This window comes from Anolis sagrei, chromosome 3 (genome assembly GCF_037176765.1).
Source record: "Anolis sagrei isolate rAnoSag1 chromosome 3, rAnoSag1.mat, whole genome shotgun sequence".
In the NCBI taxonomy this organism is placed as follows: Eukaryota; Metazoa; Chordata; class Lepidosauria; order Squamata; family Dactyloidae; genus Anolis; species Anolis sagrei.
The window spans coordinates 77,275,347-77,419,525 of NC_090023.1; the positions used below are offsets into that span (position 1 = coordinate 77,275,347).

A 144,179-nucleotide genomic window follows, 5' to 3' on the forward strand; every position below is an offset into this window, starting at 1 on the left:
CAGGTTCGATTCCGGGGAGCGGCGTGAGCTTCCGCTGTCAGCCCTAGCTTCTGCCAACCTAGCAGTTCGAAAACATGCAAATGTGAGTAGATCAATAGGTACCGCTCCGGCGGGAAGGTAACGGCGCTCCATGCAGTCATGCCGGCCACATGACCTTGGAGGTGTCTACGGACAACGCTGGCTCTTTGGCTTAGAAATGGAGATGAGCACCACACCCCAGAGTCAGACATGACTGGACTTAATGTCAGGGGACTACCTTTACCTTTACCTACAGGTGGGGAAATATACTCTAGGGACAAAAAAACGTTGAGGGGGAGCATCTGTCTATAATAGTATGGCTACTCTCCAAAAGCGCACGCAGATCTTCATTGCCAGTGACCCCCGCAGGGGGTCCCGACCCCCAGGTTGAGAAAAGCTGCTCTAACTGGTAATAGGGAGAAATACGTTCAAACAGGTAAGTTGGGCCAGAACAGTTGGCCCAGCATCCCTTCCCGTCCCTCATATACTAATAATATCCACTTCAAAATGGGTTCAAATTACAGGAAAGGAGATTTCACCTGAACATTCGGAAGAACTTCCTGAATGTCAGACAGGCTGTTCAGCCTGGAGTGTGGTGGAAGCTTCTTCCTTGAAGGATTTTCAACAGAGGCTGGATGGGGGCCATTGGCCAGGGAGACTTCGATTATGCTTTTCCTGCAGGGCACAATGGGTTTGGGCTGGATGCTTTTATAACGTCTCTTCCACCTCTATGATTCTATTTAGTACTGCCTCACATTACAGAATGAATCCACTTAAAATCTGGTTTCTGCCTCCTGCAGTATTCTGGGCTTTGTAGTTAAGTAAGGCCGTTAAAGGCTCATCCCTAAACTACAAACCCCAGAATCTTGAAGGAGGCAGAAACTGGATTTTAAGTGGATTCATTCTCTGGTGTGATGAGGTGATGATTCCCACAGATCTTCACAGGTCTCGCAGGACTCCACCTAGGGACAGAAGGGCTCCCTGCCAGGGAGGAAAGGTGATGCTCATTCTGTGGCCTTTGTCAGAGGAACCGAATCCCCCCAGCCTTCCCTCAAAGACCCTCTTTGGATTTGAGGATAGAGACTGAGATCTAGCCGGTGCAGAGGACGCGGTCCTGCGCCCTTCTTCCATTGTTGTGGCCTCCTCCTCCTGGTCCTCCTCCTCCTCCTGGTCCTCCTCCTCCCGGCGCCGGGGAAGAAGCAGCAACAGGCGGGCGGAGCCTCCCCGCCGGGCCGATCCCTGCCGAGGGGCGTGGAGCTGCTCTGGAGGGGCCTCGGCACGGCCGCGATTGCCAGAAGGAGCAGCACCGAGAGCCAGGCGGAGAGGAAGAGGAAGAGAGGAGGAGGAAGCGGTTGCGACCATGAACAGCGGCAGCAACAAATGCGACGTGGTGGTGATCGGGGGCGGCATCTCAGGTCAGTGCAACCAGGGAGGATGGAGCCCCAGGGGAGAGGCGGAGGGAGGGCCCCAGTCCCAGGTTTGGGGGAGGCTCCTGCGCCCACTGCTTGGGGAATCCGTGGGCGCCCCTCGCTTCCCGCCCCTGGAACAACCCACCTCCGCCTCCTGAGCTGAGCTGAGCTGAGCTGGTGGCATTGCTCCCCTGGCAGCCCCCAGTCCTGCCCCTTTTGCAAGGTACTGGGATGTGTCCTCTCTTCCCCAAACTCCCTTCTCATTCATTTTTAGCATAACAAGGAACCACCTCGCCTATCCTCCTTGCTTCAAGCTGTCATCATGAAACCCTAAAGTTGGAGCTGAGAGTCCCTTCTACCCTACCCCCCATCAATAACTACTTCTTCATAACACTAAAGAATGAATCCATTTAAAATCCAGTTTGAGCCTGCTGCAGAATTCTGGGGTTTGTCGTTTAATTAATTAATTAATTAATGGTTTACTATATTTATATACCGCCCCTCTTAGCCCAGAGGTGACTCGGAGCGGTTCACAAATTGACAACAATTCAACAATTATAAAAAGTAAAAAACAATCAAGAAATTCTGTTAAAAACAATAGCGTATGATATAAAATATATAAAAACCATACAAAGTTGTGAGCGTCTCCATGTCAAATCATTATTCCACTGTGTTATCAAGTAGTTCCATAATTCCGTTTAGCTATGCCATATTTGAGAAGGCCTGCTAAAAAAAACCAGGATTTCACCTTTTTTCAAAAAGTCAGGAGGGAGGGAGCCGATGTTATATCAGTAGGCAGGGCATTCCACAGTCGAGGGGCCACTGCTGAGCAGGCCCAGTTTCTCGTCCCCGCCAGATGCACCTGCGAAGAAGGTGGGAGCAAGAGCAGGGCCTCCCCAGAAGATCTTAATGTCCTAGATGGTTCATAAGGAGAGATACGTCAGAGGAGATACATAAGGAGGAGCCTTTAATAGCCTCACTAAACTACAAACCTCAGAATTTTGCAGGAGGAAGAAACTGAATTTAAAGTGGATTGATTCTCTAGTGTGATGACGTCCCTAGTGATGACCTATCCACTTGCAGAACCTTGCCAGTCTTGATTAAATGCCTATTTAAGACAAATAATAATAATAATAATAATAATAATAATAATAATAATAATACTTTATTTATACCCGACCTCCATCTCCCCAAGGGGACTCAGGGTGCCTAACATGGGGCTGAGCCCAACAATTACAACAAAGCAAAAACAAATACAACATACAATCATAAAATCACACATAAAATGAAATACAATAAAATATGTGAAAAGAAAATAATACTAAATAAACACAGGGCACAACAAAATAATGAGGACATTAAACTGAGTGGGCAAGGCCAAGTACAAAAGGATAGAATTTTAAAACCCTGAGTGAGGTGGATAAGTAGGGCAATGTGTCTGATGGGATGGGATCATCCAGGGAGGCTCTTTTCTCGCTTCCACCACCATCTCAAGCGCAATTGGTAGGAATGAGGAAGAGGGCCTTCTCTGTGGTGGCCCCCCGGCTCTGGAACTCTCTACCTAGGGAGATCAGACTGGCACCTACTCTGCCCATTTTCCGCAAGGGCTTAAACACTTGGATTTTTTTGCTGTTCCTTTGACTAGGCAGTTCACCAGAGAATTGGTCCATTTTATCAAAGATCCTTGCACTTTAGTTTGGCCCCTTTCCCCTATAATCTTGAAATTTTAATGGCTAAGGACATTACTCTCCCAATCTGGCCTTAATGAGTTTTGCACTTTCTCTCGGCTCTGTTTGGGAACCACTACACAAACTCTGAGCCCCCCAAACTCAGCTTCTATTATTGTTCAACCGTGATATTGTTTTTATGATGTTTGCTTTGTGATTGTGATATGTTTTTACCTGATGTGTTGTTTTTTATTCTGTTTTATTGCACTTGTTTTAATCTGTATTTCTCAGGCTTGTCCCTTTGTAAGCCTCCCTGAGTCCCTTCAGAGAGATGGAGGGAGGGGTATAAAAATAAAGTTATTATTATTATTATTATTATTATTATTATTATTGTTATTATTACTACTACTCTTACTTTGGAAGTGTCTCATAGAACCATAGAGTTGGAAGAAACCTTGTGGGCCATCCAGTCTAACCCCCTGCCAAGAAGCAGGAAACATTAGATCATCCCTCTCCCTTCTGATCTTCCCTAAAAACATGGCTCTTTGATCAAGACTTTGGAGAAATTGTGCAATAAACAGAAATAGAATTATGTACAAAGGCTATTGGAACTTCCACGATTACGATTATGGGCAGCATAGTTTAAAAATTGTGATACTGGTTTAAATGTTTTTAAACGTTTTAGTGTATTTTATAATTCTGTTTAAAATACTCTTTTTGATTGTATATTGTTTTTAATGGCATCAAATAGTTGCCTATGTATAAAGCCACCTCGAATCCCCTCCGGGGTTGAGAAAGGTGGGATAGAAATGTCATTCATAAATAAATAAATAAATAAATAAATAAATAAATAAAATCGCATTCAAACTACCCCTGACAGATAGCCATCCAACCCCTCCTTAAAAGCCTCCACCACACACCAGTGCAGAGAGTTCCACTGCTGAACAGCTCTCACAGTCAGAAAGTTCTTATTAATGTTCAGGTGGAATCTCCTTTCTTGTAGTTTGAAGCCATTGTTGTCCCATGTTCTAGTTTCCAGGGCAGCACAAAACAAGCTTGCTCCCTCCTCCCTCCTCCCTATGACTTTCCCTCACATATTTATACATGACCATCATGTCTCCTCTCAGCCTTCTTTCGTTCAGGCTAAACATGCCCAGCTCTTTAAGCCACTCCTCATAGGGCTTCTTCTCCAGACCCTTGATCATTTTAGTTGCCCTTCTATGAGCACATTCCAGCCTGTCAACATTTCTTCCTTTCTGTTGAAATTCTTGTGGATTTCAATGGCTTCTCTGACATGGTAGTTGTTAGAGTGGTCCAGCATTTCTGTGTACTCAAATAATATGCTGTGTCCAGATTGGTTCATCAGATGCTCTGCGATGGCTGACTTCTCTGGTTGAAGTAGTCTGCAGTGCCTTTCATGTTCCTTGATTTGTGTTCAGGCAACTCTGTGTCTGGTGGTCCCTATGTAGATTTATCCACAGCTGTATGGTATACGGTAGACTCCTGCAGAGGTGAGAGGATCCTTCTTGTCCTTTGCTGAACCTAGCATTTGTTGGATTTTATGTGTTGTGCCACTCCAACTCAAATAAGATACTGGAGAGTTCAGAATGTTGCAAAAAAGGTGAACAAAAATGATCTGAGTGTTGAAATCTTTTCTTTACAAGACAAGTTAAATTTTGAGGACTTCTGAGATCACCTGGAAAAGCCTCTTGATCAAACTGGATTGTTATTGAGAATGGATTTGAGTATAATTGTTGTTGCTTAGTATTTTCTACATGGGAACATTCCAAAGACTTTTTCGGTTTTATATTCCACAGATGGAGCAATGCGACAAGAGGAATAGTTTCCAGTAAAAATCAAATCTGTTCAGAATATTCTGCATTTTAATCATATTGATCAAGTATTTTTGAGATGATATGATTACAATGGATACAGTTTTAATATCAATTAAAGCATAAAATTTCTTGCTGAGACTTTGACAGTTAGACTCACCAGATGTCATTTTGGCCAAAATGGATATGGTGTTATGTAGAAAGGTTTGACCCTGTTATCTTTCTGTTGTGTAAGTAGTAAAAGCATTTAATGTTTGTCATATCAATGCTTACTAGTATATATTTATGAGACTAAAAAACTTTATTAGTCTTATCTTTAGATCTTGGTGATTTCTGGGTTGAAAGGTCTCATCTGATCAATTAAGACCGGTTTATCAAATATGACATAACACATTTAAGCTAAAGGATATATAATAAAAGTTGAGAAAGAGCTGGCCTTTCTGTTATCTGTTAGACATTATCAGTAAAGCAGGCAGAAGTTTCAGATAAAATACTGTTATAGTTGCGGCAAGATATTGCAAAAGACTTTAATTTCCACCCTTAATTATTTTTCCCCAATATTTGATGACTACTGTATTCAGTTTTTTGCATAGGTTTCATATATTGTCAGACATTACTCAACACTGTTGAAAACACACAAACATTTGCACAATTGACTGAAGAAGATTAAAGATTTGTTAATATGAACCTTGACTGTTAATGAACAACTGGGTGAAGATAAATAAATAACTGAATAAAAATTTTGTTTAATCCAGTTCTACACTAATTCAAAATGACCCAACAAATATGCCAAGTTGTTGTTGTTGTTCATTCGTTCAGTTGTCTCCGACTCTTTGTGACCTCATGGACCAGCCCACGCCAGAGCTCCCTGTCGGCCGTTACCACCCCCAGCTCCCTCAAGGTCAGTCCAGTCACTTCAAGGATGCCATCCATCCATCTTGCCCTTGGTCGGCCCCTCTTCCTTTTGCCTTCCACTTTCCCCAGCATAATTGTCTTCTCTAGGCTTTCCTGTCTCCTCATGATGTGGCCAAAGTACTTCAACTTTGTCTCTAGTATCTTTCCCTCCAGTGAGCAGTCGGGCTTTATTTCCTGGAGGATGGACTGGTTGGATCTTCTCGCAGTCCAAGGCACTCTCAGCACTTTCCTCCAACACCACAGCTCAAAAGCATCGATCTTCCTTCGCTCAGCCTTCCCTAAGGTCCAGCTCTCACATCCGTAGGTTACTACAGGGAATACCATGGCTTTGACTAGGCGGATCTTTGTTGCCAGTCTGATGTATCTACTCTTCACTATTTTATCGAGATTGGACATTGCTCTCCTCCCAAGAAGTAAGCGTCTTCTGATTTCCTGGCTACAGTCTGCATTTGCAGTAATCTTTGCACCTAGAAATACAAAGTCTGTCACGGCCTCCACGGTTTCTCCCTCTATTTTCCAGTTGTCAATCATTCTTGTTGCCATAATCTTGGTTTTTTTGATGTTTAGCTGCAACCCGGCTTTTGCGCTTTCTTCTTTCACCTTGATTAGAAGGCTCCTCAGCTCCTCCTCGCTTTTGGCCATCAGAGTGGTGTCATCTGCATATCTGAGGTTGTTAATGTTTCTTCCAGCAATTTTCACCCCATTCATCGAGCCCCGCACATCGCATGATGTGTTCTGCATACAAGTTAAAAAGGTTGGGTGAGAGGATGCAGCCTTGCCGTACGCCTTTCCCAATCTTGAACCAGTCTGTTGTTCCGTGGTCAGTTCTGACTGTTGCTACTTGGTCCTTGTACAGATTCCTCAGGAGAGAGACAAGGTGGCTTGGGATGCCCATCCCACTAAGAACCTGCCACAATTTATTATGATCCACACAGTCAAAGGCTTTAGAATAGTCAATGAAGCAGAAGTAGATGTTTTTCTGAAACTCCCTGCCTTTCTCCATTATCCAGCGGATATTGGCAATCTGGTCTCTCGTTCCTCTGCCTTTTCTAAACCCAGCTTGAACATCTGGCAACTCTCGCTCCATGTACTGCTGGAGTCTTCCTTGCAGGATCTTGAGCATTACCTTACTGGTATGAGAAATAAGGGCCACTGTACGGAAGTTGGAGCAGTCTTTCGCATTTCCCTTTTTTGGTATGGGGATATAAGTTGATTTTTTCCAGTCTGATGGCCATTCTTGTGTTTTCCATATTTGCTGGCAAATGGCATGCATCACCTTGACAGCATCATCTTTTAAGATTTTAAACAGTTCAGCTGGGATCCCGTCGTCTCTTGCTGCCTTGTTGTTAGCAATGCTTCTTAAGGCCCATTCAACCTCACTCCTCAGGATGTCTGGTTCTAATTCATTCACCACACCGTCATAACTATCCTCAATATTATTATCCTTCCTATACAGATCTTCTGTATAGTCTCGCCACCTTCTCTTGATCTCTTCAGCTTCTGTTAGGTCCCTGCCATCTTTGTTTCTTATCATACCAATTTTTGCCTGAAATTTACCTCCAATGTTTCTAATTTTCTGGAAGAGGTCTCTTGTCCTTCCTATTCTGTTGTCTTCTTCCACTTCCATGCATTGCTTATTTAAAAATAGTTCCTTATCTCTTCTGGCTAACCTCTGGAATTGCGCATTTAACTGGGCATATCTCCCCTTACTATCACTGTTTCCTTTTGCTTTCCTCCTTTCTTGGGCTACTTCCAGTGTCTCAGCAGACAACCATTTTGCCTTCTTGGTTTTCTTTTTCTTTGGAACGTACTTTGTTGCCGTCTCCTGAACAATGTCGCGGACTTCTGTCCATAGTTCTTCTGGGACTCTGTTTACTAAATCTAGTCCTTCAAATCTGTTCTTCACTTCCACTGTATATTCGCTTCATCTTCTTCCGTTGTTATCTAATACAAAAAAAGTTTCTATGATGTTAAAAAAAGAAAAGAGAAAAAAAGTATTTCTTTTCTGATCTGAAACAGAAGGATAGAAAAATGGCTGTACAGTATTTTGAAACAAAGAAGATAGAAAAGTTTTTTTTTCATGTTAGGAGAGACTTGAGAAACTGCAAGTCGCTTCTGGTGTGAGAGAATTGGCCATCTGCAAGGACGTTGCCCAGGGGATGCCCAGATGTTTTGATTTTTTTTGATAATTTTTGTGGGAGGCTTCTCTCATGTCCCTACATAGGGAGCTAGAGCTGACAGAGGGAGCTCATCCACGCTCTCCCCGGATTCGAACCTCTGACCTGTCAGTCTTCAATCCTACTAGCACAAGGGTTTAACCCACTTCGCCACTGATAGAAAAGTTGAGAAACGGGAAATAGAAAGCCCTAACTAACACTTCCTACTTTGTCTGTGCTGTCTTCTTCAAAAAACCTATTATTTTTTTCATAAAGCTTATCTCTGATAGATTAACTTTCTAGGATCCCTTGGATATCTTTGGGGATCCTGTTATTCTTGTCACTAACTTCTCTATTTTTTTCCTTGTTATTCCTACATCTCTCTACTACTAAGTTTCCCTTGATGCTATAGAAAACTCAATATTTTCATTTTCTTTTCTTCTTTTAAATAGTCAATAAAGGGCTGCCATTCTTCTTCAAATTTGGAAGGATCGGGCAATTGTATTAACCTAGTCAGCTTGTCCATCTCTGAAATGTCCAACATTTTTGCAATCCATAAATCTTAGGTAGGCATTTTGTCTTCTTGTTTCCAATAGTAAGCATAAACAATCCTTGCTGCAGTTACCATGTACAAAGGGAATATCAGAATTTTGTTTCGGTCATGTTGAATTTGTAAGTCTCGACAAAAAGGATTCTGGTTCTAGTAGTATTTTAATTTTTAAGATGTTTTCAATGTTCTTATGAATTATAATCCAATTTTTTTTAGTTTTAAGACATGTCCACCACATATGGTTAAAAGTTATTTAATTTTATGACATTTACAAGATTTTTTTTTAGAAAAAATTGGTTCCCTTTTTGCTAATCTTTCTGGGGTCATGTACCATCTATACATCATCTTGTAGAAATTTTCTCTTTGCTCATAAAATCTTGTGAATTTTATCTTTGTTTTCCACATCAGTTCCTATTTCTCTCGGTGGCCATTATGGCTCATATTCTTTGACCATTGAAACATACAATCTTTGATTAGATGTACTTCTGTGTCTAATTTTAATAATATTTTATAAACGTTTGTAATTTGTTTTTCCTTGGGCTGGAAGCAAGACAAACAGCACAGGGGTGTTAACCCCTATGCTGTCCATATGTGTGTGTGTGTAGTTGGAGTTACACTTAGAAAATATACTTGTTCCGATTTACATACAAATTCAAGTTAAGAACAAACCTATAGAACCCAACTTGTAGTTCCCTGTATTTTGAACTGAGCAATTTTTTAATAGATGAGAATGTAACATTGTCCATATTATCTTAAAGATTCATATACTGAGTGCCAGCGGACAGTTTCACTGTTACAATAATATCCCTCCAAAAAACCCGAAATAAAACAACAGAGAAAACCAAGAAAGAAAAGCTGTGCTCTAGAACTACATTGTTACATTGTAGTTTGTCTTCAAGCCACTTCCGACCTATAGAGATCCTAAGGTGACTCCATCAATCATATGGTTTTCTCAGCAAAATGTATTCATAAGTAGTTTGCCAGTGCTCTCTTCTGCCATTGAGAGACTGTGACTTGCCCAGCGTGACACAGATAGTGGATTAATAATTCAGAGAAGTTGAATCCCTTTGTTTCTTATGTGTAAATTTCGCATAAAACAAGGGTGGCAGCTGCTTAAATATAAAGAGCCCAGAACTCTGAAACCAACAGAACAAAATTGGATTTGGGAAAGATCCTAATTGTTCTCCCAAATCCAACATTTCTCTATCCTAAACTTTCTTTTTTAAAAAAATCTCTCCGTTATGCTTTGTTAATTGGAATATTGGGGTTCCTAGAATATTGCGGTACCAAAATAAAATATAATAAATTGCTAGGAGGAGAGAAGGAAAATGACACAAAATAGTTGCTGGATGCCTAGCTGGCAGTTTCCCCTTTTGTGTGTTTGTGTGCCTTCACATTGTCTGTTGACTTTTCAGTAGTGATTTGTTAGGCAAACAATACTCTCCTTTTACTCCAGAGAAAAATATTGGAGAGCAGAAAGAAGCCTATATACCTTGCCGCTGAGCCAACAGGGCATGTGATGGCAATAAGAAGAGATCTTGTATGGTATACTCTTTCCAGTGATGAATAATGCATATAGTGTGTGGCACACAGGACCGTAGCCAGAAAAAAATTTCGGGGAGGGTTGAAAATTTCAGGGAGGGTTGAAAATTTCAGGAGGGGTGAAAATTTCGGGGTGGGGGGGGGTAGGTTAGGGTCACGCTGAAGCAAAGTGCACAGCAGCTCCGCCCCTGTCAACCACCTCCACCAAGTCTGGCCTCCTTAATGAGAGCATTCAACACCGCCCCCCCCAACTTGGTTGCTTCGCTACATCGGCTATTGTTGCAAGTAATGACAGTGTGAATAAATTGTCAATATTTGCTTGAGATAGTGCTTGCAGTTCTGGAGGGACTCTTAATTTTTTTCATCTCATAGACTTAACATGGGGATTTGGTTAACCAGTTAAAATTCATGAGTAAACCAGGCTTTTTTTTAACCTGAAAAATTGGGGGGGGGGGGTTGAACCCCTAACCCCCCCCCCCCCCCCCCGGCTACAGGCCTGGTGGCACATATAGTGCTCTCAACATTAGATTTTGCCATGGAACCAAAAGCCAATGGAAATGGCTAATTCTGCCCAATTCAAATGGACATGACAGCTTTATAATCAGAAATACTTTTTAAAAAATAGGGCCTCCCATTTGTGCTTTTCTATCTACAATAGTTTCTTGGTGAAACATTCACACTCATTACTACTTCAGTTTAAGGCCCAAATCCTGTAGCTAGCCTCTACTATAGTCTTACTGCTGAAGAGTAAGAAAACATTTGTGTAGAGGAATTGAGGCCATAACCTCTTAGTCTACAAGATAAACTTTTAATGCCTATATCAACTATGAAGAACCACACTTTGTATTTCTTGGTCAAAAATTTGTTGGCAGTTCTTCTCTCAGAAAGATGTGAATACAAATAATGTGATTTGCCATTTACAGAAGGCTTGCTTTTGGTCTCAATTGAATTACTAGTCACCCTTCCCCAAAGGAATATTATAGCACAGAGGTATAACTATCTCATTCTTCCAGAAGCAAGGCTTGTTAACCCCAAAGGGTTGTGGGAGCATGATCACTGTTTCAACATGCACAAATCCAATTTAGGTTGATGGGGAAGACAAACCAAATAATAAAGAGCCATGAACTTGGTCATGAGGGTCTTCTTCCATTTTTGAGAGGTACAAGAAAGCAGATATATATTATAGAGAGATCAAGTGAACCCTGTCTTACATTTCAATGGGAATGATTTCAAAGCCAGATATTTCCAAAGAAACAATGAAACTTTCATTTTATTCCTGTGTTTCTACTTCACCCCACACAAAAAATGACTCACCCCAATGTAATGGACTGAACAAAAAAAAAAAAAACCCCAGTCTGCATATTTATTAATGTTTTTTGGGGATTTGGCTGACTGCCTTTAAATAATGATGCCAGAAATTAATCATTCTGTTGTTATAAAAAGACATTATGTTTTAATTAATCCCTAGTATAATATATATAGTTTTGAATATTGATTCCTCATATAGGAGAAAGTTAAACTACTACACGATGGCTGTATTGAACATTGACAAAGTAAATATTTCAATATACATGATAAATGATCAGAAATTCTAAAAGTGCACTTGTGATGCTTTTAAATTATTTTTGGATCTCCTGACTTTTTGTGTAAAGGGACTATGACACGGCTAATAATAACACTATGCAACACTGTGATTTTTGTTCCTTGGTTATAAATATTATTTCCTAATTGGTTCTATCATAAAAACATGGAAAACATTTATTAAACTGTAGTTTATCCTGCAGCACATTTTGCGATAAGTTTTCATTGAATATCTCATAGGGCCCTTCTTCACATGATGTAAAACCTAGAAGTGTCAGGATGTCCATACCAGTTTGGAACTAGCTGCTCCGTCCACCCCATGGGATGTTTAGAGGGGGAAGCTGGGAGAATGAATGAGAACACATCTGAGATAAGGCCATCTGGGCTGGGGAGAAAACGGAAACTGTAGGATAGCAATTGTGGGAATTGAATGTAACCAGTAAAGGGTGATGGGATAGTTGAATGACATACTCAGGGGTTGGTGGGAAACTTTCAGAGCTGTCTTCCTTTTGCCTGTGGTAAGACGGAAATAAAGCTGTATTCAAGGATTTGTCTTTTTGAGTGTGCTTTTGTTCCAAGAGCTTCCAGATTTAAAGGTGTGTGTGTGTGTGTGTGTGACTAAACTACGTTTAGCCGAAGTGCGGGAGGGATGGGGTTAAGAGGTAGAAAGCACATGTTTAAAAGATGCGCTTAAAATCTGATTCCGCTTGAAAAATGTGCCCCTTTGCATGACTGTATATCCTTGCAGACTCTTTATTTTACACTTTATAATCTTAAACAGAGGTCAAATTAAGAATTGGAGAAGAGAAAGATCAGATGGAAGCTTTATTTTAAAAATCCCCTTCATTATGCACTGGATCTCATATGTGCAAATGTGAACGTGCTTGTGTTTATATTAAGATATTTGCATGTGTGCATATATGGTCCAGTGATTTTTTTTCCAAAAAACTTCTACTGGATGTCCCACCCTCCATCTGGGTCCACTTCAAAAGAAGAAAGTTAGGATGGGGGGGGGGGGCTGTATTCTGGAACTGACCAACTGTCAGATCCCAGGATATTTTGTCTTAAATTTAAAACACAGATTTTGGCACTGTCTGGGAGCACCCATAGAGTTTCAACCAATTCAATATAGTTTGTGGCAGCCACAAAAATGAAGTTTCTGGAGTATAACAACTACTTTCAAAATAAGTACTGCACAGTTAAACAGGAAATAACACTTTCAAACCAGGAACAGATTTCCCCCCAGATTTTATTAAATAATGTTATTAAATACAAATTAAACACAAAATCTGAATTAAAGCATAGTGTGCTGGCACAGGAGTGTCAGGAGATTTGAATCTCTTTTTCCTGCTTTGCTGGTTTGTATGAATTTATTTAAGCCATGCTTTTTGCAATCAGGTAGCTTCCCCAGGTTGCAGCCATAGGGCCAGCAACCTGGCAATAATCGTTAGAGTCTTTAGACCCACCTTTTCCCCAGGGTTTTGGAGGCAAAGGAGGACCTTTGTTCAGTCTCACTGTGCTGGTGGGATTCTCTTTCCCACCTGCACAAAGGCTTCACTACTCACAGCTCTGCTGGGGGAGTAAAGGGACAGTCCCATAGCTTTTGTTGGGGGAATACAGCCAGCCTTTGCTGGGGCAACAGGACAGTTCCTACAGCCTTCGTGGAGTAAAACTAAAGGACACCTTTTGGCTTGGCAGATCTACAGCAAACTTGTCTGGTAAGGGACCACTCGGGCTATGCATAAAGTAGCTTGGAGCTGGGAGTAGGGGTCTCACGCCAGCAAAGTAAAGAAAGATTGCCCAGGGAGGGATCAGAAGATTTCCCTATGGAAGAAAGGAACAGTTTACCACCAGTTGCCTGCCCTTGATAGCAGATTGAGGAAGCTACCGGTTTTCCAAGGTTATACAGCATTTAATTCATTTGTTTGAAGATTTAAGTCCAAATAAAGAACTTCGCTGAACTTATTTTGAGCCTCAATAGAACTTTGTGTTGGGAAATCTAAGGTGTCCTTCGGCTGAGGCACCCCGGCATCCCGTTGGGCATACAGAAGGCACGTCCTGTAAACAGATATTATTTCAGGCCCAGCGTGCGACAGCACACATAGGATCAAATCAATAAAAATATATTTAAAAGCACCACAGCAACAAAAGAAGAAGACACCCCCAAACAATTGAAACTTACACACCCAAGACCTGCCTGGATAAAAATGATCTTTACTTGCCAGTAGAAGGCCAACGGGAATTGGATTTTGGAAAAAATGGTTTGTTGTGGAAACAAGGATTGGTGATAAAGTTTCAGTAGAGACACCTTTTCCTCATGGTAACTCTTTCAGAAGTGAATTTCCATTCTGAGGGGTAGATTTCTCTTACTTTCTTTCACATTCGTAATTATTAGTCATTTCTAAGTTGGATATTTGGTACTTGGGGCCTGTCTGTACAAAATTTATGTAATGCTCCAACTTTATAAACACTGAACATACTTAGCACAGTAAACTGAAACTGTATTCAAAATTGCTTTGATTACTTTCAAGTGTTCTTATACTGTTACTAGGAAATGTGCATAGTGTTGATCAAATTCATTATTTCACGTATGATTTCAAAAGAAAAATTGTAGTAAAACTATGGGCAATCAAATTAGTTTCATATGTAAAATGGATCCAAATAATTTATTTTCTGAAAAAGAAGCTCAAGTTTGCCAATAAATTCCAAACTTGCACAACAGGGTTCATGATAGCAAATTTGCAGTGGGAGCGGGGTCGAGCAAATACAGAAATGGATAGCATTTATTTGGCCAGCATCTAAAGCAGGTGAAAAGATTGGATCCAAAGCCTAACTCCAAGTCTTTGTTTTTGTCGTCATGGTTAGCATAACGAGTCTGGTTACTTAGTGATCAAACATGTAGCTTTTTATAGCACAGCTAACAGTCAAGTATTTCCAATTATAGTATAAATTAATCAGTTAGTAGTTTTGTGTGATTATAATACACTCTGGCCACATTTCTCAAAGGTTTAGTGCATTGACTTTCTTACAAATATTTTATAATAACTATGTAAAATATCTAAGACTTAGATTATTTCAGAGCTTTGTGATATCTCCAATCACTGTGGACCATTTCTCTTCCTTCGTCTTTGCTTAGCAATTTTGTTATGAGTGAATAGTTGTTTTAACTCTTAGAGTAGAACTGGTGGAGAAACATATAAATGAGGATGTTTAAAGAGTTTTGAAATAGTTTGCATGTCTCAAGAGGGCTATGGTGACTCACAATGTAATTAACTATTTCCTCATGCTTGATAGGACATTTATTGACTGAAGATAAAAGGCATTTTAATATTGCTTATGAAAATGACACTGAAGATACATGCAGCATATTATTTTGCAAGAACAATGATTTGCCCAGTCGTTTCACACAACAGGTTAATTCTAGATTGCAGCCTCATAGACTTTTCTTTGGCATATGGCATTGCGCATATTATTGTTTGTCACTTGCATCAGCTCTTTGTGTGTGTGTTTGACAGTCTAGATAAGGCATTGGCTCTAGTTTGCTTGATTTTAAGCACACTGAAACAGCTGATCAAACAGTTCATATGCCCATTGTAATTCTTCGCCTAGCTCATATACTTCATAATCTATTTGATTTTGAATATTGAGAGCCTACAAAGGAAATAGCTAGTATTGAAGCAAGTTACACAATCTTCTTTTAAATAGCAGCATAATTAGTCACAAGGCCATTTTTTGAAATCACCGAATAAGTCCAAATTGATTGAAACCAAACCTATTGTGGAAGAAGGAGTGATGTTCTTAGAATGTGAGGCTAGTGCTGAAGGCCTCTGCTTCCAATATCTTTAGAGGCTATTAATAATAGAGATGACTGGGAAATGAAGCCGGAACTTGGCTGAATTTTGCCACTTCAAGGTTTCCCAAGATTGAGTTGGACATTCTTTCATAATTGCATGTGTTGTTTCTGGACATATGCAGATTTTTATGATGCAATCCACAAGTACATGTGTGTGTGAGCAAGGCATAATGGCAACAAGCTTTATTCCTGACATACATATTTACAGCTGATAGTTTGCATGGAAGCAACAACTGTATGTTCAAAGTTATGTTTCTAACTTTGTGCTCTCTGGGCTTGTCCCTTTGTAAGCCGCCCAGAGTCCCTTAGGGGAGATGAAGGTGGGGCATTATTATTATTATTATTATTATTATTATTATTATTAGGAACCCTCCTGTACAGTTCAGAACCCAAAGTCACCACAGTCCTCTTGAGACATGCAATCCTTTACCATTGCATGGGAGTAAGAATGGACAAATATTTACCAGCTACATGTTGATGGGAAATATTTACTTAGGGAGCCTACTCTTCGTCTATAGATTGCTTATGTATCTGAAGTCTTGCATGTTACAGGGACTGTTCTGTGTATTTCATACTTTCTCCTTCTCCTTCCACTGTGTGGAGTGAGTCAGGGCTGAATCACAGGAACGCAACAGTAAATATCAAAAGAGAGGCTGGAAAGACGTAATGTGATTTTAACCATGTTTTAACTTTGTATTGTATGGTTTTACTTTGTTGTAAGCTGCCTTGAGTCTGCTTGAGGAGAAAGGTGGTGGTAAAAACATCTCAAATAAATAAACAATGTTTGGAATATTGGATTAGGTAGCATGTTGAGAAAACAAGCTATGCAAACCACCTGGGTGACATTGGGCAAGTAGCAGGTTCATAGGGAACCTCTACACAGATCCTTTCTCCTGTTGCAGATTTTGAGTGGTGAACGTCAAATCAGGCCTGGGGTGGTTTTGACTGGCAGCCCCTCAATCACTGCAGAGGCAGAAGGGGGTCCTGATTATCTGATGGTGCCGAATCTGACTTAGCACTGCCAGAGGCTCGCCCTTAACATTCTCCTTCTGTTCTTGTTGAGTTCTTTAGCTGGCATGACATGGCTAATGCTGGTCATGTGATGTACTGAGTGATGTCTGTTTCTCCTACCCCCCCCCCCCCCACCTTGTCAATTCAGCTAGTGTCATTCCAGGTGATGAACAACTGACATTAGCCATAATTGTGCCTCCTGGCTGCTGAGATAATGAATGCTATCCCAATACAATATGGATGTTTAAACAGTTGTGGATGGTTTCATCACGGAACTGGTTCAACCACTTACCTAAGCCCAAAGTCACTTTTTGCTCTAGTCTGAGGTCTTCGGGGAAATGCAAAGAAACTAGAAATTTTTGTTAACATGGTTCAAGATCATGTTAACCCAATTCGGCTCTCTGTGTTATTTAGGCCCCTTCTACACTGCCTTATAATCCAGATTATCAAAGCAGATTATGTTTGTTAAAAAATGCAGTGCAACTGTTTGGTCTGCCCCTGAAACGATAAATAAATAAATCCACATTATCTTTTTTGAATTGGATTATATGACTGTACAGTGCCGTATAATCCAGTTCAAAGCAGATAATCTGGATTTTATATGGCATTATAGAAGGGGCCATAGTTGTCTCAGAGCTGATTCAACCCCATTTTGGGATCGGTATAGATGGGCCCTTAATGGAACCCCCCCCCCCCCCATATAATAGGCCTTACATACATTGCAGCTGATTTGAAGGCACAAAACAACATCAGCAACACTTTGGGATGCCACCTCCTATGCAGTACTATTCCTTGTTTCAATAAGTATGTTTACTGTCTCCATTATTGACATCTGCATAGGATTAACATTTCTAGGATAAGTAGAATTGAGGTAATTCCATAATGTTTGAAATGAAGTACCCTAAAAAGGTGCACATGTTATAATTTAAACTGGAACTGCTCCTGAACTATTTAGAACACATAAAAGTACCATCATATGAGGTGCTCTTTCTCTTATTACTAGTGTTTTAGTAAAATTTCATTATAGTTAATACAGGGGTGGAGCACTTTACCAGGAGAAGGGACCAACATCCCTGATTTCTTTGCAGGCTGGATTGGTGTATTTTTGGTGACCCGGAAATGACATTATGAACTATTTAGGAACATTTTGGGGTTAAAATTTCTCAAAAATTGCAAAAGGTGGGCTTTAGAGGAGCTTGAGAGGCTCTATAAATGTAGCTGACATATAGCCTACAGGCTACACATTCTCTACTTCTTGTATTAGACAAAGCAAAATGCTTTGCTTAATCTAAAAGCAACTTTTTATTAGCACATTCATCCATTTGTACAGATGTCTGTGATATAATACGATGAGTACAATTTTTGAGGACAACTAAAGCCTTCTGAAATTTTGTTTACTTCAATGTAAAGTTGAATAATTTGAGCACAGCCTTTTAAACAGAATTTTAGCTGACTGATTGGTTGTGAATAAGAACAGAGGTAAAGATACCTCATGCCAACTTCAATATCTCAGCAGCTGTGGAGTAATCTGATTGTTTATATTGTGCTGACTGCTTTAATAAGCCCAATGCTATTACATTCAGGCTTCGGGCCAGGTAATGTAATAATCTGAATCCTGGGGCTTCAGAAGAAAATCTAAGGTTGGGGAAATTGCTTTTTAAGCTGTGAGCAAAAGGGGATTGTCCTCTCTGATTCTCTGCATCCCATAATTTTATGTCTCTCTCTCTCTCTCTCTGTGTGTGTATTCTAATAAGCTACAAAGTGATCACTGATGTTTTTAAGGAAGCATCAATTTGTGAGTTAGGCTATATGTAAGAAATCTGCAACCTGACCTGATTTTGATCATAAACATAATGAGACACAAACAATTTAAAGAGGAATATCTCTCCGCCTTCTCCCCCTCCCCTCCTCCTCCTTGTATAACTTCAAGTTGTTTCCAACCTATGGTGACACCAAATTGAATCTATCACAGGGGTTTCCAGGTTTAAGGGTGTGCGACTTCTCCAAGGTGACCCACTCACTTGTCAGAAGAGCCTCTTAAAAGGATGCTGAACCAGGAATGCATACTCTGCCAGATATTGTTCAGAGTTTGGTTAGGACATCCACGTGTACAAGTGTACCTTGTGCATGTGGATGTGTAACTTGGATCCTTTGGGATCAGTATTTACTTCCTATCTGTGTTCTCCCACAAAGACCCTCCCACACTTTACTGTAAAACCTCAAAGCCACCTCGCATGACTATTCTGTGCTTCAGGATGAGCAGATGGAATTGGAAAAGCATCTTGCAACCTTCCCTGCCAGGCACACAATGCTTACGAAACTGATGAAGCTCCAAAAGAGCCCCATGGATCTTCATGCTGATGTCATCATTATGTATCTGGCTTTGGTAATGCGGTAGTCAGTCTTTCCCGATTCTGCCTGATTGCTATCAAGCATGGAATGACCATGAGAGATGGCTTCGGGGGTTTACAGTAAATCAGGTAATGGTATATGGCTCTGACCTATATAGCACAGCTCTGCATGTTAGTGTTTATGCTACACTGGGCACATGCTGGATTGAGGCCATTGTTGGACTCTGCCTTTAATCAGCCTCAGACAACTTGGCCACTGGTCAAGGATGTGAGTGGTTTTGAACTGGCATCTATTTTCTACACCTGCTCTGTGTCAACAACATGCACATCTCTCTCTATGTTTGAAGAAATCAAAGTGCTTCATAATCTTGGCACAAAGCAATTTGGTTCCCTACAGAACATCTACAGGAGGCATGTTACATAAATGGACCTGAGGTGAAGCAAATAACTGGTATACACAATTTATTTCAATTATGTAAGGCTTGCTAAGTCTTTTCAGAGTTGTAATATTTGTGAAGGTAAACTGAATTTCCTCTGCCACTTTTTGAAATGAGTTTTTGAAAATCGAGTAGCAGATAGATAGAATCATAGAATCATAGAATCAAAGAGTTGGAAGAGACCTCATGGGCCATCCAGTCCAACCCCCTGCCAAGAAGCAGGAATTAGATGGCCCCAGGGGTGGTGGTGGTTCTTCTCCTCCTTCTTTTTCTTAAGGTTGGGTGGCCATCTTTTGAGGGGTGCTTTGATTGTTCTTTTCCTGCATGGTATAACATAATATATAAACATTTTGGAGGGCTCCAAAATGATTAAAAAAGGGCTCTGTGGCTGAAAATGTTTGAGAACCCTGGCCTAATGTATTCATGAAAGAAAATCTGCAGGAAGAGCAGCATATGAAAGTCTAAAGCTTCATGTTGTATACCATGCTTCTCTGCCCTTAAACTTTGTTTTTATTTGTGGATGAAAAAGTGGTTTTTGATCTCTGGAAAGAGCTGAGAAACAGAAAGCACAGATAAATGTTTAGAGTATTCATAACTCTCTCAGAATGGGAATGTTAACCCAACTAAAAGTCAATCGGGGTCACAGCTGATGGTGACTGAAGCCAGAGTCAAAAATAGCAGAAGCAGGATTGTGTTTACAGAAAGGGGAAATTGAGGACAATTTCCCTCCAAATTAGAATTCAGCCTCCTTCCATTAAATATGCATTCAGTCTCCAAATTTCTAGATACCCAGCATGGCATAGTGGTTTGAGTGTTGGACCATGATTCTGGAGAACATGATTCAAATCTCTGCTTGGTCATGGAAACCCACTGGGTGAACCTGGAAAAGTTAGCCATAAGTCAGAAATAACTTGAAGGCACACAAAAACATCTCCAAATTTCTAGCTTTGTGAAAAATTGCACCTAGAAGTCTGGATTCAGATTCCCTTGGTAATTTTACCTCTTCTCCTTTTTAGTTACCAAATCTCTAAATACTTAGAATACTTCATATCCTCTGTCATTGCTATACCCTGGAACAGATTCTTCTTACTTCTTTGTGCTACTTCACCCCATTCTTTTGCGTTTTCCTGATGAGTCGTCCATATACTTGCACTCATATGGATGGAAGAAGAGGACATGGAAATCATGTGGATTAATATGAAACCAGAGCAAAGGGCTGTAGTCTAGTACTATAAAATGTATTGAATATCTTTTTTCAATGTTTTCCTCTATTTTTTTAGCACCATTTTTAAAAATGGGCAAAAATACTGCAAAAGTGAAACAATTGCTCAAATTATATTTTAATGCCTTCGTTTGATGTTCTTTTACCAGTTGGAAATACAAACACTGCTTCATTAATCTCTTGATTTACTGGATACAGACTGTAAAGAGTTTGCTTCTATAAATATAAACCCCAGACTAAACTCTAGACTAGAGAATGAGAGGTCATACTTTGGTTCTATATTCAAATTAAAGTGTGGAGTGTTTAAGGATCAGATTTTCACACACTGTGAACAGTTGTTGCATTATTGTTCTTATTTTAAAAAGCAGCACAGATTTTCATGGAGATTCAATATCATCTTAATGCAGGAATATGTGGTTCTCCAAATGTTGCTGATCTGTAATCTCATCATTGTTTACAATTGGCTGCGTTAACTAAGGAAGAGAAGTAACATCTGGAAGATTGCATTTTCTTCACTCTGTGGTTATGTCTTTAGCATTTAGTACATTCTAAAACTTAAGACTGGTTATATTGATACAACAAGAGAGTTAGTGATGATCCAAAAGATGGATCTCTGTTACATAATTTATTCCACTTCTGCAGTTTTGTAACTGTGTTATGTTGTGGAGTGGAATATATTAGTTCAAAAATATCTTATCAGAAATAATAAGGATACAAATGCTATTGTCAAAATCTCTTTGGTCATATCTTTAAAGCGGACCTGTGAGGGACAGAGTGACCAGCAGGAAGACAAAAGGCCAAAATTGGAGAATAATTACCAAGATGCCTGACATTTCGGTCATCTAGTAATTTCAGTACAGATTACTTTGTGATAAGAGATCAATTTCGGCAGATTAAACATGAATTCTAAAAGCCCTTGGAAGGCCGTCTCCTTAGTTGCAGTATCTTTGAGGGGATGCTGTTTGATAGTAGGTTGCCATAGTTACTTAGGAAGGCTTGCTGCATTTGCCTTGCCTAACCTCCATCTAGGGGGACATGAGAGAAGCCTCCTCGCAGGATTGCAAGACATCCGGGCGTCCCCTGGGCAACGTCTTCATAGACGGCCGATTCTCTCAACCCAGAAGCAACCGGAGACGACTTGAAGCATGCAAACAAGGAAGCAAAACAACCAACGGTCCTTTTCAGGACCAACCATGACAATAATCGCAATCAACATCGAAGGAATGTCAGCTGCCAAAGAACAACTGCTCTATGAACTGTGCCGAGATAAGAAATGTGACGTGCTGTGTGTCCAAGAAACACACAGGGATGAACGACAGAAACGACCCAAAGTTCCAGGAATGATCCTAGTAGCGGAAAGACCACATGCACAGTATGGAAGTGCTGTCTTTGTCAAACCAGGCCTCCAAGTCAGCAGTGCCCACAACACTGAAGAAAACAATATCGAGGTTATAACAGTAGAGCTTAATAACATCACCATCACCTCTGTGTACAAGCCCCCAAATGAAGATTTCTGCTTCTCCTCCCCCGAGAACTTTGACAGGCACCAAAGGGCGGTAGTAATTGGTGACTTCAACAGCCATAGCCATGTATGGGGCTATGCCCAAGAGGACAGAAATGGAGAGGCTGTCCTGTCCTGGTCTGAACTGCACAAACTATCACTCATCCATGATAGCAAGCTCCCACCATCCTACAACAGCGGGAGATGGCACCGAGGTTATAACCCAGACCTCTTATTTGTGAGCGACAGCATCGTACAGCAATGCACCAAATCAGTGGGACCACCAATCCCAAACACACAGCACCGACCAATAATATGCCAACTGTTCCCAACAATAAGGCCTCAGGAAGTTCGATTTAAACGAAGATACAACTTCAGAAAGGCAGATTGGACTAAATTCTCAGACATGTTAGATGACATGATCACATCGGTCGCGCCAGTCCCTGAGGAATACGAACATTTTATTGAAATAGTGAAAACCTGCTCACGGGCCTCCATACCGAGAGGCTGCAGAACCCACTACCTCCAGGGCATTACTCCTGAAACAGCTGCCTTGTTGGAAAACTATTACAGGCTCCACAACGAAGACCCATTCAGTGAGCAGACTCTTCAGGCAGCGCAGAGCATTGTGTCCTCCATCTCTGAAGCCAAGAAAGAACAGTGGATCAAGTTGATCACAGAGGTCGACATGGGCAGGAGCAGCCAGAAGGCGTGGAGGCTGCTGAGACGGCTGAGCAACGATCCCTCACAAACTAATACCCATGCCAACATAAAGGCAGATCAGATAGCACACCAACTCTTGAAGAATGGGAAACCCAACCTTGCCACCAAAGTAGGAAAGAAACCAATAGCCAGACAGCCGGAGATTGAGAACAACAACCTCCATGAACCCTTTACATCTACTGAATTGGACATGGCTCTCAACAAATGTAAGAATGGCAAAGCAGCTGGCTTGGATGATCTACGGATGGAACAAATCAAGAACTTTGGTCCAAAAGCAAGGCGCTGGCTGCTGGAGCTGATGAACAACTGCACTGCATCCTGTCAGATCCCCAAAATCTGGAGGAAAGCAAGAGTCATCGCCATCTTGAAGCCAGGCAAAGACCGTAATGACCCAAAAAGCTACAGACCAATCTCCCTGTTGTGTCACCTCTACAAAGTTCTGGAGAGACTTATTTTGCATAGAATTATGGAAAATATAGACCCCTGTCTGATCCCACAGCAAGCTGGCTTCAGAAAAGGCAAAAGCTGCACATCGCAAGTGCTGAACCTGACCCAGCACATAGAAGATGGCTTTGAAAGGCAGCAGATCACAGGAGCTGTCTTCATAGACTTGTCAGCAGCCTATGATACTGTGAACCACCGCCTCCTCCTGAGAAAAATGTATAATATCACAAAGGACTACCACCTCACCCGCCTCATAGGAAACCTGCTACAAAACAGGAGCTTTTTTGTTGAGTTCCAGGGCCAGAGAAGCAGATGGCGGAAACAGAAGAACGGCCTGCCTCAGGGGAGCGTGCTTGCTCCATCCATGTTCAACATCTACACAAATGACCAGCCACTGCCAGAAGGGACAGAGAGTTTCATCTATGCTGACGATCGTGCCATTACTGCTCAAGCAGGGAGCTTTGAGATGGTAGAACAGAAGCTCTCCGAAGCTCTAAGTGCTCTTACTGCCTATTACAGGGAAAACCATCTGATCCCTAATCCATCTAAAACACAGACATGCGCCTTTCACCTTAAGAACAGACAAGCATCCCGAGCTCTGAGGATTACCTGGGAAGGAATCCCACTGGAGCATTGCAGCGCACCCAAATACCTGGGAGTCACTTTGGACCGTGCTCTGACCTACAAGAAGCACTGCCTGAACATCAAACAAAAAGTGGGCGCTAGAAACAACATCATACGAAAGCTGACTGGCACAACCTGGGGATCACAACCAGACACAGTGAAGACATCTGCCCTTGCGCTATGCTACTCTGCTGCTGAGTATGCATGCCCAGTGTGGAACACATCTCATCACACTAAAACAGTGGATGTGGCTCTTAATGAGACATGCCGCATTATCACGGGGTGTCTGCGACCCACACCACTGGAGAAATTACACTGCTTAGCCGGTATTGCACCACCTGACATCCGCCGGGAAGTAGCAGCCAATAGTGAAAGGACCAAGGCAGAGACATCTCCAGCTCATCCCCTGTTTGGGTATCAGCCAGCACGTCAACGACTTAAATCAAGACATAGTTTTCTTAGAACTACAGAGACACTCGCTGGAACACCCCAGCAAGCGAGAGTCCAAAAGTGGCAGGCCCAAACCCAGCACCTCAATTCATGGGTGATACCAGATGAGAGACTCCCCCCTGGGCACTCAGAAGACTGGGCGACTTGGAAGGCGCTGAACAGATTGCGCTCTGGCACCACGAGATGCAGAGCCAATCTTAAGAAATGGGGCTACAGGGTGGAATCCTCGGCATGCGAGTGCGGAGAAGAGCAAACCACTGACCACCTGCTGCAATGCACCCTGAGCCCTGCCACATGCACGATGGAGGACCTTCTTGCGGCAACCCCAGAGGCACTCCAAGTGGCCAGATACTGGTCAAAGGACATTTAACCAAATACCAAATTTACAAAATCTGTGTGGTTTTTTTTCTTTCTTTTTTTTTTTTCTTTTTCTTTTTAATCTCTGTGTTTGTTTTGCTCTGTTGGAATTGTAATACAATGGTTGCTGATGACACGATAAATAAATACCTCCATCTAAGCACCACTTTGCCCTTTGCACAAATAGCTGATTCTTTGTGGTCTGTATTAATTTTGTGACTATTGAATCTCTTGAACAAAACTAATGATATAGCACAGTGGATGCATTAGCACAGCATGGCAAGGCAGAACATTAGCTTGTATATGAGCAACCTGCTGGTGCATGTTGCTTGAATGTGTGCTAAGGCTGCTTATAATAATATAATAATGCATTTTATTTGTTACCCACCAATTCTTGCATCTTAAGGCAGAATACAACACAGTTGATTGCTATAAAACACCTAGTATTACTTCACTGTATGAAATGGCGAAACTCTGGAGTAGCTCTCTAGGTGAGTGTGGACATCTGGCCAGGTTCTCATTTCAATTTGTCCACTATTCATATGGTTAGGCAGCACAGGGAAAAGCAGATGGATCAGGGTTGTATTGTCCCTGACACTGCGGCAACCGGCCAAGAGGATGTTCTGTACTGGCCCCAGATTTCATTGTACGTGTAGGCAAATCCTTGGTATTTATTTATTTACTTTATTTATACCCACCTTTCTCTACCCCAAGGTGGCTTACATGTGGCACCTCTGCAGTGCCTTAAAAACATACAATGTTAACTTAAAAATAACTTGAATTAAAATTAATACATATTAAACATACCATAATTAAAATACATTCCGAGGTTAAACACGCCATCCAGGGTCAGAGTCCAAGGCCATTCTGTAGTCAATTACACATATTAAAATTGCTGTACTGCACTATTTTTTTCAAAATCCTGCTCCCAGAGCCAGGTATCTCCTGGTAGCAGGAGTTGGGAGACTATGACTTGAGGAACCACAAAACCAGCCTGAGGGTTGGATTTGGCTAATCGGCAATGGCCTATGTAAAGTGGATTTCCCACATTTCTACATGGTTTCTTGAAAACTTTCAAAAGGGATTCTATTTTCTCTTGATGTGGTTCATTAAAAATAGTTGTTCCCTACACTTTGGGTGGAACTGTAATATAACAGGGATAAAGTGAAATCTGTTTCACTTTACTGATTGTCTTACTAAAGGCAACTTAGTACAGGCAGTCCCAAGTTATGTACAAGATAGGTTCTGTAGGTTTGTTCTTAAGTTGAATTTGTATGTAATTCGGAACAGGTACATTTTAAAGTTTAATTCCTGCCACACACACAGCTAGGTTCGGATAGCATGGCGAAGGGGATTAACAACCTTGTGGAGTTTATTTTGTTATCTGTGCCCCTGTTCAGAAGCTTTCACCTCACTTTCTGTCCTTGTGATAGTTGGATATTGAAAAATGTGGCTTGTTGTGAAAACAGGGATTGGTGAGAAAGGTTCAGTGGAGACCCTTTTTTCCCATGATAACTCTTTCAGGAGTGAATTTTCCCTCCTAGGGGTAGATTTCTCTTACTTCTTGTTGCCTCATCTGTCCTTAACTATGAGTCATTTGTAAGTTGGATATTTGTAACTCAGAGACTGCCTGTATATGATTGTGGTCACATACAGTATATTCTAAGGTGGCTGGGGCAGGACATCATATGATAAGTAATTTCTTCTATCCATCAATAAGCTATATCTTTCTAGATTTAATAATGCCACTTTATTGCTGGCTAGTTGACACGTCACAGTTTGGTTGACACGTCACAGCTTTTGTTAGTGTTGGATGATTTAAATTTCTGACATTTTGATGGGTCCTATTTTTTAAGAGCCCCTGGTGGCACAGTGGGTTAAAGTGCTGAGCTGCTGAACTTGCTGACCAAAAGGTTGGTGGTTCACACCTGGGGAGTGAGGTGAGCTGTTAGCCCCAGCTTCTGCTAACCTAGCAGTTCGAAAACATGTAAATGTGTGTAGATCAATAGGCACTGTTTGGCGGGAAGGTAATGGTGCTCCATGCAGGCTGCCAGCCACATGACTTTGGAGGTGCCTAAGGACAACGGTGGCTCTTCGACTTACACACCCCAGAGTCGGACTCAACTAGACTTAATGTCAAGGGGAAACCTTTACCTTTACTTATTTTTGAAATCAACAGAAGACAACCAAGTGAACATGGTTCACTGTAGAATTAGTGATATTGTCTTTAATAGAATACATTTTTAAAAGTTAAGGATTTATTTCAAGAAGGTGTGAAGGGACAGCATTATGTAGCCTTTGTTTGCTTTTTAGGTCTATCAGCAGCCAAGTTGCTTTTTGACTCAGGATTAAATGTTGTGGTTCTGGAAGCCCGTGACAGGGTCGGAGGCAGAACATTCACTGTAAGAGTAAGTAATTCTGTTTAATATCCTTATATAATATTTCAATTACTTATACAGGCATAATTCAAACATCTGTGGGAGAGATAACAACGGCAATATAAGTTGATCTCATGTATAAGTTGAGAGCAAGTTTTGGAGGCAAAATTATGGATTTTAATATGACCCATGGATAAGTCAAGGATCATTATATAGAAAGGGGAAAGCAGCAATGCCACCTCAGAGGGGCAGCCACTACTGGATGTCACTACCATTTTCCCATCCAGATATTCAAAAAGGACAGAAGTGGTGCCACAAAGGAGAGATTAGAGGGGGTCAGGGCTTCATTCAGGTTCTCTTGAGATGGACTAAGTTCTTGCCTTCTGGAACTCTACTCAGAGAAGAGGATGGCTCCTCTTTTCATAAGACTTAAGGTACAGTATTCACATTGATTCCATGGATAAGTCGGCCCTGTTTTGGGGAGTTGGGTTTTTAACCAAATTTTCTAGACTTCTACATAAGTATATAGAACAGTCATATTGTGTTTTAGTAATTGCCTTAACTCCATGTATTCGTTATGACAGAGAAACTGTTTTGAATGACATTTTGTGTTCTAGGGCAGGGAGTATTGGAAACATGTTTCTTTAATTTTCATCCCACAAAACAAACTTTGGTATTTGATGTAGAAACACGGATTTTTTTTAAAAAAAATTGGGTCTCAGGTTTTATTTGATCTTTCTTTGCCAATAATATATGTTTTCTTCCTGTTTCTGTATCAGAATAAACATGTGAAATATGTAGACCTGGGAGGAGCATATGTGGGACCAACACAAAATCGTATTTTGAGGCTATCTAAGGAATTGGGACTTGAGACGTACAAAGTGAATGAAGTTGAGGATCTCATTCATCATGTCAAAGTAAGAGCAAAACCTTCTCTGAACTGTTTTAATCATTTAATACTTTTTGTGAAATGTTATTTGCTAATTAGATATGAAACAATTCTTCAAACTAATGAGTTATACAGTTTGGTAAGAAAATATGTTTGAAGTTTTTTCCCCTTCACCTTTTGTTATTTTGAAAGTCTCCAAAGGGCAGAATTTTCCTCTTTGGGTCAGGACCTTCAAACATTTTTTTAAGGAAATATGGAAAGGCATAGGGAGATGAGTATAAGTCCTTGGCTAAAACTTTTCTGTCATTTTTCTTGAGGTCTGATGTTAGGACTTGAGCTGTGCTTAGGAAATGTATTATGACTAAAGTGTAAAATTTAATGTCCAATCAACTAGGAAACCGGTAAGTTCACAATTGCTTTTCTCCCTTTGTCACTTCCGCAAAAGGAAAGAGTTAGAGTGGATCAAGTAATTTTAATTTCAAGGACCAAGACAAGATAGAGACCAAGATTTTCTATAGCAATTTTCTATTAAAATTTCATTTTACATCATTTTTTTAAATACAGAACTATGAAGGGCAATCTTGTTCTTTAGCCTATCTTGGACTTTGAAATTACAGTATTTGCCTGAAATTAAACAAGGAATCTAATGTGAATAAATGAACTAATTTAAGAAATCTGTTCTTTTTGTTGGCCTCTAGACAAGATTAGCAAAAATATCTTGCCTACAGGACAGCAAGATGAACTGATTTCCTGAAATAGTTCAGGAAAATATAAAATGTAATTTTTTACATGATGCTTCCTCTTTCATTTGTTTTATGGGTATTTTTGCATTGTACTTAAAAGTGTAGCTCCTGTTAAGATCTTCATTGCATTTGAATAAATCTTAGATAGAAACATAATTATAATATATATATATATATATATATATATATATATATATATAGAAAACCAATTGGAAGATCTTGTTGTACTGAGAAGCCTTAATGCCTGGAGAACTTCCCTAATTATATCTTGAAGGCAATACCAGAATATTGTACTAAATTATTCAATCTGGGCCAGAGATTGACTGTCAGATTACATAAACTCAGTTTGTTTCTCTTGAATGGCAAAAGGTTAATGATGACTCTGTGGGTCATTTTACCTGCATGTCACACAAGGGCAATGACATGAATCATTATGTTATTCTATTACATTGTATTTGGCAGTGCATTTGACAGTGGCACTAATTTTTACAGTAGCTATAATGGCAGATACTGATCATTACTGAGAGCAAATGGTTTACAACCCCTCTGGCTTTCCGGATATTGTAAATACTCCCCAAAGAAGTGTAGATGCACTCATGTTTCAACCAGTCACTCACTCTTTTTGCATTGTGTGTGCAGACTTGCACTTGAACAGTAAATACTTCATTCACTTAGGACCTATTATTCCCAACCCCTTAGTCTGACCCGGCACTTGTCTGTGGCAGTCATGCACCACTAGCTGTCAATCTGTCTTGGGTTTATAAAATAGGCGCCAAAACTGGCCAACGCCGTTTTGGCGCCTCGAATGTTAGACCTGTTTCTAGGTTTATTTGACCTGCTGTTTCCAAAAAATGGCACCAGTTATCCCCTATCAGCTTTGGATCTTGAAATACAGAACATATGCCATATATCGGTCGCCATCTGCTCACTCATAAAGAATTGTGATAACCATATTTAATGAACTAGAGATGATGCGGTCCATCCAATGCAATTTTTTTTAAATCAGAGTGCCAAATAACCCCAGGAACAGATCTACAAATCAAGAGATCAGAAAACATTTTTGTTGGGTGTGTAAACCTAGATCTTGTCTATAAAAGAACCAAATGGTGGGTAACTTCAATTTAAAATCTCCTTCCATTGATTCTCCTTCCCATTCCACCTGCTATCTAGACTTTGGAAATGTAGTTTCTGGTAGCCTAAGAGTTACTATTAAAATATGCCTAACTAATATTATATTCCATAATATTCCATAATATACAATTCTGCATTGACTTGATATTAATATTGAAACACAGTAATTAAAAGCAAATGAAGATAAATAAAGACAAACCTAACACAGTTTTACTGCATTATACATGTATTTTCATTTTTATTTAAATATTAATTCTTCAGTTGCTTGAGAGTTCTGGTTCCTTGACTTCTCGTTAACCGAGTCTATTGTATCATGTATCCCTTTTCTTTGCCTTCCTTCTCCACTATGTTTCTGTTTCCTCACTTTGAATCTCGATCCTGTTTTATCAAGCTAATGTATCAACTAGCTTTCAACTTTCCCATTAATCTTCTCCTAAGAGCATATGCTCTTCTTGACATTTTTGGAATTGGCTGTACTATGAGACAGATTGAGACAACCATTGTGGGCAGCAGATGCCAGGGATGGAAAATGGCAACAAATAATTGCTGGTATGAGCTGTATCCAATACCTTGTCTTTAATTTAGCCAAATTTCATAGGCATCAAAATAAGATTCAAATGTCAATCTAATAATCTTCTATATATGGAATGTCCCTTGCCTCAGATAACAACATGTCCTGTATCAGCTATGTGCCTTCCACACTCTAAGATATCTAGCCCCCTCTCTTAGGCATCTCTAGTTCACTTTTATGCCCCTTCTGCCATGCTGCCTGAGGCGTGCCTTCTCCACTCCACATTCCTGTAGGTTTGTGGAACTTGGTCCATTGCCTACTCAGCACATTTCTTTTAGAAACACCCTTCTAGTCTTCATAAAGTAGATGCTTCATTCACTCAGGACCTATTATTCCCAACCCTTAGTCTGACCCGGCACTTGTCTGTGGCAGTCATGCACCACTGGCTGTCAATTTGCCTTGGGTTTCTGGAAACCTCTGTAAATATTATAATGGTGCACATTTGGTTCTGGTTCCTGGTCCATTAAAAGGGAAAATGCTGGTCCACCACATCAAGGAGCATTGGAACTATTGTTCTAGTCTATAAAACCATTTATCTCTTGAGGAACTACAAGTGGTTTTAATTGCAGATACATTTGCTTCCCACAGCTCAGTTCTCTCAGCATGTGAAATGTTCATGAATATTCAGATGATTGATTCCAGTTTTACAGGGTTGGTTGCTACTAATAAAATCCAATATAGATTAGGACATCATTTTGTTTACCTTAAATGGAGTTTGAAGCTGACTGTTCATGGTGGATAATAAATAAAACTGATGCCTATTAAAGTTCAACACAGAAGCAAAAAAGTCTTGGAAGTAGAGCACCCTACTGTGAAGTCTTCCAAATGATTTAAGTATGCTGAACTATCTATCGTAAGTTTGCCTGCTTTCCTTGCAGCAGCTTTCTGATTTTGGCTTTTAAGTAGTTTTCAAATCTGTTGCATGAGGTTTTCCTTCTCTCCTTGATACTATCAAGTTGTGTGATAAGGTTTTGGCACAAACAAACACTGTAATCCCAAAATGTTTACAAAGGTGCAAAATCTGAATAACGTTTTTACAAGAGTTGCTTGTAAAAATGCTATTCAGTATAGATTGCTCTTTCTTTGGAATCATCTTGGGATTGCCGTGATTGTTTGTGCTAAAAATCTTATCACATTCAGCATTAAGGACTGTTCACCAACCCTAACCCTTTTCCTAGTTTGGCATAGAGAAAAATGTTTAAAGGTTTCTTGCAGTTACTTTATTAGTTGAAAAGAAATCACATTGAAAAGTCCATCCCTTTCCTTTCCCCTTGATATTTCCTCAAAGTATGCCCACTGACCATCCAGAATTGTTATAAAAACACAACAGAACACAGTTGAACTTTTGCATAACAAAAGCAGGAAAGGAGATAATTAATTGATTTTTATAAACAGTATCCTGCTGAAGAACAATGTAAGAACAACTACATTATCCAAAAGCCTCAGCCAAAGGCACAATTATCTTAATGCAATTGCAATTTACCTGTATCATGAGATAAGGCTCTTACTGATGCTCATGCAATCAAATTTCAGCTTAGAATAAAATAAAAACAAGGAAGAAGTCATAATGTTATGGAGGTCTGAGACAAAGTCATATCTGTTAATTGACATTGAGCCATAGTAAATTGAAAGATTTACACCTGAGATTAAGGGAGGTAAATCCCAGTTCAGACATGAGAGTGTATATCACTGTGCTAAAACATTTTGTCTGTATAAGTCAAATAAACTTAAACTGTTAGTTATAATTTTATGGTTATGTAGGATTTGGCATATGTTCCTGATGAATCAAGAATGGATTGTTCTTACATTTATAGTTGCTATATGATGCCTTTATAAGACATTTTAAAAACTCATCTTCAAGTATTTTTTAGGAGCTTTACTGTAGATCAAGTTAAAAACCTGCTGTTTTACTGATTATGAGTGCCTCAAAGTAAATTAAATTCACTAATTGAAGTGTTTCTTTTACTCAAGAATATGAAGCTTTTGTTCTAATGCCAATTTGACAAAATACTTTTTGACCCAATGGAAGGAGGGGAGGGGGAGCATTCTAATAAATTACATACACAAATCTTAGAATATATATCATATATTAAAATATGAGCTGAGATCAAGACATTTTTTTGGTGACGACCAACACTTGCATGACATCGGACAACAGTAACCAAAGGGATGACATGTGGTTCACTTTGCCATATGGGGCAGGATGGTAGCTGAACACACTCAGAAGATTTCTGTCTAAACCTTACAGACTCGCTGCCTGGCAATAATAAATTTACTGTGATAGATGAACCAACAGTCTGCCATTAATAAAATATGAGGTTCTTCTAGATCAGTGGTTCTCAACCTGTGGGTCCCCAGATGTTTTGGTCTTCAACACTCAGAAATTCTAACAGCTGGTAAAGTGGCTGTAAGCCTGGGGACCCACGGGTTGAGAACCACTGTTCTAGATTAAGATTTAATTAGCAGGAAAATAAGTGATTATTGTATGGGAATGCATGCAACTTTGTGGGTTTGAATGGCAGTAATACGGTGAAACATGTGAGTTATTATTGTCCCTGATTTGCTCTCCAAAAATAAATGGCACTTGCCACTGTTATTTGAAAGAGTATAAGTTTAAGTAGATTTCAAATGACTAGCTTAAATTGTTTCCATTTTTCTTTTTCAATTTTCCTTTACAAACCCATTTTAATCTGAGATGAAATACAAGGTAGTTCTTTGATTTAAGCAGAATAAATAGTTTGCAGGATTGCTGTGAGTATTTTGGGTGGTATAGCCATGTGCCAGTAGCATTCTCTCCTAATGTTTCGCTTGCATCTGTGACTAGCATCTTCAGATACACATACATACACACACACACACATATGGAATGTCCAGGATGGGAGAAAGAATCCTTGTCTGTTTAAAGAAAGTATGAATGTTGTAATTAGTAAGCTTGAATTAGCATTTGAGTAGCCATGAAGTTTGCAAAGTCAATCAGTAAGGTGAAATGTTAAGAGAAATGCTACAGGAATATAGCCATACAGCCCAAAAAACTCACAGCAGCCCAGTGATTCTGGCCATGAAAGTGTATGGTTTGCACTTAATTAGCTCAGCAGGAGGAGAGAGGAGAGGGTGGAGTTTTGCCTTTCCCTATAGATTCAAGCAAAAGCAAACTTGCCTAGCTTGTGAGTACTTACTCATTAATAATGTTCACGCTAATAATTATAGTTTGTTGCTTGGACATACATGTCAGTGTTCATCTGTGGAATGTTGAGATGGCATAAACAAATTATCATCCTTTGTTTTGGTCTTCCTCGGTGGAAATCTATAGATTTTGGCAGCCCATAATTGACACCTGAAAACTTCTGCAGGGAACCTACCCCTGACCACATGCTGTGCTTCCATGTCCAGTAAAGACAATGCCTTTCCTCTCCATTTCCAAATTTTAAAGTCAGAGTGCGGTCATTCTTCTCACTTTCCCTTTAGTTGCAGGCCAGAGAGATGGGGAAAGATCTTAGCCACAGTTCTTTGGAAGACCTTTCCCCTGGGGCATAAATGAAATCTGGCTAAAGAAACCACAGGCAGTCCCTAAGTTATGAACAAGGAAGATTCTGTAAGTTTGTTCTTCAGTTGAATATGTATGTAAGTTGGAACAGGTATATTTTAAGTGTAACTCCAGCCAAATATATATAGTATAGGGAAGGATTAATACCCTGTGGTGATTGTTTTGCTATCTGTGGGCACTTCCACACATCACTAAAACCTGCACCGAAATAGACTTGGATTCTAGTCCCCATCCCCTCCCACAACCCTGGGATTTCCCTCCCAGGGTGGCTATGTGCTACCCCAATTGAAATCGGGATAACATGAAGCCACCTCAAAGCCCCTGATTTACCCTTTAAAACTACAGAAAACGGTGCTTGGCCATCATGGGGCCTCTTCTCAATTCTTGTGGCATGAGAAAACGACACTTGAGGAGATGGGAGGGGTAAGGAGGGAAATCCTCTCCCCCCCCCCTCCAATTTCCTCAGGTGTCAATTTTTCTCACCACAAGGATGTGAGGAGAGGCTCCATGATGGCCAGGGACCCTTTCCAGGAAGTTTTAGGGGGCAAATTGGGGGCTGGGGGAAGGGGTGGGCAACATCCTTCTCCTCTGGGTTTTCAAAGCCAGAAGAAGTGGGATGGCTGTGGAGACTCAATGCCAGTACTACAGAAATAGTCACGGGAGTCAGTCCCCACTGATCCAGCACCCCATTAGACCTGGATCTAATGAGGTGTTTAATTAATGCAGAGTAAACCAGGGAAAGCCTTAATTAATTTGCTTTTACCAGAGGTGTCGTTTGGATGCCTCCCGTAAAACCAAGACAGATCCCGCGTTTTGGGCCTGTCTGGATGGGCCCTCTGCCTTTATTCAGAGAGTTTCACCTCAATTTCTGTCCCTGTGATAATTGGAATTTTAAACATTTGGCTTGTTGTGGAAAAAAGGATTGGTGATAAAGCTTCAGCTGAAACACCTTTCCCTCATAATAATTCTTGCAGGAGTGAATTTTTCTTCTTAGGGGTAGATTTTTATCACTTCCTGTTAGCCCACCCCCGTTCTTAACTGAGCTGTTTGTAAGTAGGATGTTTGTAACTCAGGGACTGCCTGTAGTGTAGAAATCCAGGTGTTTAGTATAGAGTCATAGAGTTGGAAGAGACCTCATGGGCCATCCAGTCCAACAGCCTGCCAAGAAGCAGGAAAATAGCATTCAATAGCATCTTGGATAGCTGCATTTCCACCTAGACTTAAAAGGGAGTCCATGCTGTTTCTAGCTTGTGTATTCTTAGATGGGATAAATTATCCTTAAGGTATCCATCCAAATGCATCTCTGTAACCCATTGTCTGGATTGAGTTTCTGTTAATTCACCCTTGTTCAATCTATGAATGCTTCCAAACATAGACTGCCCACTGCCTCAGCTGGGGGCTCTGCTGAAAATGACACTTATCTTCAATTTCTGAGACAGTGCCTCACCTCAGTCAGTTTATATTCATGTTAAAGGTATAGGGGAGATGCTGGAACTCTTCAGAAACGCAGAGAATAACCAGAGTAGCAGCTACTCTGTGTTGCAGGTCCACTGTATTGTAATGGTTCCTCCGATTTCAAACTTGCCCAGCCTATATTTTATTAACCAATCTGATCCTCTGCAAATGTTTTGTACTAATTCCTTTCATGCCCAGCAGCATAACCAGGTGTGTGTGTGAAGGGCTGTCATCATAATAAATGACATTATAAATCATTGAAAATCTAAGTCAACTAAATCAATCACCTTATAATTCCCTATCTCTTAGCATATTTCATTTATAACCAAGATAGTTTCCACTCCACAAATAATGTCAACATAATAGGGATTTTTCTTTTGGTGGTTGTTATAACTGCTCCAAGTATTTTCTTTTTCACTGGAACAGACAATATTATTTCAACATGTCGGACTTGTTTTTTTCTGATAATGTAAGATGTGGTAAGAAGTTTGTTACTGCTCAATCCCAAGATACTTTCTTGTGGTGTAAATATGATGCTTCATTTGAACTGAATTGCTTTTCTTAGGTTACAATTTTAAAATCAGCTTATATCCTATATGCAGCTGATACTTCTAGTCTTTGAAGGTGCTTTTTGTTTACATTTCACTATTAAAGCAGCGGTATATTTTACATGAATTAGCTGCTTACCTTTCATCAGAAATATAGTATACTAGTGAAATATGCTAAATGAAACCAGACAGAAAATCGATCGCATAAAATCTCTCTTGTCAAGTTATTCATATTGTGGTCAATTTGTTAACATGGTAAATCAGATTATGATGCTTGTGTTATGGTTCATTTGAATTAATTTGCCAATTTTACCAGACATTTTTTCCAATCAATGTTAAAAATGAATATTATGCACAAGCGGTCTAATACACAAACCAATTAAGCCAAAAATGGAAACTAATATAGCTCTTTTGATGGAAACAGAGGTTAACATGACCTAAATCCTTATTACATTGGTTTATAATATGGATTATAGCTGCAGTGTCAATTTCAAGTGCCGTGTCCTTGCATTTCCCAAGTATCAAAACTAGTCAGTGGAGATGGTAGCAAAGGTCACAGGAGTTGGGTTCTCTTCCAGACAGACTTATTATCCAGGACAATAAGTGGATTTAAAAATCGCAGGACCTTAAGCAGGGTCCAGACATGGAAATGGTCCCCTGGTTTTCTGACAGGTTCCGTTGTAGTGCATTTTGGAAATCTGCAAGATGGATGTGGGACATTCGCCAGAAATTTACTTTTGATTTTTTTTTAAAAAAATATCTCTGCGAGATGTATTCTTTTCACAATGTTAACAAGTTGCCAGTTGAGAGACATCAAACAGGCTACAAATCCTTTCCCCCATTCTAACCTATTATCTGGAAATGTATGAATGTACCATATTTATTTGAATGTAATGCACATCTTTTTTGGCTTTATGGTTAAGTCAAAAAGGAGATGCACATTACATTTGATGACACATTACAATTGCACACCAAAAGATACCTGTGTCCTCCATCAGGCTGAGCCTGGCAAACCCGCCAGCCTCAGCCTGATGGTGAAGCAGTGGTTTCCCTTCCCAAATTCTTCATCCCTCAGCTGAGAGATAAAGGAGAAGTGGCACCTCTTTCCACCCCAAGCCATTTCTCTTTCATCTCTCAGCTAACAAGGACAAAGGATAAAGAGTGTTCTCCTTAGTCTCTCAGTTGAGAGACAAAGGAGAAACTGAGAAAAGGATTTTCTAAAGAGGAAAAAGAGCCTGGGCTGGTGAACTTGCCAGCTTCTGCCTGGCAGAAGGGTGCTGCTTCTCCTTCCTTCTTTAGAAAATTGAGGTGCACATTACATTTGATGCCACACTAAATATGGGTATTTTCTAGGCCTGTTTGATCAAGAAAAAATTTGTTTCTAAATTCGATTCTTAATTGGGGTGTTTTTTTGTTTCGATATTTAAAATATTTACAAAACTTTCCAAAAAAATGTTTTGTTATTTACGAATTTTCGTTATTATTTACAAAACATTTTAGAAAAAATGTTTTTCTTGATCAAACAGGCTAAGTGTGAATGTTGCAGTAATGGTCACCTTGATTAGCATTGAATGGCTTTCTCCCACCTTGGACATTCCATAGATAATATTAGATGATATATAACTCACCATTTGCCTAGTTTCCAACAGACTTCTGAGGATGCCTGCCATAGATGTGGGCAAAATGTCAGGAGAGAATGCTTCTGGAACATGGTCATACAGCCCTGAAAAGTCACACAAGCCAAGAGCCAGAGCCATCCAGCTGGGAGGAAGAGGAGGAGGAGGAGGAGGAGGAGGGGGGCGCAGGAGCCAGAGCCGGATGGCGCGCGGAGGCCGCTTGTGAGCGCGCGCGCGCCATCCAATGGGCTCCGGAGGAAGAGGAGGAGCCAGAGCCGGATGGCGCGCGGAGGCCGCTTGTGAGCCCGCGCGCGCCATCCAATGGGCTCCGGCTCCTGCGCCCCCCTCCTCCTCCTCCTCCTCCTCCTCTTCCTCCCAGCTGGGAGGAAGAGGAGGAGGAGGAGGAGGAGGAGGAGGGGGGCGCAGGAGCCAGAGCCGGATGGCGCGCGGAGGCCGCTTGTGAGCGCGCGCGCGCGCATCCAATGGGCTCCGGAGGAAGAGGAGGAGCCAGAGCCGGATGGCGCGCTCAGCAGCAGCCTCCATGCCATTAACGAGCGGAGCTTCAGCTCGTAAAATACATGGGGCTGCTGCTTCGATATTTTTAAACCCTTCCGGGTTTAAAAATATGTTTTGATATCGCTTCGGATATGCAAAAAATAACGATTTTAATACGAATTAACGAATTAACGAAACGAAACCGACAGGCCTAGTATTTTCAATGTACCTGACCCAAGTACAAAAGGTAAAATGGAAGCATCTGTGCAGACACACTCAATTTGCCTAATCCTGTCACACTGAGACTAGATGTGAAAGAGGGGCGCACTCTAGGCAGAGAAGACTATCACTGTTGAAGATCATAACAAATGGTTTTTAACATAACAAATGATACATTAACAAATGACTTCTTCTCATTGATATGTTTCTTGCTGTTGCTGGGGGATTTTCCAGCTTTCCATTCAGATCCACTGATAAAGGTCAGCACATAATTTCATGTACTGTACTGTTTGTCTCTCATAATTTCCCATAATGTTTTACCACACGTGTTCCTTCATGTTTACTCAGTCTGAATTGTTAAACCAAATCAGGGACTTATTTGCATATTTGCCAGCCAGATTCTTGGGAGTTGTATCCCTTTTGGGGACAGAATCAGAAACAGACTCAGACTTCAAACCAATAAATTACAGCTGTTTATTTTTCCTGTGATGGAGATTCAACAACCAGCAATGACATCAGAAGGAATCCACAGTTAATGGGAGCCCAAAAACTGGCTGAATATTTTTTCAGCCAATCAGAGGCTAGCAAGGATATTTCAAATGGCTGTCAAAATGGATAAATATGCTCTGCATTTTCAAATGCAGACAGGTCAGATCTTTTAGAGTGCAGACGCTATTCAGACCTCCTTTTGGGCCTAAAAGAATAACTCTTTGTTCTTGTTGCTTTCAAACCAGGTTTGCATTTTAATATGGCCCTTGGCGTAGTGAAGTGTGCCGGGCTCTGAACCCCAACGTGTGGTCTTAGCAGATGGCTGAAATCACTGAACAAAGCAGAGACAGTGTGATTTGCCCAAAGTCACCCTATGAATTCAGAGCCATAGTCTGAGGTTCAAAGCACTTCAGCTCACTTTCTGAATTCTGAATCCCTTCTCTCTCTCTTTTTCCTAGCTCCCCTTCTTTCTCTCTTTCTTCCTTTTCTTCTTTCCCTCTCTGTTTCCTACCTACCTCTGTTCCTTTCTTTTATTTCTCCGTCATGTCTTGCTTTTCTTTTTCCTCCCTCCCTCTCTCCCTCTCCCCCCTCTCTCTTTCTTTCTTTCTTTTTCTTTTTTGTCCCCTATTCTGCACCTCCATCTCTTTTTCTCAGCTCTTCCTTCCTTCCTTCCTTCCTTCCTTCCTTCCTTCCTTCCTGCCTGCCTGCCTGCCTGCCTGCCTGCCTGCCTGCCTGCCTGCCTCCCTCCCTCCCTCCCTCCTTTCCTTCCTTCCTTCCTTCCTTCCTTCCTTGGATCACAAATAAGTGTGCATTTTTGTCAAATCAATCCCATATCTGAGTTAGTCTAATATGGGCCTAAATGATGTCTCTCATGGGGGATGTACAGTAGAATTCAGATTTCAGCTTCAGTAAAGTATGTGTACACACACCCCTTTGTGTGTGTACGTGAAGAAAAACTCTAGATTTTCAAAGTCTTATTGTTTAAGCTATTAAACGGACATTACTTTGCCAGTCTCAGAATCAAGATTGGATTTGAATGTTGTTTTCTTTTTCTTTTCTTTTCTTTTCTTTTCTTTTCTTTATTAGGGCAAATCTTATCCTTTCAAAGGCCCTTTTCCTCCAATGTGGAATCCCATTGCCTATTTGGATTACAACAACCTGTGGAGGACAATGGATGAAATGGGGAAGGAGGTATGAAGTGCTTGATTAGTTATGGAACACAATTGTTGAGATCACTGGTATTTCAGAACTGTAACCTTAGACTTTTGGTTCCAGTCCCCATGGATACTGCTTGGCTCATCCACCATGCTCTTGGATGCAGGTCTTTCTGCTCTCACTTTATCATATAACAGGCTCCCTCTGACCTCTTCCTCTTCGCTCCCCAACATCTTTTCCTGCACGACTGTAGGGATTTTTCTATAACTTTGAAGAGCAAGTGGGGGAATGAGCTATTATCAGAGAAAGTTCAGATTAAATGTTTCTGAGCAGGATGAGCTAGGATGGGGGCATAACACACATACCACAACAACCACTTTTGTACTGAGATGTTCCCCAAATGCTCCCTAGGAGCAATGGGATCATTTTCCCTGTGTTATTAGACCCCTTGGACCATTTTAGATCCAGCAGGGAGCTTTTAACATAAATATTGGCTTACATCTGGCTTTTAAGAAGTTCTTTCTTGGACATAAAATGGTCCAAGGGGAGCCCAACACAAGAGCATTTGAGGCATTTGTTTATCCCTGGGGGAGCCTGAGGACCACATAAACACCCCATATACACTTCATTTTGCCCACCCCGTCTTAGTGAGTATCAGAACTGAATAAAGTTTACAGCTCTGCCCTACAAAAATGCAAGCTTTTAACAATGTAAATGAAACAATTTACTGTGGAAAGGCAGGCTTTATTGTTGTCATTGTTGTTATTTGTACTTGAAGTCTGGAATTTCAGTCAGTTTACTGCAAATTATTCAGCAATTTGTCTGCAGGTAATCCTTTGGGCTAGAACTGTCTTGCAGCAGAATGTTAGTCCTGTTTAATCAGAACGGAATCTCATTCACTTTGTTTGGATGTAAGGTTGAACCAGGGGTGGGAATCTGAACCAGGGATAGTGGTTCAAGTGCTTCATGAAGGCCTCATTCCACTTTGTAACTGCTTCCCATATTGCCAACTCAACAAGACTCTTATGGAGTCAAATAACTTCTATTACATTTATGAGAATGCAAACTCCCTAGTTGCGCAGTGGGATAAACATTTGTGTCGGCAGGACTGATGGCTGACAAGTCGGAGTTTTGAATCCGGGGAGAGCACAGATGAGCTCCCTCTATCAGCTCCAGCTCCCTATGCAGGGAACTGAGAGAAGCCTCCCACAAGGATGATAATACATCAAAAAAAATTCCAGTTGTCCCCTGGGCAACGTCCTTACAGACGGTCAATTCTTTCACACCAGAAGCAATTTGCAGTTTCTTAAGTTGCATCTGACATGAAAAAAATATGAGAAATATAATTAATATATTTACTAGTATTTCTAGAATGAAACAATTCAGGTGGAAAAAACATTGGCCTTGAATGAAAAGAGTTGTTGGCCTCTAAATATTTTTTTAAATACCATCTATTTTTGTTGCAAAATGTGTGTTCTCTCTCTCTCTCTCTCTTGATATGTAACTCTTACCTCTCTTAGATCCCCAATGAAGCTCCTTGGGAGGCACCACATGCTGAGGAATGGGACAAGATGACTATGCAAGAATTACTAGACAAAATCTGCTGGACAAGGTGAGAAATAGTTTTATACATACCATGTCTATCAGATAGATAACCATGGCAAACATCCTCATACTGTGGCAATGTGCTAGGCCTGGAGGAAGAAGGAAAATTAAAGAAGGGATCAGCTGAAAGTGGGAGGAAGGAAAGGGGACAGACAGTGGGTGGGAGTGCCCCTGAGTCCTTTTAACTGTGGTTCCACCCAGCAACACAGCCATGTGGCCCAAAAAGATTACCTCGAGGGAATATGATTAATGACAGAAAAAAAAATCCAATAAGAAATTCTATTTTTTCTTTGGCAAAATTTATGACCAAATTAGTTCTCTGATCCTAATTGTCTGAAATTCAGAAGGCATTTCTGAAATTTTTGAAGTTTATTGAACATTTATTTGGCTCTGTTATATTCTGTTGCAAAGATAAATGTACCAAGAATTATAAAATCAGCATCTTTTCTTGCTGGTCTGGGTCTATGAAGGCACTAGCAAATATGTTGGCCAATTTGAATCCTCTATGTTCATTGCTGGATATTCTGACTACAATCTCTCATAGGTTTACTAGCAAAAATCCTCTAACTTGGTGATAATATTCTGTGTTATTAGAAATTCAGGAGAAAAAAATCATTAATGACACCTAAGAGCAGTAGCTTGGTTTAGTGCAGTGTTTCTCAACCTGGAGCTTGGGACTCCGGGGTGGGGTGGGGGGGTGGGGGTCACATGGTGGTTTCAGGGGGGTTGCTAAAGACTATCAGAAAACACATATTTCTGATGGTCTTAGGAATCACTTTGGCAGAGAAGGCTGAAAATCTCTCTGCCTGTCCTTCTCTTTCACCTGTTGTGATTGGTCGGCCTCTCAGCAGGCCTCTCAGCAAAGGGGAGGGCTGTTTCTGAGACTCCAAGTGGGGGAGGGGAGAGCAGGGATGCTCAGCGCATGGCAGCATGGTGCGCATGCGAGGGAGAGCGTGCAAAGCTGAAGGGAGGCCTAATACTATTGTTGGTTGAGTTCAAGGAGCACTTTGATTGTAGGTGAACTATAAGTCCTAGTGACTACAACTCCCAAATGACAAAATCAACCTCCCCCTACCCCAGCAGTATTCAAATTTGGACGTATTAGGTATTTGTGCCAAATTTGGTCCAATGAATGTATTAAGGGGTTGCGGCATTAGGAAGGTTGAGAACCACTGGTTTAGTGGGAGAACAGCTAAAGAGTTTGGGAGGAACAGGGAAAAGTTTGCCATTGTTTTACCTTTAATCTCTGGTACTTGAGACAATTGCCTCAAGCAAATCCTGGGCATTTGGAAAGGCTTCCATGTGCCTAGAACCCTCCCCACTTTCAGAAATGAGGGACCGAAAATATTTAACGTATTCCTGTACTTCTGATCTGCCATTGTGATCAAAATCTATGTTGCTGTTTTTAAAACATCTTTTCCTTACTAGGATGCAGTGGAACAGAAGGGTAATCTCAATTCTCCCCTCCCTTCTGTTTGGTTGACAAATGGAAAACGTTTGCCTTTGTTTTATATAACATGCTGGAATGGCCATCATGTGTCGTTGAACACGCACGACAGATTAGATAGCTAGTCACATTTGGCAAACTGATTGTAGCAGAAGAATTATGTTACAAAATGGTATAGATCAGATGATTTCCTGTAAACTGTAGATATTTCACACAGTGCATCATTCAAGGGCAATCGAAAGGGGAGTGAAAAAAAGAGAGACACTGAGAGATTTATTTCCCTGTATGGATATCTCTGAAAGGAAAACATCTCAGAAACTCTAGTATGGCATGTGTGCATTAATGTTACAGATTGATCCTATACAATGCAATTCACAGAGCTGCATGTATACACAGTATTCTCTGAGATGCTTCTGAAATCACACTCCTGAAATATTCAACAAATCACTTTGAAAATCTGGTGGAAATTTAGGAAGGTCTCTCACTACAGTGCAAGAAGCTCTGATTTATCAAAACTAAGACAGTTCCAATAGGTATGTAGAACTAGCTGCACATTGCTTTGAGGAGTTTTTTGGAAAATGGTGGGAGCCAGCATGGTGTCATAGTTAGGGTGTTAGGCTGTGAGTTGGGAACAATTTCTGTCACAACAGTCGGTAGAACTTGCCACTTATTTATTTGTCTGATTAACACTCCTCAAGAATATGATAAAGCATAGGTCAGTGATGTGGTTGTCAAAACAAATAATCAGTATTATACTAAGGTGCATTCTTGCTTTTTCAGTTGTTGACCACTTAGAAATACTACTCAGCTGTCATAAGCATGCATGGGGTGGGAGGAGATCCAAATGTCAGGTCACCTCAGAGGGCAACTCCATCTTTCAGTGCAATGTGGTCTTTCAGCTATGAACAAATGGAAGATGTTGGGGTTCTGGAAAGAATTAAACACAGAAGAAAAAAGTCTACAGCCTTTTTTCTTTTCATTTTTCTTTTAATTATTTAATGACATATTGGCGATTTCTGTTTACAAAACAGTTTAGATTAAAAGGTTTTTAAAAGTCTGTTTTCAATATAGGAAAATTGGAATGTTCATGGAAGTGTTTGAAGAAACACCCCATTGGACAGAGATGGAAACTCTATAGTTCTCCAAATGTTATAGAACTACTATTCCCAGCATTCCTTACCAGTGCTGTGCTGGGGTCTGCAGTCTCCGCTAATGGGATGGGTGGGTGGATGCCTTAGGTATACATTTTAATTGATATTCATCTAATTTATATTGGTCTTTCAATTCGGTCGGTTGAAATAAGTTGCCAGGGGCAGGGGGCAAGAGATCAAAATGCAGTAGCTAATATATTTTAACTATTTACATGGCTCTCTCTCCATCCAAATATAACCCATCAACCATTCATTCGCAAGGATTATTTCCATCCAAGGTGGGAATTCTGGGATGTGCATTGTAAGACCTACATTACCCTTTGCTAGCTCTTCAGTCTTTAAAAGAAAGACATAGCATGAACTGTGATACGTTGAGCCTAATAAAGAATGGCAATAGTTTTAGACATTAAGAATATGAAGACCCTTTCAGAAATACTGGGGTCGTAATATCAAATTTAAATGTCCCCAATGTTTTGTTATTTTCTCTTTCTAGAAGAGATGAGAACAAGTCACTTGATCAGCTGAAAGGCAAATGGCCTCAGTTCCCTTCAAGCAGAAATCAGGCTTGCACTATTGGATAACTTTTCTACAAAACTGAGCTGGTAATATAATATATTATGTCTTTGCTCTTGATTTGTGTGTAGTGCTGCCAAGCGGTTTGCCACATTGTTTGTAAACGTGGATGTTACTTCTGAGCCTCATGAGGTCTCTGCTCTCTGGTTCCTGTGGTACGTTAAACAGTGTGGCGGGACAGCCAGGATATTTTCAACAACAAATGGAGGACAGGTACTGTAAACCTTAATTTGTTTTCAGCTCCAATAATTTTGGACCATGATGGTAATCGTTGGAATCATTTTTTTAAAGTCCTGAGCAAGCAAAGCATAGAATCTTCTCAAAGTGTACCAGACACGAATTTAATTGTTTATCTTATAGAATTGTAGAGTTGGAAGGAGCATCTTGTCTAATCTCCTGCCAATGCAGTTTAGGCATCCACAACACATGGCTATCTCAATTTTGCTTTAAAATTACTAATGATGAAAGAGGGTCCACCAGCTTCTGAGATGGTCTGTTTAAGGGTCAAATCACTCTTATCGAATGTTCTCCCTAATATTTAGTCAGACTGTTGCTTCTTTTAATGTTTAGTCAGATCATCTTTAATGTAACTTGAATTTATAGCATTGACCCATGTCAGTTAAAGTGGTGTCAAACTGCATTAATTCTAGATGCACTCTTGGTCACCCTATTCTTAACAAGCCCCAGTTTCTTGATATTATTTTTAAACTGTGATGCCCAGGACTGGGCACAATAATTTAGGTGCTGTCTGACTAAAGCAAAATAGTTCACTTGATGTGGAAACTATTGTTTGTTTGTTGCTCTCCTCCATCAGAAAACATCCCCATACTGTTGCTTCAAAATCAATCTCCAAATAACAGGACATATTTAAAATTAATAGGAGATGTTCTTTGTATTCTGTCTTTCTCTTGAAACATGAGAATTAATGTAATTAATATTAATGCAGTGGTTATGGTTTCAGGCACATAGCTTACAGCATAAATCACAGCAAAATACTATTCATTTAGCTGTGATCTTTAAACTGGCACTAAATCATTGGGAGGTAAGTCAAACAAAATTCATGAGGTATTTTAAGTCCTTTTGTTCAATGTAATATCAATGAATTATTCAACTGGAACTGCAGGAAAAACCAAAGTGCCTTCTATAGGTAAGCATCTATTCCATATTTGTATTGTTTGAAAACACAATTTTGCCCGTTCTTCTGTCATATTTTCTCCTCCTTTTCTTCCAGGAGAGAAAATTTATTGGTGGTTCTAGCCAAATCAGCGAGAAGATTATGGAGTACTTGGGAGATTTGGTAAAACTAGAGAAGCCAGTAAGCTGCATTGATCAGACTGGTGGAAATGTAAAAGTGAAAACTCTGGATCACGAAACCTTTGAGGTTATTGAAATTATGGAATTCTAAAACTTATATTGGTTTTCTGTGGTAATGTTAGGGAGATGCCATGCAATGATGCCACATGAGTTCATTTTTTTCCTTTAGAAAACAAAAAATACAATTGTAGAAATTCATTCTTGTTTTGTAACTTTTAAATCTTTTATGATTTATGATAACCCTAAGCCAAATCTATCACTGGGTTTTCTCAACATGTTTTTTTTCCCCCAGTGGGAATTATTCATTCCTTCCTCTAAGACTAAGAGTGTCATGTGTTTTGATATGGCCGATTATCTTCGTACTTTGAAGATATTGCAGTTTGCCGAATTCGCCCAGTGGGTTTCCGTGGCTAAGCAGAAATTTCATCCCCGATCCCCTAGAGCCCTACACCAGAGGTGTCAAACCCATTTTCACCAATGGTTACCTTCAAAGGGTTGTTTGTAATTGTAATGCTGTATAAATGTAACTATGTTGTTCTGGCATTGAAAGCCTCATGGGCCTTCCATTTGACACATGTGGCCTACACTCAAACCACTATACCCCATTGACTCTCAAAAAGTGGTATATTAATATATTAAATTAAATAATTTAGAGCATAAACTAGTTACTTTTTGGACTACACCAACCAGGTTGCTCTAGCTGGCATGGTGTCTAGAAAAACAAATTTTCCAATTTCCAATTTAGACAGTAGTCAGCCAATTACCAAATGTGAATCAGCTTTTCCCATCCTTTATTTTAAACATGTTGATGGTTGTACTTTATTTCCTTGGTTGTCTTTGGAGTAGTAGTATCTATTATTTAATGTTGTGAGCTACTTTGTTCCCCAAGGTTGGGGAAAAGGCAGCTTATAAACTGAATAAATTAAAAATGGGTTCCATGAAAATGATTTTGTTTTTTCTTCTTCAAGGCTCAGTATGCGATTTGTGCCATACCTCCAGCACTTACTTTGAAGATTCATTTTAACCCACCTTTGCCTTCCATGAGAAATCAATTGATCAATCGGATTCCCATGGGATCGGTCATCAAATGTATAGTATATTACAAGGAAGCATTCTGGAGGAAAAAAGGTATTTCATTGTAATGGAAAAGGTAGGGAGAAAGTAGGCAGCTGGAGGATAAGGTGTTTTAGTTTAGTTAAACTTAAGGATTACTTTACATGTTACAGGTGTCCATCAGTTCATATTTGTAAACAGTCTCAAATTGTTAAAAGTTCTGGGCTTCAACTTCTGGTGTCTCTACAGGTAATGGACTTAGAGTCCATGCAGTGGTCAGAGATCTTGATTTAAGGAGGAAACATGCCAATGGCTTCGAGGGAAAAAAGCCCTAAGTTTTATTGAAGAGACTCCATTTTAAGATATGAACATTATTCAGGGTGCTGATCTAACCTAGCTACGTGGGAAGAAGAAGAGGTAGAGGAACATCAATTTACATCACGGAGGGGGCAGGATCGGTAGATATCACTCAAACTCTGTTGCTATTGTTCACTGTGAGGTATTCTTCAGTGCTAGCCTTTGTTTTATTCCCAGATCTCAGACAGAAAATGGGAAACACTTATTTCTGGGTTAATGGAGAACACCTCTAAGCAGTTTTCTTACATAGCTCTCTCCACATCCACCAAAGTGCTCTAGGGGCTTTGTGAATGCCACTCCCTGAAGATGGGCTTTCTTGCAGCATAGAAAGAGTTGCATACATTCCAGCCCCCAGTGATGCAGTGGGATACACCCTTGTGCCAGCAGAACTGAAGACCGACAGGTCGCAGGTTTGAATCCGGGGAGAGCATGGATGAGCTCCCTCTGTCAGCTCCAGCTCCCCATGTGAGGACATGAGAGAAGCTTCCCACAAGGATGGTAAAACATCAAAACATACTGGCATCCGCTAGGCAACGTCCTTGCAGATGGCAAATTCTCTCACAGTAGAAGTGACTTGTAGTTTCTCAAGTCACTCCTGACATGAAAAAAATGTAGTAAGCTTTCCTGCAGTAAATGTAATACATAGAAGCTGTTTTAAAAAAGCATGCGGTGAATATACTCATTAGAACTACACTGATTACTCACATCTATATCTTTTTATACCTTCTTAGACTACTGTGGTACTATGATTATTGAAGATGACGATGCAGCTATTGGTTTGACATTAGATGACACCAAACCTGATGGAAGCTTCCCAGCCATAATTGGGTAAATTAAACCACAAGCCTTGTGAATTAGCAATAGTGAGAAGGAGGATCTAAATCTGAAGAGTATCTTATTTGTATCTTTACTGAAGTGTGCACTGTATGATTAGAATTTAGTTCTAAAGTGAATCAACACTTTAAAATGAATTCAGTTTGACATCACTTTACGTGCCATGCTATGGCACAATATTATGGAATCAGAGGAATTGTAGTTTTACAAGGGTGGGCATGGCACCACTTTAACTTCCAGGCTTCACTGAAACAGAAGTTCAAAGATTCTATAGCACTAAGCCATGACAGTAAACGTGGTGTCAAACTGCAATAATTCTGCCATGTAGATACACTCCTTCTAAAGAAAAATACCGTGTTATAGACAGCAGAAGCAAAATAGTCCATAGAGAAAAATCTGTCTCTCTTAATCTATTCCATGCATTCTTTGTGTTTGAAAATTTCAGTTTCATCCTTGCTCGGAAGTGTAGAAGATTGTGTCACCTCACTAAGGAAGAAAGGTATGAACAATAAATCAGTGGGGTTTGCTTTCAAAGGCCAAATATGACATAGCTTTCTTTCCATATCTATGGAACTAATCACATTGGTGAGCCTCAGTGTTAGACTTCGCCAGCCTCCGTGGTGAATCAGCGGGCCATCAGGGCAATCTTGGAGGCCTGCACCCCACCTTGCCTCACAGCAATGATTCCCTATCATATGTGGGGAAAGTCACCACGCGGTTCCCCCCCCCCCCCACTGCCCCATTGTTCCTTACGGAACATGGAAAGCCTACCGTGTTCTGGGTGCATCATTGTGGGATACTTGCACCACAGTTTTCCTACAGAGCCACACCTGGAAAAGAAAATGCAGGTAGCTCAATTGCAGATACCAAAAAACAACTTTTCTCTTTGTCATAGCAGAGAAAGTGTCTTGCAATGCTTCCCGTCCATTGCAGGAGCAATAGGAGCAGGGCCAAACCAGTATCATTTGATGGTGCTCGGCAGGCCCAGTTCAAAGAGGGGAAAAGGGGCCATTAACCCTCCCCCCATGTGAAAAGACCACAATGAAGATCACAAATAGGCAGCTCAGGGACCAGTGTCCCATGAAGAGTGAGTTAGAGAGTTTGGCAGGTTTAGTCTGGAGTGGAGAAGGTTATGTGGTGACATGATAGCCATGAAAGGGTGTCATATGAAGCCAGCTTGTTTCTTCTGTTTCTGAGACCAGGACACAGAGCAATTCATATAAATGAGAGGAAAAGAGTTTCCACCTAAACATTAGGAAGAACTTTGAAATGGTAATAACTGTTTGGTGGTGACTTGGAGTGTGGAGTCTCCTTCTCTGGAGGTTTTTAAGCAGAGGCTGGGTGGCCATCTATCAGGAGGGCTTTTGTGTTCCAGTATGGCTTTTGTGTTCCAGTGGGTTCAACTGATGGACCATGTGGTGTCTTCCAGTTCTGTGCTCCTTCTGGTAAGTCTGGAAGGCAGGCCCAGTAGAATAAATACCTGAAGGTTTTTTTGTTTTGTTTTTATTGTCGTGTCAGGAGCGATTTGAGAAACTGCAAGTCGCTTCTAGTATGAGAGAATTGGCCGTCTGCAAGGACGTTGCCCAGGGGACGCCTGAATGATTTGATGTTTTTTTATCATCCTTGTGGGAGGCTTCTCTCATGTCCCCGCATGAGGAGCTGGAGCTGATAGAGGGAGCTCATCCGCCTCTCCCCGGATTCGAACCTGTGACCTGTCGGTCTTCAGTCCTGCCGGCACAGGGGTTTAACCTACTCCGCCACCAGGGGCTCCAGTACCTGAAGTTGAAAATATTGTATCTGGAGGACCAAAATTTGAGAATCAGTGGTTTAAAGTGTTGAGAACCCTTCTTTGTCTAGCAAACAAAGTATCATCTGATCATAGTGATCACACGGGGGCAACATCTTCTTGAGGGTGATGGAGAATCATATCATCACCCAATTGTTTATACTTACAGTTTAATTTCCAGATAGCATTGTGTGTAGAGATTACAAAAGTCTTCCTTCCTGTGCTTTTCCCTTACTATTCTCTGTGAACACAGAGTCTTTGCAAATCTGAAAAAGTTATTATGTTAAAATATAGAAACAACCATTTACAACAAACCAATTGTTTTTCTAAATAAAGCTTTGGGGGACAGTGTATAATTCTTTACAATTTCTTCCACAGGAAAATCCAGATTTGTGAACTCTATGCAAAAGTACTGGGATCACAGGAAGCCTTACATGTAAGAAATTAATTTCTGATTCAATGTATAGCATAGAGAATGCCATAAAGAGTTACTTTTGTGAACATATAAATATCTAACATTTCCAACAGTTGTTGGAAATAGTTGATTTCAGCCACATTTTCTCCTCTAGTAGACAAAATATGAATACAGTTACTTCAAATACTTCATGGCTGAGTTTTAGCACAAAAAGTCAAATCACATTGTGGTTTCCAGATAAATTTAACAATCTTTTCAATGTTTTATTAAAAATATCTTTTGTGGCTGGCTTTGGACAGTTGATGATTCTGGGTATGATTTTTTAAAAGTATATTCTCAATACTTTTCTGTTCACTGCATGGTGATATTTCAAATTCATTCATGCCAATGAAATATATTTTCAGCAGTGTATTTAGGAACAACAACAGTGCAATATATTTGGTTAGACCTTGGAAAAGTTACTTTTTTTACTATAATTCCTCAAATCCGATAACCGCCACATGGACTATTATAGAAGACTTAGAATTTGTTGAACCTTTTTTTTTCTCAAGGTCTGCCTTGTATTATGTTTCTAATAAATCTTAACAAATTAGTGGGCAAGAAAGGGCACAAAGTTTGGGTATAATATGTTTTCATTTCACTCCCACTTTTAATGTAACTGTATCTCCGCTGATTCAATTGTCATCTGGATAAATTTTAAAAAAAGCAAAGATGGGTGCTTCATAGGAGGTTGAGAACATTCTTCCCTGTTGTCTTCTCATTTTTCTACTCCAAATTTTGATGTCTCACTTCTCTTTCACATTTCGATTCATATTTCCTTTGTAGCCGGTGCATTATGAAGAGAAGGACTGGTGTGAAGAACAGTATTCTGGAGGATGCTATACAGCCTATTTCCCACCAGGGATCATGACTCAGTTTGGAAGGTATGTGTCTATTTAAGAAACTCAATAATTAAAAAATGTAATTCTTGTGGGGTGGTAATATGAGGAAAATCCAGTCTCTAAATTATTATTTTATTGCTTTCATTCACCAGATTTTTGAAAGTTCTATTGAAAGCATAATGGAAGTACATGAAGCAGTTCTCAATTGTACATTGTGATATTCCTGTGTAACAAAGGCAGGAAAACAGGAACACAAAAAGAGAAAATACAATCATGTTAGCAATAGGTGTCTGTAAAGGCTGACCAAATGTCCAAATACAAGTTTATTTGTAGGTTTTGTTTCAAGTTTATTCTTTCAAATGCTGTAAGTATTATTAAGTTTTCTGTCCATTCGATTACAGGAAAAGGAAAGTTATCTTTCCAACTGTCAAAGTATCAATCCTTTAGGTCAAGAAAGAGCAAAAAAATAAAATAAAAATCCACATATCCCTTTCTTTGATAATTTCCAAGATATAAGCAAATAGTTCAAAAGAACATGGACACCTGTAAATATTAAAGAGCTTTCTAATATCACATTTATCCACGTGATTACTTACACCCAACAACTCCATTTTGATTAGGATAGCCCTATATCAAAAGGTTTAATTAAATTTAGATAACCCTGTCTTAGAAAGCTACTGTATGTCTGAAACAGAAGTTTCTGCTTGTCAGATGTAACCAAAGATTTATATTCATAGTTATTATAGATGACAAAACAGCTGGATATTGATTAGCCTGTGATCCCTCGATGCATTTTGGAAAAGGAAAGGAAAAACAAATTTGTTACATGTCCCTACATTTGATCTTCAACTTATCCACAAGTCACCCAAAATCTTCTTTCGATGTATACTTTAGGTCACTTTATACATAAGTATATATGGTAATTGATTACAGCCAGCTCAGGCTAATGTATGAACAACATACATTCAGAAGTGATTCCTATCACATGTAGTAGGGCATATTCCTGGGAATGTGTCTAGAATCTATTGGATTTTAGGTATTACCACCTTCAACCTGATGGGAATTTGTAGGGGCTCAATGAAGATAACTCTGATCCCCATAACACCTCTTCTGTGTGCATGTCTTCAAGTTGCCTCTTGACTTATGGTGACCTCATGAATTTCTTAGGATTTTCTCTGGCAATGAATACTTTTGGCAGTTTCTTCTTCTGAGCATCTGGGATTCCTTGGTGTGTATTAACCAAGGCTAACCCTTCTTAGCTTCCAAGATCGGTTCAGGATATGATACCTTATTTAGGGGCCTAAAGGCCATCTAGAGAAAGGTAAAAGAGGACTCAATTATTAAAATGATATTTAGTAGTCATGTGCAGTTGATAAAAATGTTTCAAAAGTCATTACAACATTAGGGGGTGCTGGTGTTTCATTTCTAAAGTGTCTCTAAAGTATTGTTAGTAAAACTTTTGATACTATTACAAGAGTAACGAAATTTCATTACTTTTTCATTGAAGGAATTGAGAAAGTGGGGAAAATTCAGGGGCTCCTTTCTGCCTCATTTTTATAGCTATTGGGGGGTGAAACTTGTTACAATAGTAGAACACATTTATCACTGTTAGCTCATCAATTTTCAGAACATTTCACTTATCCATAAAATTTTGGGGAATTTTTCAAAGTTTTTATAAACATTTTATTAAAACCTAAAAAAGCTATATCCTTGAATTTTTATACAGTGATAACAGGAAATAATTTCCCCAAACTTTCAGAAGTATTCATACTTCTACTGATTTTAGGGAATTTTTAAAAGTTTTGACAAAAATGTTTTTTAAAAAGTTGTAACAGCCATCTCATTGAATGTCTCTCATATTAATCGATAGAACTTCCATTTAGGGATTTCTTCCCAGCACAGAAATTTACTTACTGAAAGTATCAGTCAGCCCTCCTCTTTGCAGATTCAACAATTTATTGGAGCTCTAGCTGGCTGCTGCTATGGAGGGAAAATAGCTCTCTCCTATCCTGATTGGAGTTTTCTGATGCTGAGCAGAATTCTGGGAAATGTAGTTGAGGACAGGACCTTTTGAATTATCTGGCATAGGGCTCCTCACCTTCCCAAATTATATTTCCCAGAATTCTGTGCTTTCTCAGTCACTTTCCCAGTGAACTCTGCTTTTTCCCTTCTGATATTCTCTCCTTATGACCAGAGGCCATTAATTTAAAGAGGAAAGGGAGCCTTTTTGGCTTGGCTTGGCTTCTTTGTGCTGTAAAGGAAACTAACTTTGGGAAGCTTCTGGGATTTACAAAATCAAAATGAAAAATTATTGGGTAAGTTTTGATTCATAGGTTTTTGGCGTGGGCCATGTCCGCATGTCAGGTATCACATCGTAAATATGAATTTAACGAATTTGCTACGATTTATGATGACTAACAAAAAATGCTCACCCCTAATATTTAGAATGGTCTCACTTAACCTAGGATCAGAGCAATGTGTTTGTCACATTTCTTATATTCAATTACTTTTAAAAGAATCCTTCGTGAGCCAGATGGGCGAATCTTCTTTGCTGGCACTGAGACAGCTACTGAATGGAGTGGCTACATGGAAGGAGCTGTGCAGGCTGGAGAAAGAGCTGCCAGAGAGGTACATACAGAAGTCCATTTCACACCATACAGTTATAACACTATGATTCAATTATATGGCAGCATCCCATAGAATCTTGAGATTTGTAGTTTGGCAAGATACTTCAGCTTTTCAACCCTCTTCACACCAACCATTACTGAGACAAGGATTATGAAATCTGGTAGAAGTCCTGTCTGAACACAAAGGGATAGAACTGTATTATTTTGCAATGAAATTTTAGTATTTTTATTTATTCATTTAAAAACCAGATTTGGCTTGATTTGAAGATTAAAGGGCTGTTTCCTTCCCTACTTATGTAGGGATAGTCTTTTGTGTAACTGGATTTGCCCTGCCTGGTGTTTTGACTTTATTGACAAATTAATATGTAGGATTTCATGCAATTCCTGCGCATTTCAAGATATTTTACCTCTTTCCATCTGCTTGGTGAATCATTCTTTTTTAAGCTTTCATCCTGACATTAGGCAACAATCATTTTAAGTTCATATGGAAATCATGGATTTTTAAAAATCTTTGAAGTATAACTGTTTTTCCTTTTTTTAAGATATTGTGCTCTATGGGAAAAATTTCAGCAGAAAACATCTGGAAGAAAGAATCAGAATCACTTGTAAGTGTGCAGTTTTCTGATGATGCTGGTGGCATTGGTGGTGTTTTGCTTCTTTAAGGAATCAAATAAATGCCAGCTCTATTGTGACTTGAATTGAGTGCTGTTTGTGGGAGGAGATAAACAATGACTGGAGAAGCACCTGAGGTTTCCTCCATAGCCAGAAGTATGCTGTGGGCATCTTCCACCATAATCTGCAGAAGTTTCCCCATGGTTCCAGTAGATGATGCCAACTCTTTGTGACTGGCTTTGATTGTACAACCAGATGCTTCTCCAGTCATCTCCACTCTCCACCTGCAACAGAATGGCCATAGGGAGTGGGGACTATCTCAGTCTAACAGTGAATTGGGGGGGGGGGGGGGGGTGATAAGGTTTAGCTATTGCAGGTGGTAAGAGAGAATAACAAGTTCTGCAATAACAAAAACTGAAGATGTAGTAGTAGTAACAATAATAATAATAATAATAGTAATAACATTACACAGTCCTAGACACTTGGGAAGTGCTCGACTTGTGATTTTGTAATATGACATCCAGCATATATATCTCGCTTGCTGTGACATACTGTGTTTTTGTATTAGTAAAATAATAATAATAATAATAATAATAATAATAATTTTATTTCTTACTTGCATCTCCTTGTGTCTTGAGGTAGATTACAGAATAACTGAAACACATAAACATTTTTAAAATTCCACAAATACACAAATTAAAATGTATTTCTGTAAAATACATATCAAAATACACAAATTAAACAAAGATTAAACAAAGGGCAAATGTTTAAAATTCATGTTTTAAAGGTAATAATAATATAGATGCAAGGTGGACTTAATGCCTGTGTATATCACTAGCAGTCACTTCTTTTTTCAGGACATTTCTAGTGCTTCTGTATTTTTGTTGCTTATACTATCAAAAGGAAATAGCCCACACTAATAGTAACTATTCTTCCATCTAGGATGTCCCGGCACTGCCAATCACTACTACCTTTTGGGAAAGGAACTTACCTTCTGTACCTGCACTACTGAAACTGATGGGATTCTCTGTATTCTTTACAGCTGCATCTGCAGCTGGTCTCTTTGCATATAAAAAGGGTTTGCTGGTGCGAAATTGAATGTGAAGCTGTGCATCTACAAGTTTGTGTGCAAACACATAGTCATTTTACTCTCACTGAGCAGCAGTTACCATTATTCTGAATTATCCCATGTATTTATATTATGAAATTTGGTCTTGTGAAACAGTCCAGTCTGTGTTTTGAGACTACATATACATGGTAGTGGGAGACCTGTCCTTATACTTCTTTTTTATGCACACACATGCATATATAGTTGATATTTAGAGAGATCTCCTGGCAACAGTAGGGCAAAACCCATAGGACAGAGAGAGAAAATTGTGTGACAATGTGTTGTCTCCAGATGTTAGGGAATTAGATAAAATAAGCACCCGGATGTTTGTTAATAAAGTCCAGCAACACAATTCCACCTGGAATTGGGGGGGGGGGGGGTCCAAAAACTTTGGCATTGTATTTTGGCTTCTTTTTTGATCCTGTGGTGTTTTGCAAAAATGATAACTACAAAGCTGGAACAGAGGTTTTTTTTAATAGGATTTCCTATCACTATAGCCAGTGAAAATATTGGACCTGCAGATTGAATATTTATTTATGCATATCAGATTAGTAGAGTTACTCTGGTCAGATTCAAAACAGGGCAGATTTCTGGCTCCTTTAATCGTTGCACATAGGAGGGCATTTCAATTGGCATTTCAACTTGAATAATGAACTATATTTTGTCAAAATGTCCTCTTTTACACAGTTCATAAAATCATAGTAGCCCCATTCTCTTCTGCAAATCAACCACAAATGTGGATGTGCATTCAAAAGACAGAAAGCCATGTTCACTTATAGTTTTATTTCCATATTCCTTAATCTTTAATAATAAAAACAGCTAGGAGTATAATAAAGGACATGAAGGATTCATATATCCATGGCAGGAGGGTTAGGATCTGTTCATGACAAAGGAGGAGTAACAATGAGTAGCCCAAGATCATCCAGTGAGTATCATGGCTCAGTGAGGACATGAACCTGGGCTTTCCAGACTCCAGTTCAACACTCCTGAGCATTACCCTACATTAGTTCTGGGGAGTTATATCTATTATGCTAAACCACAGGTCTTTACCAACATTTTATTAGTATTTTTTACTTTTATGTATTTGTCACATTCTCCCTCCTTCAGTTTTTAAAAATTATCTTTCTTCCTTTCTTCCTCTTGACTATACACATCTTAATCAGAGTGCCCAAAAGTCATTATTGCAAGCTATATTACCAGAGTCCTATTGGGGCCGGAGTCTTCACAAGTGGATTTATGTTTCTAGCAACCAGAATTGCACAGTTTTACAAATTACTACCTAACAGAACCAGCTAAGTGTCTAATGTGCTTAGGTACTCAATCATCATTCAATACAAAATGCTCACTGATGTGCATTGCTCATGCACAATGGTTCCAATGCACATTGTGGTCATGTTACACATCTTCATAATTTGGTCAAGAGGTTTCTCAGCACTTCTGCTGTATGGTTAGGAATGCATCAAGTTATGTAATGTAACAGGCCCATCAAAGTTTGGTTTGCCATGGTACCATTAGACTTACACTGAGCTGCCATGGAAAATATTTTGTACAAGGATTTACCAAGATGCCTTCTTGCACAATGCCTGAAAAATTACATAGCGAAAACTAACAGGCACACTAGAATAAGACACAAAGATGACCCCAATCTCTGTCTCTTAAGGGTAAGCAGCTGATAGAATAAGAGTTGCTGAGATCCAACATTTTACAGAGGTAGGGAACAAACTACATTTTTGTAGGTCTTCTGTAATTTGTTCTATGTTAATAGCACATCTGTTTCATAAGATGGGACAAGAAATTATCTGAAAGAGTTTGTTTCTAGTGGATGATCTTTATGAATAGGGAAACAATCCTAGGGATATCTGGAAGGCATAGAAAAAAATAAAACTGAAGTTCAAAATATAGTGAATATGTGGTTATATTTAATCTTTTTTTTTACCTCTTCTCACCAACCCATGATGTTGCACTTATAGACATTCAGAAAATTATATTTTTATTGCTTTTTAACAAGGACTCAGATGCTCTTGACAAATAACCAAAATTAATATTTATGGTCTGTGGATTAGAATAGATAATGATGGTTATTATTATTCCCAGAATTTTCATTTTTCCTACTCATTTCAACTCCTCCTTTCCTGAGATGAAAGGAAGCCAGTATTTCTAGGAAACTGAGCTATTTTTCATGGCCTAATCAGAAACAGAAATAGCTTGCATAGTACATAAGATCTGAGTTGCATAACCTGATCTATGAGGTCTGGTAGATGGTTGATTTTGCCATTAGGCAAGTGGTTGAACACACTGAACTTTAGCTCTTTATTTTTACAAGATTTCTTGGAAGGAAGTTCTATTTTATTCAATATTACTTACTCCTGCATAACCAAAGGGTCATTATAAACCAAAGTTCACATCTGTACTGCAGGCTGTATGCTCCTGTACAATGTTCACATCTTAAAGCAGCTATTATTGCCAATAATCTGTTAAGAAGAAAGGAAAGCATGAGTTGAATGAGCTCCAAGATTGTCTTTTCCTCCTCCTGTCCTACTTACCAAGTACTTTATCTTTCTGAGCTGATAGTATTCACAGTGAATTGGGAACAAGTTAAAAGAGCAAGGGCTCTATATATTTTTAAAAACAGTGTGTTTCATCTGTAAGGATTTTTCTAAAAATCTCATGCAAATTCTGAACTGATGTTAAGACATAGATGAACAACACAAGGTTTTCTTGGTTGGACTGTGATTCCCAGCAGTTCAAAACAAAGTAGTAAAGAATGCGAGAATGCTGTGAGTTGCATTGAGATGAGCAAAGCCACACTTTGCCCACCCAATGTAAAGTAACAAAAATTAAAAAATGGGAGAATCTCTTTCACATACTTTCTCAAATATTGGTTACATGTTTTGATCATTGCCAACAGATAATAGTACCGTAACTTCTCCAAAACAAAGTGTTTTTGAATCTACAGGCAGTTTCCAAGTTATGAACAAGATAGGTTCTGTAGGTTTGTTCTTAAGTTGAATTTGTTTGTAAATCAGAAGAAGTACAGCCAAAAATATATATTCTTTAGCTTTGGACAGCAGAGGGAAGGATTAACACCCCTGTGGTGTATGTTTTGCTGTCTGTGCCCCTGTTCAGAAGATTTCACCTCACTTTCTGTGATTATTGGATTTTAAAAAAATATGGCTTTTTGGGAAACAAAGATTAGTGATAAAGCTTCGATGGAGACACCCTTTCCCCACAATAACTCTTTCAGGAGTTAATTTCCCTTCCTAGGAGTAGATTTTTCTCACTTCCTGTTGTCTCAGCCCCGTGGTTAGCTATGTATCATTTGTAAGTTGGATGTTTGTAACTCGGGGACTGCCTGTAATAGTATTTCCATCTTGTTTGTGGAGAAAACTGTATAAGACAAGCACGGTAGAGAGGAAATTGATTAGTTTACTGACTCATGAAACCAAAAGTCCCATAATTTAATACCATGAGTGCAATTTAGCTAGCTAGTGGTCTGCTTCTGAACAATACTATATACTAAGAGGACTGTTAAAAATGACTGTTCTATGCTCCTAGTCTTTTATCATATATGATTGAAAATTTGCCATGTTTCTTAAAACCCTGTACATCACCAATTCGGTGAAAGCAACATATTATGCTGCTGTTCAAGTAAATATATTTGAATGGATGAGTCTGTGTATGAAAGTGTATGTTTGGTTAGGAAGCTCACCTCAATTAGAAACCATTGACCTCTAGACCTTATTGGGGTATAACTTTGAAATGTGTGTTTGTGTATGTGTGTTCCTTGTTGATTCAGGAATGAGCAGGAGGAACAGTCTTATAGTCTACTGATGCCAGTACTTTTTTCTGAGTGAGCCAGACAATCTGTTCATTGCTTGGGCATTTTGTGCACATAAGAACATATGTGTAAAGTACTATTGACATTGAATTCAATTATGTGTATCACCTGGAGGCATTTTAGTTGCCAGTTGCAGTATTCAGGATGGGATGGGATGGGATGGAGAGTGATTGCACTTGTGCAACAGGAAATTTGAGTTACCAAGTTCAATTGACTTGGGTGAAAGTTGTCAAAGATGAAAATTTAAATGTATCCTATGTGGAAAATATTTTGGATATTACTTTACCTATTAAAACTATGGTGAAGATTTTACCAAGAAAAGATAAATGGTGTAGAAGATAATGAAGATGCATGAAAGGATGCAGCTGACTGTAATGTTAATTGCCCTTGGTGTTGATCCATTTTACTTTCTTTGTATCTGTTTATGCACTGTATTGTTGTAGTAATTGTACTGCTGATACCATACTTGATATCAGTGTAGTTAGCAAAATCAATAGCTGAATCTGTAAGAGTGAGATAATTAATAATGGCTCATTAATGAATACCTTTCTGCCTTTTGTCAAATGAATATTCTATGGCAACATACTGTTGATGTGTTTTATTGAAATGCTTTAATATTTTCTATGAGATACCTTGATCCAAGATGTTATCTGTATTAGAATTTATAACTGAAATCAAAGATGTTCTTAAGAATTGGTGGGAAGATCAATGTCAACATTGTCACACTATTGAAATATACCCATTGGACTTGATACATAGGTAAGGAATCACTTTAGGGCACGCATAGGCAAGCTGATGTCCTCTGTTGGTTTGGATAACAGATCCCATCAGCTCCAGCATCATCATTGGCCTGCCCTTGAATTGGGTGTTTACTTCTGAAATTCAGAAGAATTCTGTCCTCAGAAATCCACACTGGGCATATTCATTAGCTACTCTGTGACAAAAGAGGATCATATTAGAGTCAGGTTGGTCATTGGTGTCTCCAAAGAACTAGGTAAAATGTTAGTGTAGGCACCAGTGTCCCCACCATTATCCCCATTGGAATGTTTCTGAAGCATTCATTTATATAGGGGAGGAACTGTTATGCAATAGTCATATATTATTACCTTGCTGCCATTTCTGTTTTGCAGTGGTAGGCAAACTTCACAACAACAAAAAAGTCCTATTGTATGTCTGGTGAGTCACCATATCTACATTCAACTTGGTTGTTCTCAGGCTATTTAGGCCTATTTCACAGTTTACATGTTGCAAATGGTAACTGATTTTATGGCAGGTGCTCTTTATTTCATTTATATCCCATTGTTTTCTTCTCAATGGTTTTCTTAGCCTTGTATCTCATATTCAGTTTAGCTCTGTAACTATGGGAGGAGGAAATTATAATCCATAGCAGTGCTTGCATATTTCTACCTGATTGCACTTAGAATGCTACATAAAATAGAAAACTAAAATGTCCATCTGGGTCTGACTAATAATTAATACATAAACTTCAAAATCTAGATCAGTTTGCCAACTAATCAAATGTGTGCCTGGGTTCTTCAATATGATTTGCATCTGAGAAATGCTTCAGATCTTAGTGGGCTCAATGATTTCCATTAGATGGCAGAATGTACAAAAATATTGTAAGTAGTACACTGTGTGATACAGCTGTATGTATGCAAGATTTACCTCCTTTTGCAAATGAATTCAAATGGAAGCCAAGAAACCCTGCTTGTATTGGCATTTATGGATACCCAGGCGATGTGTGAGCATTATTAACTCTTCCTCCTATGATCTTTACTAGTAAACAGCCCACTAACAGATAAACATGCCCACAAATAGCTAGAAATGGGAGAGTGCAAAACAATTTGTGATATTTTGATATTTGAAGTATATTCAGTTTCTATTTCCTACAATCATATACACACACCAATTGAAAATTGTGGATCATATCAGAAGTTGCTCTGCTCAAATGTGAAAGCAAACCCTTTCAAACTCAGCAACAATCCTAATAGATTTCCCAGAGATTGTACTTTATCTCAAAAGGGGAAGGGCTCTCTCCTTAGAGAAATTTTTTATTCTGGAACAGCCTTTCCCCCTGAAACAGCCTTTCTGATGGATATCCATTCAGGAAACTCTCATTAGCCTGATATGTGGCAAAGTGGAGAAGCTCTAGTGCAGAAAAGCATTCAAGTGGTTAGAATTATGTCTGGCAGTTGACTCCTAAAAGTGAGAATCTGTTCTGCCGAGGGATGAAAAAATATTTGATTCTAAGAAAGGAAGAAATGCACACACTAGAAAACATGTGTAGCACTAATCCACCAGAGACCTGCCAGTTACCTTGTGAGCCTAAACAGTGCAATTAAAAATAGGTTACAATCCTCCGTAAGTAAATTTACCCATTAATTAAACAGACCGTTCCTTCCAGCATCCCTTGCCCAAAGCCTTGTCTGCTCAGCTTCCGTTTAAGTGGAAATAGAAGCAAAATCTTCAAAGTAAGCTGATCTTTTAAAAAAGAGTCCTTCAAATGAAATTAATTAGATACTGATCTAAACTGTAGCTGAGCATTTACCTCCTTTGATCACCTACCAATATAAGTGGTCATGTTTGTCTGTCTGTTGTGTAAAACAAAAAAGTGACAGTACAGTACAAAGCTATGGATTTGGTAAGTTATGGTCTGTTGGTGCCTTATAGAATTGTGGTGTTTTTCTCAAGTGCCTGTTGTGGTGGCTGTTTATGTTGAATCCGTTATTGCATTCCTTTTTTCTATTTACTATGTCTCCTGAATATTTTTATCTGGCAGTGGTAAACTTTTTAAAAAACAGACTCAAAGGAATAATAAATATTGCTGCACTAAATTCTGAGCTCTCTTTATTTTGTCTTTTGAGAATATTTGTTTTCTATTTCTGCATATATTCAGTGATATTGACATGAAAAATATTTTGTAGTCACTTTTGGGAACTGCCATGTTTTGTCAAAGAGCAGAAACTCTTTCCATGTATATATAAACATGTTTCTGGAAAAAAAGTATATCACATAACTATTTTTCCCACTAAACTCAACAAGACATATTTCAGTATAGACATACTGTACATAGGAATGCATTTTTAAAATCTCACATATTCCCTACTGATTATGTCATTTCCATTACTCCAGAATAATTTTTCTGTCAGCACTAACTCACGGCTATAAAGATCTGAAAGGCTTGTACCACCTGGGCCACCCCTTTGAAAATTTAGGGCAAGGGACATGAGTTGCATCTTTTGGAATCCTAATACATTCTATCCTACTCCTACAACTGTGTAAATATCCTTTATACCTAAGGTCCTAATGCCACTTGATACTATATTTCAAGTACATTGATATCCATGAAAATTCATGCTAAAATAAAAACGTTAATATTAAAGGTGTTGCCACATGTATTTTCCCACCCCTCCCTCGCTCCCCCTTCTTTCTTTTTATGCTGCAAAAGACTGAAACTTCAGTCTGAGGAGTTTCAGTCTGAGAAGTTTTATACTTCATTCTGAGGGTCTGTTTGTCATGAAACTGTGCAATGTATGTATTGTATGAGGGTTATCCAGAAAGTAAGGTTACAAGGTATGTAGCTCTCGTGGGGAATGTTCGTGGGGGAAGTTGGTATCATTGCTATGTAGCAGGAAACCATCAGAAGCAAATGAGCAGTGCCAGTTGTCAGTAGCTCATCAATTGGCGTTGTGGCGAAGGTTAGAGATTAGCATTCTCATTCCGTTTCCCTCCAAGTGCGAAGTTCGTGCTATAATACACTACCTAAATGCTAAGGGCATTAACACCACTGCGATTAATCACGAAATCATTTCAGTTTATGGAGAGGACATAATGTCAAGATGGCATGTGACAAAATGGGTAAGGAATATATTGTGAGGCCATGAAAAATCTGCAGAGCCATTCAAAACAAATGTCATTGGGTGCTGATGGCAGGATGTCCTTCATGACAATGTGTATTCGCACACCATTCATGCAACACAAGAGTTGTTTTGTTGTCATCATTTCATAGGGATGTTTTAAGCCACCCCTCTCCCTGCCCCAATCTCGCGCCAAGTGATTATCATCTATTCACTAAATTGAAGGAACACCTTGGTGGAAAACATTTTTCTGATGACGAGTTGAAAGTGACGAAGTGGTTGAAAAAGGTGGAGGGAAACTTCTATGACACAGGCATCAAAAACTTATCCCACTGATGACAAAATGTATTGAACTGAATGGTGATTATGTGGAAAAATAATGTAATACCTATGCTACAATCCATGTAAGTTTTCTTAAATTATATTCATTCTTTATATTTTTTTAAAAAAACCTTGTAACTTTACTTTCCAGATAACCCTCGTAGAAGCAATGTTCCCATTCAGATTAATTTCATTCCAGAATTAATCTAGCAAAAGGATTTGTTATGGACTATCTTATTCCTCCCTTTGCTACATTTAACCCCTACTACTCTCTCTCTCTCTCTCTCTCTCTCTCTCTCTCTCTCTCTGTGGGTGTGTGTGTATCTGTTATGATGGCTGCAAAACTATTAGCACCACCCTCTCCATTTCTCTCTCTTTTGAATTCCTGTCCTGTGCCTCATTGTGTGCTCTCCTATTCTGCTAAAAGGAATAGCTGTATTTGGTAATGATAAACACAATTATTGTTTTCCCCCTATGCTCTCTCCAGGCTTCTAACCTTCATTCATCTTGCTTCCAACTCATAGCAAAGAAAGGGTACATTTTATCTCTTTTACTGTATTCTGTATTTAGCCATATGAAATTAAAGTTCGTGCAGAGGATATATGTGTAATGCCCATATGTCCTCGTTGGTCTGTTTTTCCTTGGAAATATTTCAGTGTGTCAATGTGATACTTTGCTGTGTAACTCTGTTTGCTCTGCACATTCTCCTGTTAGCCCATACCACTTTCTGCCATGAGGATTGCTAAATGCTGCCACCTGCAGGTTGTGCATTAGAATATCTCTCTCTCTCTTTGTATATGTGGCTTTTACACACTACTTTTGGTTCTGTTTTCCCTTATTCCCAGTGAAAGAAAAGATGAAGATGATATCCCCAAATTCACTGGAGGCACACAGAATATGGAAAGGTCAATGTTTGTTGGGAGGAAGGACCATCCCTTTGGCAAGTGTGGATAGGGACTAAAGCAACTTCCGGCATATAGGAAATTCTTCCATTTGGACACAGCTTATCCACTTAAAATGTCACTGACTGTGTTGCGGAGAAGATGGCATTTTGGAAGCAAATGAAATAGAGCATGAAAAACAACACCCATTTGAACTTTGTATGTGTGAGTGAGAGAGAGAGAAAGAGAAAGGGGAGGAGAAAATGCTGCATAGGAGGGGAGACTTATTCCCTCCTCTAGCAAAATTTGAGAAAGTGAAGTATATTTGGACTACAACTCCCATGCTAGATAACTGACTATGGGAATTGCTACTCAGAAATGTAATCACAAATCACATACTGTACTTGTTCCAGCCTCCCTCCATCTCTTGTTCTCTCTCCCTCTCCCTCTTCAGGAAGGCAAACATAAAAACCTTGCAAAATCAACCAACCTAAAGTTCCTCAAAGTGGACAAGAGCAAAGCAGACAGAATTCTCCCAGGCATGGAGGCACGAGACATGTTGGCTGCTCCTTTGAATCCCAAAATCTTGTACTCTCGAACTAGTACTCCCTCTGGCTCTAGCTCATAACTCAAATGCTGCTTGTATGTCAAAGCAAAACCTAGGCAGAGTGACAACTTTTAACTCAAAATACTCTTAAGTTAGGATGCTCTTAAGTCAAGGTTCCACTATACTCTAAATCCCAATTCCAGAAGGCAGAGTTGGGGGGAAATGACACTGATGCCAATAAGAATGTCTTTCCTTTAGCCATGCACAGAATTTCCGCTAAAGACCTCCCATCTCCCCTCAGTGCACCTGTAATTAATCTAAGCAAAACTTCTTGTCTTGTTGCTAACGGTCTCTTTGCAGGGCGTCTGCTTTGACCATCTCTGATACATCTCTGCACAAAATATAGTTGACCTTCCATATTGACAGATTCTACATGCACAGATTCAGCCAGCTACAGCTTGAAAAATATCACACACCCCGCCAAAAAAAAAAAAAAAAAAAAGACAATTAGACAGTGAGCAAAATTCTCAAGACGGCAGAGCATCCAAAAATACAAGCAGGATACTTAACTGAGCAATAAGCTTACAGCAAGTAGAAAGGTGAAGTGTTGTGTGGCTGGCTGCAAAAGAATTTTGAGCTTAGCAGGCAAACATGCGGAGTGCAATCTTTAAAGTTACTGAAAAGATTTATTTACAAATAAGAACTACATTCTTTGATAGGAAAGAATTGCGTCTAATATTCTAACTCCATACCTTCTAAGTTCCAAAACAAGAGGAAAAACCTCCAAACACTACATCTCTTCCAACACAGAGAGTAGAGAGAGGTCAGAATGCAATAATGGAAAAAGCAGAAATCTTAAACAAAGGCAAGAATATCAATACTACACCACCAATCAAGATGAGAGCAGAAAGAGAGAGAGAGAACAAATAGATATATTCCAACTGACATTCAGGAGTCAGGGAGAAGGGATTCCCTCAGCACATTCTAATGCTAACTGTTCCTCATTGAGGACTGCAGACTTGGGTAGAGTGGGGTTGAATTCCAACACAGGCAAACCTTTATCTTGCCATTTTATATGGGGGACAACATTTTACTATGCAATTGTACATAAAGGAACATGAGCAACCACAGACTTGAGTATCCATGGGGAGTTCTGCAAGTAGATACCAAGAATCCACTGTATTCAAAACTTTCTTGGGCAGAAGTAAAAGGTGGTGCATTCCATTCCTTTTCAAGCCTTGCAGTTGAGTTTGTACAAGGCCTGTGTTGGAGGAATTCACTCTTTTCAAATTTCAGTATGAATTGACCTTGGTCTGTCCCTTGTAACGTATTATATAGATGTGGAATTAATTATGCAGCTGCTTCCTCACTCCCAGATTGTTCTGTTCTTGGCTAAATTAAGAATGGGATTTTGTTTACAAATGCATATTTTGAGAGAAAACATATGTTTGCATGTGCATGCCGCTGTGTTAGTGTTAGGGCCTTTAAAATACAGATTAATACAAAAATGGAACAAATTTACAGTTGAGAAACACGAAAGTGACAGAATAGAACACAGTGATTCATTCACCCTGATTTACGAAGTAACCTTCTGAATTCTTCCAGCCTGTCAAGAATCTAAATCTGGGGGAATGAACTCTGGGGAGATGCCAGCAACCTCTCTATAAACGTTTAAAACTAATAGGCAAGCCAATGTCTAAATACTGGCCAGAAATGAAGGTTTTGTGAAATTCTTGCTTTTGTGGTATAAAACGCATGTGGAAGTTAAGAATACTTAAGATGTTGCCTTTCCTCCAAAATAATCCTTACTGAGTGTTAAATATACTCATTTATAAAGTAGAGAACACAAATAGAAGGGAAATAAAGAAAGGACTCTTGGCTGCTGAAATTTATCTGATTTTTTTTGTCACGTAAGGAGCAACTTGAGAAACTGCAAATCGCTTCTGGTGTGAGAGAATTGGCCATCTGCAAGGCCATCTTTTTGGGAGAATTCTATAAGAATGCAGAAAATAGTCTTCCAAAGTCACCAAAGCAGGAACCTAGGACACTTCCATACAGCCATATAACCCAGAATATCAAGGCAAATAATTCACAATATCTGCTTTGAACTGGAATATCTGAGTCCACACTGCCATATAATTCAGTTCAATATGGATTTTATACAGCTGTGTAGAAAGGAGCCCCTGGTGGCACAGTGGGTTAAACACTTTTGCTGGCAGGACTGCTGACTGACAGGTCAGTGGTTCAAATCTGGGGAGAGTGAATTGAGCTCCCTCTGTCAGCTCCAGCTCCCCATGTGGGGACAGGAGATAAATCTACCACAAGGATGGTATAACATCAAAAACTGGGCATCCAATTCTCTCACACCAGAAGCAACTTGCAGTTTCTCAAGTTGTTCCTGACACATACACACACAAAAATACATGGGATAGGCACCAAGAAGGGAGGGAGGGAGGATAGGCATTAAAGAATGACAAGGAAATGGTAATCAGAGTTCTCCTCATAAAGTCTTCCCTTTCTTGTCTTTCTTTTTGAGGAACGTTCAGCTTTTTTAATCAATTGGGTTGAGCAACTGAGACAAGTTTGCTCACAGGACACTGTGCTCCATGTAGTAATCTTCTTCTTTTTCTTTTTGGCACTGGATGGACAGAAATTGTTCTGTTGCTGCTGGAGCCGAAATGAGATGCTTTTAAGAGAGGATGTTAGACTTGCATCCAGCGGGAAGCCAGGGCCCCCAAAAAGAAGCCTTTAAGAACATTTCCCTTATTAAGCAGTCTTTATGAGGCTTGAGTTTAAATATAACAGTTCTTTATTAATGAACAAACAGGCTTAACAGTCTATTAGCTCTTGCAATCTTGTTTACAGGAAACAGGCACTATCTTCAAGAACTTTGCTAAAAGGAAAATTCCCCTTTTTAGCTCCTCCCAGGCTGCTGTGAACCTAAACCTGACTGATTTGAGTCCACTACCGGCTGAACTGTGTCTCAGAACCTAGCAGACGTACAAACAGGCCTGTAGTCACTTAGCTGGCTTGATTAGCAGAGCTGTTATTCCCTCCGGAAGTCCTCATGGCTGTAAAGCTGTTTCCCTGGAACCCTATGGGAATCTGTAGAGTATCTTAAAACTGTTCTCCCCCAGGAAGTCTTAAGAGACGAAGCCTTTGCACAGGAGGACATTTGTGTACATCCTCTGCATTGACTTTCTTTTTGAGACTGACTGAAAAATGGCCCCTTCCCTCCAAAAAACCCAGAGAGGGGCGGGACCAGGGAAACTAACTGTTATTGACAGGTGGCTTGTCCTATGAATGCAAAATATAACAGGAAGCCACCCTGCTGCAAAATCCCAAGCCTGGGATTGCAAACCAACATTTAATTTAAAGAAATAAAATTGGAACTCCTGGAACAGCTGTTCCAGAACAGAAATAGACCTTTGTGAAATGTGTGGGGTTTATGATACTGTAGACCATATAATCTGGGACTGTCTCTGTTACAGAGATGAAGAGTTGATTTTCTCTGTATATTATCTGGGAGGAGAGATTTAGCAGGTAATTTAGGAAAGAAGTCTTCACCTTCTCACAAGCAGAGTGTGTAGTCTCCTGCTTTCCTATTCTGTGGTGTTCTCTCCGAGTCACTAACCTATTGTGACCTACTCTGTGGACTTTATCACACCAACCCACAATCATCACATTAGTATAGATCAGTGGTCCGCTACTTGTGGGTCCCCAGGTGTTTTGGCCTACAACTCCCAGAAATCCCATCCAGTTTACCAGCTGTTAGGATTTCTGGGAGGTGAAGGCCAAAATCTGGGGACCCATAGGTTGAGAACCACTGCTATACATAATGAATGCATAATGAGCTGAGTTCCTTCAATGTCACATCTCTCTGCAGTGGCACAACTGTGTCTGTTTGCCAATCCGTGGTCCATGACACACACACTCTTGTAACCCTGCTTTTCTGGCATGTCTTGCAGTTCTATCATCATCATCATCATCATCAACATCAACATCATCATCATTATCAATTATGCAATTATAGCATTTTGTTGGAGCAATTGCATCATTCCATATATTATAGCAATTTTAAATTATATCTATCTATCTATCTATCTGCAGGATGGGCAGGTAGGGAATGGAAGAATCATTTGAGGGAGGCAAACCAGAGCAGTATGTACATGATGGCATCAGGTGATAGGGACCCTAAGCTTCACTGCACGGCTGGTTTGCCTGTGTTGTGTGATAAAGACTTCTGCACATAATTATTCTGTTTTCCTCTTTTCTTGCAGACAACAGTAGGTGGCAGTATTATGACTTTTTGGGCTAGATTCCTATTAAACTGGAGGAGGACCAGAACAGTGGGGGGAGAGGTGGATGTATCAGTGTGTGCAAAATTAAATTACCTTTCCCCTTGACTAAACCTTTCCAGTTATACTGTCCTGCCAGATACACAGTGTACAACTTTAAAAGACCAGGCACAGGTCAACATTATGTCTGCACAATTCTGTGGCTGCTGCTATCAGCAGAATATACCTATTGTGCAAAAATTATTTTTTGGCCTTGTATGTGTACTGTGGGATGACTTGTGCAAGTGTATGTCCCTAAGTAAATTCCAACCCTCATTTGAGCACCATATAACCCTATCTGAAATTAGTTCAAAGCTGGTGAAAAGTGGGTTTTGGGTTGCATATCATCCCATTTTTATCCTAAATATGTTCATAATCTTTTACTACCCCCCCCCCCAAACCAGATGATTTTGCTGTGTATTTTCCTCCCAAAGCAGTTTAGACTTAGCAGAGGCTTTTCTTGAGACAAGAAATAAAAAACAAAAGTCAACATCCTGTTTGCTTTTGTGTTAAATAAAAGTCTTTCCCAGATCTAAAGAGAAGAGTTCAAACATGTCAAAATTGCTTCCCCACACCCAGGGGGTGTGTTTTGATTCAAAAGACATTTATTAAAAATCTGGGGGGTCGGTTTGGGGGGAGGGGTAGCCCAATGAGATACATGCAGAGTCTCACGCATTGGTATCTGTCAACTTAGCGCAGGAGTTCTCAAACCCTTAAAGCTGCTGAGCTGTTTTTGAAGGAAAAGTTTCTTGTGGAGCCCCAAGAAACTTCTGGACAGGGGCCACATTGCATTTTAAAATTTGACAGATGGGCTGGGCAGAGGCAGATGGATGGAGAATGTTTGTGTGAAGTAACTGAAAAAAAGCATGAACAAATTCCTATGCACACTGCACATATCTTGTTTGTAGTGCAGAAAGAAAGAAAGAAGAAAAAAGAAAGAACAATACAATATTTAAAATGAAGAATGATTTTAACCAACATAAATACTTAACAAGATTTCAGTAGAAGACCCCAGGGGCCATCCAGCCTTTGCAATAGTAATAATAGTAACAAAGACAACAACAACAACAACAACAACAACAAGGGCAACCCCAGACTCACCCAGTCCAACCTGCTTCTGTCTTGGAGGAAAAGCAGTCAAAGCACCCCCAACAGATGGCTATCCATCCTTTGCAATAATAATAATAATAATAATAATAATAATAATAATAATAATATGAACATGCAAAAATACTGTGGGACTTTCGAATCCAGACTGATTAAGTTTTGGAACACAATACACCAGACATCACGATTGTGGAAAAGAAAAAAGTCTGGATTATTGATGTCGCTATACCAGGTGACAGTCGCATTGAGGAAAAACAACAGGAAAAACTCAGCCGCTATCAAGACCTCAAAATCGAACTGCAAAGGCTCTGGCATAAAACAGTACAGGTGGTCCCAGTGGTCATTGGCACACTGGGTACTGTGCCAAAAGATCTCAGCCGGCATTTGGAAACAATAAACATTGACAAAATCATGATCTGTCAACTGCAAAAGGCCACCTTACTTGGATCTGCACGCATCATTCAAAAATACATCACACAGTCCTAGATGCTTGGGAAGTGTTCAGTTTGTGATTTTGTGATACGAAATCCAGCATATAGATCTCGTTTGCTGTGACATACTGTGCTTTTGTGCCAATAATAATAATAATAATAATAATAATAATAATAATAATAATAATACAACATAGTAAAATCACCCCAACAGATGGCCTTTCAGCCTTTGCAATAGTAATAATAGTAACAACCACCACAAGAAGAACAATCCCAGGGGTCATCCAGTCCAACCTGTTTCTGCCATGCAGAAAAGGCACCATCAGAGTGGCAGTGGGGAGGCCTTGCAGGCCATGGCAGTAGCGGGGAGGCCCTAAGGGCTCTGCAGAATATAGTTAGAGAACTGCTGATTTAGATGGTTGGACTTGATGGCCAATGAAACTGCAAACCACTTATCCACAGCAATATGTAGATTTAATTCCACCTTTTCAGAGGAAATCTCTGCAACTTTTTGTCTCTTTACCAGCTTTTAAAAATATTTTACATCATAATTTAGAAATTATTAATAGTATACAGTAACATTGAAGTTGGTTGTCGTGAGCATCGGAAATCAGCAAAAAGATGAGTTTATAGATTTCCACTATAGCAATAAATAGAAAGGGAGAGATTTGCCTGCAGTGGGAACAGCAGCATGTCAGCAAACAGCAGGATATAGTCATGACTGTTTTAATGAACCTCTCTTATTTGAAATCCCGTTTGCAATTCCCACAGTCATGAGAAGTGCTTTTCTCTGTGGGAAATTTTAGAAAACTTTACAAAGCAACCTTCAGAGAATGGAGACAGTAGCTAAAGAAATGTAATGCCAAAGTCCTTGTCACAGATGTCCCTGCATAAACAACTCTGATACAGTTATGGAAGCATGTTGCTAATAAGAATAATCAGAATGGTATCCATACATGGAATGGAAGCTAGCATGCTCACATACTGGGCATTTTCTTCACGCACCAGTTAGGAGATGTAGTCATGTACCACTGCTGGGCAAAAGTATGATAGCTGGGACCCTACGCTACGCTAGTTGCACAACGCGGCTCAGAATTAATGAAGGGAAGATGTGCGCGAGACAGTGGAGCAAGTGAGAGATGCAGCTGCGACAGGATAGCAGTGAAGTAATTTAACTCAGGTGGGGGAGGATAAGAGTGAAGTAATGTAACAGTTATTTAATGTAAAATGATAAACAATGGCTTACGAAGACAGTAAACAGGAGAGATATGTTACCTCTCCCCGTTTCTGGCGAACAATGTTACCACAACTCTGACCCAGCTGTGTCTTTCACTTACTGCACTGTCCCCCTCATTCATTCAGACCCAGTTTGTGCAACCAGAATAAGGTCCCAGCTATCATACTTTAGCCCACTGTTGGATGTAACTTTGCTGTTGATGGTCTCCAGGGAAAATATGTAGGAGAAAATAAGGGTTCCTAATACCACTCATTTACATTGGGTACAAAAGTATTACTGATTACAGTATTATGACCACAAAATGCATGAGAGAGAAGGTGTACCTTCTGCAGAACCAAAACTTGCACAAATTGGTTTCTCCTGCTGTCATCCAGGGGGTTAAGTCTCAAATTCATTAAAAATCTTAGACATTTCCAGCTCCCAATTGAAAGTGCAGACCACGCAATGTTGTCAAAAGCAGAGACCCTTTTGATAAGAACAGAGTGGATTTCCCATTTTCCTTTTGATGGAGTTCAAATGAGGAACGCATGCTAACTTGACTTGATCTTCCTTCTCTACCTAGAATTGGGAAGGAACTGCTAATCTTCTTTACCAGTAGGCTGCATAGCCACGTCTAACACTATGTCTTATTTTCAGGGTATGGCTTATGTTGCACAAATGCTTAGAAATCCTGTTATGACTTATTTTATGGGTGTGCCTTATTTTAGGGGAAACACCATACAACTCTTAAATTCTCTCTCTCCCTCTCCTTTGTAACTGAAGGGACATTGTAGTGATTTTGGAAAGTGTAAAATGGCAAATAAAGTCCAAGCTTTTCTTTCTTTCTTTCTTTCTTTCTTTCTTTCTTTCTTTCTTTCTTTCTTTCTTTCAATTGTAGTATAAAGAGTATAACAGTGTCCACTCCTCTGACACTGTAAATCCTGTGCTTCACTATCATGGAGTAATAGCTGGATGTAGCAAGTGTGGATTCACCACGGGAACCGAACAGTGAATCCATATTATTTTAACCATGTGTAGACACAGCCTCAGCCTCCTGATGCAGCTCTCCAAAACCTACCCTTGAAGCAGTGCTGGCCTCAACCCACATGATCATGTCTATGTTGTCAGGAATGGTACTACAGGGAGATGTCACCACACATCCATCTTCTGGAAAAGAACTGGACATGTTCTGCCTAAATTCTTTGCTCTCTGACAACATAGAAAGGAGGAGTTGTACATTAATTAAGTGGTAAGTTTAAGTGACTTCCAACCCGTGCAACAACCGTAAAAGTGAATAGCAATGGTGTGAGTCAAATTTATGCCATCATAATTTCCGAACAGGATGCCTGGCATTGTGTATGTAGTACAAATGCTTGGCTGGAGTTTGTGAAGAAATAAATCTTGCCTCTGCTGCCTTTGGAGTCTTCTTATCAGCTTGTGAGTTTGTCTTACATTACAGTGGGCCTTGGGTATCTTCTGGGATTTGGTTCCAGACACCCGTGAATACCAAAATCCATGTATGTAGTGGTGTAGTGAAATGGGAAAATGGCAAAATCAAAGTTTGCTTTTTGAATTAAAAAAATATATTTTCAAGCTGTAGATGGTTGAATCAATGAATGCAAAATCTGTGAATAAAAAGGGTTGACTATAATTACAACAGCAGACATGACCAAAATTAGTGTTGCTAGTAGCCACAGGATAGTAATGGTTCAGTATCACAAAATTCCTTCCCTTATTATATTCATGCCAAGTCTTTTTCTACCTCTTTCAACTGCCCTCATCCCCTTCCTGAAAACTTAATACACAGAACAGAGATTTTGAGTGTTCAGATTTCAAGATTTCATCCAAAGTGAAAGATAAAATAGCTGTTGTCCAATATATTTTAGTCTAGAAATCAAAGGCCAATACAGATCAACATGACCACAGTTTTTATTGTTTTTAATTAATGTTCTATTTATTGTTTATAATTGTTGTTGTATTATTGCATTGTTATATGTAGCAGCATCAAATTGTTGCCAAGTGTAAGCTGTCCTGAGTCCCCCTTTGGAGGTTGAGAAGGATGGGGTAGAAATATTGGAAAATAAATAAATAAATAAATAAAATTAGACAGTTTAGCCATAACATAGTTATTAATATTCCACCAATGTTAGATGCGCTTCTTCTTTACATTAATTGCATTTTCTGCTCTCAACAATTTGGTATAAAGTTCACTTTTTTTTCTTCATACATGAAGAAGAAAAGTTTAGAATTCATATAAAGAATTCAAATCCATCATAATATGATCAATGTTAAACTATCAAAGTTATATACAGGCCCTGTTGAAAAGTCTTTGCCCATGCGTATATGCATATATGCCCAGATTTTGAAGTATATGCTATTCATACTTTAAGTCACGGGGTTTCCCCCCTGTCTGCATTTGCTAGGGGGCTCCTTCTGAACTGGTCATAATATGGAAGTGGTATGCATATTAAAAAAATTTCACAGAATACTCCATACTGTTTTTCCCTCTTAGATTTTTTTTCATGTTATGAGCAACTTGAGAAACTGCAAGTCACTTCTAGTTTGAGAGAATTGGCCATCTGCAAGTACATTGCCCAGGGGACGCTCGAATGTTTTGATATTTCACTATCCTTGTGGGAGGCTTCTGTCATGTCCCCCCATGGGGAGCTGGAACTAATTTTCACCAAAATTAACCATTGCATTAATCCTCCCCTGCTCAAACACTCAAAGTTTTTTTTTGTAACAGGGTGGGGGGGGGGGTCTCTATCATAGCTACAAAATAATGTGAACATGGATGGAAGGAAACACTCATGGTGCAAGTATGTAGTTTTTCACAGTAGACTAAAATGCTTTCTGCTCCATTGCATTGCATTGATTTTGCTTCAATTATTATTGAACAAGGAGATTTATAGATAACAGGCAAATTCTCTCTCATGGACTTCTTACACATCACTAAAGGCTGCAATATTCCCATGGCAGTTTACAACTCAAAATGCCAAATTTCACATTAATACAACAAATATCAGAGGATGAATAAATTAAATCAGGCCAACAAACAAGAGTTTAGGATGAAGGATTAAAGACAACTGAAGTTCCCTGGATCCTGGATGAAGTATTCCTTCCTGAAATATGTTCATTTACTTCAAAGGTAGCAGTGGTTTTGCCATTCTGGAAGCAGCTGTGGCGCCATCCTTAAAGATTGCAGTGATTTTAGCTCAGGCTCATTTTCTGTTTTGGGACAAGGTGCCTAAGCTTGCCGTAAGTCAGAAATTGCATGAAGGCCCACAACAACAAAAATGTTTTAATAGATCTGTCATGATAGGAAGGGGAAAAGTAGAAGAAGCAATAGATAAACAAAGGAATGCTGGCCATTTTTTTGGAAGCTGCATAAATTTCAATACAGGAGACAAGTCAACAATGTGATAAAAGCATCTTGTGGAAATGCCCTTTGAAGGTACTTTGTGGTTTAAAATTTTATAGTTTTTTTAAAAATTCCTAAATATTAGTGGTTGATCGAAATGTTTTAAAACTTGGCAAGCTTACAGTCATAAATATGTTCTATAAGTGTGGCAAGTTTCATCCTGATAGCTATCAAAATGACAGAAAGACAAGTCTCGTGAATTTCCTCATTGGCTCTAATGAATCAAATCTTACCAAAACAATAACTAAATTGATTTCTGCCATTTCACACACCTCTAGCCCAGAAGGCCATGTACTATTGTTTCATTTGTGGGCTGAGCTTCATCTGTTCTAGGCTCATTCCCTTTTTCTTGTCTCCTTCTGAAAGAACATTTAGGTCTGTCGCTGGTACCTGTGCTGAAATTTGAAATGTCACCTTAAAAGCTGTCTCGGTGTGCATTAGCAGCTAATGGGTAATCTGTAGCAAATAAATTGCCTCACAAAAGTCATAAAAATAACACAGCATGAACGCACTGGAGTGTTTTAAATGGATACTTTAATGGCAATTCAAGGCATGTTCAAAAGGCACATTTCACTAAATTACAAAGACAGACAGAACCTTTCTACTATTTTACCAAAATGGTTACTGATGAGAATGTTAGCATATACAGATTTGCTTATAACCAGGCTGTCATTTGTCCAGGGATTAATCTTTATAGACGCTAAAATGGTAGGAGGGAAAATTATTTTAAAAGAACGATTTAGTTCATTTACCACCTTGAAATACAGGTATACTTAGAGGACAATTAGCTTCAAAATACTTGCTTAATAGCTGACAATGGTCCAGTCACTGGGTTGAATACACAGCTACACTTGAGGAGAATTTTGGTAGATCTGCTATGCTTTGGATGAAACCTAGGACCCTTCCACACAGCCCTATAACCCAGAATATCAAGGCAAATAATTCACAATATCTGCTTTGAACTGGAATATCTCAGTCCACACTGCCATATAATTCAGTTCAATATAGATTTTATACAGCTGTGTGGAAAGGAGCCCCTGGTGGTGCAATGGGTGAAACTCTTGTGCTGGCAGGACTGCTGATGGACAGGTCAGCGGAATCTGGGGAGAATGGGTTGAGCTTCCTCTATCAGCTCCAGTGGGGACATGAGAGAAGCCTCCCACAAGGATGGTAAAACAGCAAAACATCTGGGCATCCCCTAGGCAATGTCTTTGCAGACAGCCAATTCTATCACACCAGAAGTGACTTGAAGTTTCTCAGGTCACTCCTGACACACAGAAAAATGCTGTGTGGAAGGGGCTTTAGATTCAACCCAATATTTCCCAGTTTAGCCTATCTTGGTACTTCCAGATAAGGAAATCCCACTTCCTCTTGGGATGGAGCCTACACAGCTGGCCTCAGCCCTGGGATTTTGCAGTGGGGATGTCCAGATACTCACCCTTGGTGAGCAGGGGTGGGCACTGGCACTGCCAGCCTCATTCTCCCTTCCCCCCTGCATTTACTGGGACAAGGCCTGCATAATAAATAATAAACTTTATTTATATCCCACCCTCTCTCCAAAGCCTGAAGACTCCCTACCTTCCTCCCCGCTCCTTCAGAAGAGCAGAAGGCGGGCTTTGGGTAGGGGAGGGGGGTTTCTGTCCCAAGGCCCCCGTTAGATCTTCCAGGGAGGAGGGACAGATCTGCATTGAAGGCTTGTCCTGTAAGTTGAAAGTTACATGAGGGGCAAGGGGGAATCTAGAAAGGAGGAAGGGAAGGAAAACACATTTTTCCACACCTGCAAGGATACACAGGCATAGAAAGATGTGTGTTTCTCAGGAAGAACCGGATTTAAAGGGCAACTTTTAAACACGTGTTTTGCAGCCTTTCATCGGATTCCTCCTGCATTTTAGCTGAACGTCGCTTAACCACCCCATAACTTTTAACCTGGTTTAACCTGGGTTATAATGCATGTGTGAAAGGGCCCTCAAAGAATTGTGTTAGGAACAAAGGGAGAGGAAGATAATAAAATACATCTGATTTTATTGACTGTTGCCACAACTGAAAATTCTCTTTCTGTTGCACTTCAAAATCCTAGCTTTCTCTATTGTAAATTAAGAGTTCTTCAATTTGCTCATAGGAGAAGAGGGGAGTAATGACAAAATACTATCAAATGGGTTTATAAAGAACTGAGGAATGTGTCTTCTTTAGTCAGACCACATCTGAAGTACTATGTCCATGTCTGAAAGTTGCCTTTTAATAAACAGAAAAGAATAGATAATTGGAAATGTGTTTTCTTTCAATTTCTGAAAGGCTATTACAGTAGCTACCCCTAAGCACAAAACTAGATACAATATGTTTAAGCAAGTATAAATTGAATATCCCTTATGACAAATGCTTGGGATGAAAAGTGTTTTGGATTTTAGAAGTGTATGGTGTTTTTTTCAGAGTCTGCTATACCTACACTTCCATTGTTGTGCATCTTGGAGATGGGACCTAAGTATAAACTTGAAATTCATTTATATTTCATACACACCTTGAACACAAAGCCTGGAGGTAATTTTGTACAGTATATTTTAGTGATTTTGTGCATAGAACAAAGTTTGTGTACATTAAACCATTAGAAAGCAAAGGTGTCACTATCCCAGCCATCCACGTGGAGAATTTCAGATTTTGCAGTATTTTGGATTTTATAATTCTGGACAAAGGATATTGAACTTGTAGTTTGAACATTTTGACATTAAGTTCAGTAAAGGGACCGATACTGCTGGGGAGTGGGTGGGTTGATCCTCCCTAGATTTCATTAAGACTAGACGGCCAACTGCTAGGAACACAAGAGTCCTGCAGAATAAACTACCTAGGTTACAAGACCACTCAAATCCTATTATCCTAGATCGTGGAAAATATTTTCACTACAACTCACAGAGTACACTACCTTACATATCCACTACCATATTCTGGAAGTCACAGCCTCAAAAAAGTAACATTTTCAAGCTTTGAGAGAGATGAGGGATGTGGTTCTTCTAAAAAGACCACTATTGGCCAAATGTCTTTCTAGCAATGGTTATTATCAACACTGGAGTAGAGGTCAGGACCACCAGCCAGACTGATCGTGGATTTCTAGAACTTAGTAACAAAAATATAAGTTTCCAAAACCCTGGAGTCTAAATCTTTTCCTGTAATGCAATGCTTAGTAAAATAACTAAGGAACCTTTTTTTGATGTAACTCCTGGGAAAGGGTCTTTCATTCTTAATTTGCTTCTCCGTTTAACATTATTTATTTCACTTCATTCAAATCCATTGTGAGTTTAATACTGAGTACATAATAGCTGAAAAACATTAGCAGTTTTTCCAAAAGCAGTAAGAATATGAGGCACTTGACAGACTAAGCATCTGAGTTGAATATTTATTTGTTCACCATAAGATTTTGTTTCTTTTAAAAATTAAGACAAGCAGATGGTTTCCAAAGACACTGGAAAATGTGCAAAATCTGTTCTGGTTTGTTCTCATTAGTATCACCAGGGGATGGATAGAATGCAGTGAGAAGAAAGGTCACTGACTTTCAATCAAGCAAAGTAAGTGAGGAAAGAAAATAGAACATCATTTACTCCATGGGTCATGTATTGAATCGATTTGACTGAGTTGATTCAGGTGTCCCAAAGAGATTCTGAAAGACTCCTCTTGAAGGATAATATCCACAGTGTGAGGGGAGATGGGATTTGTTATATTAGATACATGCTCGGGGGATATATCCCTTCTTGTAAGCAAAGAGTCCAACTGCAGCCAATGTAGTAAAGAGGGAAGAAAATCCCAGAAGGACCAGGAATCCTGGGACTGATGGTAAATTCCTTTCCAAAAAGGTAGTTGTGATTGGGAGAGCTGGAACATCCTAGATGAGAATATATCCCTTGTTAGTGTACAAATGCAAACTCCTGTGCAAGTTTGAAGTAAACATACATAGGACTGGGGTCAAGTAATTTGTCATCCTTCACCGGACAAGCCCAGTAAATAACTCTTAACACACAAAAGCTAGAACCCTTGGCTATTATCTCAGCAAAATTGCCTCAGTTTAAAATTATGACATTTGAGAAATACAAGTCTTCTTCAAATATTATTATATATGGATTTAGTAAACTTTGGACAGACACACTAGGCCTGTCTCTATGCATTATCATTCTTCTCTCACAGACAGCAATGTGGGTTTCTGATTGCATTGAGAACCGTCACATACATGACAGGCTTTTGCTTTTCAGATGTTATTTTCCCTGTTTGGAGAACTACAACAGAGAGAACAAGGTTAGCAAATACTTTTCCTCATATAGGTGCTTGATATAACTAATATAATGCTTGAAAGGCTATCAGTGGTATATGCAAGAAGCCATATATTAAAAAGAAATAAGTAGAGACATCAAAAACAATGTTGGGAATTAGAAAGGGTTCAGATAGATGCCAGAGCAGTTCATTAGAATGGCACAGTTAGGGAAAAACTTTACTAAGTATCCAATTAAGAAGCATTTCTCATGCTGGTCTATAATTCAAGACATTTGATTACAAAACTTAGAAGGTAAGGGGGCATTTGATACTTTCTTAAAGAAGTTATGTTAAAAATTCAAGTATATTTTTAAATTTTTGAACTGATCATCTTGTGCTGATATGCTAAATGATGCAGATGGGAGGACAGAACCCAATTCTCTCACCCCTTAAGTGCTTCCACCGTAATGCTTACCCAATCACAAAGACAACACAATACACTTACTACTTCATCATACTAGAGAATGAACCCACTTTAAATCCAGTTTCTGCCTCCTGCAGAGTTCTGAGGTTTGTAGTTTAGTGAGGCTGTTAAAGGCTCCTCCCTAAACTACAACCTCCAGAAGGCAGAAACCAGATTTAAAGTGGATTCATTCTCTAGTGTGATGAGGTCTTAAGCAGAATGTGAAATTTACCACTTCATCACACTAGAGCACATGGCCTACGGGCCAAATCTGGGCCCCTAATTTAATTGTATGTGACTTTCGGTGTCAGGGCAACATACTTACAGTTATACAGCCTTACAATTACAACTGGCCCTTTGAAGACAACCATAAGGCAGATGGGGCCTTCGAGGAAAATGAGTTTGATAACTCTGCCCTGTCTATTCACTTTAAATCCTTTGGTCACTTGCAGAATTCTGGAATTTGTAGTTTAGGGAGGGGCCTTTAATCTGCTCAGAGGTCCTGGACCTCACTAAACTACAAACCCCAGAACTTTGCAAGACACATCGACAGGATTTAAAATGGATAGACACTCTGGTTTGATGAGGTCCGTAGTCACTTCCCATAGAAAAAGCTTTTCACATTTCAGTCCATGTGAAGATGCTGTGAGCAGTAAAATAGCCACTGTTTCCCATTTCTCAGATGGGAGGCTGCAGGAATATATGGGCCCTTGTTTATGAAACGCGTACTTCAGAAATGAGGCCAATAGATCTAGTGTTAAGGTCATGACGGTTTTTCCATTTGATATCCTCATTCTAATGGCCAAAAATATTTGGTCAAATAATTTAGAAAATGCAGTGGATCTTATCAAGGTACATGAAAGAACACTTACCTTTGATTCTGGTTCTGTTCGCCAAATGTCACTCTTTGAAATCTTTCCCATGCTGCATAATATCTGAAAAACAGAAAATTAGGCCCTTTTCACACAGCTGTATAAAATCCACATTGAACTGGATTAAATGGCAGTGTGGACTCAAATAATCTAGTTTGAATAAGATATTGTGGATTATCTGCCTTGATATTCTGGGTTATATGGCTGTGTGGAAGGGCCCTTATATACAACTAATTGTCACTGGCTTGTCGAAGTGTAACTGCTGAGGTTCACAACTAGTTCCGAAAGGGGTCTGCGGGGCAAACTTTACTTCTCCTCTTCCAATTTAACTCAGAAATCTTACCATTAGTACATCAATGAGCTCTCTTTTATTTTTCCTCTCTTTTTAAACCTCAGGTACTAGCAGCTGTGTGTTTAAGAACCCACTAACGTTATCTAGGTGTGCTTCTAGACTGTAGAATTAATGCAGCTTGACACTACTTAACAGTCACACTATGGAATCACCAAAGCTGTTGTTTTACAAGGGCTTTAATTTTCTCTGCCAAGTAGTGTTGATGCTTCACCAAACCACAACTCCCAAGATTCCATAGCATTGAGCAGGCAAAATGGTGCCAAGCTGCATTAATTCTACAGTGTAGATGAACCATAGGCCTTGTTAAAAAAATCCTAGTGATTTATGGCAGGAACCCACCATGTGCTCTTAGTGATTTTGGATTTTTTTATGTGAAACTCAGTACTGTAGCTTGGTCAAAAATTGTAAAATTATGGGACATCTAGCACAATGACTACCTGAGCTATGATCATATTCAGAAATTGCTTTAGAAAATAACAATAATTTTTATATCATTCAAATCAAGCAATAAGAGACCAGGCATGCAGTAGGGTTGCATTTCTGCTTACGTGGATTCCAAACTGAAATAGTGATGTCTGAATCAGGGATAGGGGGGCAATTAATTGATCTATGCAACAATGGCTTCTAGGAAGATATCTTCGTGATGTTCCTCCCATGTGGATCCTTTTCAAATATTATAGTACAGCTATATAGTATATAGTATGTGTGACACTAGTCAACATGGAACAGAGGCCACACCATGAAGATACCATAATTCATTCACAGAGATGACCCTGTCATACAACAGAATGAGGCAGCCATCTGAGAGATCAGATTTGGAATATCACAAAAGGACACCATGCTCTTTGTTATTTCCTGTATTATTATTGTATCTTTGCTGCCAAGAAGAAGGATAGGATAAGATAACTAAGCTGACTTTGGCTACTATGCACTTTGCCCAGGGGAGAGGAACATATATTTACTGCCTCAGGGAGCAAAGTTTCTCCGACCCCAACAAACCCAGATAAAAACAGGTTCACTTAAATTCATTCTATCACATGCTCACTAAATGCTAGGATCATTCACACTCAAACTCCTTTCAGATCAGACACCTTGTAGTAGTCTAGGGGACATATATACCTTGAATGCTAAAAAAATACTAACGAAGAATAACATTTCAGAAATGGCCAGCAGACCATTTTTGGTTTCCTTGTTTTTACCTTGGCTTGAGAGAGGAGATGGGAAAAACAAACCCAGAAAAGTCCTAGGTTGCAATTTGCTCTAGATCAATTCAAACTGCAGTGTGCAAAATAAAAGCACACTGTTTAGAAACCATTTCCAGATGACTCAGGCCCCTTCCACACAGCTGAATAAAACCCCACATGTTCTGCTTTGAATTGGAATACATGGCAGGGTTGACTCAGATAACCCAGTTCAAAGCAAATATTGTGGGATTTTCTGCCTTTGAATTTATATGGCTGTGTGGAAGGGCCTGGGTTATATGACTGTGTAGAAAGGCCTTCACGGTATGCCAACAAATGTACTTTGGTTTATGTAATCAACAGTTTGTTTGAAAAATGTAGCTGGACATAAACACAGCACTTTAGTTTAGCAATTTCAAGGACACTAAACCACAGTAAGTGGAATTCAACAGCAGCTTGCTATGTTATGTAAGTGACAGCCTTTCATTTTTAGTTTAGAGTTGTGTAACTGCTTTTGATTTCTTTTAATTTGATGGGCCTTCTTTCTTTAGCACAATCACTTCAATTCATATACGAATACCAAGACCACAGGGCTTCTTGGCACAGTTCTTAGTACAGTTGTGGTGGTGGTAGTTGCATGTTTTCAAGTTGTCTCTAATGAACCCTAAGGCAAACTTAGCAAGATTTATTTGAAGGGTTGTCTTCAGGCCCTTCCACACAACTATATAACCCACAATATCTAGGCGGATAACCCACAATCTCTGCTTTGAACTGAGTTATTAGACTCCATACTGCCATATAATTCAGTTCAATGTGGATTTATACAGCTGTGTGGAAGGGGCCTGCCTCTGAGGTTCAGAGAATGTGATGTACCCAGAGTCACCCAGTGGGTTTTAATGGCTGTCTGGGAATTTGAACCCTGCTTCACCACATTAGCTTTCTAGTCCCAAGTATAAGCTCTCTTTACCTCTCTGGCAGCTCTCTCTCCAGCCTGTACGGCTCCTTCCATATAGCCACTCCACTGTGTAGCTGTTTCAGTGCCAGCAAAGTAGATCCTTCCAGCTGGCTGACGAATTACCCTTTGAAAGAAACATTACAACACATGTTATGAGAACAGAGATAAAACAGCCCAGCAAAAAATAAAATAAAATAAAATATTGGTGTCTTGGGTTTTAGGCCTCTTCCTAAGTTTATTTTGGGGTGCTGATTTTGAAAACTGCATTGGATAGAACACATCAGCTTTAGTTTCTTAGGGTCCTTCCTTTCACACAGCCATATAACCCAGAATATCAAGACAGATCCACAATTTCTGCTTTGAAATGGATTGTCTGAGTCCATATAGCCATACAATCCAGTTCAATGAGGATTTTGTACAGCTGTGTAGAAGGGACCTTAGATATGGCTATCATTGTTTTCTATGGGGGTTTTTTGTGTCAGGAGTGACTTAAGAAACTGCAGGTTGTTTCTGGTGTGAGAGAAGTGGTTGTCTGCAAGGATATTGCCCAGGGGACACCTGGATGTTTTACCATCCTGTGGGAGGCTTCTGAGCAAATGGTGACTGGCAGATTGCATATGTTCTTTATCTCAAAAACTAGATCTGATAGGTAAAGATGAAGTATTTTGGCTACATTATGAGAAGACAGGAAAGCTTAGAGAAGACAATGATGCTGGGGAAAATGGAAGAAAAAAGGAAGAGGGGCTGACCAAGGGCAAGGTGGATGGATGGTATTCTTGAAGTGACTGGCTTGACTCTGAAGGAGCTGGGGGTGGTGACGGCCGACAGGGAGCTCTGGTGTGGGCTGATCCATGAGGTCACATGTCGGAAGTGACTGAATGGATAAACAACAACAACAAGATCTGATAGGGGGAAACTGATGCCATTTTTGGAATCAGCAGATCAGATATACTAATATTTGAGGCAACCAAATGTGTGATGGCCAGTACAATCATCCACTTGCAGGTAATGGCTCCTTTTTTTTATTCCAATATGCATCAATGGCAAGAGAGATGTGCTACTACACAGTTGAGTGTAGTGCTGCATTGAATTTGCTTGGTTAAAAAGAAATTGTGCCTTCAGGAAATATCCTACCTGCCCCAACAAAATTACAGGTTTGAGGATATATTTTTGTTTCATAAATGGATAACTTCAAAGGAAGGGAGCGGCAATATATCCATGTTATCTAATTGGGTTAATATCTAATTGAAGATGCTGCCATGGGGAGTTCAAAGCCTCATTGCCCATTTGAGACTTATAGAAAAACATTCATGCTTACCCAGGTCTATCATACCTATAATCTACAATCAACCATAAATAACTGTGTTAAAATATTGGCTTAGATATACCACAAACCATCTATATCCAAGGATAAAGCTTCATGTACTTAATGAAAAATCCCAGGGCAAAAGAAGCATGTCTATAAGCAAAAAGAAGATTTTTGTTTTGCTAACATGACTACCTAACACATTTATTACTCTATAAATTATCTTAAAATATGTTGCATGAGCAGAATACTCTACAGTTCAAGTTTCTGACAACCATATCAAAGAAAAATGTTGTATTTAGTTTTACCTTCCATATTGGGACATAATGCCTGGTGGAAAATAGGCTGTATAGCAACCGCCAGAATATTGTTCCGCACCCCAGTTTTTTTCTTCATAATGCACTGGCTGTAAGATGGTCAAGTGAAACAAAATTCCTTTTAGCATCCATAAGCCTTTCATTTTTTTGTGTGTGCAAGTGTCTGTTCTTTAAAATGCAACTTATTTGGAAAGGCATCATAACTTGGTCTCAGGATATGAAATTTCAGGGCTTAGTTACTTTGAGTCTCTTTTATGATAAAGTACCATATAAATAAATAAATATTAATAATGTTACTATTCAACAACAACAACAACAACACTACTATGGCAACCCTCACTGTCAATCTTTCAAATATACCCAAACTATGCTCATATCTCATACTAGATATGCTGTGGATACCAAGATCTGTGGATACTCATATTCTATTACATGCAATGGTGCAGCAAAATAACATTGGAATTTCAGGGATGGGGATGGAGGCAGAGGAATATTTTTTAGCTGTGGGTGGTTGAATCCATTGATATGGAACCCATGGATGCAGAGGGACAGCTTTACAATGCCATACATTGTGTTTGTGTACAACTTACAGAACCCATGGATCAATTTTCATGGGAAGGTTCCTCTAACAATACAGGCTCAGATGCTTCATAAGGCAATAAGGGGCAAGATAATATATGGGACATTTTTTCCTGGTCTTGGGCACTTCATCCTCTCCACCAGGATATGGGCCTGAAAGACCAAGGAAAAATGTGGGTGCTGGAAAGTAAGTTGTAAGCAATTGAGAGGCAGACCTATGGAAGAATTAACATGTTCTGTTTTCTTGAATTTGTAGGGCTTATACCAGCATGTGATGATCTTAACCCTGATCTTCAACCAACAGATTACTTTGGATCACTGAATCAATATATAAACAGAATGCAATGGATAAAAAAGACTCTTATAGAAGACTCAATACGCTGTAATCTTGTATCAGATTCTGAACAACCTTTCTCTAAGGCAGGATCCAGTTTCAGTCATCCACTCAAAACAAAAAGCTAGAAATCATATAATATCTTCAATCAAAACTGTTAAAAGTTATAACAGTATTCATCTGTCAAGCTTCTGAAAATCCTGTTTTCTGATATAGCAGGGTATAGTTCAAGATTTTAACATTCACAAAATGTGTTGTTTTAATACTGAGAAAAGGGCATTGCTATTAAAGAAGAGCAAAAGGCCAGAATCTGACATTTCCTGCTTTTTCCGCATTCATTGTTTCCTTTCTCCCCTTTCTCTAACTGGGAACCTAACACAGAAGGGCTTAAAAGTATTCTCTTATTCAAATATCAAAATAACATTCAAAGTGCAAGGTAACATACTTATGATCCATTATGATATATGATACTTATGACCTAGTCTAGGAACTAACAGTTTATGTAGCTGATCCATAAATTGTATTCATTTAATATTCCACCTGTATTTGCTGCTCTTATTTCTTACATGTAATGCTTCTTCTGATCCCAACACTTTTGCATACAGTTCACATATTCTTTTCTTCCTATACAAAGATAGAAAAAATAAAAAAGAAAGTGTTATAGTTTCAACAGATAAGATAGTATTAATGACAAAAATACTACAGACAAATCTTGTATTATTTCACCAGTACAGTGTTCTGACTGAGGGAAGAAAAGATTGAGTATTCCTTACCAGAAACAGAAGTGTTTTGGATTTTGTTGGATTTTGTTAACTCCATGTTTTCATAAACATACAAAATAAATATCTCGAAGAAGAAGCCCAAGCCTAATCACAAAATTCATTTATGTTCTATATGTGCCATATACACATAGCCTGGAGGTAATTGCATACAGAATGTTGTGCATGAAACAGAGTTTATCTACACGGAACCATCTGAAAATAAGGGTGTTACTACCTCAACAGGGAGCTCTGGCGTGGACTGGTCCATGAGGTCACGAAGAGTCGGAGACGACTGAATGAATGAACAACAACAACCTCAACCAGTCAGGTGTATAATTTTGGAGTATTTCAGATTTCAGAATTCTAGATAAGGGATGCTCACTCTGTATTACTATAGTCCATTTTGGTTCTTTATTTGGCAGTTCTGGGCACATATATTTTAGAAAGGATATCAATAAGCTGGAACATGTTCAGAGAAGGATGATCAAGATTATCAAGAGACTGGAAACTAAATCTTGGGAATGGCTTAAAGGGGGATGGTGCTTATAACGAAGATATAAAGACTGAACTTTAAAATGAGTTGAGAGAATGAGTTCTGAGGGAAACGAATGGATTGAGGCATACACCAGTTAACAGTAAACTAATAAAGAGTTTATTTAAACTTGATATTAACAACAATTTAGTCGTGGTGGGAAGGAGGAGATGCGGGAGAAGGAGACCTCGAATTCGGCTTAATTCGGACCGCTTATCTAAATTAACTATTCCCAATCGGTCTCCGAAGGTAAATTGGTGTAACCAGGTGAGCGGGCCCTCTGGCTTGAAGGTGGTGTTGTTGAACGCCAGATCTGTCAACGGTAAGACATCTTGGATCCAGGACTTAATCCTGGAGGAGCGGGCAGATCTGGCGTGCATCACGGAGACCTGGTTGGATGAAGCGGGGGGTGTAAACCTCTCCCAGCTCTGTCCTCCAGGTTTCTCCGTGCAACACCAACCAAGAGCCGGAGGACGGGGAGGCGGTGTCGCAGTGGTCTATAAAGATTCCATCCATCTAACCAGGAGCCCCATCCCGCAGACCACAAATTTTGAATGCGTCCACCTGAGGGTGGGTGACCGGGACAGAATAGGGATTCTGCTAGTGTACCGTCCACCTCGCTGCACTACAGTCTCCCTACCTGAGCTAGCGGGGGTGGTCTCGAGCCTGGCGGTGGAGTCCCAACGGCTTCTTGTGCTGGGGGACTTCAACATCCACGCCGAGGCAACCCTCACAGGTGCGGCTCAGGACTTCATGTCCGCCATGGCAACCATGGGGCTGTCCCAACGAATAACTGGCCCCACCCACTGTGCTGGACACACATTGGACTTGGTTTTCTGTCAGGGATGGGAGCAGGGTGGCGGTGTGGAGGAGTTGTCCATCTCTCCGTTGCCATGGTCCGACCACTTCCTGATTAGATTTAGGCTCACTGCGCCCCCTAACCTCCGCAAGGGTGGAGGACCCATTAGGATGGTCCGCCCCAGGAGGCTAATGGATCCGAGTGGATTCCTGACGGCTCTTGGGGAGTTTCCCGCCACCGCGGTAGGTGATCATGTCGAGGCCTTGGTCGCTCTCTGGAATGGGGAGATGACCAGGGCTATTGACAAGATCGCTCCGGAACGTCCCCTCTCGAGTAACCGAGCTAAACCAGCCCCTTGGTTTACTGAGGAGCTGGCAGCGATGAAGCGAAAGAAGAGGGTTCTAGAGAGCGTGTGGCGCTCAGACCCAAGCGAGTCAAACCGAGCACGGTTTGTGTCCTTTTTAAGGGCATATGCCGCGGCAATAAAAGCCGCAAAGAAAACTTTCTTTGCGGCCACTATTGCGTCTGCAAAAAACCGTCCGGCGGAGTTGTTTCGGGTTGTCAGAGGTCTTTTAACTCCCCCTACTTCAGGTGGGAGCCCTGACAACTCGGCAGCGCGCTGTGAAGCATTTGCTCGGTTCTTTGCAGACAAAGTCGCTTTGATCCGCGCTGGGCTGGACGCCACATTAGATGCAGTCTCTGTGGATGTGACACAAGCACCTGCTTGTCTGATTTTGTTGGATTCTTTTCAGTTTGTGAAACCCGAGGATGTGGACAAGATACTTGGAGGAATGAGACCCACCACGTCCATCCTAGACCCCTGCCCATCCTGGCTTCTGAAGGAGGCCAGAGGGGGATTGGCCGAGTGGGTAACGGTGGTGGTTAATGCCTCCCTTCGGGAAGGCAAGATTCCAGCGAGCCTAAAACAGGCTGTTGTAAAGCCGCTGTTGAAGAAACCATCACTCGACCCCACTAAATTGGACAACTTTCGGCCTGTTTCCAATCTTCCCTTCTTGGGCAAAGTCATGGAAAGCGTGGTGGCCTCACAACTCCAGGTATTCTTGAGAGACACGGATATTCTGGATCCGGCACAGTCTGGTTTCAGACCGGGGCATGGTACCGAGACGGTCTTGGTCGCCTTAGTGGATGATCTGCGCCGGGAGCTAGACAGGGGGAGTGTGTCCCTGTTGGTGCTCCTGGACCTCTCAGCGGCCTTCGATACCGTCGACCACGGTATTCTTCTGGGGCGCCTTGCAGAGATGGGTCTCGGGGGCACTGCTTTGCAGTGGCTCCAGTCATTTCTGGAGGGTCGTACTCAGAAGGTGTTGCTGGGGGACTCCTGTTCAGCGCCACAGCCGTTGATCTGTGGCGTTCCTCAGGGTTCCATCTTGTCCCCCTTGCTGTTTAACATCTACATGAAGCCGCTGGGTGAGATCATCCGGAGTTTCGGGGTGCGGTGTCACCTGTACGCAGATGATGTCCAACTCTGTCACTCCTTCCCACCTGCTACTAAGGAGGCCGTCGAAGTCCTGAACCGGTGCCTGGCCGCTGTAATGGTCTGGATGAGGGCGAACAAACTGAAACTAAATCCAGACAAGACAGAGGTACTCCTGGTCAGTCGCAAGGCCGAACAGGGTATAGGGTTACAGCCTGTGCTGGACGGGGTCGCACTCCCCTTGAAGGCGCAGGTTCGCAGCTTGGGTGTGACCCTGGACTCATCGCTGAGCCTGGAGCCTCAGGTTTCAGCGGTGACCAGGGGAGCATTTGCACAGCTTAGGCTCGTGCGCCAGCTGCGCCCGTATCTTGGGAAGTCTGACTTGGCCACGGTGGTACACGCTTTGGTCACATCCCGCCTCGACTACTGCAACGCTCTCTACGTGGGGCTGCCCTTGAAGACGGCCCGGAAGCTTCAGCTAGTCCAACGCGCGGCAGCCATGTTGTTAACGGGAGCAGGACGCAGAGAGCATACAACGCCCCTGCTGTCCCAGCTCCACTGGCTGCCGATTTGCTACCGGGCCCAATTTAAGGTGCTGGTGTTATCCTACAAAGCCCTAAACGGTTCCGGCCCAAAATACCTTGCAGACCGCATCTCGGCCTATGAGCCCACGAGGGCCTTGAGATCGTCCGGGGGGGCCCTTCTCTCGGTCCCGCCTGCCTCACAGGCACGTCTGGCGGGGACGAGAGAGCGGGCCTTCTCGGTGGTGGCCCCCCGGCTGTGGAACACCCTCCCTGTTGAAGTTAGACAGGCGCCCTCCTTGATGGCCTTTCGTAGGGGCCTGAAGACATGGCTCTTCGAGCAGGCCTTCAACTGAGTGTATCTTGAACGACATTGGAACGAACTAGGACTATGAATTTTGGCTATGACCCCAGGACTTGACGAAGCGGATTTTTAGTATAAGTATATGTTATGTGTGTATTGTCTGGTTTGTATTGTTTTGTTTTATTGTACACTGTCCTTTTTTGTTGTTGTTCACCGCCCCGAGTCGCCCTCGGGCTGAGAGGGGCGGTCAATAAATGCAAAAAATAAATAAATAAATAAACAACTCGTTGGAGATGAGTGGTACAGAATCTTGATGCAATTACGTAAACTTTGTTACTTAAAACAAACAGTTCCCCTGACAGAAAAGCTTTAACCACTGTGAGGCTTCTTTAGCAAACTGTTCTATCTTTAGACACAGTTACACTGGAGCACAGATCCCTATCTGTCTCCACCAAGGGTAGTAGGCTCCAGAGACAAATTTTCCTTTTACTGGCTCTCACAGCACAGTAAATTACCAGCCTTTGTCTCAACCTATTTCCCTAAGCTAAAGGCTCACTAAAGGCTCTTCTTCTCCTGTCAGATCCCTGCTGTAACTTCCTCTCAAAAAATCCACAACCTTCTCTGTCTCTATCTAAGATCCTTCTCCCTTTCTGTCAAAACAGGCAGCTTATTTTCCCTCTCTAAGCTGACTCCTCCCCCACTGGCTATACCCAATCAGGAGTCAGCTTGACTCCTCCTCCTGCTCTGCTTGACTACCAAGATGCCGGCCACTGCCATGCAGGCTTCGGCCTAGCCGACTGAAAGGTAGATCTATTACAGTGCTCATCTCCATATCTAAGCCAAAGAGCTGATGTTGTCCGTAGATGCCTCCAAGGTCATGTTGCCAGAATAACGGCATGGAATGCTGTTACCTTCCCACTGGAGTGGTATCTATTGATCTCCTCACATGTACATGCTTTCGAACTGCTAGATTGACAGAAGCTGGGGCCAACAGCGGGAGCTCACCCTGCCCCCTAGTTTCAAACCACTGACTTTTTGGTCAGCAAGTTCAGCAGCTCAGCAGTTTAACCTGCTGTGCCACTGCGGGCTCCAGTGAATGACTTAGGAAGTGGGATATATTTAATTTGGGCAGGAGAACACAGAGATGTAGCATGTTAGCCATTTTAAAACATCTGGATAGATGTCCTATAAAAGATAAAGTCAGCTTGCTTTCTGTTCCTCTAGAGACAGGGAAATGAACCAATGAAATTAGACTACAAGAAAAGAGATTCCTCATAAAGATGAAGGATAACTTTTTTGTTTTACTGTGAGAACAATTTGACAGTGGAATAGAAGGACTGGGAGAATAGTGGATGTTTCATCTTTGGAAGTTATCAAATATAGGGTGAATGGGCATCTTTCAGGAGTGCTTTATTTTTATATTCCTGCAAGGCAGGGAGATGGGTTAGATAGATGGCCCTTATGGTATCTTCCAATATGAAGATTCTATGATTTCATGATTTGTGGAAACAGTACTTCTCACATATTCTAAAGTTTAAACACAAAGAAGTTAGACTTCATCCAGCTTCTGAATACAGTAGGTGGATTCTCAACCCCATTACAATTTGGAAGTTGGATGGATCTGGAGAGCTTCCATTTTTATTTGCAGAATAACCCATATTGTTTTTTCTTCATCTTAGATGACAGCAGAAGGCAGTGGGTATTAGTCTCACCCTCCATATAACCAGTCGCCTAGATTAGAAACCATTTATCTCATTCTCTCTCCAACCACCAATCTATAAACAGAGTGAGTTTGTTTTTTCTTAGTGAAATCTCTAACATATCATCCACTGCATGTACAGAAAGTTGCTTAGTTATGGATGGTTGTTGTACAGTGAGCAAAAACGTGCTTTGCACTGCACTGCTTTTGTTTCATGGACTGTGAAATTGCATTTATTTTGGGGAAACATGTAAATGTAAAAATCAATGTGATGTAGCAACTGAAGTACTGAATGTGCAGGACAGAAATTTGAGGTCAAATCCTTCAAAGGAACAAAGGTCTCTCTCTCTCTCTCTCTCTCTCTCTCTCTCTCTTTTGTAGCCAATTTTAAAGGCTGCAAATTTTCCATTTCCTAGCAGTAATGGCTAGGCTGTTGAGCTAAGCCATAGATGAAAGCTCAATGGAAGAAGGAGACTGAGATTTTAAAATTAATTAATTGATAAAAATAAGAATGGAAATTACCATATATGATGGTGGTGATTAATAGTAGTACGGTATCCTGATTGTCTTTTGTTGTTTTACTCCATATGTTAACAGAAAAAATGCCTTAATTTCTGATTATAAAGAAATCTCTGAATTATAGAAATTAATTTTGATTAAAGAAAAAAACACTTTTCAATTATAGTTACATTTAGAAGTTGTTTATTCTTACCTCTCTTCTTTGCTAAGTTCTGTTAATCTAAATGCCTTTCTTGCAAGGATGAAGCTACATAGAAAAAGAATTGCATAAATTAATATGTTTGAAAAATATATACATGTAAAATATTTGTCATAAAAATAAATACATAGATCATACAGATTATTTATTGGGTACAGAATTTGCTCTGGGCTGTAATTTGAACATTAAAAGATCTACACTACATGATAAACTTAAGAATCTGATGAGAGTATGCTGAGCAACCTCTGAGCATACATTCTTCTTATCCTGCTTCTTATCCTAGCACAGCTGTAAATAAAAACATGGAAACCCTGAGCTCACAGTATCCAATGTGGTTTAGTTTCAGGACCCTGCCTCCATGTACAGTGGAGTCCCGCTTATCCAACATAAATGGGCTGGCAGAACATTGGGGAAGCGAAAATGTTGGATAATAACAAGGAATTAAGGAAAAGCCTATTAAACATCAAATTACATTATTATTTTACAAATTAACAACCAAAAATCATGTTTTACAACAAATCGACAGAAAAAGCAGTTCAATTAATGATAATGTTATGTAGTAATTACTGTATTTACAAATTTAGCACCAAAACATCGCAATGTATTGAAACAGCTATGAATCCGGGCGGGAGGCAGACTGCGTTGGATAATACAGAACGTTGGATGAGTGAAGGCTGGATAAGCGAGACTCTACTGTATATCAAAATCTGTGAATGCTCAAGCCCCATTATATACAATGGTAGAGTAAAGTGATGTCTCTTCTGTATAATGGAAAGTGATTCAAATGAATGTTAGAGACAGCCTGAAGATCACTGAAATTACAGGATATTACAACAGACTATGTCTATGTATCAGCATAGTGCTCACTATGTGGCGAATTATGGTTTGCTTTTTGTTTAGTCCTCACCTCACCCCCAAATATTTTCAAGCTATGTTTGGTTGAATCCATAGATGCAGATCCCATTAATTCAAAGACCTGACTGTATTGAGTAGTGATGTTCCATTGATGGACCAATGGGATCTAGAAAAACTGGGCAGGGAATAATCCATTCCTCGCCACTGCAAATTGCAGTGCACTTTTATGACAAGGTTTGGAAGGGTCAGCATCCCTTGAAAACAGACTTTTGGAGAGAATAAAAGAATAAAGGGGAACAACTGAATATCATTCAGTCCTGCCTAGATCTTTATTGTGGCTCAGTATACAAAGTACTGGATTTATTACCCCATAATGGCAGGCACAGACCCATCAGGTTTAGTGTCATCTAAGGTTACTGAAATGGGAGCCTCTTCATCCACAATGATCATGGCACCACAGAATCCTGACAAGAAATAGGAAGACAGGATAGCCACGAATTAAATACACAGTATGAAGTACTAATTCCAGCCAAATCTCAGATGATCACGTTCAATCTTTTTTTTTTTTTTAAAAAAGCTCTCTTCTTGTAAACTGTCATTCAGAACAAATCCTCTGATTTCTCTAAACTGCCCGACTTTCTTTGTGTGGCTCTTGATCAAAGCAATGCAAGAATTACTTTAATGTATATCTTACCACGCCTTGTCATGTACAGTGACAACTCAAATATTTAAAACCACTGAAACATTACAATAAGTTATACTGTATTTAAGGATGAATTGGACTAATTGAAAAAAGAAAAGAAAGCATTAAGCATAGCAATTGTATACATTTAATATGAACTTCCTAGACCAGGCCTGCAATAGTGGCTGAAACAGTGAAACCTTTGCTTTCTAATAGCTCAGTGTACACAACCTTTCTTCCATGCACACAATTACAAAAAATACTGTATAAAATTACCTTCAAGATATGTGTATGTGTGTGTATATATATATAATGTAATACAGTATAATACTAATAATATGATATTAGTATTATATATTTTATATTACTAATAATATTACAATATATATTGTAATATTGTATATTGTATAGTACAATATATAATACTGGTATTATATATTGCATGTATATATATCTTGGAAGCTGTTCTGAGTCCCCTTCAAGGTGAGAAGGGTAGCATATAAATGTTGTAAATAAATAAATAAATAATACAAAAGGGGTATATGAAAGTGATTATTTTTGTGTCTAGACTTGGGTCCTATCTCTAAAATATTTCATTATATGCAAATATGCAAATACAGGTATTCAGAAGTCAAAAACACTTCTTGTTCCAAGAATTTTGGATAAGGGATGTTCAATGTGCAATTACAACTATCTGTGATTAATTCATTTTTCACTAACTAATTCTTAAAGAATACAGATAGAGGCTCTGACATTAGACAGGCTCAATTTTTCCCTAAAGGATCCAAAACCTGAAAGATTCCAAAAACTGAAACTTTTTGATGTTGCTGTTGCAAACAATTGCAACATGGAGGAAAGGGGGCTAGTTACGCCCACTAAGTTTGCTCAAGGAGCTCTCACTTCACCACTATCAGAAATTTGACAGGGGAAAGAGAAGGCTGGGAAGACTCCAGGTCCTGCAGCTTGACTTACATAAAGCCCATGTAAAAAGCAGATATAAGCAGAAGGAAAAGTCTAAATGCATCCTGCTACCATGGACTTGGGGGATGTTCGAAAGCTCCTGCTACCTGGCAAAGGGCATTCATCCTGCCATATGCTGCCACTGACTGGTGTAAGGAGAGTTTGAGACACGGTGCGGAAATACTCAGAACTAATGAATGAGTAGTTTAATCCTTTTCCCGATTTCTTAATTATGTATAAACAAATAAAGGAATTTAAAAAAACCCAACCCACAAGATCTAAAACCTAAAAAATCTTTGTGACCAAGTATTTTGGATAAGAGAGGCTCAACATGTATTTACAATTTCTTTTAGTACCACCGGATGCTATCTATCTCACCCAAGAAATGGTATTTTCAGTGATTCCAATTAAATTCTGCATAACTTGATACACACATACCCATCCTCTTCCAGAAGGCGTCTTTGTAGTACATCATGCATTTAATGACAGAGCCCATGGGAATGCGCTGAATTAACTGGTTTCTTTTGGTAGGAAGTGCTGGCTCGAAATGAATCTTTGTGGTTAAGACTGGGGGAATGGCACTGATCACATACCTGCCCTGCAAAATGTAATATAGGGAAGCTTCAGAGATATGTTTTATTGCATACTCAAAATATTTTTAATTCTTCACTTCAAGGCATACTGCTCTTACAAAGCAACTCATATGACTGTGAAAAACATGAAAATATAATTACAATTAAAAACCAAAATTGAACTCAGCAGCTGATGATTTCTCCCTCCAACTACAGTACAATTCACCCAGATGTAGACAGGAATGAATGTGTCATCAGTTGCTGTTTTTTTTTTTTTAAAGCCCTGCAGTGCTGATCTCATACATCTCATCTCCTTTGGGAAATATAGTCTAGAAGCGTAACCATAGCATCTAAAGACTAACATCCTTATTAAGTATTAGTGGGATGCTCTTTTCCTACAAGTGCACAAATGGAAACGTTATACTGTTTCTAACTGTTTACACTCAGCATATCATTCAATCAAATATAACATGTACATTTGTACAATATTAATGCCATAATCAATGCAGTATTGGTCCAGTGATATAATAAAAAAAGAAGCCATGGACAGAGGAAACTGTCAATGTCAGAGCCTCATTACAGCAGACTTTGAGAAGAAGCTCTCATAATTAAATCAGCAAAAGAGATTTCAAGCACATTCCCAGAACAACATGCAAGGGTGGAGATTATTATAGTGAACTAAGGATGTTATCACATGAGGCTTCCAAAACGGGTTTGATCATCACAAACCTATATTGTACCTGGCATATTACAATAGCCAGTAAATACTATTTTTGTTTCAGGATTTTGAAAATTGGGGTGCACACTAGATTAGATGCTGCATTCAACTTAAGTAAAGTAAAGGTAAAGGTTTCCCCTTGACATTAAGTCTAGTCATGTCCAACTCTGTATGGTGGTTCTCATCTCTATTTCTAAGCCGTAGAGCCAGCATGGTCCATAGCCGCCTCCTAGGTCATGTGGCCAGCATGACTGCATGGGGCGTCGTCATCTTCTTGCCAAAGCAGTACTTATTGATCTACTCATATTTGCATGTTTTCGAACTACTAGGTGGCAGAAGCTGGGGCTAACAATGGGAGCTCACCCCATCTGTGGATTTGAACCGCTGCCTTGCAAGAAAAGGAAATGTTTAATTAGGAGATGAAATTTGTATTAGCAGCTTGATGCAACCATGGATCAGTGCAGTTACTTGATTTAATTTTTTTTAAAAGGAAGTGATTGAGGAGAAAGGAGAAACTTTTGGCTTAGTACCTAAACTTTTTCTTTTTCTGTTTACTGGAAGTGGCAATGGCAGCATACTGAGAACAAACAACAGAAGTGGAGAGAAGGAACACCCACAACACGCCAATAAAACAAACCCCTGACCCCAAAGTCACTGCAGGAGTGGCTTCACATTACTGCATGACTAAAATTGCTTTGGAAGGCTGGTTGCGTGTGGATTGAGCAGCTCTGAAATGGAATTTCAAAAACGACTGCTTCAACCTGACTTGAAGATTGGTTTACAATGAGTTTGCAATGATGTAATGTGATGGTAATCTTCTTAATTAATGGCTAGTGAACCTCCAATGCAGCTTACAAACTCATGTGATAACATCCTAAGAGCTGATTATACAGGGTTAGTCAAAATGCATAGGCCAATAAGCCATTCAATTGAATGGCAGATTGGCCTATGCATTTTGACTAACCCTGTATTATGGCCTCATTTAAATGCATATGTTCTTAATGTTTTACCTTATAAGTCTCATGGTTAAGTGTCTTCACAATGATGCTGTCACCGGACTGATCAATATAAACTACAGGCCTCTCCAGTTTAACATTGTCCTTGAGTAGTTCATGGATCTTTTCAGTAATCTGTCCAGAACCCCCAACAAACTTCCTCTCCTGGAAAGAACATCAAGAGAATGAGGATCAGCAACAAATGATTAGCATCAGTAACAAATGATTTGGGTAATGGAGCCCAGAGTCAATGCTAAATAACATGCTATGATAAATCTCCTCCTCCTCCTCTTCTTTTTCTTCTTCTGTTTATTTATTCCCCACTTTTTCTCTCCACAAAGGAGACTCAAAGTGCACAGCACACAGTATAAATTCAGTTGTAAACAGTACCTCAATTCAAATTGGGATTGTCAAACTTTAATAAAGAGTACTGAAGGAACTTGCAGATGTAACTTCAGAGTCACTATGTGTAATCTTTGAGAATTACTGAATGATAGGAGACATCAGAGCAGATTGGAAGGGGTGCATCTTTATTTAGTGTCACATTTTTAGTTAAGAACTGTCTCTATTCAGTCAAACTAAATGATGTGAGATTTCACATAGCCAGCAGTTGTGTATATTTATGCTGGGTGAACTGTTATGTACATAAACATTAGATTTATTTGTACATTTAAAAATAAGTTACTGGAGATAAGGTAAGAAAACTGGGACAAGCTAAAAATACGAAATGAAAAGACTCCAGCAGAGGAGCACTTAATCAACAACAGTATTTTGCTATTTAAAGTGTTATTTTGCTACTAAATTTCTCATGAGAAAGCAGAACCTCAGCTGGTTTCTGTATCATCAAAGAGTGGAGAGCAGAACAGAAGCTTAATTTAATCTGACAGGCCAATTTCATTTTCTTTAGCAGAGAGAGCAAAGCATGTATAAAAAGCATGCAAAATATACTAAGTGCCATACAAAGATTAGAGAACAAGACAGTTACAGACTGCCAGTTTACAATCCAAATGACATGATACAAGAAAATGGGATGAAGATGGGGTGTATCAGAAACTGGTGCCAAACTAACACTGATTTGTAGAAACGGTGTCTTTGAATGTCCAGGCAAAGAAGATTTGTATTCTATGTATTATTAAAGATGAGAGCTAGGAAGTCATAGAATTCTAGAGAGTAATCTAATACCATCTGAACTATTTCTTGGGAGTAAGTGCTTTGAAGACACAACTTTAAGTACCCCTAATAGGCATTTTATCTCTGAATATTTTTAGGACAGTACAATATAGGGGTTCATTAAAAGTACTCAAGATGTTAGATAGAAAGAAGAATGTAGATATTTTCAATCATATAAAATGAGTGAACTGCTGGCAGTCATGCAGGTTCAGGAACACTGAGCAGAATTACCGGTATATGTTGTCTATACTTAGATGCATTTAATGTTTCCTTTCCCCAGTTGTGCTCATCCAACATGGACTTTTAAAACATAAATTGGCTGTAGAACAAGAACCAGGATCACCTCCACCCATGATGGAAGGGGCAACATGATATAGGGCCATTGTATTGGATCCTCACACATTTTAAGCTGACCCTGCTGACATTTCTTCAGAGTCCTTCACCCAAAGATTAGCTCTTCTCATGTAGTGGAATATTCATGAACAATTGTAGTGCTGAAGAAGATGAGGCCATAACACTGAATACTGAGAAAGTAGGTCATTGTAATGAACTCATACCTTTTCTTCATAGGCTGCAGCCTGGAAGTCAGTGAGCTGGCCTCCATGTTGGGAAGGCAGCTCAGGATGGCAGACATGATGGTATAGGCAGAGAGGCAAGGGGAGGAGTCAGCTAACTCCTGATTGATTCAGACCCCAAGGGGAGGAGTTGAAGGACAGTGTAAAGAGGCTGTCATTTCTGACAGAAGGGGGAGAGAAGGATTTGATCTAGCAAAGAAAAGATTAGGATTTCAGACAGGGAGAAGAGAGTTTTTTTAGTGAGCTAGGAATTAGCCTGTTAGGGAATAATTAAAGAGCAAGTGCTTCTGTATAGCTTGACTAGGGCAGTCAAAGTGAAGGGTTGTTTACTTGTATTAGGACAGAAGTGGGTTTATTTCCCTAAAGGTCAGGGTAGTCCATGAGAAACCTAGATACTCTGGAAAGTAGCCAGGGGTGGCTGGTCAAAGAATCGCACTGTTACATATTACAGGATAGAGTGAGGAAAGTAGCTCATGCTAAGGAAAAGTTACTCCTTCTAAAGAAACCATTTGCTTAATAAGTCTGTGCTTCAGAAACAAATTACGCGTATGTACCTCTCAGTAGTCAGTTGTTTGCTTCAAATACTTCAATAAACCTGTTCTCTAGTTTACTGTTAATCTGCCTCAGCCTTGTTTCATCATATAAGGTTAGATCCAGTTAGCCTCCACATCTCTACAGTTCAGTCACCAGAAAGGGAGCCAAAAGGAAGAGCCGGTGTATAGGGACATTTTACCTCAAGTACAACAACAAGACAATTCCTCAAACTGTAATTTGGGGTGGTGGCAGTAAACTTACCATTACACACTCACGTTATAACAACAACACTCTTGTTGAAGCACTTTGGGTCTGACAGGAGGGATTAGAGACGGTGTGTTGTCTCTCCTGCCTGTAAGAATACATGATCTTCTCTTACATTGGTGGCAGCGGTGGGATAAAAAGGAAAGGTCTCCCCTGCCACCTGCAAAACCATCGTTCATCCTTTTACAGTCGTCATTTTAGAAGTTTCACATGTGAAAATGTGACTTTAAAATGTCTACTCTATGTGGAAAATAGGAATAACTTTAAGATTTTAGTACAAAGTAGAAACATAAATAGGAATACTTGTAAGCTAAAGATGGCATGGGCCATAATTTTTTAAAAAGAAGATTGAGAAGGGTATCCAGAAAAATGCTCTGGGTTGAAAATAATAATAATAATAATAATAATAATAATAATAACAACAACAACAACAACAACAACAGCAACAATTTTTTATCCTGCCCTATCTCTCTGAGGGGACTCAGGGCGGTGTACAACAGAATAAATGGCAAACATTCAATGCCAACAAGACGTAACAAAAGAGATCAAATCAAAAACAACATTAAAATATCATTATAAAATAGCCCAAACTAACAAAATTCAAAATTTAAATATACAAATATAACATTTAAGGCACATTTAACTAATGAATTGAGTAATAGTGTACAATAAAATATTAAAAGTATAAGACAAATTGCGTTAAGTCACAATCATTTAGGAGCAAAATTTCAGAGGTTTAAATGCCCATGCTTTTTCAGAGACTCTGGGAATTGTAGTCCAAAAGTAACTTTTCCAAACTCCATTGATTATCTGCCTCCAGACAGACACACTTTTGAAACCACAAGTGGGTTTATTTCCCTAAAGGTCAGGGAAAGAATATACTTTCTTTTTCAGGTTTGGCAAAGATCCTAGCTAGGAGATTTTTAAGTTATAGTTCACAAAAGTAACTTGTAAAAACCTCAACTAAATCACTATGGCTTCATCAATCTCAGAATATACTTTCTTTTTCAGCAGTAAAACACAATAATGCTTAAGTCCTTGATCTGCAGTGTGAGAGATCTATGCCACTGCAAGCAGAGGTTAAGCTTTCTTCTTTCCCTTCATTTCCGACTGGAAAAACAGATGTCCCCTGGCCTTTCAAGATTAGGCTGTAAATTTCAGAACATGGGAAAAATACTTTTCTGAGTGACAAATCCTCAAATCCCCCAGCAAGATACTTTCCAAGTCGCACTGTCATTTCAGAACTTGATCTGCCTGCAAGCAGATGGCTTTTCTTTAACATGGCATAGAAGAGAAAAGAAGTTGTCAGACAATCTTTTTCTGTCGTCTTCACTAACAGTGTGAGAATTCACAATAGACTTAATGAAGAGCAATGAAAAAGCACAATACTTCCAAAACATAAACGTAAATGCCTTTCAATAGTACTTTGTACAACTTATTTCTCTGAGCATTACTTCCCTATTTTTAGAAATGCTACTTCATTTTTTAAAAATCTGTTTCAACTGAAGGGCCTTCCCAAAAGAGCCTTGGGATTATTCTTGAAAAGTGCTGCAGTTATATGTGTGTTCAGAGATATATCTTGTTACAATGTTAAATCATGAAGTGACTATGGAAACTAAACTGGATCATCATCACAATAGCAGAGCAATAAGGGGTAAGTGGGATAGAGGAAAAGCAAGAGTTATCTAATTTGTAAAGACATTTAAATGAAATATTAGCTTTATTGCTAATTTATTGATTCAGAACTGTAAAACCAGACTGACATGTTCCACAATGTTCTTCCTTGAGCTTTATGTTGTTACAGATGGCACATTATTAAGTATTCGTTCATTAAAATTTAAAAGCTTTACATACCTGCCCTCCATTTGTGACAGAAAAGATCCGTGTTGTTCCCCCACATAACTTCACATACCAAAGAAACCAAAGAGCAGAGACTTCATGTGTCTCAGAAGTTATGTTGACATTTACAAAGAGAGTAGCAAAATCTTTGGCAGCTCTGAGTACAAGACAAAAACACAAGACACAGATGGAGAAAGATTAAAAGCGTTTTTTTCTTCTATTCAACTGGTTGTCTGCTAAAGAAATATTGAAAAAAATCATAACCAACAAGGATTATGGCTTTTATCTGATTTACCTTCTCAAAAATGACATTGATCTATGACCCTGTATCATCATGTTTCTTCCTCTAAAATGGTTTTAGCATTCCTGATTGATGAAGAGACTACTCAACTTTCACATGTTTTGCCTCTTTTGGCTGGGCTAACACTATAATATTTTTCTATATTTATTTATTTTATCAGAAGTGAACCGAGTGTACAGTTGTGATATTTTAAAAAAACACAAATTTTAAAAAACTTGGCATTATACTAAATGTCCTTTAACCAGTAGCTGGTCACTTGGAGTGCCTCTGGTGTTGCTATAAGAAGGTCCTCCATTGTGCATGTGGCAGGGCTCAGATTGCATTGTAAGGTCAACGTCTTTGTAGATGGCTGATTCTCTCACACCAGAAATGACTTGCAACATGCCAACAAACAAACCAGCCAATGGACCTTTTCAGGACCAACAATGACAATAATTAGGTTCTTGTGGGTTTTTTCAGGCTATAGAGCCATGTTCTAGACGCATTTCTCCTGACGTTTCGCCTGCATCTATGGCAAGCATCCTCAGAGGTTGTGAGGTCTGTTGGAAGTAGGAAAAACTTCCTACTGTGAGGTCTGTTGGAAGTAGGAAAAACTTTCCTACTTCCAACAGACCTCACAACCTCTGAGGATGCTTGCCATAGATGCAGGCGAAACGTCAGGAGAAATGCCTCTAGAACATGGCTCTATAGCCCGAAAAAACCCACAAGAACCTAGTGATTCCAGCCATGAAAGCCTTCGACAATACAATGACAATAATCTCAATCAACATTGAAGGCATGTCGGCTTCCAAAGAACAGCTGCTCTACAAACTGTGCTAAGAAATGTGATGTGCTGCGTGTACAAGAAACACACAAAAATGACCAAAAGTTCCAGGAATGATCTTAGTAGCGGAAAGACCATATGTGCAAGTATAGAAATGCTGTCCTTGTAAAACCAGGCCTTCAAGTCAGCAGTGCCCATAACAATGAAGAAAACAATATAGAGGTTATTACAGTAGAGCTTAATAATATCATGATTACGTCTATGTACAAGCACCCAAATTGAGAGTTTTGTTTCTCCTCTCCTGAGAACTTTGGTATTTTTCTGGGAATTTGGTATATTCAGGTTTTTGCTGCTATGAGGACTGCAGAAAGAAAAGGAAAAAGTCACAACACCACTGTGATTGTAGCATTAGTCTTCTATTTTACTTTCTAGTTTCAAATGACTCTTGGGTGTATTTGTCTAGGAACTTGAACTCTATCCTGCATTCCAGTGAATAGGCTTAACATTCGTTTCATTACCAATCATCATGTTCTTAGTACAAACGTCTGAACAGGGACTATATGCCTATTCAGTTGAAATACACTTGGGCTTAAAGCTAGTTGACTCACTGGGATTTACATAAGGATTGACGTATTACTCAGCAATTGATTCAAGAAGTAGCAAAAGATTTTAGGCCTTAGGTTGTACTTTCAAACTCTACACTGAAGGCCAAAAGTAAACCCAGCACACATGGAGACTGCTGGGATGGGTTTTATTTATGTCCTCTTCCCATTTTAACTCTCAGTCACTCATCCAAAAACCTTACAAGAGTTGCTATATATATGTGGGTTGATTGTTCTGTTGGTTTCCACTTGAGAGAAAGAGAACATGGATAATCTTTGAATGCATGTATTTCCTATGGCATAATGAAAACTAAAAACATGAACGTTAGGACAAAACCTTTTTAACATTAACTGAATTACCTACTTTGTCCAGCAATGTTTGTTAATAAACTCTTCCATTGTCATTTTGTCCAGTTTTTCAGCACATGGTGAATCCCAGGGTGCTTCAGCAGGTATCTAAGGAGAAATTTGACAAAACATTGCATTTTAACATTTGTGTTTGTAATTATCAGGGGAACTGCACTAAAACAGATTCATCAAAATAAAGCAGAGGTATTGGTACAAAAGTAGTTTAGCTGTTTTTCCATGGCTACAGTGGATGTTTTGTAATAGATATTATAAACCCATTTCCTACTCTGCCATGGCAGGCCCCAGACCCAAGTATGAGCACATTGGAAGCCACTAGGTCTGCTGGATGTTCAAAGCAAGGTGGAAATGTGGCTCTGGAAAGTTTAACCAGTTTCCCAAAAAGCTGGACAAAGAAAACTGTTTCACATGACATAGGAATATCTTATAGTGTAGTAAGCTTCCTGACCTTTGCAAATCTCTGAGAATCCACAGCTAAAGATGGCTAAGGGGACTGGAGAAATGAGACTCTTGCCCCTTCTCTATGAAATACTCCTTTAGTCTTTAAAATTCTAACATTGCAAGAATTTGGGGCCCTTCTACACATGCAGTAAAATCTGGAAGTAACCAGGATAAATGGGGAGGTGATTAAATGATGTTTGAGAAAAGTGTGGACAGAATCAGGTCATCAGCTTTAAAAGGTGCATGTAAAACCTGATTCCACCCACAAAAATGTGCACCTTTATTATTTATTTATTTATTTATTTATTTACTGCATTTGTTGACCGCCGTTCTCAGCCCTAGGGCGACTCACGGCGGTTTACAACATATAAAAACAGTTTACAACAAGGGCATATCAAAAACAACAATATAAACATAACAATCAACAATACAATTCCTGAAGTCATGCAAAACATGTGACTCCCTTCCATCCCCTTGTGTGAACTGCTTCTGCACACATGTGCATTTTAAAAGCCCAAAACACCTGATCAAACTGTCAAAAAATGGAGTCCTGGACACACAGGTGGCTAAAGGGAAGCACAACTGGAAAGCAATTAGAACAGCCATTCCATTCTTTAGATCTTTATAATATTAAACAGAGCTTGAATTCAGAGTTGGGTGAAGAGAATAAGAACTCTGCTTATGGATTTTTGGGATCTCCATATGAGCACATATGAGGTCTAGCGCATCTCTGAGAGATTTTTTTTAAAAAAAACCACTGGATGTCCCCTATCTGCCCTCTATCTTGATCCACTTCAAAAGAAGGCAAGAGTTTAGCAGGGGAGCATTTCCTGGGACTGAGAGGTTTGTGTGCAGATTTGCTGTCAGGTCCCAGGATGTTTTGCCCCACTTTTAAAACCCGCATTTTGATGTTGTTTAGAAGTGTCCTTAGATCTTTATCTTAGTGTGTAAAAACACAATTAAGGCATCTAAAGATATGCAACATACAATGCTACCAAAGGAATACAAACACAACTAATAAAAGAGATCTAAGTGCAAACAATTTTCAGTTCCTCACCCACTGCAATGCTTGAAATTTGGGGCCTGAAGGAAAATATTATGGAGAGGAGACTATCTTATATGATTATTTATTTTCTTCAGATTTTACCTTGCCTTCTTCGCAACATGAGACATTTGGAGACTACTTCCCTTGCCCCTACCACTACACCCCTGTCTTTGGTGAACCAACTATAGCCACTTTCCCCCTCGTACACTGCTTTTCCCACTAAGCCATGTAGTGTGAGGATGGTTCACAAAAAAGACCTTCATCTCACTTTCTTATCTAAGGGAATGCCATAACAAATCAAAGAGAGCATACAAGTTCCATGACACCTAGTTAATGTTCATTATTTTAAAAGAACTAACTTACTAATGGAATAATTAATTCTTTATGCCCATTTCAGGCTACATACCAGTGTGTACACATTGCAGGTTATCATGGCAATTTCCCCTGGTGACAAAGGCCTTGCTCACTACAACTTTCCTTATCTGTTGTACAAATTCAAAGCAGATGGCCAAACAACAGTATTGTGATACTGATTTGCTCTATTTTAAATTGGGACGTTTCTTTTTATACAATGCTTTGATAGAGAGCACTTGCTGCCTCTTTACCGATTTCTTCTTGTGTTGCTTACATAGAAATTTCATGCTTTTCCACATTGAGCCTTTGTAAATACTGCAAATACTTAGTGATTCTCATGATATACCTTCAGTGCTCCCAACATACCTTTTCCCCCAGTTCATCCATTGTTCTCCAAAAATTGTTAAAATCTAGATATGTGAAAGGATTCCATGTTGAAGGAAAGAAACCATACAGCGGGTAGGATTTCCCCTGTAAATTACAAATAAGAAAGTGCTGGGTTTCCTGGCATCTGTGTTAGACTTCATAGGCAATAATTACTATACAATTATAGCAGCTAAGCCAACAACGTTCAATAAAAATTCAAAAAACAATTCTGGGAATGAATCCATAAACAATATGCATTGAAAAAAAGGATGAATTACGCAAAAGTCATATGGTTTTTCACAAAATGCCAACACTAATTTTCCACAGGGTTGTCTCACTGTGTGCTCTTTAACTACAATTACAACCTAAGGAAAATAATTTGTTATTTTGTGAAATATAAATAGAAGTGAAAAGAAACCAAAGAGCAAATACGTTGCATATTGATTCTTCCAGGAATATTCAGTTGTTTATGGTATTTGTTGCTGCATTATCAGACATGTGACCTAATCATTCAAATGTGGTTTAGAACATGTTTCATAGAAGTGCAAATCATAAGAACAAAGTACAACAATCCTACATTATGATGGAACAATGTAACAATGTAGATTTTGAGCTGTTTCTCAAGATTCTTCTTAACCTCATCACTATGACTTCCAATACTGGGTCTCAATGGCTGGATCTGCACTGCCATATAAAATCCAGATTATCTGCTTTGAACTGGATTATATGGCAATGTAGACTCATATAATCCACTTCAAAGCAGATAATGTGCTTTTATGACAGTGTAGATAGATACAGCTACTACGTTGTTGAGCTCTTCGGAATTTTTGACTGTTACCCCTGACAGCTGAGACTCCTGGAAACTTAAATTTAACATCATCTAGGGATCCAAGTTTGGAAAATACCATTCTCATGTTAGGAGAGAGCATACTCTACACACTTAGTAGTTCGCATTCTGCTTTGGAGAGAATTAGTATTAATGGTTTTTAACCAGGTTGAATATGGATTAGGTTGTAGTTCTGACTTCACTAAAGACATATGTAAAGCAAAAGGGTGTGGTGTTTGATGTGTTACCAATATAAATTCAGACATCAGTAGGTTTTCACCACTGGGTGGCTTACTATGTCAATTCCCACAACGGTCAACAGGGAAACCAGGAGAAAGTTGCTGTTAGGGCCAACCCACCATATTGGAGAAGGCTAGACATGAACCTGCTGCAAATGAGAGGTCAAACTAGGTTATATGTTTAGTTGAGCGTGTTTTGAGAAACAATCCTTCTTCTAGTGGAAAAACAGAACTGTTTGTCCTAAAACAGGCTTTCCTTGTCACTCATGTCTCACCACTTTGGTTGCTTTGTTTTATGATTAGTCATTAGTAAGCAAACAAGGTCTTGTAGTACGTGCCTGTAAAGACATGCATCTCCTAAGAGCTGTTGGCATGAAAATGGCTTATATGCATGCAATGTGCACTTTCTCAGAATGTCTACTCTGGCCCTAGGTAAGCAATTGCATAATGTGACATTTGCAAACTTTCTAGGTGCCAGCAAAACAGAATTTGCTGTACTATTCTCCGCCCATCTCCACAACAACATTTAAAAACACTTCCTCTTCCAGTTCTCTGTTACTTGGCTCTCTGAGTTATTTTTACGCTGCTTTTAGAAGATTACCTTGTGATTTATTTTTGGGACTGTAATATCATTATTTTATTATTTATATCATTGGTTAGATTTTGTTGTTCAGTTTTACTAGCTCAGGCTCTGTCTTCATTGCCATATAAAATCCGGATTATCTGATTTGAACTGGATTATATGGTAGTGTAGACTCAAATAATCCAGTTCAAAGCAGATAATGGGGATTATCTGCCTTGATATTCTGGGTTATTTGGCTGTGTGGAAGGGCCCAAACTGGAGGAGGAAACAGGGCAAACAACTTAGCATATATTTTTGAACAGAAGCACACAAACATCCCCACACACTAATCTGAAACCAAAAGATTTGTAATGTTCAAGGTTCATCATTCAATAGCCCCAGGAATAAAAAAAAAAGTTAATCATTACTGAGATCTAGATTTTCTAACCTCTGAGCAATGTGGGGGGGGGGGGGGGGGGAGAGAGCTCTCTATTAACATTTATTTTGTTCTTTCAGCTGGTTTAATTGCTCTGCTCCTGCAAAGCTATCATCAATTTGATCTTTAAAACAGAAAGTAAAAACAGAAAACATCAAATCTTCAAAGGAAACACAACTGCTTGCTTTTTTATGGAAAGATTTTCCTCACCTTTTCTGCCAACATTGTTGTTCAATGTCCTAAGAGATATGAGCTGACACACAAAAATTGGACAAGGATAGAAGGACAGAGCAAGGCTTTGCCAATTAAAATCATGCTCTGGTTTCCCCTAGATGGGAAGAGTAGTTTGGAGTGTTTCCCAGCTTTAGAAGGCCAGAAAATCAGGCTGAGATAAAGCTGTAACTGAATAAAAGAATAATGGATGAGGATGTTACAGGATGAGTATTGGAAGGTACACCCCACTTAAATCAACTCTAAATTCTGTAAGTGACACAGAACTAGGCAATGTACGGCATTGTCATTGTGGCTTTAGGCCAAGGTTGTTCTGCCAGTTTTCACTATTTAATTTATCTGATCAGATGTGGGATTTATTTTTGCAAGAGCATGAAAACACTTTAGAGGATTTCCTCAAAAACAAATTTTACATGTCGCCTTCTTCCATTAGTAGTGCAATGTTTGGTATATTTTATGAGCAAAAATCTTTCAGGAGGGGAAAATGAAATAACTGCACAACATATTTTGGTTGGTAACCCTATGAGGAGAGGACAAGCATGATGTAGTGGTCTGAGTGTTGGACTGTAGGTGCATCTACACTGCAGTATTTATTCAGTTTGACACCACTTTAACTGTCATAGCTCAATGCTATGGAATCATGGGAGCTGTAGTTTGACAGAGAAAGCTAAAGACCTTAATTCCATAGTATTGTTCTTGGCAGTTATAGTGGTATCAAACTGCATTAATTATACAGCACAGGCTCACTTATGGCTTTTGAGACCAGGGTTTAACTCCCTGCTCAGCTCTGGAAATCCACTTGAGCAAGTCATATTTTCAGCCTTACAGGAAGGTAAAAGCAAACCCTCACTAATCATATCTTGCCTGTGATTGGTTTGCCTTAGGGTGACCAAGAGTTAGAAATGATTTAAGATACACATCAAGCTCTAGGAGATATGATATGATTGGAAGCATGTTATTCAGTTAACGCAAGCATAATCTATTATGCCTATTTCATAATCACCAGATACAAACATTCAAGGAAAGGCTAACAGACTGCAGTATTTACACAAGAACAATTAACATTCAAGACAGCAATTTCTCTTCAACAATCACGCAACTATTCTAAGTGTTTTGTATTCAAAACGTTAAGTGTTCTGAGTAAGAACTGAGAACTTGTACTTAAATTGGTAAAATTGGCCTGAAGGATATAAGGGGTGGTATGAATGCAATGAAGCTGGGTTGACATAGCAACAGGCTTTTATTTACATGTGACATTGCTAAGACGTGCATGAGTGCTCATTTTGAATGCTCTTTTTTGGCTTTTTCTTTGAAATGCCATTTGTTCTTCAGGATGCTTTTCTGTGTTGATCTGTCTTTCCATTGGCCTCTTACTTTTTTCAGTTTTGTATTTTATTGTGCTGTATTTATTTATTCCTTGCTTTCACTAACAAAACTGAGATTCAATGTCACAAGTAAACTCTCTATGGAATTAAATAAATATTCTTGGTTTTTTTGTTCAGTCGCTTCCGACTGATCGTGACCTTATGGACCAGCCCACGCCAGAGCTCCCTGTTGGCCATCGCAGCTCCTTCAAGGTCAAGCCAGTCACTTCAAGGGTACCATCTATCCGTCTTGCCCTTGGTCAGCCCCTCTTCCTTTTTCCTTCCATTTCCCCCAGCATCATTATCTTCTCTAAGCTTTCTTGTCTTCTCATTATGTAGCCAAAGTAGTTCATCTTTGCCTCTAATATCCTTTCCTCCAGTGAGCAGTTGGGCATTATTTCCTGGAGTATAGAGTGGTTTGTTGTTCTCGCGGTCCAAGGCACTCTCAGAATTTTCCTCCAGCACCACAGTTCAAAAGCATCTATCTTCCTTTGCTCAGCTTTCCTTATGATCCAGCTTTTGCATCCATAGGTGACTATGGGGAATACCTTTGCTTTAACTATGTGGATCTTCATTGTCAATGTAATGTCTCTATTCTTAATTATTTTATTGAGATTTATCCATTAAAAGCTTTACATATTGATGGAAGCACAGAGAATCAGCTACAGTATAGTCTCCCTGGGAAGGAGTCCCAGCATGGACACTGGGTGAGGACAACCCAGTGTCCTCACACCTACTTTCTGAGAGTGCCTTGGACCGCCTTTTATGATCAGACTAAATCACCCAGTGTCTGTCGTAGTCAAAGTATGACAGTGATGAAAAATCTTTTGGGGAACATGGTGAAGGAAACAGAAACTCCAAGTCACTTAAAATTATTCTTAAAAAGAAAAAGTACAACTCAGGCACAGTTCCTTGGTGGAATACTTCAGTATCCTGTTCTATTGTACCATTCATAAAGTCTGTATGAGTGTATTCACTGCTGAAGTGTAAAAGAAAAATAGAAGGAGTCAAGTCTCTTATAGGACAAAAGCTGTTTGAGGCATACAAGTTATTCAAGTCAAGGATGGGGGCTGTGTTTGAAGCTCTCAACTTAACCAATCTAGACACAAATTAATACTCATCCCATTGAATTAAGGTACAGGTCTTTCCAAAGCACCTTCATTGGTAGAATAATGAACATACCTTTACTTCTGAAACTGATATACAATATTATTCCATTGACAAAACTCAGTGCTGTGGACAAATTTATAGCTTTGGAAAGAGGATAAATACAGTGCTCTGTGAATGTATAAAACTTCATGATTCTGCTAAGTTCTAAATAAATTTCCTGCACTCAGATGTACTTGATTGTTCGTCCATATGCTCATAGTAATTCATTTTAGAAGAATAAAACATACATTAACAATTTTACATTGTTAAAATAACAAAAATAATCAAACTACAAGAAAGGAGATTCCATCTGAACATTAGGAAGAACTTCCTGACTCTGAGAGCTGTTAAGCAGTAGAACTCTCTGCTCCGGAATGTGGTGGAGGCTCCTTCTTCAGAGGCTTTTAAACATAGGCTGGATGGTCATCTGTTGGGGGTGCTTTGAATGCAATTTTCCTGCTTCTTGGCAGGGGGTTGGACTGGATGGCCCAGGAGGTCTCTTCCAACTCTATAATTCCATGTTTCTATGATTCTAAAAGCAGCCAGGTTTTTAACAATAACAACAACATTAATAATTCTGTAATAGTAAGCGCAGCAGCTTTTGGACTAAAGCCCACTTCTTCAGGTACATGAAAGCTTATACAAAATAAAACTTCATTTTTTAAAAAGATCACACAAAATTCTTCATTTATATTTTGCTGCAACAGACTAACTTCTATCATCTTAGAAATTTTATCAGATTGTCAATAAATGAATAGAAAAGTTCTACTTGTGATCCATGTTCTCACATCACATTATTTCAACAATTCCCCCCCCCCCTTACATTTGTGTGCAGGATCCCCGCGTCCTCTACATCCACTTTGTATGTTTCTATGCCAAGTTCTTTAGCTAGTCGCAGAATTCGATTCTGTGTAGGTCCTACGTAGGCTCCACCAACATCTACATAGTTCACTTGCTTGTTCTGTAAAGAGAGACAAAATTGCACAAGTAGGGTCTGTGACACAATATGTTGAAAATACTCAAGTTTCATAAAAACAAAGAAAACTATCTCAGAATTAGGCCTAACTCATATATTCAAACTCAGAACCACTGTATGTTTTCTGTACATGGTTTAGAGGATTAAATAGAATCTTTTGCAGCAGTAACACAATTTTCCAAAATGCCTTGCAGTACAACATATATGCAAAATACAAGGATGGGTTAAAATAATATTGCTTACCCTAATTGTGTGTGTCCGTCCACCAACTCTGTCTCGTGCTTCTAAAACCACAACCTTAAGTCCAGATTCAGATAACAGCTTAGCTGCTGACAGACCTAAAGTAATGATAAAACAGTATTTTTCAGTCATTCAGTACTATTTCTACTGTTACTCCCTTATGTATACATGCGTGTGTATCTAGGTCAGTCAAATGTAAATAATGTCTCATCTCTGGAAAGGATGGGAGCAGGAAAATTCTCTAAAATACCCATTTGACTGGAAAATTCTCTGAAATACCCATTTGACCTGTATAGTTTTATATCAAAGTTTGAAAGTATACACAAATCACTAACTACTTGCAATTCATTCATTTTCATAAGAAGAAAATACAATATAACTATTACATCACTTTTGTAACTTAATGAGAGATAACCAGTCTTTTTGCCCTGCAATTGTAACATTTAGATATCTTTCACATTGCAGTACTGTGGCCTAACAAAATGGTACAGAAGTAAACACGATATGGCCCAATTAGATGAGAATAGGCCAGTGACTAAACAACACCAAGGATCTCATAAATACTATTCAATCCTTCTCAAAATAAAGGTGTATACATGCTAGTATTTTGCCTAGTAATATAGAAGGTCTTGAGTATGTGAGAAAGAATTTCATAACATCTCAATAAATCTCAGAACACAGTACTCCCAACAATCAGAGGAAGGAAGCAGTCTGTCTTCCAATCATGTGAATAGCAGTGGAAACATAATCCATCCATTGACTCTCTATCAGCTGGCACCGAGACAAGAGGAAAACACTTTCCAGAGCACTTCCTCTTGCTCTCAGAACTAGGATTGCAATGTACAGAACCTAAAGATCATGTTGGACATGGAGCAGCCTGCAACAATGTAGAAATCAAATAAGGAAAGGCTCTGGATTATGTTTTGGATCTTTATGTTTATGACATATATTTCCCTCAGTTTACAGTGTCTTTAGGATGTAGTAACTCCTAACTGTAAAGCCCTATTCAAGAAATTAAGAAGCAGACACAATTAACATGCAGTTAACAGATGAGTGCTAGTCTGCCCCTCTCCCCACTGTAGAGAAAGCAATAGTCTGCAAAGAGAGACATCTTTCACGCTGCTTGCTGAGTGTCCATGCAATTTGTAACCCTAAAATTCAGGGATCCCTCATCCTGGAGAGAGCTTCTAGGCATAGCAGGGAACTTCCTGTCTTCAAATGGCTACTTTTGGTGTGAGGAAGATGAAAATCGAGGTCTAGCATTCTCCACAACTTCATATGTGGATCATAAACTGCATTTTAAACAACAGAACAGGGATTTGGGTATTACATAAGGATGAAATAGAGAATATTTCTAGGTTGTTGTAGTTTTTTCAGGCTGTATGGCCATGTTCTAAAAGCATTCTCTTCTGGCATTTTGCCTGAGTCTATGGCCTGCCATAGATGCAGGTGAAACGTCAGGAGAGAATGCTTCTAGCACATGGCCATACAGCCCAAAAAACTTACAACAACCCAGTGATTCCGGCTATGAAAGACTTCGACAATACAGAGAATGTTTCTTTTTCTGTATGGGGAACAAACATTCAAGCTCTGCACGTAGGAAAGTGATGGTACAGCTGTTGCTGCTAAAACAGTTTTGGGAGAAGATGAGTAGAAGCTGGTGATAGATTATTTCTTTTCCTGCCAGCAACGTTTCCAGTCAAAATTCAATGTCTGCTTTGTTTTCCTTCAGAATTTTAAATACAGAAGTGGGGTTTTTTCCTTCTTAAACCACAGGGCAGTTCTACAACCACGTGATAAGTATCTGATCTCATGATGAGTTCTGGCTCTTCCAAATAGTCACAAATGTGGAGGTCTGGTAAATTCCAGTTTAAATTGTATCAGATGTGCAGAAATTGTTGGTTTCTTTATCATCCATCAATTAATTAGATGATTCTGGCTCGGAAGGTGGCTGAGGCTGTAGAACCAGGAGCGGGGGAGGGTACGCAGTGTTGAGGTGGCTTGTAGTGCCACAGAACCTGTTTTCTTCCCAGAGCCCCCTGTAGTCTGGAGAAGGATAATTTAATTTGTAGTCATTGGAAAAGACAGACAATAGATTCAAATCATGGTTTCAATTCATTGTCTGGCTGGTTCTGCCCCTGAATGGGTGAATCCAGATTGAAGTTTCCATTCTGTCCAGATGGGCAAATATATATCTGGAAGCAAGTTAGGTTTCCAGGCAGTTTGCTCCAAACTTCATCCTAGCCCCTCTCCATACATATGAAGTCATGTCATGCATATTTCCAATTTGTCACAACTTTGACAGGATTGGATAACAAGTGTCTCAAAGGCACTGGTTACAGGGTTTCCCCTTAGAGGACTGAAGAAATATGTCATATTATATCCTCTGGTTTACAAGACCATGCTGGGCATCTGCAGGGTTGGGCACTCTCATGCTATCCCAAGGACTTTGTAATGATCAACAATGAGTTGGTTGATGCCTGAATTCAGACCCGCGTGTGTGTGCAATAAAGTTGTGGCCTATTTCTATCCAATGAAAAAGTGTCTATCTGGTCATTTTCTGAGTGCAGTGGAGCTCACCCAAATACACACAAGGAGAAAAAAATATGAACTGTGGCAAATCTAATATACTTTTAATCCTTACTCCCTCTACATGTCTTTTTTTGCTCCAAACCTAAAAGGTCCTGAATACTATAACTCTACCTCTAGAAGGAATAAATAATTGATCTAACTCTTTATTATCTTTTACGAAGAGCAGTGACCAAATCTGTTCATAAGGGTTCCAAATATAGCTACAAAATCAAGACATAATGGCAGGGGCGGTTGTGTATATGTGTGTTTCTAAAAAATCATTTTCTAATATTCCCCAGCATCATGAATGGCCTTTCACAGCAGTTGTAGTAGCACATTGGATAGAGTACCTTTTACTTGTCCTACAGAAAATGTTTTCCCTAGTTAGGCATTACCTATTTAGCCCACAAGAGCATACACAGACTGATCGATAGCTAGATGGGATGATTGATCACATTTGTCATTTTAATATTCTTTGATTTGTACATGGCCTTTCACAGATGCTCTTGCCATCAGAACTAGCACACAGTTCCCTGTTTTATTCTTTCACTCTCTCTTTTTGAAGTTTGAATATATTGTTCACCTTAGCACTTTGAGAAGAAATTAGACACTGCCTTTTCTCCTCACCATGTTTCAAGGAAACCTTCCTCTCACAAATTTGACTCATTTGTGAGCTCTTGGCACAATACTTGTTATTTGATCAGGATAAATAAGTCATGGCCCTTTGAATGATCTGCCCAGGCGTTTCCATAGTAACTCAACTCAAGTTTCATCGACTTGGAGGAAAACTGTGTCCCAAATCAATTCTACAGTGCTATTAAAGGCCTTAAACTGTTGTCACTAAATGGAGCATCAGGACTGACCTACTTCTTCAAGAAGTCCTTGAACTCATCACATCCAAACACAGATGCACTCTTTCTATATACAATTTGAGATATGGTCCAGGAAAATCAAAAGAAAGATTCGTGTCAAACTAAAGACTACAAACTAATTCTGAACAGCTGCCCAGTTTACCTAGCAGAAGCAGACTATTGCTGGATAACATCCTGCTTTTAACTTTTTAAAAAAATTGCACAATTGCAAACTCTCATAGCTAACACTCTAAATATGTGAAAATGATGTTAAGTAACAAAGACATGGGGAAAAAAAACAAAGGGTTATGCATTTCGGCTGTATACAGACCCTGTTTCTGTTTATCCCAGATTATCTGACAGTGCAGACTCATATAATACAGTTTAAAGTAGAAAACCTGGGATCAGATTCTGGGATATAGGGTCTGTCTGGAAGGGTCCTTAAATGTATTTTACATGAAAGCACCAAGTTAGAATCCACTCAGGAGCATGTGTGCAACTTCGGATGTTGTTGCAACATTCCCTGAACAGATAATTGAATCTTTTTTAAAACAAAACAAAACAAAACAAAAAAAAAAAACCTCTGGTGGATCCTTAGGATTGTGACTGTTCTGCAATTATAGTAAACCCACTGAATCAACAGGATTTGCACAAACATTGACTTAACATTTTACAAGTGTTTTGGTGGATCTACTCTAGCTGAGAGAGAACCAGAGTGGACTAGTAGTTGAGTTTTGAAATAGGACTGAAAACCCCCATTCAGCCATGGAAACCAGTTGGATGACATCCAGCAAGTGCTACTTTCTCAACCTAAGAGGAAAGAATTGGCAAATTACTCTGAATAAATATTGCCAAGAAAGCCCTATTAAAGAGTTGACATAGACTCATAGAAGGTCAGCTAGATTCTGTTTAAAAACCTCCAGAGAAAGAGACTCCACCAGACAGCATATTCCACTACGATCAGCCCTTACTGTCAGGAAGGTCTTCCTGATGTTTAGGTGGAGTCTCTTTTCCTGTGTTCTGGTCTCTAGAGCAGCAGAAAATAAGAGTGCCCTCTCCTCAATGTGATGTCTTTGCAATTACTTAAACACAGCTATTGTGTCCTCTCTCAACATAAGTTGATATTGACTTGAACTGACTCATTTTGGCCGAGACAATTCAAGCTACATCTCCCATCCCATTTCCAAAGGTTTGGTTTCTGGAACTTCTGGAATTGCTGGATCCTGTTTTGAAAAATGGTACTGTGCACACCCTACTAATTAACCAACAGGCCTTAAATCAAAAGTTTCTCATAAGTGCTATGTATAAATACCATAAAGGCACAAAATCTTGTATGATCTTGGAAGCTAAACAGGGTCATCCCTGATTAGTTGGTGTTCTTAAAACAAGAAATAGTTGCAGGAACATCTCAGCAAGTGAGAGTCCAAAAGGGGCAGGCTAAAACCCAGCACCTCGATCAATGGCTGATACCAAATGAGACTCCCTCCTGGGTACACAGAAGACTGGGCAACTTGGAAGATGCTGAACAGGCTGGGCTCTGGCACCATGAGATGCAGAGCCAACCTTAAGAAATGGGGCCACAAAGTGGAGTCCACAAGTGTGGAGAAGAACAAACCATGGACCACCTATTACAATGCAACCTGAGCCCTGCCACATGCACAATGGAGGACCTTTTTATAGAAACACCAGAGGCACTCGAAGTGGCCAGCTTCAGGTCAAAGGACATTTAATATAATGCAAAGTTTTTAAACTGCGTGTTTTCTCAAATACATCACAAATACATCACAACTGATACGATAAATAAGAATAAATACTCTTGGTTTGTACCTGAATGGGAGACTCCCAACTAACCTCTGATGCATTAACCTATATTTCAGAGGAAGGAAGCCTCCTCTGAGTATTCCTTGCCTAAGGAAACCCTCTGAAATTTATGAGTCACCATAAGCTGTCAGACGATTTAAAGGCATGCACACAAACAATGCTATATAAAAAGGCACAGATTTTTTCAAAGTAAAGTGCCAAGCTATTGGTGTGGTTGATGGCAAGATTTCAGCATATTTAAATGGTGAATTGTGGAGTATATAATTATTTTCAGGTCTCCTTCAAAACATTGATAGTGGTATATTTTTATTGTCGCTATGTTTCTTATAGTCATTCTGAGGACCTCATCACATTAGAGAATGAATTGACTTTAAATCCGGTTACTACCTCCTGCAGAATTCTGGGGTTTGTAGTTTAGAGAGGCTCTTAAAGGCTCCTCCCTAAACTACAAACCCCAGAATTCTGCAGAAGGCAGCAACTGGATTTAAAGTGGATTCATTCTCTAGTGTGAGGAGGCCCTTTCTTATGCTGATATTCAGTTGTTCCTATCATATGGTTTTCTTGGGAGAATTTGTTCAAACAAGTGTTTGTTTTTGCCTCGCTCTCATGCTGAGGAAGTGTGACTTTCCCAGCATCACCCAGTGGGTTTTCATGGTCAAGTAGGTATTTAAACTTAGTGCCCCAGTGGCCTAGTCCAAAGGCACACAGGCTCCGATGGACTACATCCCCTCATAAATTGGACTGAAAGTATAATTCAGCACTGGTGACAGTCCAGCATCCTCTAACTCTGAGAGCAACAGGTCAGAGGAAATACAAAGCAGCTCATGTGGTACACAGTTCTGTCCTACAGCAGATGGAAAGCACTCTTACCATCTCAGAAAGAATCACTCATTGTTGCTACTAGCTATAGTACTTGTTGCCTAAGGAGGTGCCTCGTGGAAGGAACCTCTCTGAGAACTATTTAATAACCCTGAACCTAATAGAATTAGGTATGCCTAATAATTTGTGCAGTTTCAGAAAGGCACAAAGCATCTGGCATTTAATGTGTTAAAAGCTTTAGATTCCTTATATACTTCATTGCTATGCTTATAAAACCACACCTATTGTCAAAGCATTCTTAAATACCTTTCTTTGGGACTCTGTGGAATTATTAAAGTGACTTTATAAGCTGAATTAATGGGTGATGGTCCCATGTCATCTAAAAGTGATGTCTGGATCTCACCATGAGACTGTGAGAAACACTCAAGCAACACAGCTATCAAATTATCAAGCCACTTTTGGAAGCAATTAAGTACACAGTTATCTGTCATTTCTGAAGAAGACGGAAGCAGCTTTATTTGCTGAAGTGTTCCTTTTCTTGATAGTTTTCCTGTGACATCACATACCAATGAGGAAGATAAAGAGTAGAAAGAAATCATTAATATGATAACCACCTTCAATAAAATGGGAGTTAATTCAAAGTATTAAAAAGCTATCACACCATTATAGCACTTTCCTGGCTAGCTGACAATAAGTATGTTCAAAGCCATTTATAGTCTTGTCTCTGCAGTTCTTGATGACCACAATGGGTGCTTACTTTTCTAATTTTGACCTTTCTTATTCTCTCACAGCATATCAGTTAATGGTAAAGAAAGCTAATTGCCATTGCTATCTTGATTACATTAAAGTACCACCAAAACAATGTATTTCTCGTGTGATTTACTTTCACCACTACATCGATGGGAAATCTAATTATGTCTGCACTCAGCTGAAAAATGAAATCTGGCAGTGGCCATCTTAACCTCTGCTCTCGTGAGTCGAGCCAGAATCTCTGTGCCAAGTATTTGTGGAGCTGACAATATGAGCCAGATGACATTTTCTACAGTCCCCTCAGGGATAAACTTTCCAGATTTTTTTTCCTTTTTCAATATGAGGCTGTTTTAAAATGTTATTTAGTTCATGACAACAACAATTAAAGTAATGGTCCAACATTGCTTTTAAGACCTTTCCAGAGAATTATAATTCCCAGTAATAAATGTAACTATTTATAGAAAGCCACTGTGGTGTAGTGGTGATTACTAGTTAGAGTGTGTTGGACTGCTAGAAAGCCCAGGTTTCAAATAATCCCAACTGAACTGTAAAGTTTTGTGTGTGACTATGGGCCAACCACAATCTCTCAGCTGTCTGGATCCCTCCATGTTGTTAGAATAAAAATGAAGAATATTGTCTGTGCTGCTTTGAGCTATTTGCACGATACATGGACTATAAATGTAGATCAAGGCCCCATGAAGTTGCAGTTGTGCCTTAACTCTCAATTCAACCACTAAAACCCACCTAAAAGGCTTGTGTACTGCTGCCTAGTAGGTCTCCAAGATATGCCATAATCAGCTCCCCTCCTGTCAATGTGAAAGGCTTCCATGAGAACTTGTGATAGGTCTCCATAGAGGTCCCTGCTTCTGCTCCCCACAGCATTTGTCACTGGTGGGAGTGGGCTGGCCACATCATTCTGCAGTGCCCCATGCCATGCCTGGCGACTGGCTCTTAAGGTGGATTTCAGGGTCATTTTTCATAAAGGTTGCGAATGAGAACCAGCAGGCACCTGTCTATGTTAATAATAAAAATAATAAAACTTTATTTATATTCTACTCTGTCTCCCCAAAGAGACTCAGGGTAGATTCCAAACATAAAAGGCAGACATTCAATGCCCGAATACAAAAACAATATATCCATACTAACAAAATTTAAACAACCCAACATATAAACAAGAATTATAACTTAACAACTAAAATTGTTAGTATGATGGCCTCAAGTTTGCTCCATAGTCTGTTTCTTGAGACTGAGTGAAATGCAAACTTAAAATCTATAAAGGCTGTGTAAAGCACTCCCTGGAGGGAGAGGAATATTTTTCTACTAAATGTTGCAATATTAAGCCCTGATCAACATTTGAGAGTCTGATCCTAAAACCTGTTTGTTCCTCTTCTAAGAAGTTTTCTTCGTCCAACCAACTTAATACTTTGTCTAGGAGATGACTAGCATATAATTTGCTGATGATGCTTAGAAGACTAATTGGTCTGTAGTTGGCAGGATCTGTTCTACTGCCTTTTTAAAATAAATGGGGACAATTATTGCAAGCCCCCAGTAAAAGGTATACAAGCAGATTGATCAATGCATGTGAACAGGACTGCTAGTATTGGTGTCCATCACTCAGTTTGCTTTCAGCAGTTCAGGGGGCATATGATCACTTCTTGGGGCTTTGCCTGGTTTAAGTTCGGAAATCATCATCATCATCATCACTTTATTTCTTAATTAGTCACTCTCCACCAAGGTGCTCCGAGCGACTTACAATTTAAAACAGTTTATACACAATATAAAACATTCAATATAAAAACATTCAATATAAAAACATTCAACATAAAAACATTCAACATAAAACATTCAACATAAAAACATTCAGCAGTGACTATGACAAAATTTGATCCGGTTACTTAAATGCACAACCAAACAGCCAAGTCTTGAGCGCCTTTGCAAAAGGTCGCAACTCCGACATTGCTCTAATATATGGAGGCAATGAGTTCCACAGAATTGGAGCATAGATCGAAAAAGCTCTACGCCTTGTAGCTTCCAAATGTGCCTCCCTAGGACCCGGTATGTAGAGGAGATTTTCCTGGGTGGATCGAGGTGACCACTGATGGGGAAAAGGAATGAGGCGGTCCCTAAGATATAAAGGTCCTTGGCCATTTTGAGCTCTAAATGTCAGGATCAGTATCTTGTAAGAGATGCGATGTTCTATTGGTAGCCAATGCAGTTTTTGCAGAATCGGTGTAATATGGGATCTTATAGATGATCCCGCTAGCAGCCTGGCTGCCGCATTTTGGACCATTCGAATCTTCTGGGTCGTTGACTTCGGAAGGCTAGCATATAAGGCATTACAATAATCCAACCTCGTGGTGACTGTTGCGTGGATTACTGTTGCCAATGCTTCTACCGAAAGGTAGGATGCCAATTTCCTTGCCTGGCGAAGATTAAAAAAGGCCTGCTTACTTATGGCAGTGATCTGGGCCTCCATCGTCAGCATTGAGTCCAACACAACCCCAAGGCTTTTAACAGTGGCAGACGGAACCAGAGCTTCCCCATCGAAATCAGGCAGAGACTGGGTTAATTCTGGCGGCTAGCCAGGACAGAGTATCTCAGTTTTTGCAGGATTGACTTTTAGTCTGCTTGCTCGTAGCCAACTCATCACTGCTTTCAAACACAGCTTAAAGTTCTCAGGAATCGCAGTTGTTCCAGGTTCGAGACGCAAGAGTAGCTGGGTATCATCTGCATACTGGTAGCACTCTATGCCAAAGCTCCGCACCAGTCCAGCAAGTGGTCGGACGTAGATGTTAAATAACAGGGGCGAGAGGATAGCACCCTGGGGAACTCCACAGCAAAGGCAGGAGCTTTCAGAGCTTTGGCCTGACCACTCCACCCTCTGTCTCCGGTCCCGGAGGAATGAATTGAACCATTTGAGGGCTAAACCTCATACACCAGACATAGCCAATCGATGAATCAGCAAGTCATAGTCCACGGTGTCAAATGCAGCTGTGAGGTCCAAGAGTACCAATAGCGCTGATCCGCCTCGGTCTAACTGACGACGAATTTCGTCAGTAATCGCTACCAAGACAGTCTCTGTCCCATGACCTGAACGAAAGCCTGATTGGAAGGGGTCCAGACCTGCAGTCTCATCTAAGAATTGCTGTAGCTGCCCCGCCACTGTCCGTTCAATCACCTTGCCCAGGAACGGAAGGTTTGAAACTGGGCGATAGTTACTAGGTATGGCAGCATCAAGGCTTGGTTTTTTCAGGAGAGGGTGGACTACTGCTTCTTTAAGGCAATCTCGAAAATTTCCTTGCTCCAAGGAGCTGTTGATGATGCTCCTTAAGGGATCTCATAGTCCCTCCCAGCACTCCTTAACCAACCGGGAGGGACAAGGATCGAGGGAGCAGGTGGTTGGTCTTGCAGCAGCTAGAGTCTTTTCCAGGTCTTCCATTTCTGAGTCTGCCAATTTCAGATGTTGAGACAGGGGGCCCGTTTGGTAGACCATTAACATCTTGTGGTGTTAGTAAGTCTCCAGCTTGCCTCCCTCTACTCATAACTGCTAAATAATGTTTCTCATGTTTTCACAGGGATGTGGAAATCTAGTCCATGAGGGTTGCTTTGCCAGTCCCTAGATTGCAGTCACAGCAACAGTGTCTCAATCCAAAATGAAAATACAAAGCAGTTACAATGTCCTAAGTCTAACTTAGGAAATTGTAACAGACTCAGAGAGGGGCCAGCCACAATCAATCAACACCACTTCATTTTATCACTGTAGATAAAATGAAGACAGTATGCAGAAATATATCTAACAGAAGAAAATACATGGTTAAATATCAACAGAATTGTTGGTTATCTATCAAGGAATAGTTCCTTATTGCACAACAGTGAGATAAGGTCAAACTGGATGGGTTTCTTTTTAAAAAACCAAGCAGTTCAAAAATATATGAAGGGCAGCCATTTAGTTGTCCCATCAAAGAAGTTTATAATTGGAAACACCCCTTCCTCACTTGCTGTAACCTTAAGAACTACCCATAACACTTCTCTCAAGTACTTGTCTGCATTTTAAAAACTGTCTGTGTTATGCAAGGACACACTGCATGTCACTTCAAGCTTGTTCCTCAAATAGCAACTGTTCTGGAGACAGGAAACGTGTGGAGTATATCATTCAGAAGTAATGTTTTAAGTGGTAGTCATCATACAGTTATACCACAGTTACAAAAACTATAGGAAACAATATGCAAATGGCAAAACCAAGAGAGCTAATTAACAGTATGGGGAAAAGGTGTTTTTCAATAGATTTTTTTTTACTGTAGTTAAAATAATTAACCGGTTCCTATAAATGTATTTATTTCTTGTATTTCTTGATAAATATCTTTAACATAAACTTTTTAAAACAAATTTCATAGTTATGGGGTGTGTAGCAACAAGGCTATTGGGATTGTCTCTAACTGATTTCTTTTTTTAAAGTTGGGAAAATCTTTTGTATTGTCGAAGGCTTTCATGGCCAGAATCACTGGGTTGCTGTAGGTTTTGTGGGCTGTATGAGCATGTTCTAGAACAGGAGTCCTCAAACTTTTTAAACAGAGGGCCAGGTCACAGTCCCTCAAACCGTTGGAGGGCCAGAATATAATTTGGAAAAAAAACCCATGAATGAATTCCTATGCACACTGCACATATCTTATTTGTAGTGCAAAAGAAACTTAAAAAACAATACAGTAATTAAAATGAAGAACACTTTTAACAAATATAAACTTATTAGTATTTCAAGCTTTTGGGTGATGAGATAGGATTATTGTTGTTCTTGTATGATTTCAAGTCATTTCAGACTTAGGTTGACCCTGAGCGAGGGCCGGATAAATGACCATGGAGGGCCGCATCTGGCCCCCGGGCCTTAGTTTGAAGACCCCTGTTCTAGAAGCATTCTCTCCTGGCATTTTGCCTGCATCTATGACAGGCATCTGCCATAGGAATTTTTTTATTTTTCCAGTATTTCATGTTTATCTAAGATCCAGCATTTAATATGAATAGGTAATAAGTAGAATGGAACTTTGTGCTGTGTTGGCTCATATACTATTTTTAAGGGTATTGAGGAACCATGCTTTTTCAAAATCAGTTTAATCAGGGCCCTTCCACACAGCCCTATATCCCAGCATATCAAGGCAGAAAATCCCACAATATCTGAGTGTGGACTCAGATAACCTAGTTCAAAGCTGATATTATGGGATTTTCTGCCTTGATATCCTGGGATATCTTAGTCGAACCCTTGTTGTCTGAGTAGGATAGTCTTCCAATATCAGTGTACCAGCGGTGGTTTCGTAGGTGACTGTGGAGCCCTATTCTTGATCTGCATCTTCTCCTGCAGTGAGGGCATTGGTTTCCAGTCAGGGTTGGCTTGGCGCGCTTTCGTCTTGGCATGTTTCTCTCTTTCACTCTCCCTTTGTGCCTCTTCAAATTTACAGCACTGCTGGTTACAGCTGACCTCCAGCTGGAGCGCTCAAGGGCCAGGGCTTCCCAGTTCTCAGTGTCTATGCCAGAGTTTGTAAGGTTGGTTTTGAGCCCATCTTTAAATCTCTTTTTCTGCCCACCAACATTCCCTGATATCCTGGGATATAGGGCTGTGTGGAAGGACCCTTAAAGAGAAAAACTCTGCAGAGTCATGATGCAGCAGATAATGTGAAATAACTCTGAGTGTTACATGATTATCAAAAGTTTACAAGTAAATTCTGAAAGACAAATCAGTTTTGAAATTTAGTGGTCCATTACAGGGCAGTGACTAGAAAACCTGCCCTATCTCCCTTTAGGGAGATAGGGCTGATTATAAATAAAGTTGTTGTTGTCATTGTTATAAAACAGAATATGTTTCTATTTGAGTATTTTTGGTTAATTAGCTCATGTGAATGTATTACAGAAGTATGCACTTCATTACAATTTTAAAGGGTGGATAAGATACAAAGAACACCCTAGTACAGCTGCTGAAAATGTCAGATACATATGTGTTTAGTGACCCTTTGTTAGTTTTTTTCCTCCCAGTGTAGTACTAAATGGTAGGTAAAATGCACACCATTAAAATCCAGAACAATTTCTTTTCTTCAAAAAAACAAACACAAAAGTGTTGGTGTAAGTAACTATAAATCCCTTATTATTTTTTTTCATAGAATGGAACATATAAAAGCAAATAGCTTTGGTAATATTCCTAAAGGTAAAACAATACACAGATAAATGGATTAACACCCCCTTAATCTGTTGCTTCTCCACCCCCCACCCAATGCTTCCTGATTTGAAAGCAAGCTGGGAGTAAAAAAAAGCTTGGCAGAGAAAATTACTTTGAATATATCAAATATATTATAATGTTTGGGTCTAAGGTTTTCTCTTAGGTCTACTTTGCTTCACTGTCCTGGCTTCGATCTTGTAATGAACTGGATTTTGCTAAGAAACTCATGGTAACATGGCAGTGAATCCACCTTGTATTTTAGTCTGAATTTTAAAGATGCTGAACCTATTTTAGAAAAAGTGCTTAACTCCTTGGATTTCATTAAGGCTCAGGTTGAAACTCAAGAGTTTCACCACTTCACAGAAATGGGCCCACCAGATACTACTGAAAATTACTCAGAGGCTTTCTGCTGATTTCACCATCTTTATTGATTTATTTCAGGTCACATTTTCTTATTTTGCTTAACAACCACATAGGCTTGTTCTGAAGTAAGCGTATATAAAATTTCAATATTAAACTTTTCTCTTTATATTTCAAGATCTGCAGCTCTCTCAAGGGACTCACTAGAATTGAGGAGGAGGAGGAGGAGGAGGAGGCGGAGGAGGAGGAGGAGGAGGAGGAGGAGGAGGAGAACCTTCTACCTCGCCTCCATCTCCTCAAGGCGACTCGGGGCAGCATACATGGGGCCAAGCCCAAGGCAACATACAATTAAAAACAGAACAATAACATATTAAAATAGCATAAAACAGCATAACAATAATAAACAGCATCAAAAGCAACAACAGACTCATTTTTGGAGGGGGGAGGGGGCCAATATGCACAACTAGTTAAAGGACAGGGTAGTCAATAAGGTGAATAGAAATGTATAGCAGCTTAGAAAATAGCATGGAAATAGAGCAATTAAACAGGATAAATTCAGCTTAACTTAAAAATGTAATAATGAAATATAGGAATTTGGATTCAGGTCATGATTCAAATCAAGATGTGCTATATCTACAGCATTCCCTTCATTTTGTAGCTATAATGTATCATATAGCTTGTAACTATTTCAGATAAAGAGATAAACTGGCTTTTGAAGAAATTCATGTTGACTTTTTCTGAGTATGGCATTCCTTTCTAAGTGCTTACAGATTATCTGTTTAATGATCAGCTGACTGGGTGGTAATTGTTTGGGTCTTCCTTTTTCCCCTTTTTGAAGATGAACACAACATTTGCCTTCTTCCAGTCTGCTGGAACATCTACAGTTCTCCAGGAATTCTCAAAGACGATTGCCAGTGAGTCTGAAACATCTTCGGTCCGTCTGGCACTGGAGACTTGAATTAATTTAGATTATCCAGATATTTCTGTGCTGCCCTTTAACCTACTCAATGCTGCATTTCCCTACTGCATCCACAGCTCTATCACCTCCACGTTGAACATCCTTTTGAGAGAGCCCACCAACTCTACCTTCAAGGCGGCTGGGATCCCCTGCCCCTCATTGCAGTGAAGCATTTACCACCCATTGGACTACCCAGTCAAACAATCCCTGTTAGATTTTATTAGCCAAGATGGGAAGGGGTTAAGCTTACATGTAGTGAGCCAAAGTTCAACTGTCTTGTCCATACTTGTGTAGTTCATGTTATTGTAGCATTCACAAGAAATATTTCAGAGTCCTTTAACATTCAGAAACATAGACAGCAGACTAACTGGAGCCTCTGGTGGTGCAATGGGTTAAACCCTTGTGCCAGCAAGACTGCTGACTGAAAGGTCGGCAGTTCGAATCTGGGGAGCAGGTTGAGCTCCCATCTGTGAGCTCCAGCGTCTCATGCAGGGGCATGAGAGAGCCTCCCAGAGGATGGTAAAACATCCAGGCATCCCCTGGGCAACATCTTTGCAGACGGCCAATTCTCTCACATCAGAAGTGACTTGCAGTTTCTCAAGTTGCTCCAGCCACACACACACACACAGAGAGCAGACTAACAACATGAGATAAGTATATTTCTTATTCTCTGAAATCATTTTAGGCTTTATAATAGATAAATATGGCAGGAAGCACTTTGATTTTCCACTGCTAGCAGCAAATCTGAGAGGCCAATTATCTGGATATAGCAGGATGCATTTGAAAATAGTTGGAAGTGGCTTCTTGCTTGCAACATAAAAGTCATCTGTGTCAAATCAGATGAGTCTCAATACTAATTATGAATATACTTTGGAGTTTGTGTGCCTCACATTTACTTAGAGATATATATGGCTAAAGAGTTCTTTTTGATGTTTACATAGTCCTAGATGAAATCAAAGATCACAGGATCCATTCCTAACCATTACTGAAATTGCCCATAGATGAACTGAGATACTTTTTCACTGATGTTATTCAGAGAAATGTTTTTCATTAATTACCTTTATAGCTAAGACAATGGAATGCTTTTAGTTTACAAATTATGTCAATAAAAGATAATATTCACAGGTATATTTAAGACTTCCTCTCCCCTAAGGAAAATAGATTAGGTTGTTGTTCTGATACGGCCATGTGGGGGGGGGGGGGTCTGACAACCAGGCTGTATCATCACCATATAAAGTTTTTAAAACATCTTCCATTAAGCTAATTGTTTTAGCTTGTACTGTGAAAAAGTTCAGCATTTAAATCAGTGACATATATAATCTATCACATATTATAATTTAACAAAATGATGAATTACCCTAACATAAATAAATGGCATAGCCAGAAGCCAAAGCTACAAACTGGGAACTATCCTATTCAACAGCAACTGGTCTTTTCTGGGTTTTAGTCCAAAGTTTAAGGGGGCAATACAGGGTGCTGAACCAACTTGGGGAGGGGGGGGGTGATAGAGTTTGGCTTTGGATAATCTTTTTATAATTATTGTTATTATTTTGAGCATTTGTATTCCATCCTTCTCACCTCTGAGAAGGGACACAGGACGGCTTTAAAGTTCAGACTCAACCAAAGAATCACCACTCCATTTATATGGAAAATACTTGTCATCATTGCCTCCATATGTTGATCTCCAATGTCCAGCATTCCTCACTATTAGGTGTGCTACCAAAGGCTGATGGAAGTTACCATCCAACTATGTCTGAAAGACTGCATGTTTCCCACACTTCATGGATAGGAATATTTTTGAGCGGCAGCTATGCTGAAATATATACAACTCCAGCCATTAAACATCCTAACAGCTGGCAAACTGGCTGGGATTTCTGGGAGTTGAAGGCCAAAATACGTGGGGACCCACAGGTTGAGAACCACTGCCCTATTGGGAGATGCATAGGGGACCTTGGTATGTTTAGCCTGGGGAAGAGGAATTTAAGAGGTAGCATGATAACCATGTTTAAATATTTGAAAGGATGTCATATTGAAGACCAGAGTGCATGGCAAGGAATTGAACTGGATGGCCCTTGTGGTTTCTTCCAACTGTAGTGTCTTTTTCAACTCTATGATTCTATCTATACTGTGGAATGAATGCACCACTTTAACTGCCATGGTTAATGCGATGGACTAATGGGATTTATGGGTTGTTGTAGGTTTTTCCGGGCTATATGGCCATGTTCTGGAGGCAATTTTTCTCCTGGCGTTTCGCCTGCATCTATGGCAAGCATCCTCAGAGGTAATGAGGTCTGTTGGAACTAGGAAAAATGGGTTTATATATCTGTGGAATGACCAGGGTGAGACAAACGACTTTTGTTTGCTGGGGCTAACTGTGAATGTTTCAGCTGATCACCTTGATTTGCATTCAATGGCTTGGAAGCGCCTGGGGGGAATCTTTTGTTGAGAGTGATTTCATGTGCCTGTTTGTTTCCCCTCTGTTGTTTTGCTGCTGTAATTTTTGAGTTTTTTAATACTGGTAGCCAGATTTTGTTCATTTTCATGGTTTCTTTTTTGACTTGGGTGATGGTTGGAGTTTTTATGTAGATATCTATCCGTGTGTGTGGGTTTTCTGTAAACGGTGTGACCCAATTGTTGATCTGGTTTGCGGATGACTAGGACATTCAACCATCACCCAAGTCAGAAAAGAAGCACAATTAAAGCCTTGGCAGACCATGAAAAAAGAATCTGCGAACCCCACCTTCTCCAAGATGAACTGAACCACCTAAACTGGGCTCTCCGGGCCAATGGATACTCCACCTCAGACATCAGAAGAGCTGCAAAACCGAGAACAAATCACGAGAGTAAAGATGAAGATCCTCCCAGAGGGAAAGTGTTCTTGCCATACATCAAGGGAACCACTGACCGCATAGGGAAACTGATGAGGAAACACAACATACAAACCACTTACAGACCCACCAAGAGAAAATCCAACAAATGCTACGTTCACCAAGAAAATCCAACAAATGCTACATTCAGCAAAGGACAAGAGGGATCCTCTCACCTCTGCAGGAGTCTACCGTGTACCATGCAGATGTGGACCAGTCTACATAGGGACCACCAAACGCAGCGCCCAGACATGCATCAAGGAACATGAAAGGCACTGCAAACTACTCCAACCAGAGAAATCAGCCATAGCAGAGCACCTGATGAACCAACCTGGACACAGCATATTATTTGAGAACACAGAAGTGCTGGACCACTCTCACAACCACCATGTCAGACTACACAGAGAAGCCATTGAAATCCACAAGCATGTGGACAATTTCAACAGAAAGGAAGAAACCATGAAAATGAACAAAATCTGGCTACCAGTTTAAAAAACTCAAAAATTACAGCAGCAAAACAACAGAGGGGAAACAAACAGGCACATGAAATCACTCTCAACAAAAGATTTCCCCCAGGCGCTTCCAAGCCATTGAATGCAAATCAAGGTGATCAGCTGAAACATTCACAGTTAGCCCCAGCAAACAAAAGTCGTTTGTCTCACCCTGGTCATTCCACAGATATATAAACCCATTTTTCCTAGTTCCAACAGACCTCATTACCTCTGAGGATGCTTGCCATAGATGCAGGCGAAACGTCAGGAGAAAAATTGCCTCCAGAACATGGCCATATAGCCCGGAAAAACCTACAACAACCCATGGATTCCGGCCATGAAAGCCTTCGACAATACAATGGGATTTGTAATTGTATAAGGTCTTTAGCCTTCTTTGACAAATAGGACTCGTGCCTCACCAAACTGCAAATCCCAGGATTCCATCGCATTAAATCGTGATAGTTAAAGTTGTGTCAGACTCCATTCTTTATGGATGCACCCTGGGACATGGAGCAATTCATCAAACTACTCAAAGAGATTCCACCTAAACATTAGAAAAGAATTTCTGACAATAAGAGATGTTATGTTGTGGAATATCATTCTTCAGAATGTAGTGAAGGTTCTCTGGGTGGCCTCCTGTAGTGCTTTTATTGTGTATTTCTGTGTGACAGAAGAGGGCTGGACAGGCTGGCTTTTGTGGTTTCTTCTAACTGTATGAATCTATCATTCTAATATTTCCCCTTTTCAAAATGGTCACTTGATTAACTGATGCATTGAAAATTAATGCTATTTTCAACCAGGCAAAGAAGTTACTTCTAGAACATGTAATGCTAGAAGATGAGAACACATAGTAGTAGTAGTGTTAGTAGTAGTAATATTCCAGCATTTTGTCTTAACTAGTTCCCTTAAATGTAAAAGAAGTTATGGCGGGAAGTTGTGTTTATAAGACTACATTTTTGTGCAAATGGATGCAATGCAGAGTGGACATCTGAATGGGTTAGAAACAGGCCCTTTTGGGTGCTAGTCCTATTCCTTCAGAACTTCCATTTAAAAAGTATCCAGTGTATATAGATTGCTCCAAATGTATGAGAGCAATTTAAGTTATCCATATACAACATTCCACACATGTACAATGTATCCAGTTCTGTAAGCACAGGCAATGATTCATATGAAATGGAGGAGGCATGCACTCTCACAGAGGCTTCTGGATGACAACCTCAATATCCTTATCCTGGAAGAACATTCAACAGTGTAATGTCAGTCTTACAATATTACTACTGTCATATTCATGCTTCATGGCTATCACTAGGAATGAGGAAGACATTTCTCATTTGCCAAACAAATACATTTAGGACTGAGAAATTAGATTATTGGACAGCACCAGCATTTTTATTGGACATCTCTGAACTCAATAGATTTTTGTAAGTGCATTACGCTCCTAGATGCTGTCATTAAAGTACAACATAGAGCAATAATGAAATTATGCATCATAAATCACAAACAAGGCAGAATTCTTATCCCAAGGCCAACTACATGTGACACTGAGATATTTATGACTGACTCATATATGAACAATTTCTTTTTCTTTCCCACACTAAAGTAGTCACAATGGGAGGAAGCACTGATTTAATTGGAGGAGTAAAGAAGGAACTGTGTGATACTGTATATTTCCCTTGAACTCTTTCTGTCATACACATATAACTGTAGTTTCCCTGACAGAGATGTGTACAGAAATGGTAATAATAATTTCATATTCAACAACAAAGAGCGACATGGAAGAATGATTCAGAATGGTGAAATAATGCAGCTAAAAGCTTTCATTCCCTTGTGCCACACTTCAGTCACACAAACACATGCTAAGGTAAAGGTAAAGGTTTCCCTTGACATTAAGTCTAGCCGTGTCCAACTCTGGGGGGTGGTATTCATCTCCATTTCTAAGCTGAAGAGCCAGTGTTTTCTGTAGATGCTTCCAAGGTCTTGTGTTCAGTATGACTGCATGGAGCAGCGTTACCTTCCCGCAGAAACAGTAGCTATTGATCTACTCACATTTGCATGTTCTTGAACTGCTAGGTTGGCAGAAGTTGGGCCTAACAGTGGGAGCTTACTCCTCTCCCTAGATTTGAACAGCCAACCTTTCAGTCAGCAAGTTCAGCAGCTCAGCGGTTTAACCAGCTGCGCCACCAACGGGCCCATATGGGATGGGAGGGTACATACTACAACATCTAAAAACAAACTTCAAAAAAGGAACAGGATATTCCCCAAACTGATATATATCTTAAGACAGGTTATAAAAGTGACTCCTAGCATGAGTAAATCTTTTGCTGTCTTCAAACACAATTGTCTTTCTATCATTTTAAGGACACGAAACTTTTCTTGTTTTCATGCTGTGTATACCTTGCTATAAATGTGGGGGAGAAAAGAGGTCATATCCACCTGATAAACAATATTGAGCTGCCCTTTAAAAGAAAAAAGCCTCTTCCCCCTCATAAACCTTTCACTCTCAAGAAGCAAAGTATTTAATAAGTCATACCAGAAGGGAGGCCACCAAGGAATACCAAGCGCTGTAGGTTATATTTCAGAGGAAGTCAATGACAAGCCAGCTCTGAGTATTTTTTGCTTAAGAAAACCCTATGAAATTCATGAAATGGCAAGTTGAAGGTACATATAAATGCACACATAAAGAAACTAATGTGAAAGCAATCCTACCACTGCCTTGCTTGCCATAGCAAATTCTCACACAATTCTATTTTTCTGTAAGAATTGTGGGGCTGTAATTGGTAGTGGCTTAGTAGGGCAGTGAATCTGCTTAGAGATTTAGTTTGAAATATAAAGGAGCAATCCAAAATGCTGAGCCTTCTTAGGGAGCAGGGCTGGATAGCTATTTTGGAGTTTGGACCAAAGTGGAAAATGGATTTGCCAGAATTAACTACAAACTTATGTTCCGAGTCCAAAGCAAGATGGATATTTTCCTTATTGATGATTTGATGATGCTTAATGACATTCCAAACTCAAAATGTAAATCCAACCCTGGATCCCTCCTTCTGGTCCCTTCCAAAGATTTCTGGAATAGTCCTTCTATAAGTCAAAACTCTGACCTTCCAGTTGGGCCTCAAGTGGGTGTATCTGGGGCATGGAAAATGTCAAAGGGGGAGAAAGAGTATAGACTTGGATCTAGAACCCTCTCATCCTATAATTATGTCCATGGCACCAGCATAATGTGGATGCACACCACATAATGCCTAACCTAATTGGATATGGGAAGGTACAAGCTATAGGCAAGTGTATTTTCATGAAATGGAAAAATTGTGAGGTAAGACAGACAAGCTCCAAAGGAAGGGATAAAGGCTGAGAAAATTATCTTTTTGTATTACAGCTTCCAGGGCATCCAAGCCAACATGACTACTGTTGTACAAATTGCCAGCTTTACCAAGATGGGGGTGGGAGAGGGCCCACATTTATTCCTGTTGAGTCTTTGCCATTAGAGTATTGTAGGTCTTTGGGCATGTTGGGAAGATCCAAAAATAGTTGCTCTACCTCTAGTTCAGTGGTTCCCATCGTATTTTTTTTTTGACCAGGGACCATTTGACTAGGGGCCACTCTCCAACATTAGTACCAAAAGGGTTACAAATCAGTTTTGGGTCAACTTTAAATTAGGTTTGGTTATTTGGGGTGCTGATTCAGAAAACCTCATTGGATAGACCACATCAGCTCTAGTTTCTGATACAGAACATATGCCATCTAGTAGTTGCCACCTCCTCACCCACAGAAAACCATATTTAATAATCTAGAGCTGATGTGGTAGTAGTAATCTTTTGTGGGTAGTCAGTCTCTCCCCTCCTGACATCCTCTTTGCCTCAGCACTGTAAGAGAGTTTTGCGAGACCAGTCACTTTAATTGCTTCGTGGTTTCAAGGCAACGGTGAGTAATGATGAGGCTGTGGACCATATTTTCATTCTTGTAGACCACTGCTGGTCCACAGACCACAGGTTGGGAACCACTGCTCTAGTTGCAGTCTAATCAGTCATTTTAACAGCAGTGAGATATATCCTTTAGTTCTGCTCCAGACCATGAAAGTCTCACTGCTGCTTGGGCATACATATTCTGCAACACATTCACATTTTGCTTCATTCCATTTTTCCTACACTGAATGCCATGCTATGAAAGCTCTTGTTACTTTTTGTGTCTCCATCTACTAAAATCTGGATTTTATAAGGTGCATCTATGCTGTAGAATTAATGTACCATAGTTTGACACCACTTAATGTGCCACGGCTCAATGCTATGGCATCCTGGGATTCGTAGTTTAGTAAAGCCTCCGTATTAATTGGCAGAGAAGGCTAAAGACCATGTAAAAACACAGTTCTCATGATACCATAACATTGAGGCATGGCATGGCAGTTAAAGTGGTGTCAAACTACATTAATTCTACTCCATTGATGCACCCTTAAATGAATCCAAACACAACTCAAGTCTAGTTAAAACCAGATTTTAGAAAAGTGATTTTTTTTATCACAACTTCTTGAATCCCTCCACTGGCCATTTCAAAAGATGTAGTCCAACAAGTGTTTCCAAGCTCTTTCTAAAGCTTTATTCTCTGATTCTGGTGCCCATTGGATATTTGGAGGTCAGCAGGCACTGACTATACAAAGGATGACTATTTAGAGAGCACTCTATTATCTTCATCATTCTTTCATGTGTTATAATATCCACGACCTGGCAACAAACACAGATTGATGGGCAAGGCCCCAGTCCAACTTATGATCTACTTTCATTATTATCTGATAAAATGCCTCTATATCTTTTAAAACTCAAATAACAGAGACTGTTGTTCAGTCTAAACAGGATGCCTGATTCTGGTAGCTTGTTGAGACATGGGATCGAAGAGAGGTCATTCTCAGTGCACAGTCAGAGCTTTTTCACAACCACTAGCTGTGGCAAGCATCCAAGAAGCAATATGATCCAGCCAACTGGTACAGGGGAACACGAACAAAGCTGGTACTATGTTCATTTGCTGATTTGGCTGATACATCCTATTCTTTGTGATCTGAAAAACTAACCAAAAAGTTTTAACATCATGTTTTCCCACCTTCTTGGAGGCTGTCTTCAGGTTGTGCAGCTTTTTTGCTTCTTTCTCTGATCTCTTTTCATCAACAAAGACCATTTTATTTAGAATGGTTTTTGGTTATCAACTGGCAGCTACCACAGGATCTTTTCATGAGGAATGCTGTACTTTTATTCCCACTGTTAATTTAAGTGATTTTTAATTGTTTTACACCACAGTGGTTTTAATAAGATTGCTAATGTAATTGTTTAAAAACTTTTTTGTTTTACAACTACTGTTTTTAAAAGTTTTATTTTAAGTGATTTTAATTGTTTTACACCACAGTGGTTTTAATAAGATTGCTAATTTAATTGTTTAAAAACTTTTTGTTTTACAATTACTGCTTTTTCAAAAAGTTTTATTGTGTTTCATTCCATGTCGTGAAATACCACAAATCCCAATCTGGGAGAAAGGAGGGAACATTAAAGAATTAAATAAATAATTAACAATGTATGTTGACATATAAAAAAATATTTCATACCCCTGGACTTTGCATGAAATAAGAACAGAGGAAGCTTCCCTAAACTGAGTTACACACCCAGTGGCAACTTCCCCTTTCCTGTTTGTATTGTTTTAGCTGCACCAGAAGAATGCTAGAACTTTGACGGGCTGTTATGTAGGAACAAGACCAGACCTACAAGTGTAAAAATATATAATTGAATATTATTATTATTATTATTATTATTATTATTATAACTTTATTTGTACCCCGCTAGCATCTCCCAAGGGATTCGATGCGGCTTACAACAGGCCGAAGCCCACACAATACAACAATACAGTACCTAGCAAATAAACAGTTAAGCAAAAACAATAACAATAGCAGTACAACAAGACATTATTAAAACTGAGCCGGCCAGAGTAGGGGTACAGGATTAAAAGTGCTGATGTGTCGGAGGAATATGGGGTTATAATATAAGTGCGGTGTGCGGTGATCTTGGTTCTAACTAAAGTGCTTCTGGGATTTGGTACTGGGGTTCCTAGTCTGAAAAGGCACATTGGAACAGCCAGGTTTTCAAATTCTTTCTGAAGACTGCCAATGTAGGGGCTTGTCTGAGGTCTTTCTAAAGTCAAGAGTGACTTATCCTATTTCCAGTGTGTACTTATAGTTATAAAAGCAGGACAATGAAGAAAGTTGAGAAGAAGGATATCAACTAATTCTGGAGGAGTGTTTTGTGGATATCACAGACTGTCAAAAAGACCAATACACGGGTCCTAGATCAAATCAAGCCTGAATTTTCCTCAGTAAACAAAATGAGAAAATAATTTGGATGTATCATATGGAGATATGACTAATTAGAAAGGACAATGATGCTTCATAAGATGGAAGATGAAAAGCCAGTATGATATAATGGTTTGAGCATCAAATTACAATGCTGGAGAACAGGTTTCAAATCCCTGCTCAGGCATAGAAATCAATTGGGTGACCTTAAGCAAGTCACAATCTTTCAATCCCACAAGAACACCAAGGCAATAAATCTTGTCAAGAAAACCTGTTAATAGTTTGTAAATGTTGTTTTGGTAAGTCTCAGTGAGTGCAAGAAGGACTCACTTCTAGACAGAGCATACATTATTGTAGACTAACAGTGGAATCCTATGCATGTTAGCCCAAATTGTAACTTTCACTGAGTTCAATGGGAATTCCTAGGTATAGGAATGCAGCCTTACTTTGCACTTTTATAACTGTCCTGGAGTTTATAAAAATGCAACTGGAGGTCAGCTGTGACCAGCAGTGCTGTGGAATTTGAAGAGGCACAAATGGAGGGTGAAGGGGAGAAATGTGCCAAGAAGAAGGCGTGTCAAGCCAACCCTGATTGGGACTGCCTTCCACTTGGAAACCGATGTCCTCACTGTGGAAGAACATGCCTGTCTAGAATAGGGCTCCACGGTCACCTGCATATCCACTGCCAAGACACTGCACTGGGAAGGTTTCTAACTGGAGTTAATTATAGGGAGCACACAATTCTTGGATAGGACACCACCAATGATTACTATCAACTACCATATATCTCAAAGGAAGGAACTGACAAAATCACCTCTAAACATTACGTGCTTAAGAAGAGAATCCCATGAAATGCATGGGGTTACCATAAGTGGAGGGGTGATTTGAAGGCACACAGGCATATGTACACAATTTAGTGCCAGAAGAGACAGAGAGTTTCGTCTATGCTGACGATCATGCCATTACTGCTGGTTGAACAGAAATTCTCCAAAGATTTAGGTGCTCTTGCTACCTATTAAACAGAAACCAGCTAATTCCTAATCCACCTAAAACACAGATGTGTGCTTTTCATCTTAAGAACAGGCAATCTCGAGCTCTGAGGATTACCTGGGAAAGAACCCCACTGGAGCACCGCAGCACATCCAAATACCTGGGAGTCACCCTGGACCATGCTCTGACCTACAAGAAGCACTACTTGACTATCAAGCAAAAAGTGGGTGCTAGAAATAATATCATATGAGAACTGACTGGCACAACCTTGGAATCACAACCAGAGCCAGTGAAGACATCTGCCCTTGAGCTTTGCTACTCTGCTGTTGAATACACATGGCCAGTGGATGTGGCTCTTAATGAGACATGCCACATTATCACAGGATGTGTACGCCACACACCACTGGAGAAATTACACTGTTGAGATTGTTTTGCATCTGCCAGGAAGTAGCAGCCAGCAATGAAAGGACCAAAGCATTCACATCTCTGGCCCATCCTCTGTTCGGATATCAGCCAGCATGCCAACACATTCAATCAAGAAACAGCTTCCTAAGATCTACAGAGATACTTGCAGGAATACCTCAGCAAGCAAGAGTTCAAAAGTGGCAGGCTAAAACCCAGCACCTCAATTGGTGGCTGAGACCAGATAAGAGACTCCCTTCTGGGCACACAGAAGAGTGGATGACCTGGAAGTTGCTGAACAGGCTGTGCTCTGGCACCTCAAGATGCAGAGCTAACCTTAAGAAATCGGGTTATAAAGTGGAGTCCACAACATGTGAGTGCGGAGAAGAACAAACCACAGTTCTACTATGATGCAACCTGAGCCCTGCCACATGCACAATGGAGGACCTTATCACAACGACAACCAAGGCATTTCAAGTGGCCATTTCAAGTGGTCAAAGGACATTTAGCACAATGCCAAGTTGTTTGTTTTTCAATGCATTTTAACTGTACCCTCAACATGCTTCTGACACAATAAAGAAATACTTTGAAAATGGTTATTGCAGCCCTTTGTTATAGTGCCCTGTCTGCAAAGGAGACCACAACCTTAAGAAATGGACTGCTGCTCATTAAGGCGATGACAGGAGAAAAGTAAACCAGAGTGAAAGTGACTGTAAGAGCTGAAGCCAATAAAGCAAAGTGACACAACATGCTCTGTGAAAACCAAATAATCCACACCCTTGGACTCTCTGGAGTGAAAGCTCTCCGGTCTTGTGAATCCAGCAGCCCCCAAAATGGAGGAAAACTCCTTACCCCCCCCCCCCCTTCACAAACGTCTGCTCAAAAGGAGTGTAAAGGAAGCTTATGCTCAAGTTAGCACTGCGAGGGATTTCACCCACAGATATGGAGCAACCTGCACCTTGTTCCTAAACTGTGAGAGCCTCGGGAATCAAGTGACCCAACCCGCCTCCTTTCTTAGGGACAGACCTCAGGGCCAGCAAGAGAAGCGGAAATTGTTGGTGCCTGAAATGGATCCATATGTTATGTATATGCATGCCCCTTCTCATAATAGGTACACACTCCTAACAGGATTAAGGATCCTCAGAGTAGAGAAGGGTCGCAAAACGACAAGGGGAACTTGGAAGACAGACTGGCAACTCTTGTGTTGTGACAAGGCTGCACTGGGCTTCGACAAGGCTTGAACATCTGACCTCAAGGTGTGATTTAAGGGGGCATCTGGAATTCTGATGAAATCCTTAAAACAGTGTAATGTTTCTTCTTTAAGTTTAGGAAGTGCATTCCTTTTGATAAGTGCACTTACTGAGCCTTTAAATGACCTGTTAAAGGGTGGCACCCTGTATTTATGAGGAGCTGAAGAGGGGCCTGCATGGGGATCTGGCTTAAGTGACTCGGGCTCAGAATCCCAGCGCAGCATGGAAAGGAAACTCACTGGCCGACCTTGGACAAGCCACGCTCTCTCAGCCTCCTTGGCAAAGCTCTTCTGAACAAATCTTGCCAAAAAAGAACCTCGTGACAGAGCCAGAAGTCAGAAACCTATGGCCTTATCATATAAGTTTGTGTGATTTGAAGGCACACAACAACAATAGGTAAACTGCACCTTATGGGCCATTGGGTAGCCCAAAAATAATCCACCTTTCTTCCCTTTAAGTCAGTGCTTCTCAACCTAGAGGGGTCAAGACGGGGGGGGGGGGGTTGCGAGGGGCGTCAGAGGGGTCACCAAAGACCATCAGAAAACACAATATTTTCTGATGGTCATGGGGGTTCTGTGTGGGAAGTTTGGCCCAATTCTATCATTGGTGGGGTTCAGAATGCTCTTTGATTGTAGGTGAACTATAAATTCCAGTAACCACAACTCCCAAATGTTAGGGTCTATTCCCCCCAAACTCCACCACTGTTCACATTTGGGCATATTGAATATTCCTGCCAAGTTTGGTCCAGATCCATCACTGTTTGAGTCCACAGTGCTCTCTGGATGGAGGTGAACTACAACTCCAAAACACAAGGTCAATGCCCACCAAACTCTTCCAGTATTTTCCGTTGGTGTTGGGAGTTCTGTGTGCCAAGTTTGGTTCAATTCCATCGTTGGTGGAGTTTAGAATTCTCTTTGATTGTAGGTGAACTATAAATCCCAGCAACCACAACTCCCAAATGTTAAAGGTCTATTTCCCACAAACTCCACCAGTATTCACATTTGGGCATATTGAGTATTTGTGCCAAGTTTGGTCCAGATCCATAATTGTTTGAGTCCACATTGCTCTCTGGATGGGGGTGAACTACAACTCCAAAACACAAGGTCAATGCCCACCAAACTCTTCCAGTATTTTCCGTTGGTGTTGGGAGTTCTGTGTGCTAAGTTTGGTTCAATTCCATCGTTGGTGGAGTTTAGAATTCTCTTTGATTGTAAGGTTAACTAGAAATCTCTGCACCTTCAAAACTCCCAAATGACCAAATCTACCCCATCCCCAACCCCACCAGTACTCAAATGTGGGCGTATGGGGTATCAGTGCCAATTTTGGTCTAGTGAATGAAAATACACCCTGCATATCAGTTTACATGACGATTCAGAACAGTAGCAAAATTACAGTTAGGAAGTAGCAGCGAAAATAATGTTATGGTTTTGGGTCACCACAACACGAGGAAGTTGAGAACCTTTCAGGGCACCCCGGGGTGGGATTCTCTCTGGCACTCCCCATCTCCCTCTCCCTCTCTTCCCGGTTTTCCAATGAACTGGGTTGTTGTGAGTTTTCCGGGCTGTATGGCCATCTGCCAGAAGCGTTCCCTCCTTTCCAGTTAACTCTTTCTTTCCTCAACAAGCCAGGCGCAAATGGCGCTTCCATTCAGTGGCGGAGCTGGGGAGTCTCTGGGAGGGAGAGGAACTGGGGGGAAGAGTTGCCTCGGTGGCTCTTTTCCCAGGAGGAGGAGGTTCGTGAGGCGCGGGAAGTAGACTGACCTGAGATGCCGGCCCCGATCACCACCACGTCGTAGTCGGAGCTCATGCTTCAGCCTTGCGAGCCTCTGCCCTGAGACCAATGGGACTGGCGGCAGCACCACCACCAGCAGCAGCACCAGCAGCCCGGTCCGGCGCCGCGGCGGGGAGTTCCCAGTAGGGTCTCCCTCACTGACGCGCCTCCCGCCGCCACCAATCACGACGGGGAAGTGGCTTCCGAGCCAGGGGGGCGGGGCAGGAGGGGAGAGGAGGGGCAGGGCTCCCCGGCGAGGCGGGCGAGTGGGGAAGGCAACCTGGCCTCTCTTCCTGGGGAGGTGAAGGTGTCTCCACCAGAGCAGAGGGGGTGGGCCACCCGGTCCCACCCCCTGCCCTGCACACAGTCCAAGCTCTCCCGACAGATGGCCATCCAGCCTCTACTTGAAAATATCTCACGCTATGAACCATCACGGAGGTTAAGATAATAATAATGATGATGATGATGATGATGATGATGATGATGACATTAGAACAAATGCCATCAAAACCAGAATTGAAAAGTTGAGGACAGATCCCAAGTGTAGACTGCAAGGAAGCAGATGAAACAATAGATCACATCCTCAGCAGCTGCAAGAAGATCCTGCAGACAGACTATAAGCAGAGGCATAACACTGTTGCTCAGATGATTAATTGGAACTTGTGCCTCAAACACAATCTGCCTGTGACATAGAACTGGTGGGATCACAAGCCTGAAAAGGTTACAGAAAATGAACACTCAAACTACTCGGGGACTTCCAAATTTAGACAGAGTTTTGGAGCACAATACTCCTGACCTCATGATTCTGTTAAAAAAACAAACCCAAAGTATGGATTGTTGACGTTGCAATCCCAGGTGACAGCAGGATTGAAGAGAAGCAACTGGAAAAACTGACACTATGTGAGGATTTAAAGATTGAACTGCAAAGACTCTGGCACATGCCAGTCAAGGTGGTCCCAGTGGTGATCGGCATACTGGGTGCAGTGCCTAAAGACCTTGGCCTGCACTTCAATACAATTGGCGCTGACAAAATTATCATCTGCCAGCTGCAAAAGGCCACCTTGCTGGGATCTGCACACATCATTCGCTGATACATCACACAGTCCTAGACGCTTGGGAAGTGTCCGACGTGTGATCCAAAACAACAGCCAGCAGAGTTATCTTGTTTGCTGTGGCCTCATCTCATTATGTTTCTAACAACAATAATAATAATAATAATAATAATAATAATAATAATGGAGCCCTGGTGGGGCAGTGGGTTAAAGCACTAAGCTGCTGAACTTGCTAACCAAAAGGTCGCAGGTTCGAATCTGAGGAGCAGGGTGAGCTCCCGCTGTTAGCCCCAGCTTCTGCCAACCCAGCAATTCGAAAACAAGCAAATATGAGTAGATCAATAGGTACCGCTCCAGCGGGAAGGTAACAGCACTCCATGCAGTCATGCCAGTCAACCTTGGAGGTGGAATCTCTTTTCCTGTCACTTGAGTCCAATGCCCCATGTCCTAGGCTCCACAGCAGAAGAAAACAAGCTTGTTCCCTCCTCAATGTGACGCCTTTTCAAATATTTGAACATGGCTATCCTGTCCCCTCTCAGCCTTCTTTTCTCCCAGCTAAACATACCCAGATCCCTCAGCCATTCCTTGCAGGGCTTGGCTCCTTCTTAAATTGTCAATATCCTTCTTGGATGGTAGTGAGCAGAACTGGACACAGTGTTCCATTTAAGGACTATGACTTCCCTCAATCTGGACACTAAAATCCTATTGATGCAGCCTAGAATTGCATTGGCTTTTAAAAACTGCATATCATACTGTTGACTAATGCTCAGCTTATGGTCTACTGAGACTTTCACATGTGCAGTTTTCAAGTTGTCACCCATCCTATATCTACTCAATTCATTTTTTATTGCCTGTGTAGTATCATACATTTCTCCCTGTTGAAATTCATATTGTTAGTCTGTTGTATTCTGAACTATAGCAACCTCAAGGAAACACTCTCACAGGATTGCCTTGCCCTTGCCTTTCTCTGAGGCTGAGAGAGTGTGACTTGCCCAAGCTCACTCATGGTCAAGAAGGGATCCAAACCCTAGTCTCCAGTCGTAGCCCAACACTTAAACCACTTCATCACACTGTCTCCCAGTTAATTGTCCTCCTTTTAATTCAGATAGGAAAGAGGGTGGAAAGTGTTGAAGAGGTTGAGTTAATAATGGATAAGCTAAAACAATTAACTCAGTTGTATTTGTGTTGAAACAACAGTTTGAACATTGAAGTTCATTTTAAATGGCCGTTTAAATCAATGGTGAGTGGAGGTACTCCAATGTGCCTGCAGCTATGTACCTGGGTGCATTTACATTGTAGAATTAATGCAGTTTGACAACACTTTAACTGCCAGGATTCAATGCCATGGACTCCTAGGATTTACAGTTTGATGAGGCAAAATTATAGATTCCAAGATTCCATAGCATTGAGCCGTGGCAAAGAAATGTCAACCCTCATTAATTCTGTAGGTGCACAGTGTTTAGTTTGAACTTGAAAGTCACTCTCCAAGGTGCTGAACCCCTTTGCTAAGCTAGCACCTGAGACCCAAAGTGAATTCATCACTGCTCTGACAATGGGCACATCAGCCACGATTGATTCAAATTTGTTCAAATTGCTGCTGTAAGCACCTCATCAACATGCAAATTAAAAATCCCATCCATAACTTTATTTTCTTCTCCTCACTTGCCTGTTTTGAGCTTTGCAGAGAAACTGCATGGGTTTCTGAAGATCTGACTTTTCACCGACCCTTTCAAAAACCTTTATTTTGCTTTCAGTTTGCCCTCCCTCATACTCTCACCTCTTTAACTCTCACTTTCTTTAATTTGCTGAAGCCCATGCAAATCCCAGAAAAATCCCAGGTGTAAGAAGCATCCATTTTTTGTTTATTTGGACAAGGAATGATCATCTGGGTGCTCAAAAGACAACTAGCTCCTTTCCCAATCTAATACCACTACTCCAAGGAACTCGAAAAATGAGCTGGATATCTGCAAAAATCCATTGTTTGGAAAGAACTACCCGAATAGCACAAAACCTCTTGAATCTTTAGCACTGTGACTCTTCCTGCTTCTATAGCTAGGAAACTCCAATGGAGGTGAAGAAATGCTGAAAGTTGTCATTCTTGAGTCAGCATGTCATAGTCACAACACACATCTCTGCCGCATATATTCCAAATTCTAATAATGTAAAGAGGTATTTTGCCTTCGTCTCCCAATTAGTGGAGAGCCAGGATCAGCGATAGACATAACAAAAACATAGCTTTTGAATTTCTGCTTTCATACCTCTTAAATCCCCTGTCCCACAGCAGAAATGAAAGCAGCCCATAAAAATGAGTGAAGTAATTCAAGATGTTTT

General features: G+C 39.9%; 2 protein-coding genes across 2 annotated transcripts; one reads left to right on the forward strand and one right to left on the reverse strand.

Moving 5' to 3' along the window:
* Positions 1-1,226: 1,226 nt before the first annotated feature.
* On the forward strand, positions 1,227-62,311 carry MAOB (monoamine oxidase B). Its single transcript, XM_060770227.2, has 15 exons — positions 1,227-1,433; positions 26,957-27,051; positions 27,801-27,938; positions 39,808-39,912; positions 41,397-41,488; positions 44,724-44,865; positions 45,884-46,033; positions 46,935-47,094; positions 48,108-48,204; positions 48,656-48,709; positions 50,375-50,432; positions 51,237-51,334; positions 53,809-53,920; positions 54,462-54,524; positions 55,474-62,311. Exons 1-15 carry the CDS (start codon positions 1,379-1,381, stop codon positions 55,627-55,629), a joined length of 1,575 nt encoding a protein of 524 aa, XP_060626210.2. The 5' UTR covers positions 1,227-1,378; the 3' UTR covers positions 55,630-62,311.
* A 13,800-nt stretch (positions 62,312-76,111) lies between these two features.
* On the reverse strand, positions 76,112-140,984 carry LOC132771790 (amine oxidase [flavin-containing] A-like). The gene is made up of 15 exons (XM_060770226.2): positions 140,787-140,984; positions 112,382-112,476; positions 111,986-112,123; positions 106,356-106,460; positions 104,148-104,239; positions 102,133-102,274; positions 97,751-97,900; positions 95,889-96,048; positions 94,176-94,272; positions 92,948-93,001; positions 86,751-86,808; positions 85,263-85,360; positions 83,661-83,772; positions 81,161-81,223; positions 76,112-79,463 (listed from the first exon to the last, which is right to left on the reverse strand). Exons 1-15 carry the CDS (start codon positions 140,830-140,832, stop codon positions 79,302-79,304), a joined length of 1,572 nt encoding a protein of 523 aa, XP_060626209.2. The 5' UTR covers positions 140,833-140,984; the 3' UTR covers positions 76,112-79,301.
* Between the last annotated feature and the right edge of the window lie 3,195 nt (positions 140,985-144,179).

Excerpts from the sequence above, each read along its gene's own strand:
- MAOB (XM_060770227.2), top strand. The coding sequence starts at position 1,379 with ATGAACAGCGGCAGCAACAAATGCGACGTGGTGGTGATCGGGGGCGGC. Across the intron at positions 27,052-27,800 it reads GCAGAACATTCACTGTAAGA|AATAAACATGTGAAATATGT; the intron begins GTAAGTAATTCT and ends TTTCTGTATCAG. Across the intron at positions 54,525-55,473 it reads AGAAAGAATCAGAATCACTT|GATGTCCCGGCACTGCCAAT; the intron begins GTAAGTGTGCAG and ends TCTTCCATCTAG.
- LOC132771790 (XM_060770226.2), bottom strand. The coding sequence starts at position 140,832 with ATGAGCTCCGACTACGACGTGGTGGTGATCGGGGCCGGCATCTCAG. Across the intron at positions 94,273-95,888 it reads CGCCTTCTGGAAGAGGATGG|GATTCTGTGGTGCCATGATC; the intron begins GTATGTGTGTAT and ends ATTTCTTGTCAG. Across the intron at positions 83,773-85,262 it reads ATTATGTCCCAATATGGAAG|GGTAATTCGTCAGCCAGCTG; the intron begins GTAAAACTAAAT and ends TTTCTTTCAAAG.